Source organism: Dipodomys spectabilis, unplaced genomic scaffold, assembly GCF_019054845.1.
Source record: "Dipodomys spectabilis isolate Male_0828 unplaced genomic scaffold, ASM1905484v1 ptg000273l, whole genome shotgun sequence".
Lineage (NCBI taxonomy): Eukaryota > Metazoa > Chordata > Mammalia > Rodentia > Heteromyidae > Dipodomys > Dipodomys spectabilis.
In genome coordinates this window covers 7,933,010-8,043,460 of record NW_024870950.1, presented here as the reverse complement: position 1 = coordinate 8,043,460, position 110,451 = coordinate 7,933,010, and the positions used below count along the sequence as shown (strand labels likewise).

The following is a 110,451-nucleotide window of genomic DNA, read 5'->3' as shown; positions in this document are numbered from 1 at the left end:
AGATAGAATGTGCCCTCTGTTTACTTACTGTAGATTGGCATTTAATGCTAATCTACAGTCTATGCAAAAGTATGGGAATCTGCCCAGCATTGCCCTGGAGGGCAGGCAGCTATAGTCACTTACCCAAGATTATCTCACCACTAATATAGTCAGCCTTGCTGTTCAAGGAATGATTGTTACTTCAGCATCATAAGAGAGTATTTCATCTGAAAACTGCATGCCTTTGACAGTTAACTACTAATTTTAACAGAAAAAAGTCAGGAGCTTAGGGATATAGCTCATGGGTAGAGTGCCAGCACACAAAATAAGGCCATGGGTTTGATGTTACTACCCATCATGACAGCTTCCAAAGGTAAACATTGGGGTGGGAGTAGAAGTGGAGGTGGGAGCCAGCCCATTATGTATGTCACCTTTCTGTTTTCTACCTCTTTCCCCCTCTTCAGCCTGCTTTCCCATTGTTATTCCCATGGGTGCTTCCAATGACTAGTTTTAATATGATCTTTACAGTAGTAAGAAGTTAACATGAACTGAGCAGATTTCTTTCACATCTCAGTGGATGTATTGTGAGTTATGGGCAGAGAAGTAAATAGGTTCTGATGGCATGTAAAGTGCTGTGAAAATGATTTTTGTTAAGGTGAATGAACCCCACTGTCTATTCAGGAAAGGGAAATGAGAGAGGAGAATTTAAGACGTGTGCGAAGAGAAGTAACAGGTTGTAAGAGAGCCAAGCAATGTCCAGTCATTGATGACGTAAAGGACAGTGTATCTTAAGTTTGATAAGAGGGATTGGATTGCATAAGGTTTACAATGGTTGCTACTCTGCCTCTCCTTGCTAAGCTTTACAGTGACAGGAGTAATTTAAACAAATATCTGCTACTTCCTGGGTCATCTGTGTTAAAATTCTCTTCTTGAATAAATTTCCTTTTGTAAGTAAGGCATTTGTCCCAGGTCGTTGGACTGGATTGTTCATTACCTTTTTAGTAGGAGTAGATAATCTTGGCCTTCCTTTAAAAAACGTCTTTTAAGTCTTGTGTGATTAACACCAAAGTTGAGACTGTCTCTAGTCTCAGCTATTTGGGAGGTGAGATTGGATCAAGGTTTCAAGCCAGCCCAGGGAAAATGTGAGACACTATTCAGACCAGCTATACAGAGGCAAAAGTAGTCCAGGACATTAGTCTATACTAATATGAGCAGAGGGAGGCTAGGATGCTTGAACTGTTAACTCACTTGCTTCTTGCTGGAAGCAAGACCTGTAAATTCAGAGAATCCTTATTAACTGGTCTAATTTATGATGTGAGTTATATTTCTTTTTCAATGCTGGGGACTGAACGTAGGACCAGATAAGCACTCTACCTCTAAGCTGTGCTCCTAGCTTACTTAACCATATCTGAAACCTCATGGATTATGGAGGATAATACTTCTGACAGAGGGCCCACAGATCATCTAAATGAAGAAGTAAAACTTAAAGTGGAATGCATTCCTTTGCAAGGTTTTCAGCTAGTGATTTGGACTTCCATAAATGGTATGGGAAGTAAGAGCTTTGGGCCCTGAAATTCTTCCTAAGTAGAAAACAATACAAATGAAGCAGAAACAGATTGGGACATGTTAGAGAAATGAAATAGAGAAGGGAAGGCAAACTGGTGCCTGCTTCTCACTTGGTGTGGGGGGGAGGAGTTTGTGTAAGCTGGGCATTTGAGAAATTTCATTTTAGGAATTATTTCTGCTTTGGGCAGTGTGGACTACTGCTTGTTTGTGCTGTAACAGAAGAATTTTGATCCAAATAATAGTCTTGTTTTTTTCTTTTTACTTGTCAATCTGACTCAAATGTTTAAAAATTTTATGTTTTCCCATGTCCTACTTGGTAATCTGCTTTCTTATGAGCAGGGCACCAGTGGCTTACATCTATAATCCTGGCTACTCAAGAGGCTGAAATTTTTTTTGGGGGGGTGGGGGAGTCCGGTTGTGGGGCCTAAACTCTGGGCCTGGGCGCTGTCTTTCAGCTCTTCAGCTCAAGGCTAGCACTCTGCCACTTGAGCCACAGCGCCACTTTTTCTTTTTGCTTATGTGGTGCTGAGGAATAGAACCCAGGGCCTCATGCATGCAAGGCAAGCACTCTACCACTGAGCCACCTTCCCAGCCCCAAGAGGCTGAAATTTGAGAATTGTGGTTCAAAGCTAGTGGAAACAAGAAAGTCCACAAGTTTTTTTGTCTGTTTTTTTGTCGGTCGTGGGGCTTGAACTCTGAGCCTGGGCGCTGTCCCTCAGCTCTTCAACTCAAAGCAAGCGCTCTACCTCTTCAGCCACAGCACAACTTCTGGTTTTCTAATGGTTAATTGGAGATAAAGAGTCTCACAGAATTTTCTGCCCGGGCTGGCTTTGAACGGTGATCCTCAGATCTCAACCTCAGTAGCTAGGATTACAGGCATGAGCCACCGGTGCCTGGCATAGTCCACAAGTTTCTTTATCTCCAAATAACCACCAAAAGCTGGAAGTGGAGCTGTAGTTCAAGTGGCAGAGAACCAGCCTTGAGTTTTTGAAAAAGCTAAGGGATAGTGTCAAGGGCCTGAAGGTTCAAGCCCCAGTATTGACATGGATTTTTTTTTTTAAGGTTTTCTTGAGCATCAGAACTTGCTTCAAGGTGTGAGGATGTGGTTTAGTGATAGTGTGCTTATTACCTAGTATGCATAAGAGCCCAAGTTAATCCCCAGCTCTGCAAAAAAAGAAAAAAAGATTGGAGGTGGCTCCAGTGGTAGAGTGCCATCTATAAGCAAAAAATGTGATTTAAGAGCTGGGCACTGGTGGCTCATGCCTGTAATCCTACTAGTTAGGAGTCTGAAATCTGAGGATCATGGTTCAAAGCCAGCCCAGGTAGGAAAGCCTTGTCCTTGAGTAAAAAAAAGCTCAGGGACAACACCTAGGTTCTGAGTTCAAGCTCCAGGACCAGCACAAAAAAAACAGGTGCTTGAGAACATGAGGCTCTAAATTCAGGCCCTGACCCCATTCCCCACCCCCAACTATTTACAAGAGATACTTCATTCTGGGTCACAGTATTTACTGTAGTAAATTTACTTTATCTCAGGTTTGATAAGGAACTGACTGGACAAGATTTACAATGGTTAACACTCCATACCCCTTAAGCTTTACAGTGATGGGAATAATTTAAATAAATAGCTGTAGAAAGTAGGGCTTTTCTGGTTATTGGGAGTAGAGGAAGAAGCTGCGATTTTTATATTCAAGGAAATGGAGGCCAAGAGGAAAAGGAGGTGATTTTTCTCATGATTACACACTGATTTGCCTCCAGCAAATTTGCTGTCTCTTAGTTCTAGAGACCTGATGTGATGACTATCACATCATGGCATCCAAAGGATTTTCCATTTCACAAGCTGCAGGAAAGGCATTTAGGCATTTCTTTCTCTGGCTGACATTAATCGAGCTATAATACTGAGTTGTGTGGGTGGTCATTTGTGTTAATCATAGAATGTCTCAATGAACAGCCTACCTAGTACATTGTCTCCCACTGCCCACATTGGGTATTTGGGGATAATTTCTGTATGTAAAAGTGTTTGCTCAAACTATGTCCATGCTCTGTCACATTTAATTGCCCTTTAGGCTGGCTATCTTCCCATCCGCAGCTCTCATTTCTTTATCCTTGCTGATAGACTAATTTGAAGCCCATCTTGTAATTGTCTTTTTTTTTTTTTTTTCTTGAGCCAGTCCTGGGACTTGAACTCAGTTCCTAAGTACTGTCCCTGAGCCTTTTTGCTCAAGGCTAGTTCTCTACTACTTGAGTCATAGCTCAGCTTCCCACTTTTGGGTGGTTAATTGGAGGTAAGAGTTCATGAACTGGCTGGGAATGTGGTTTAGTGGTAGAGTGTTTGCCTAGCATTCATGAAGCACTGGGTTCGATTCCTCAGTACCACATAAATAGAAAAAGAAGTAGCACTGTGGCTCAGTGGTAGAGTACTAGCCTTGAATCCAGAGAGGCCCAGGGACACTGCACAGACCCTGAGTTCAAGCCCCAGGACTGGCAAGAAAAATAGAGTTCATAAACTTTCCTGCCTGGACATCCATCTTTAGATCCCAGCCTCTTGAGTAGCTAGAATTACAGGTGTGAGCCACAAGTGCCTAGCAAAAATGTCATTTTTATTTTACATCTTCCTGTTTACTAATGACTTTTCTCACCTTTTTTCCCCTGGCTATTTGGTGGCACAACTTGCTTGTTTAAAACCTTTTTTTCCTTTTTTTTGTAATGTGCCTTTTTCTTTTATAATTAAAGGTATTTTATGATGTAGGTGAATATCATCCAAGAAGTTACACAGTAAGGTTTTAACTAGACGTGGTTATTAAGCACTTGAAATGTAGCTAGTTTGACAGTGGCTTTCAAGTTGGACAGTACAGATTTAGTCATGTTATATTATTGTGTCTAGGAAGCTGTAAAACTTAATATAAATTTATTACTGCCTGCTGTATACTGCGCACCAAGAACAAATGAACAATACAAGGTCAACCCTCCAGAATTTACTGACTGACTTGGTCAGAGAAATAGACCTGCGACACTGTATTGAAGGTGAGCAGCAGTATGGGTGGATCAAGTTGGAGATGGGAGATAGTCTTTGAGTAATCATTCCCGGAACTGGGTGGTAATTAGCAGGGTGGAAGGGAGACAGAGGGAAGGGGATATTCCTGGAGCATTCCCAGCATAACCAAGGTTCATAGATGAGATTGGAATGGTTCCCACATCAAGGCTAAGCTGTTGGAAGTAGGTGGAAAGACAAGTAGAGTTGGATAAAGAGCCATTAAGCCAGCTGGGTGTTGGTGGCTCACGCCTGTAATCCTAGCTACTCAGGAGGCTGAGATCTGAGGATCGCAGTTCAAAGCCAGCCTAGACAGAAAAGTCTGTGAGACTCTTATCTCCAATAAACCACCAGAAAACCAGAAGTGGCGCTGTGGCTCAAGCTGTAGAGCGCTTGCCTTGAGCTAAAGAGCACAGGGACAGCACCCAAGCCCAGAGTTCAAGCCCCATGACTGACCAAAAAAAAAAAAAAGCCATTAAGCCAACATGTACTGAGAAATAAGACCAATTGAGTTAAGGCTTATAGTCTGGTTAAGAATTCTCATTCACTATTCTGGGCACTGGTGGTTCATGGAGGCTGAGACCTGAGAATTGTGGTTCAAGACAGACTGGACAAACAAGTCAGAGGGACTCATGTCCAACAAAAAGCTAGAAGTGTAAACATGGCTCAAGAATAGAGCATTAGTCCTGGGGGCAGTGGAAGAGGGGGACGGGTGAGAGCACAGGGTCCTCAGTTTAAGTTCTAGTAATCAGCAGCACAAAAAAGAAAAGTAGTTTCATTCAGTGGAAAAGTGAGTCACACACATTGAATGAAAAGGCACAGTGAAAGTAAATAAAGGGCAGAAGAGGCTGGAATTTTGGGAAGCCAAAAACCAGGCTGCTATGTGTTTCTGACTTGTTCATGTATTAGTTGCCACACAAAGTACAACAGAGTCGATGTCTTCAATAAGAGAGGTAGATTTTCTCATATTCTCACAAGATCAAGATCAAGGTGTGAACAAGATTGGTTTTATCTGAGGTTATTCTAGGTTTATAGATTTGATCTATACATTTTAGAAGGAGATAATAAAGTACATGAAGTCTGGGCATTTGTGGCTGACACCCATAATCCTAGCTACTGAGATCTGAGGATTAAGGTTCAAAGCCAGCCCAGGCAGCAAAGTCCATGACACTCATCTCTAATTAACCACTCAAAAACCAGAAGTGGCACTGTGGCTCAAGTGGTAGAGCTGTAGCCTTGAGCACAAAGGCCCAGGGACAGTGCCCAAGCTGAATTCAAGCCCCACAACCGACACAAAAAAAAAAAAGTATGTCTAAATCATGGAAGAGCTATGAAACCTAGCACTGGTGGCTCACGCCTGTCTGTAATACTGCTCAGAAGGCTGAGATGTAAGCATCACGGTTCAAAACCAGCCCAGGCGGTAAAGTCCATGAGACTCTTATTTCCAATTAATTACCAGAAAGTGGCAAGTAGAGCTGTCACTCAAGTGATAGAGCACTAGCTATGAGCAAAAAAGCTCAGGAACAGCAGTGCAGGCCCTGAGTTCAAGACCTAGGACCAGTGCACACACACACACACAAAATCCATATCCCTTGCTTTAGTCAGACTTTTCATTGAAGAGACAAAAAGGTGATTAAATCAATTGAAAGGGGGAAAGATTTTGGCTCCCATGTTCAGTTCCTAGTCTGCTTGCCGCATTGCTCTGGGTCTGTGGTGAAGCAGAACATCCTGGGACAACAAAATACCACCTGGCAGCCAGGAAGCAGGAAGGTCTCAGGGATAGATGTACTTCTCTCAAAGGCATGATCCAGTGACTGCTTCCTCCAACCTCTTCCTAGCTCATTGAGGAACTCAGTGCCCTGGTAACCCTTCATCTCTCAATAGGGTCATCATCTAGAGACCAACCTATTAACACTTTATATATATTCATATAACACTTTATATTTCAAACCACAGTACCTACCCCCCCCCCAAAAAAAAAATGGCCTTAGGAAGAAGTTAAATCTGTGACTTAAAAGCCTAGGAATGAGGCTGGGAAGGTGGCTCAGTGGTAGAGTGCTTGCCTTGCGTGCTTGAGGCCCTGGGTTCAATTCCTCAGCCCCACATAAGCAGCAAAAAGCCAGAAGTGGCACTGTGGCTCAAATGGGAGAGCACTAGCTTTGAGCTGAAGAGCTGAGGGACAGTGCTCAGGTCCAGATTTCAGGCCTCACGACTAGCAAACAAAACAAAACAAAATTCCTAGTAATGAGCCGGGTAATGGTGGCTCATACCTATAACACTAGCTACTTAGGGCTCATACCTATAACACTAGCTACTTAGGAGGCTGAGATACGAAGATTCTGTTTTCAAGCCAGCCCAGGCAGGAAAGTCAGTAAAACTCATCTCCAATTAGTCACAGAAAATGCTGGAAATAGCACTGTGGCTCAAGTGATAGAGTGCTAGAAAAGTTGCTGAGTGGGCTGGGAATGTGACTTAGTGGTAGAATGCTTGCCTAGCATGCATGAAGCCCTGGGTTTGATTTCCTCAGTACCAGATAAACAGAAAAAGCCAGAAGAGGTGCTGTGGCTCAAGTGGTAGAGTGCTAGCCTTGAGCAAAAGAAGCTGAGAGACAAAGCCCAAGCCCTGACTTCAAGCCCTAAAACTGGCAAAAAAGAAAGAAAGAAAGAAGGAAGGAAGGAAGGGAGAGAAACTCAGGGCCCAGAGTTCAAGCAACAAAGAGAGAGGAAAAAAACTAGAAATGCCATGTGTCAATGAACCTGTTTTGAGGCTTACTGAAATATGAAGAATGAACATAGAAGCTGACTCTTAAAGTCATAAGGCACTAAAAATTTTGTTAGAACTGGTGGTGGAGGAAATTGGACTTTTATTTTTAGACCCTATTTGAATTTCATGACCAATTATGCGATTTTCATAATTGTCAATAAAAAGCACTGGTGCTTTTCCATAACTAAGTGAATTCGTTGAGACTAAACTGCTTAATATGTACTTGCTAATATTTTCCTAAAAAGAAAGTCACAGAGCTTCAAAACTGTCACCAGCTGTTTTCCATTAGGAATGTGGTTAGCAGATGTGGGTTTTCATAGTCATAAGGCATGGGATAGTTAATTTTTTATTTTTTATTTTTTTTTAGGTTTCAGATGGATAGTGATTTATCTTGGCAGGATGAGTTTTAAAATATGCTTGTATCAGCAAAAGTATATATGCACCTTTCCTCCTTTTAATATGTTTGTGTTGGAGAGCAGTATTTTAGTTTTTCAGTTTTTTTTTTTTGTGGGGGGGTGGTACTTAGTGCCTTCTAAGCAATTGGTCTACCACTTGAGCCACACCCCCAATCCTTTCTACTTTAGCTTATTTTTCTAATGAGATCTTGCTTTTGTCTGGGCTTCCCAGGAACCTCAAACCTCCTGCTTTCTGAGTAGCTGGCATTACATTTGTGAGCCCCAGCAGCTGACATATTGCAAGGCATTTCTACCAGAAAGCTGTCTTGGAATCTGTCTTCTGAATGAGGAAGTGTTAGGTATGGATTATTTTTTGAAGTTGAGTTTAGACTGGTTCTTTTACAAGCCTATTTCTCCCTTTGGCTCCTTCTTTAGTAACAATTGAGCAGCTCTTGCTTTTGTTATGTTGGCATCAGGCCACCTTTGTGGCAGTGACCTTCGGGCTTACTAAAAGCTGCAATTTGGCCTGGGGGCCCTCCTTCCTTGTGAAATTACACAACACTCAAAACCTTGGAAGCAGCCCCATATCCACTGATGGTTTTTGTTGACCGACTCTTGGCAATTATTTTGTCACCAAAATATGGCCATTTACCCTTTATGCCTAGAATCAAATGGTATTAGGGCAGCCTCATTTCTAGATAAAGTGGAGAATCTCAGTTGGAGAGTTTCTACCAAAGGCTTTAATGTTGCTTCTGAAGGTCAGCAGGTAATAACAGCTGGTAATTTTTATATGACCTCATGCCTGTGCAACTCAGTGTTGTGTATATATCATCTCACCCAATCCTGAACCTCACAATCTCCTTTCAGAGAAAATGATACATGAATATTTCTGGAGAACAGGCTCGTAACTTTAGCCTTTTGAATATTATACAATAGCAGGTGGCCAAACTAGGATTTGAACTGTACATTATGCTGTCCTATGAGGAAGGGAACAAAAAAAACCATTTAGCTGGGTGCTGGTTGCATGTCCGTAATCCCAGCTACTCAGGAGGCTGAGATCTGAGGTTTGCAGTTCAAAGGGCAAGAAAGTCCATAAGACTCTATCTCCAATTAAGCACTAAAAAACTGGAAGTGGTGCTATGGCTGGAAGTGTTTGAGTGCTAGCCTTGAACAAAATTGCACAGATAGAGCCCAGGCCCTGGTTTCGAGCCCCATAACCAACACCCCCCCCAAAAAAAAAAATAGACCATTGAGTTTCAAGACAGCATAGAATCAAGAGACTGAGTCAGAGGATTGTAGGATGAAATCATAGAACCTGAGAGCTAAGACAGTTCCCTTATTTAAAACTAGCAATGATCTCTGCTTGTTCTGAGAACTAGTAAAAGATTAAAGAGTAATATAGACGGTGAATTTGATGTTACATTGCATACATGTTGTAACTACACAATGAAACCCCTTTTCACAATAAATATCTGCTAATAAAAAGATTCATAGGTGACAAGAATGAAAGCCATTTCCTTTTTTAGATGGAATGTTTGTTCAAAGAATGAGCTGATCTTTTCTTGCTGTCTTTAGGAAACCATAGAAACAGATGTGTATTCTTTCAGATTTTATTCTCCATAGTAAGTAAATACCCACTATTTGAGATTTCCTAGATGGTAATTTTCACTCTGCAAGGAACCAGTAGCTTAGGGAAGGACTGCATATAGTGCAGAAAGCACTGTATTTCAATCAATTCCATGTGTAATGAGTTCCTTCTCTGCAAGACATTGTTTTTCTAATAGAGGAGAAGAAAATTAAGTTGATAGGTGGTCCCTGCTCTCCTGTAGTTTATAATTTACTTGGGCAAATCAGCAAGACACATTATTAAATTGTTGAAAGGAAAAATCCCCATGAGTTCAGGGAAACGAAGTCAAGGAAAGCTGGGATGAGATTTTGCTGGGGTAAGGGCAATGGGTGAAGGGAACAGGAAATATTTGCAAAGACTCAGGTGGGAATGTGGGAAACATCATTGGGAGATAGTGGGTTGGTTAATCTGAGAATGTTGGAGAGTTCATTTAGTTTCTGATGGAAGACCTAGGTAAAAATACAGCTTGATAGTTTGGAGATTTTTACAGCTATATTAAAAATAAATTTTCACTGGTGTCTCATAATTGTAATCCTAACTACTTGGGAAGCTGAGATTGTGGTTCCAGTCCAGCCTAGGGAAAAGAGTCCATGAGACTCTTATTTCCAGTTAACCACCAGAAAACTGGAAGACCAGAAGTGAGGCTATGGCTCAAGTGGTAGAATGCTTGCCTTGAGCTGAAGTGCTGAGGGATAGCACCCAGGCCCAGAGTTCAAGCCCCAAGACCCCTGCCCCCCCCCAAAAAAAGCCAGCAAACCGCCAGAGTGGAACTGGTGACTCAAGTGGTAGAGCGCTAGCTAGCTTAGAATGGAAAAGTTAAGTCACAGCACCCAAGTCCTGAGTTCAAGCCCCAGAACTAGCACAAAGAAATGTAAAATGCTAAGAAAACACTACTAAAATATCCAGATACCAATCTCTTATTACCTTTCCTCCTCCCGAGGTTAAATATTTTGTTATATAACTTATCTTATGTAAGTGTCCTCACTATTAAACTGTGACTTCCTCCCACTCTATTGACAAAAAGTCCTTGAGACTCTTGGAAAGCCTTTCCACAACTTCCCTTTTGCTAATAAAGGTGTCCTCAAGTGCCCCACCTCTGGGTGATGGCATAAGCAAAAGTGCTCATAACTAATGCTCATACACGAAGGAGCCAGCTGCCAAATGCTTTCTAACAAGCAGAAATTTCACACAACTCAGGTCTCTGGGGGCTCACGCTTCAGCTGGAGCCAAGCCAGAAATGTCTGTGACTGCAGGTGCACTCAGGCACATTGGGACCTGCTAGAACAGTAAGCTGGCTTCACCGTTGTTGATTTAGGACAAGGGCTGGAGGGTTGAGCTTTTGCTGACATTTGCAGCTTGGAAAATCCTGCTCCACTAATTGCAAAGAAGATTGTGCTGTAATGATTTTTTTCCTTTCTTCTTTTTTTTTTAATAAGACACATTTCTCATTTTGAATTCTTTCCTCACATGGGTTCTGGATCCTTCCCAGACTCAATTTTAACCCCTGACTCTTGGAAGTTTCCGTCTGGACATGTACGTGCTTTCAAAGAATGGTGCATGCTATAGCCTCTGAGCCTCAAATGTGTACTCCCTGAGTGAGCAAGTAAGCTCCTTTTAGCAACTGATGCATGTTCCCTCTGCTTGTCTCCCCCTTTCCCCCTTTCCTGCCCAAAGAAAGCATGAGGATTTCACTTTTTCTGCTGAAGGCACCTTTCTCTTAGAGGACACCTTGACTGACCTCATGATTTTGCTGAGACTTTTCTTAGTAGTGTGGCTTCTGGCCTTAATTCTTTTTTTTTTTTTGTGGGTCATAGGGCCTGAACTCTGCGCGTGGGCATTGTTCCTCAGCTCTTCAGCTTAAGGCTAGCGCTCTACCACTTGAGCCACCACGCCACTTCTGGCTTTTTTCTGCTTATGTGGTGCTGAGGAATCAAACCCAGGGCCTCATGCATGCAAGGCAAGCATTCTACCACTGAGCCACCTTCCCAGCCCCTGGTCTTATTTCTTGAGCAAAAGCACTAGACAAGGAAGTTAAATTTGTCTCTTCATTCTTACTGTGGATGTTGGACCAAAGTCTTCAGCAGTTTGGTTCTCAATTTCCTCAGCTCCTCTAGCCCTCTAAACTAGAAGTGGTTTTTGGCCTTTGGTATAGGATATCTCTAGAATTAGATGAGAAGTCATGGATTCCAAAATCCAGCATAGATACCAAATTTTGTATATGATTTGTGGGAATGCTAATCTATACTACCTCTGTGAAGAGTGATGACCTCCAGTGTAAGCAAATGGGGTCCACCAAGTACAAACTTCACCATTTGATTATATGAAGCTTCTCACATCCTGTCATTCCCATTGACTCCATGCTGTGTCCACCTTGGAGTTCTGGCAGCTTAAGTAACCATCTGTGCTGTCTAATGTGTGTTGACTGGGCTAAAGGATGACTAGGTAACGGTGTTTCTGGATGTGTGTGTGTCTGTAAAGACAGTAGCTTTGATAGACTTAGTAAAAACAAGGTTGCCCTCACCAACAGGCATCAGCCAGTCAGTTGAGGGGCAGGAGTAGAATAAGAAGGCAGAGGGTGACTTCACTGTGAACTGCGTTCTCTCTCTTCAGTCCTCAAATGTTGACACTCTTCCTCTTCTCAGGCCTTCAGGTTTATACTTCCATCATTGGTCTCTTCTGGTTGGATTCAGAGCACACTAATCAAATGTAGCTTGCAGATGGCCTATTGTGGGATTTAGTCTTTATAATCTTGTGACCAATCCTTTATAATCTATACGTCTAGATATCACATTGGTCTGTTTCTCTGGAGAAAGCTAAAAAGTCTCATGTTACAAATAGCTTTGAGGCCTGCCTATTATGGCTGAAAGACATGGTCCCCTCTAATTACAAGTAAGTATGCAGGTGATTACAAAGCAGACTGACAGGGGCTGGGAAGGTGGCTCAGTGGTAGAGCGCTTGCCTTGCATGCCTAAGGCTCTGGGTTCGATTCCTCAGCACCACATAAGCAAAAAGAAAAAAGCCGGAAGTGGTGCTGTGGCTCAAGTGGTAGAGTGCTAGCCTTGAGCTGAAGAGCTGAGGGACAGCGCCCAGGCCCAGAGTTCAGGCCTCACGACCGGACCCCCCCCCCCCCAAAAAAAAAAAAAGCAGAGTGACAAAGTCTTGGGATTCATGCCTCTGGATCTTTGGCTCATGCTTTCTTTGCCTTCTGTGATTTCCTCCATTTTCATCTCTGTGAAGCTGACTCCAGGTCTAAGCAAATATTCTTTTGATTCTGTTTTGGGAGCCTTTGCTACAGCCTCTTACCACAGAGTATCACACCTAGATTATTGGTTCTGTGTCTTCCTTTCCCACTAGACCACATCTCTCAGCTAATCTCTGCGGAAGCCCTAACCCCAGGGCTGAGCTCTCGGTTCACAAGGAACGGACCAATCAATGCAAGAGTTGAGTGTGCCACCCTGTCCTGCAGGCTTGCAAAGTGCTTCTCCAAACTGATTTTGCTTTCCGCGTCTGGGCAGCTCTCGTAGTGTAAAGTTCAGGAGTTGGAGGGGCTCTGGGGAAACCAAAGAAATGCAGCTCGCTGCGCCGCGTCCAAGCTAAAAGGGGACCTAAGTGCTTCACCTCCCGGAAGCGGCCTCGCCGGCCCGGCCCGCCCCCGCCCCGTCGGGAGCTGGGCGTGTCCTTCATGAATAATTAACGAGCCGGGGGAGGGGCCGGCCCCGCCCCCTCCGGCGGGAAGGGGGAAGCGCCGAGGCTGCCTGACTGGAATGAGGGTAGCGGCGGCGTCTGCGGGAGCCGGGCCGGCCATGGCGGTGTGGACGCGGGCTACCAAAGCGGGGCTCGTCGAGCTGCTCCTCCGGGAGCGCTGGGTCCGAGTGGTGGCCGAGCTGAGCGGGGAGAGCCTAAGTCTGACAGGCGACGCCGCGGCGGCCGAGCCGGAGCCGACTCTGGGGCCGGCGGCGGCTTTCAACGGCCTCCCGAACGGCGGCGGCGCGGGCGACTCGCTGCCCGGGAGCCCGAGCCGAGGCCTGGGGCCCCCGAGTCCGCCCGCACCGCCGCGGGGTCCCGCGGGCGAGGCGGGTGCTTCGCCGCCCGTGCGCAGGGTGCGGGTGGTGAAGCAGGAGGCGGGCGGCCTGGGCATCAGCATCAAGGGCGGCCGCGAGAACCGGATGCCGATCCTCATCTCCAAGATCTTCCCGGGGCTGGCGGCGGACCAGAGCCGGGCGCTGCGGCTGGGCGACGCCATCCTGTCGGTGAACGGCACGGACCTGCGCCAGGCCACTCACGACCAGGCCGTGCAGGCGCTGAAGCGCGCGGGCAAGGAGGTGCTGCTGGAGGGTGAGCGGGGGTGAGCGCGGCCGGGCGGCCGGGCTGGGGGGGGCCCGGGCTCGCAGGCGCGCAACTTTGTTTCTACCATCCTGCCCGGTTTGCAGGGTGAGCAGGTTTTCTCGGCCTCTCCCACAAATTCCTTTTCTTTCTTTCTTCTTCTTCTTCTTTCCTCCTCTCTTTTTTTCCTGGGGCTCTGAGTGTGGAAACACTGATGCTCCTTTGCAAGAAAAGTTGGGCAGCCGCCGAAGTGTGGCTTGCAGCCCCTAAGAGAAACTCCGCTGAGAGTTAAAGAGGGCCAAGAAAAAACAAAACAACACTGCCGGACCTGGAGCTCACCCCTTCTTGCAGGGACAAGCTGACATCCAGAACTACAGGACGCCGATCGGCTCTGCTTCTCTAGATCTCTCATTTTTCCTTCCTTCCCTCCCTCTCTCCCTCCCTCCCTCCCTCTCTCCTTCCTTCCCTCTCTCCCTCTCTCCCTGTCCTTCCTTCCTTCCTTCCTTCCTTCCTTCCTTCCTTCCTTCCTCTTCCTTCCTTCCTTCCTTCCTTCCTTCCTTCCTTTCTTTCTTTCTTTCTTTCTTTCTTTATTCCTTTCTTTCTTCCTTCCTTTCTTTCTTTCTTTCTTTCTTTCTTTCTTTCTTTCTTTCTTTCTTTCTTTCTTTCTTTCTTTCTTTCTTTCTTTCTCAGAAGTGCCGATTTGGCCCTTCACTCCCCTCTGGCTCTCTTGGCGAGTGGGTCTGTTTAAAAAAAAAATCATCTACACGTTGCCAGCAATATGCTTGGGCAAACCACCAAAGCGCTAGGTAATTTATGGGAATTTAACCCATCATTGGCTCTCAACAATAACCAAAGGAGATCATAGCACTTCATTGAAGGCAGAGAGCTGAAACAGCAAGTTTGTGTGCCTAATGAGCCTTGTTTAACAGTGGAGGTTCACGTGTTTGAACACTTACTGCCAACTAGAGTTTTGCCCCTTTTGCAAGAGACTGGTGCCAGCTTCTTACCATTCACAGGCGCACTGCTTCAAGGCTAGTAGACTTTTGTCAGAAACTTGAAATGATATGCATTAACAAGATAAGTTTGAATAGCCAGAATTTTTCTTTACCTGAAGTTTATATGTGATCTGTGTCCTAGATCTCTTCTGATGAATTTATGGAGCTAAGACGAAATGAAATCTTATCTCCAAGGACTCATATGGGTTGGAAGTGTAGAGTATTGTAAATGAAAAAGTCATTTGCTTACTTGATATATTTTTGAGTGATCAGTTTCCTTTCACTGGTGATTCAGTCACTCCAGGAGCATTTATTTATTGCTGGTTCTGAATTAATGAATATAAAAGATGCTCTCTCTACTTGGTCTCTAATTAAAGAAAAGCTAGAAATGCAGAACAGTTTATAGGGAGGAAAAACATCAAGTACTTGCTTGTGTAGAGCCAATTATATATAAATGTTAGGAGGATGCAAACTTAGGAAGTATTTAATGGAGATGGGATTAGTCAGGGAGAGCTTTTTCAAGAAACTGAATCTTAAGCTAGGTCTCTGGGGGAAGTGATGGATATAGATTGGCAGAGATGAGTCAGGAAGGATTCCTGGCAGAAGAGAGTAGGACTGAGGATGAGGGTAGGGGACCAGAAGTCTAACTCTGTGTGTGTGTGTGTATGTATGTGTATGTGTGAACGTGTGTACTTGCTGCACATATGAACTTACCCCTATGTGTGACCAGTCTTAAACTCTTGATCTTTCTACCTTAGCCTCCACACCCCACCCAGTTTTCACCTTCTTATAAATCTTCCTTTGAATCTTTAGGGAAGTATTAGTAAGGCAATGATTTAATGTGTTCTAATGATAAAACTCCAGTGTCCCACCTTTGCAGTATTTTACTTATTGATCTTAAATCCTACTTCTAGGTGGGATTTAAGGAATTAGTAATAATAAGAGGAGGGTAGGGGCTAGGAATATGGCTTAGTGGTAAGAGTGCTTGTCTAGCATGCATGAAGCCCTGGCTTTAATTCCTCAATACCACATAAGCAGAAAAAGCCAGAAATGGTGCTGTGGCTCAAGTGGTAGAGCACTAGCCTGGAGCAAAAGAATCTCAGGGTCAGTGCCTGAGTTCAAACCCCAGGACTGGCAAAAAAAAAAAAAAAGGAGAGTAAATATACATTGTGGCTTAGATGTATGTAAAAAATGTTACTTTGAATATGTACCTTGAAATTGATCTAGGTAAGCATTTGCTTATAAATTCTTAGAGCAGGAATACTGAATTTGGTATAACTTACATAGTATACAGCAGTGATGGTTAGACAATCCAAGCCTTTATACGCTATTAAAAATACAAAATGAAAAATAGCTTCTGTTTAGATACAGAACCTGGTATTTATAGCAGTAAAATGAAAATCACCTAGTAAATGCTTCTTAGTATTCATTAGTCTGTAATAGACCACATGTGTTTTTAGAAAGGCTTACGGGTGGCAGCAGCATAATAACATATTTATTAAATGCCTTTTTACCTAACACATAGGTTCTATTTTATTTTTCCACTTTGTATAAGTTAAACAGTTTTTGAACTTAAAGGTGTGGGGAAGACAGTATTGTAGATTTATGTTGTGTTTGTTTTTTTTTTTTTTTGCCCTAGTCCTGAGGTTTGAACCCAGGGCCTGGATGCTGATCCCCAGTTCCTTTTGCTTGGACTAGTGCTCTATCATTTGAACCACAGCTCTACTTCTAGCTGTTTTTGGTAGTTTATTGGTGATAAGTCTCACAGACTTTCCTGTCCAGATCTCAGCCTCCTGAGTAGCTGTAATCTTGAGCCACTGGCACCCAGCTTGATGTTGCATTTTTAAGCCAAACACACACAAATAAAATTGCTCAATAACAAAATCACTGAAAACAGTAACCAGTGAAACATTCATAATTGCAAGCTGGTTTTCTCATCTAGGAAGGCCACTTTTAAAGGGTTTATCTGTGTCCCCATCATCCCATCTATTCATTCAGAAGACTAAAGCAGGAAGATCACTTCAAGTTCAAGGCCAATATAGACTCTGTCTCCAAAAGAACAAACAAAAAACCCCAACCTTTTTCTTATTCCTTGAAATTGGCAGGCTATATTGTTCATCCATCAGATGTTTGAAAACTTGAAAAACTTGCCTTAACATAGCATAGTGATGCTCTTTTTGTGGTGTGGGCAGGGAATTTCAGGCATGTTCTTGCTACCCACATGCCAAGGAAAGCTGTAGTCTCTGTTTGCCTGAGGTTAAGGAACTGAGCTACGTGTGTGTTTTTTTAAATTTCAGGGATTTGTAGAAAATGCCCATTCATTCACTCATCAAACAGTTATTCGGTTCTTTCCCCTCCCCCCTCTCTTTTTACCTTATCCTGTTAGTGATTTTCCTTTGTCCAAGGAAAGCATCCTATCCAAAGAATGGTATAATCAGCTGGGTACAGAGCACTTATCTACATACAAATTCTGATTTAAAAAAAAAATAGAATACTTCTTGGTGGTGGTGGTAGTAGTATTAGTTTTTGTTTTGGGATTTTTTGTTTTGTTTTGTTTTTCTTTTTAGAGGGGGCAACCCGGAGATGCAGAAAGGAAAGGAGGAAGGGTGAACAAATGCAAGTGGGCTATCACTATACATTCTGCAGAAAAGAAACTATAGTATATAACTTGTGGGCAGGGATAGGAGGGGGAAATTTTGGGAAAGTGAAAGGATGACATTATCCAAAGAGAAATGTCCTCATCAGGGCGCAGGTGACTGAAGCCTGTAATCCTAGCTACTCAGAAGGCTGAGATCTGACCATTGCAGTTCGAAGCCAACCCGGCAGAAAAGTCCCTGTGAGACTCTTATCTCCAAATAACTACTCAAAAACCAGAAGTAGCACTGTAGTTCAAAGTGGTAGAGCGCTAGTCTTGAACAAAGCTCAGGGACAGCACCTAGGCCCTGTTCAAGCTCCACAAAAAAGAAAAGAAAAGAAATGTAATTATCTGACTTATGAATGGTAACTCCTCTATACAGCACCCTGTTATATTTTTTTAAAAAAGTAGAATACTGGGGCTGAGAATGTGGTTTAATGGTAGAGTGCAAGTAGAATATTGTTAGGTATCACTGGCTCATGCTTATATTAGCCTCTTAGGAAGCTGAGATTTGAGAATCAAAGTTAAAAGCCAACCATGTCAGACAAATCTTGAGACTTACTTACAGATAACCAGTAAAACTGAAAGTGAAGATGTGGCTCAAGTGGGAGAGTGCCAGATGTGAGCCAATGAAAGCCAAGCAACAGTTCAAGCCTGGTACACACACACACACACACACACACACACACACACACATGTGCACACACGCACGCACGCACACACACATACAGTGTGACTGTGGCAGAGTTGAAGAATGCAGAATGAGAATGGGGAAAAATAATCCCTTTAACCATGATTTCATTTTTGCTATTTTCCTTGGTTCCTTTCATCTTGTACCCCTATTATTCTTTGGTTCCAGAGAAATTAATAGCTCTTCCATGAGGTAAGAAGAGCTGCAGCCTGAATTTAAGAAGGCAATTCATTTGCTTCTGTCTAACCCAGGGTTTCCCATACTTGGCAGTATTCATATTTGGAATCAGGTCATTCTTACATAGGGACCTGTCTGGTGCCCTATAGAATGTTTAGCACCAATTTCAATTCTTTTTTTTTTGGTCAGTCGTAGGACTTGAACTGTGGGCCTGGACACTGTCCCTCAGCTCTTCATCTCAAGGCTAGCGCTCTACCACTTGAGCCTCAGTGCCACTTTCAGCTTTTTCTGTTTATGTGGTGTTGGGGAATTGAACCCAGGGCCTCATGCATGCAAGGCAAGCACTCTACCACTGAGCCACCTTCCCAGCCTCAATTTCAATTTTTATGAGCCCAGAGGCACTTGAAGATACTTGATCCTTGATTACTGCTCTTGTGAAGTTTAGAGTTGAGATGAGAGAGGTAAGTAAGTACAGCAAAGGGCTAAAGTACTATTATAATAGAAGTTTGGAGAGGGCACAGTGTAATAGAGAGCCACATGTTCATAAAGGGGAGAGGCTGAGAATATGCATAAAGGGGTTCATGGAGAATTGAGCCTTTGTGAGAGAAAAGAGCTGCCATCAATAAAGACACAAAAAGTAAGAGACACTGAGAAGTTATTTTGCCCAGTAAGAGTAAAGTACATGCAAGGATTTTGTGGTCAGACATGGGTTTGTTTCTGGCTATTGGTTTGTAACCCCCTAGGCAAGTTACTCAGTCTTGCTACACCTCAGTTTCTTCATCTGTGAAGTAGGGGTGGTAAAAATACTTCCCTCAAAGAGTTGTTGTTCATTTGACAGTTTGTGTGCTAGGTGCTTCATTAGACCCTGGGAATATAGCAGTGAACAACAACAAAAATCTCTGAGTAGGAAAGGTAGGACTGACTTGGTCTCAAAGGTATGCTGTGAGTTAACAAAGATACATTCAGCCAGGAGGGCAACTTGTTAAAACTCCCAAGACTTCATCTTTACCTGAGAAGAAATAAATGGTACAAGTTTAGGTGGGCAACTTAAGAATGAATTTCTTTATTTCTTGGATGTAAGCAATTTTTTTCGGGTTTTCTGTTTTTTATCTCTTACACAAGGCATTTTTTCTTTCCCTTCTTAAATTTTTGCATTTATTTTACAGTAATTTCTCTTCCTTCACACTATTTACTCAGAACCCTAAGACTTACCATTCAATGTGTACTGTGGTTGTGGTTAGTGACTGTTAGCCTTGATACTATGGCAATGCAGATTAGATAGCCTTTGTATAAATAATGTAGGTTGTAAGCATAACAGGGTAACTCCACTTACCTATTAGATACATTATGTTGAATTTACTGTGTCCTTTGTGCTACACAGAACTGATCCAGAAAGTTTCTAGAGTTTATATTTTTAAGGCTATTATACTAATTAAGTAAATATGAATTAAGCTACATATTAAAAAGTGTTCCAGAGTTAATTAGCAAAAATGGTTTAAGTGTCCAGCTTAAGATCTGACATTTGAAATTGAATTCAGGGCCTTTGAGCCCTGAACTTAATGTCGTGTGTGTGTGTGTGTGTGTGTGTGTGTGTGTGTGTGTGTGTGTGTGTGTGTGTGTCCATGCGTCCGTCCGTCCGTCTGTCCGTCCGTCCGTCCGTCCATCCGTCCGTCCGTCTGTCCGTTGTGAACTCTGCGCCTTGGTGCTGTCCCTCAGCTCTTCAGCTCAAGGCTAGCTCTCTACCACTTGAGCCACCATGCCACTTCTGGCTTTTTCTGCTTATGTGGTGCTGAGGAATCGAACCCAGGGCCTCATGCATGCAAGGCAAGCGCTCTACCACTGAGCCACCTTCCCAGCCCAAAATTAATGTTTTTGAAGCTATTCTTTCTATTTTTTTTTGGTCGGATGTGGAGCTTGAACTCTGGGCTGGGTGCTGTCCCTCAGCTCTTCAGCTCAAGGCGAGCACTCTACCACTTGAGCTACAGCGCCACTTCCGGTTTTCTGGTGGTTTATTGGAGATAGGAGTCTCACAGTCTTTCCTGCCTGGGCTGGCTTTGAACCGAGATCCTCAGATCTCAGCCTCTTGAGAAGCTAGGATTATAGGCATGAGCCACCAGTGCCCGGCAAGCTATTCTTTCTTGAATACTGTTGAAATGTCATCTCTTATTGCCTAAATATAAAGTAGTATTATTGAATCTACTAAGAGAAAATTATGTACAGAAAATAGACTGGCATAAAATTTAACTTCATAAATAAAAAGAATGTTTGTATCTAGGATTCTTTGAAATTTTGAGTGTTGTGTATAATATGGGGCTTTTTCTGTTCATCAAGGAACATGTAACAAATGCTACCAACATTTTTAGGCTTACAAGTTGAAGAAGTTGGTTTGGATTCCCACACTGCCACTTTTCTTCAGAGTATATTGAACAAATTCAGAGTATATTGAACAAGCTGAGTGACTCCTGGGGAAAACATACATTTTTTTTTTTTTCTATTTGGTGCTGCCTATCAAATCCAGGGCCTTATGCTTACCATTCTTTCTACCATGAGCTATACCCCTACCCTTACAGGTTCTTATAAGACTTTGCATATTCATTAACTTATCTCAAAGAACAACTAAATTGTTAGGATGCTTATGTTTCTGTGCTTTTTTTTTTTTTTTTGGTTGGTCGTGGGGGCCTGAACTCTGGGCCTGGGCACTGTCCCTCAGCTCTTCAGCTCAAGGCTAGCGCTCTACCACTTGAGCCACAACGCCACTTCTGGCCTTTTCTGTTTGTGATACTAAGGAATTGAACCCAGGGCTTCATGCATGCTAGGCAAGCACTTAATCACTCAGCCACATTCCCAGATATTTCTTAGAGCTCCCTTCATACTAAAATACACTTCCAGATTATTACCAAAATATGAGAAGTTGGTTGATAATAATAGAGTAGTTATGAAAGTTCTAAGAACATTTTTTAATTTTTAGGAACCCTAATCAGGCGTAAGTTTGATCTCAGTTGATGGTAACTGCAGCTGATAGTTCACTACTATGTAGTCCTTTCCGTGTAAAGCTCATTGGACTTTGAGACCACCTAGGTGCCTTTGTTCACAAGGGATGAGATACAGCCTGTGGTGAAGGGATAATGTTCTGCTATTCCAGGGTAACTGCTGAGGGATCCAGTGTTCTTGTCTAGGTCAGCACACTGTCAGAAATACCTGAATAACAAATAATTCTTCTTGGGCTGGGAAGGTGGCTCAGTGGTAGAGTGCTTGCCTTGCATGCATGAGGCCCTGGGTTCGATTCCTCAGAACCGCATAAACAGAAAAGGCCGGAAGTGGCGTGCTGGCTCAAGTGGTAGCCTTGAGCTGAAGAGCTAAAGGACAGCGCCCAGGCCTAGAGTTCAGGCCCCACGACTGACCAAAAAAAAAAAAATTCTTGCCTGCATTTTCCACTAAGTAGTATATTATGCCTTATGGCTTTTATGAGGATTTAAGAATGATCTGGGTTTTAATCTGTATTTTGTTGTTGTTGTTGGTCATGGGGCTTGACCTCTGGGCTTGGGCACTGTCCTTGAACGCTTCAGCTCAAGGTGAAGCACTACCACTTGAGCCACAGCTCCATTTCCAGTTTTCTGGTGGCTTATTGGAGATAAGAATCTCACCAAGGGGGGTGGGGGGGTGCTGGGAAGGGATGTGAAGGGTAAACAAAGGAGGAGGCTGCAATGCTTGATAAGAAATGTACGCATTAACCTGCCCATGTAATTGTAACCCCTCTGTACAGTGTGTTCACAAAAAAAAAAAAAAGAATCTCACCGGTTTTCATGCCCATGCTGGCTTTGAACCTCAATCCTCAGAGCTCAGCCTCTGGGGTAGCTAGGATTACAGGTGTGAGCCACAGGCACTTATTTTTCTAGATTTTTCAGGGAATTATCCTAGGGCTTGAACTCAGGGCCTGAGTGCTGTCCCTGAGCTGTTTTGCACAAGGCTAGTGCTCCACTTTTTTTGTTTGTTTGTTTTTTGTTTTGTTTTGGTCAGTCATGGGGCCTGAACTCTGGGCCTGGGCACTGTCCCTCAGCTCTTCAGCTCAAGACTAGTGCTCTACCACTCGAGCCATAGTGCCACTTCTGGCTTTTTCTGCTTATGTGGTGCTGAGGAATCGAACCCAGGGCCTCATGCATGCAAGGCAAGCGTTCTACCACTGAGCCACCTTCCCAGCCCTACCACTTTTTTTTAAAAAAACATTCATTTATTTTATTGTTATTATGGAGGTTATATACAGAGGAGTTATATTTACATATGTCAGGCAATAGGTACATTTCTTTTTGTACAATGTCATCTGTTCCTTCATTTTCTCCCATTCCCTCCCTTCCCCTCCCTTCCATCTCCACCCATGAGTTAGTTGTTTAGTTCATTTTCATCAGTGTCCAGTGTAACGCTCTACCATTTTGAGCCACCAGCACCACCTTCCAGTTTTCTGGTGGTTAATTAGAGAGTCTTACAGACTTTCCTGCCTGGGCTGGTTTTGAAACGTGATCCTCAGAACTCAACCATAGCTAGGATTACACCTGTGAAGCACCTGTGCTTGGCTTGGGAATTTTTTAAAAAGTTAGATAAATTTTAGTAGTTTTTTTTTTTTTTTGGGGGGGGGGGGGAGGGTTGGTTGTGAGCCTGAACTCTGGGCCTAGACCCTGTCCTTCAGCTCAAAGCTAGTGCTCTACCACTTGAGCCACAGTGCCACTTTGGGCTTTTTCTGCTTTATGTGGTGCTGAGGAATCGAACCCAGGGCCTCATGCATGCAAAACACTCTACCACTGAGCCACCTTCCCAGTCCTGGGGAATGTATACTAACTCTAGTGACACTAATGATGATAAATTCTTTTTTTGGGGGGGGGGAGACGGGGGTTCCGGTCATGGGACCTGAACTCTGGGCCTGGGTGCTGTCCCTCAGCTCTTCAGCTCAAGGCTAGCGCTCTACCACTTGAGCCACAGCACCACTTCCGGCTTTTTTCTTTTTGATTATGTGGTGCTGAGGAATCGAACCCAGGGCCTCAGGTGTGCAAGGCAAGCACTCTACCACTGAGCCACCTTCCCAGCGATAAGTTCTAATAACATACTACCATCTGACTAGCTGCAATGGAGAAGTTTTAATGTTTTTTGTTTTTTTTTTGAGTGAGAGGAAATATCTTCTCTGGATTTTCTGGACAGCAAAACCTCAACAGCTCCTATGTCTCATGATGCAATGCACTGTGAAATCAATTTTTTTTGAAGCAGCAGTGCAGGTGGCTCAAATGATAGAATGCCTGCCTAGCTAGTTGGAGGCCCAGAGTTCAAACTGTAGTACCACCCCCTCAAAAAAAAAAAGAAAGAAAGAAAGAAGAAAGAGGTCCTTTAAGAGTGACATTGGGGAGAAAGGAGTGGGTATGATAACTAGCACTGTGGAGACTAAGGCAGGAAGAGCTCTAGCAGGAGGTCACTCTTGGCTTTATAGTATCACCCTCCCCCCTCCCCGCCAAAAAAAGAATAGAAGAAATAGGGGTAAGAAGACAACTACCTAGAGAACAATTGCTAAAATGTGTACTGTCGTACTCTTCACGATTTCACTGAAAGGTATGCTCATTTGGGTGATGGGATAGTTGAGAAAGGAGAACTTCATCTGAGGCTTGAAGGCTGCTTTTCTGTAGATGGAAGTCAATCCAAGTTAAGGGGCTAGCCTGGGCAAGAGCCACAATGAGTGTAACAGATGATAGGAGATGAAGTAAAGGGCAAAATGTGAGAGACTTAAGAGAAGTAAAGTTGCGTGCATACATTAGAGTTTGATTATTGTAAGACTTTGAAAGCTAGCTACAGAAATTTGGACCTTTTTCATTCTGTCAGTATTTATCAAGTACTTTCGGCAAACAAGGTGTTGTGGTAGATGTTGGGAAATCCAAATTGGAAATAACCCATCTTTTAAAGACCAGTAAGGAAACTGTTACAGCAGACTGTGGTAAGTGCTTTCAAAGGGGTGAGAACTCATTGTCCCGGAAGGCGGGGTAAAGGATATGACAACATGTTGTGTTAAGGGATGTAAAAGCATAGGAGTGTATGGAAAGTCTGTGTCAGGAGAGAAGGCAGGAAAGAGGGCTGAGGCAGATCATCAAGGCCTTTTATGCAGTATCAAGCCATGGTCTCTAAGTGCAGTTTTTATTTATTTTCAACATGAAAATAAGAAAATTGAATTTTCATAGGCAAAATAATATCACACAGTACACAACATGATGTCCCAGGAAAGAGTGGATGCATAATAAAGGAGTTTGTAGTGGTGACCTTACTAATTTGCTTGCTGTTACCAGAGTGCAGCTTACTACAGTTTTTTTTTTTTTTAACCCTAGTTAAGTGGATTTATGTTATAGTATTTGTTTTTAATCTATAGTATTTTGTTTTAATCTTCACATAAAGAACTTGTAGCTTACAGATTTGTACAGAGAAACCACAGTCCTGGGGCTTGAACTTTGGGCCCAACGCTATCCCTGAGCTGCTTCTCCTCAAGGCTAGCACTCTATCACTTGAACCACAGTGCCACTTCTGGCTTTTTCTGTTTATGTGGTACTGAGGAATCGAACCCAAGGCTTCATGAATGCTAGGTAAGCACTCTACCACTAAGCCACATTCCCAACCCAACACTGGGCTTCTTAAGGAGAGAAAAAGTAGAGGGTAAGGCCTGGATTTCTGGCTTGGGTAACTGGATAAGTATAAAGTCAAAATGATCAGAGAGCCTGCCGGGCATGGTGGTAAATACCTGCAATTCCAGCATAGCTTATTCAAGGATGAGGCAGAGGATGAAGAGTTTGAAGATAACCTATGCCTAATACTGAGGCTAGCCTGTGCTACGTAACAATAGAAAGTGGCCCTGTGGCTTGAGTGCTAGAGCATTAGCCTTGAGCTAAAGAGCTGAGGGACAGCACCCAGGCCCAGAGTTCAAGCCTCACGACCAACAACAACGAAAAACACACAAAGAAAAAACCCACCTCAAAATGAGCAAGGAGGACCTAGTTTTGGGTAAAGGTAAAGAGGTTCATTTTGAGGCATATTGAATTCAAATCACCTGTGTGATATCCTGTAAGGAAAGACCAGTAGGTGGTAGGAGGAAATACAGGTCTGTAGTCAAGAGGTCAGAACTGGTGAATATTTATGAGATGTCCAAGTGAGGTAGTAATTGAAGCCAGGAGCATGAATGAAGTCATCACGAGTCATGCAAATGAAAAAGAGAACAGAAGAATAGAGGAGGATAGACTCTTGCAAATCTACTTTTTTTTTTTTTTTTTTTTTTGCCGGTCGTGGGACCTGAACTCTGGGGCCTGGGCGCTGTCCCTCAGCTCTTCAGCTCAAGGCGAGCACTCTACCACTTGAGCCATAGCACCACATCTGGCCTTTTCTGCTTATGTGGTGCTGAGGAATCAAACCCAGGGCCTCATGCATGCAAGACAAGCACTGTAGCAGGGACAGCCCCTCTCCTGCTTTTATTTTTTAATTTTTTAAATTTTTTTTGTCAGTCATGGGCTTAAACTCTGGGCCTGGGCACTGTCCCTGAGCTCTTCAGCTCAAGGCAAGTGCTCTACCACTTGAGCTACAGTGCCAGTGGTTTATTGGAGATAATAGTCTCACAGACTTTTCTGCCTGGGCTGACTTTGAACCGTGATACTCAGATCTCAGCCTCCTGAGTAGCTAGGATTACAGGCATGAGCCACCAGAGCCTGGCAAATCTCCCACTTTTAAAGTGAAAGCTGGGGGGAAAAGAACCTGGAAATGAAGAGCGTGGAGAAAAATGGTGCAGTGATAGCCTAACAGGTAAGTTTTAGAGTAAGGCAAAGTTGTGAACTAAAAACTCCATATGAGTAAATAATATAAAATAAGAGCTGCTTCAGCAGGGTGCAGAAGGTAGTGAGTAGTCCACTCCTTTAAAAAGTTCAGCAAAAATGGAAGACATAAAGATGGTGACTGGGTTGAAAGATGTGTCATGGGGAGATTTTCTTTTTGTAGTCGTGTAGTGTTTTGTTTCAACTGGGAAGGAGTTAGGACATATTTATGCAGCGAGAAGAACAGGCCAACAGGGTGGAGGGGAGTTGAAAGGATAGAAGAGATGGGAACTGATGCAATCTGTTACTGAGCCAGGAAGTGACATGATGGGAACAGAATTTTAGGTTGGCAGCAGCGGACGCTCTGGATGCAGTGCAGAGAGAGAAGACCAAAGGTAGAAAAAAACAATAGTAAAAAGTAATCGAAACCAGAGGTGATAGGGATGGGGGGAGTGAGATGAGGGTAGAGGAACATCATTCAAGGAGCGCTTGAAAGCAGGCGCTCCCTGCCAGGGAGTGCAGCAGAATTCCTTGAGGATCTTTTCTTGCCTAGATAATCTCCATCTGACTACCCATGTACCTAGAGGTTTGAGCCTAGAGCAACATTTCTACAGTGATCCGCTATATCTGAGCACAAGTTTCAGAGGCAATGGAGTAGAAAATTGAGCCTACCCCCTTATTTATTTATTTATTTTTTTGGTTGTGGGACTTGAACTCTGGGCCTGAGCGCTGTCCCTGCACTCTTCAGCTCAAAGCGAGCGCTCTACCGCTTGAGCCACAGCACCACTTAGGTTTTCTAGTGGTTTATTGAAGAGTCTCATAGAGCTTCCTGGCCGGGCTGGCTTTGAATCGTGATTCTCATATCTCAGCTTCCTGAGTAGCTAGGATTACAGCCATGAGCCACCGGTGCCTGCCCTCTTTTTTTTTGGGGGGGGGGGGGGTCCGGTCGTGGGGCCTGAACTAGCTCTCTACCACTTGAGCCACAACACCACTTCCCACTTTTTTTCTTTTTGCTTATGTGGTGCTGGGGAATCGAACCCAGGGCCTCATGCATGCAAGGCAAGAGCTCTACCACTGAGCCACCTTCCCAGCCCCCCCCCCCCCCCCCCCCCCCCCGCTTTTTAAAGGAAGAAAGTGGCAGATTGAATTTAATGAATTAGCTACGAGACTTACTATCCAAGGATAGTAGAGGAATAGTTAGCAGTGGTTAAAAAAATAAAAGATGAAATAATTTGGAGGGTGTTAACATACATACCATTCAGCTTTGTCATAAAGCACTTAATGGAACTGGGCCTGCTGTGTAGAGTTGGAGAAGGAAAATCTAGTTTATAACATATTATATCTGGTTCCATGGAAGGAGAACATATTCTTTCTTTAAAGCATCTGTTTTTCTAGAGCTTTAGAATTCCTTTGAAGAATTGCTGTGTTTGGTTGAGTTTAATTTTTTGTTGTTGTTGTTAGTCATGGGACTTGAACTCTGGGCCTGGACACTGTCCCTCAGCTCTCCAGCTCAAGGATAGCTACCACCTGAGCCACAGCACCACTTGCGGTTTTCTGGTGGTTTATTGAAGATAAGAGTTGCATGGCTTTTCCTGCCTGGGCTAGCTTTGAGCCATGATCCTCAGATCTCAGCCTCCTGAAGTAGCTAGGATTACAGGTGTGAGCCAGTGGTGCCGGGCTCTGAGTTTAATATTTTTGTAAGTACCTTCTGAGATAAGGTCTAATCTTGTAGCCCAGACTGTGCAGCCTAAACTGTCCTTGATCCTCCTGCTTCAGCCAATTGAATGCTGGGGTTACAGGCATGTGTTATAATACCTCTGGCCATTTCCTTTCCTTTCTCCTTTCCTTCCCCTTTCCTTCCCTCTTTGTTTTGCCAAGCTTGAAGCTTGAACAAAGGGCCTGGGCACTGTCTCTGAGCTTCTTCTTTTTTTCTTTTTCTTTTTTTGTAGGTCATGGGAGCTGAACTCTGGGCCTAGGCATTGTCCCTCAGCTCTTCAGCTCAAGGCTTGTATCCTACCACTTGAGCCACAGCACCACTTCCAGCTTTTTTTTTTTTTTTGGTTGGTTGTGGGGCCTGAACTCTGGGCCTGGGCACTGTCCCTCAGCTCTTCAGCTCAAGGCAAGCGCTCTACCACTTGAGCCACAGCGCCACTTCTGGCTTTTTCTGCTTATGCGGTACTCAGGAATCGAACCCAGGGCCTCATGCATGCAAAGCAAGCATTCTACCACTGAGCCACCTTCCCAGCTTCTTTCTGCTTATGTGATGCTGAGGAATTGAACCCAGGGCCTCATACATGCAAGGCAAGCACTCTACCACTGAGCCAACTTCCCAGTCCCCCTTTTTTTTCTTTTCTTTGGGTTGGTTGTAGGGCTTCAACTCTGGGCATGGGCGCTGTCCCTCAACTCTTCAGCCCAAGGCAAGTACTCTACCACTTGAGCCACTGGGCTACTTCCGGTTTTCTGGTGATTAATTGGAGATAAGAGTCTCTTGGGCTTTCGTGCCCTGGCTGGCTTTGAATCGTGATTCTCAGATCTCACCCTCTTGAGTAGCTAGGATTACAGACGTGAACCATGGTGCCTGGCTGTCCCTGAGCTTCTTTTGTTAAGTCTAGCACTCTACCACTTGAGCCACAGCATCACTTCCAGCTTTTTCTGTTTATGTGGTACTGAGGAATCAAACCCAGGGCTTCATGCATGCTAGGCAAGCACTCTACCACTAAATCACGTTCTCAGTTCTTATCTCTGTTTTTCAGTTTAATGTGTTTATCATTTATATAAAATGTTACACCTCGTACTTAAAAAATGAGTGGCATCAATTTTTCATTGAATGAAAATCCAAAAAATATTGATAGTAAAATGAATTGATCAGCTGTCAAAAATAAAAAGAAAATTCACATTTTTTTCTTCAAGGGTTTTTGTGTTTCAATACACCGAAGCCTATTTGAACTTGTTCAGGTGAAAGGGTATAGGCGCCATACCCCAGGCCTCAGGACTCCAGAAAGAGCTGAGTAGCTGGATCTTTGAAACGTTGGGAGCTAAGTCAGTGGAGAGGCCTCACCCCCCCCCCCCCATTTCCCTTCATCTCAGAGTTTTTTTTTTTTCTTTGAGAATACCTTTTGCAACAGCTTCCATTTAGGGTTTCATGTTTTCATTTAACTCTTTAATCTTTGTAGACTTTATTTTGGCATATGATGTGCAGCAGAGATTTAACGTTATTTATTTTTCCAAATAGTTAGCTGATTGTCTCAGTATTATTCGTCAGACTTGCACGCTAAGTCTGATAGATTGGTGGTGGCTTCCTGGAGGGCCATGTGGGAAAAGATGCAAAGCCATATCGGGTGGATTCAGCTGGAACGAGTGCTATGCTTAATTAGTGATGTCTGCTGTGAGGAGGGCCACAGCACACATGCTGTCTGCTACCCTAGGAATGACCTGTTCTTTGGCCATTGATTTGAAATGCGGGCTTGCACACACACACACATTTTTTTTTTTTAAATTTAAAAGTATTCTATGAACAAGTGGGTTTTTCTTTGTTGTTTTTGTTTCCTTTTGTTCATTTATCTGTCTTTGGGGAGTAAAGGGGGCACAGAAATGGAGGGACAAAGAGTGAACAAACGCAGCAGTGGTATTCAATAGACACTGTATTGAAAATGAACTATACAACTTGTGGTTGGGGAAGGAAGGGAAAAACAGAGAGAGCAATGGACAGGGTGACATTGTCCAAAAGGAAACATTATTACCTGACTTATGTACTGTAACTCCTCTACACAATCGCCTTTATAATAACAATTTAAAAAAGGAAACAAAATATTCTATGGCCTGATTTGAGATTTTCTATTATATTCTGTTTGTTTTATGATATACTATACTGTCTGTGTGTTATAGCTTTAATATTTAACATCTGGTAGTTGAAATGGATTATAGCAGCCAAGAGAATTTGAAAACTAACAATACTTGTTAATTGTTTCAGTTACTTATTCCTCTAGGTAGCTTTTTATTTTTGTGCCAGTCCTGGGGCTTGAACTCAGGGTCTGAGTGCTGTCCTTGAGCTTTTGTGCTCAAGACTAGTGCTCTACCACTTGGAGCCACAGTACCATTTCTGACGGGTGTTTTTTTTTTTTTCTTTTTTCTTTTTTCTTTTTGCCAATCCTGGGGCTTGAACCCAGGGCCTGGGCACCATCCCTAGGCTTCTTTTTGTTAAAGGCTAGCACTCTACCACTTGAGTCACAGCTCCACTTCTGGCTTTTTCTGATTATGTGGTACTGAAGAATTGAACCAGGGCTTCATGCATGCAAGGCAAGCACTCTATTCCTAAGCCAAATTTTCCAGCTCCTATTTCTGGCTTTTTTAGTAGTTAATTGGAGATAATTGGAGATAAAGCTTTCTTTCCTGCCCAGGCTGGTTTTGAACTTTGATCCTTAGATTCTTAGATTGAACTTAGATCCTTAGTACTCCAGGTAAATTTTGACTTTTTTCACATTTTTAAGTCCTCTGGGATTTTAATTATATTACATCCATAATCTGTAGAGAACTGATGTTATATTATCTCTCTTTAATCATCCTAACCAAAAATAGTAGTCCTTATTCATCTACATCCCAAGCATAGGTTGAATGGGGGGAAAAGTCTTTGTCTATTAAAATAGACATGTGCAGGTGTTTTAAGTAGAATTATTTTATTGCAGAAACCTGAACCACACTAATTTAAGCAGACCAGGAATATGTTACCTCATGTAACTCTTAAGGCTGGAGGTGGATCTAGGTTTAGGTATGGTAAGCTCAAATTATCTTGGCCGCAGTAGTTCCTGTTGTGGAGAGTCTAATTCTGTATAGTCAGCCAGGATGATTCCAACAGTTCTAGGAATATAGTGCCCAAACTTAATATCCCTGTTATTTTTTTATCCCTTTAGCATCCACATAACTGTCTCAGGGAAAGACTTCAGTTAGTATACTTTGCCTACTCTTTGGACCTTTCAGGTTTATCAAAATGATAGCCACTGTCATTCTAAGTCTGGGTTACACACCCACTCTGGTAGAGATCAACAGATACATTAAACTAAAACGTGGAACGGGATGGTTACCAGGCAAACTTATGTCCACTGTAACAAAAGAACATAAATCTTTTGTATCTAATACTTAAGAAAACTTTTAAGGGCTGGGAAAGTGGCTCAGTGGTAGAGCGCTTGCCTTGCATGCTCGAGGCCCTGGGTTCGATTCCTCAGCACCACATAAGCAAAAAAGAAAAAAAAAAGCCAGAAGTGGCGCTGTGACTCAAGTGGTAGAGCACTAGCCTTGAGCTTAAGAGCTGAGGGATAGCGCCCCTGCCCAGAGTTCAGGCCCCACGACCGGACCCCAAAAAAAAAAAAAAAAGAAAACTTTTAAGTTAAGCTATAAATAAATAATACTGACTACAATTAACAGGTTATAATATTAAGGTATGTGTGTATGTGCGTGCCTGTGTGTGTGTGTGTTCACACCTTTTAACAGCTTGTTAAAAGTTTGGCATCGTACTTTTACTATTACTGTTACTATTTTGAGATGGAATCTCATCATGTTGTCCAGACTGGCTTCAAACTCTTGGCCTCTGGTATGGTCTTCCTGCCTCGCACTTCCCAAGTTGCTAGGACTACAGTTATGCACTACTGTTTCTGGTTCCATCCCCATTTAAATGTGAAGAAACCTAGACTTGGAAAATTACATAATTTGCGGAAGGTTACAGCACTTGTAGGTGGTTGGAGACAAGATTAGTTACTCAGCTACATCAGCCTTCATAGCTCCTGGTACCTTTGTAATAGAACTGCCTCTGTGGCGGATTAGTTTGGATTAAGAGGCTAGTTAAGTCTGTGGAGTCTTTTGCTCTCATTTCCTGTGTGGGGAGTCAGAAATGTTCCTCTTATTTCTCCCTACTTTTTCCTGTTAAACTAAAAGAAATCCATTCTAATACTTAAAACAATTTTTTTTAAAGAGGCTAGCAAGTCTTAGAACTGGAAGGATTTATTGTTACGATTGGCTTAACGTACAAGAAAACGGTGTTCTGAATTCTGTGTTGTATCTGTCTGGAGGTTGTTCAGTTAATGTGTCCTTTCTCTGTCTGGTTTCTCATGCTGGACACAAAGCTACATGTGATTAATCAGCTCACTGAATAACTATTGAGTCCCAAAGGCCTGCTTGTAAGAAGTAACCAAATAGGGTTATAAATAGTAATAAACTTCACATCATTGAATCCAATTGTTTTAAATATTACAAATGATACACAACTGCTGAGAGAACATAAAGTAAAGTGACTCGGGATGTGTTTAAGGTCAGGTGAGAGTGGTTGGATCTGGAGTGGGGATGGGAGTATTCTACATTAGAGAAAATGGCATGTCCAGAGGGCAAAGATGGAAGTATGCAAGTGATGTTCACTCCAGTAAACATATATAATGAAATGATCTATTTTCAAGACTCTGGACCACTGACTTTTAAAAATAATTGGAAGTTTTTTTTATTTTTATTTTTATTTTTTGTCGGTTGTGGGGCTTGAACTCTGGGCCTGGGCGCTGTTCCTCAGCTCTTCAGCTCAAGGCGAGCGCTCTACCACTTGAGCCACAGAGCCACTTTGGAATGTTTTATTAGTAGTAATGATTCAACTAGCTTCTTAAATGACCTTGTTGCAACTTTATTCATTATCTGCTACTTGTTTTGTAATGCAAAAGTAATTTTTCTTTCTTTTTTTTTTTTGTCGGTAGTAGTTCTTGAACTCTGGGCGCTGTCCCTGAGCTCTTCAGCTAAAGGCTAGTGCTCTATCACTTGAGCCACAGCACCACTTTGGTTTTCTGATGGTTTATTTAAGAGTCTCAAGGACTTTCCTGCCCAGGCTGACTTTGAACCTCAGATCTCAGCCTCCTTAGTAGCTAGGATTACAGGCGTGAGCCACCTGCACCTGGCTGCAAAAGTAACTTTCCTTTTGCAGTTATTTCAACCAAAAATAGTTTTTGATATAGTCCTTACATTCAATATACATAGGTAAAAATGATACTATGTAATTTGAGAGTAAGGATGGGACTGGAAAGATGGGGAGAAGATAGAAGGGGTGACACTGATCAAGATACATTGTACTCATAATCTGACTGTTGAACTAAAATTGAGCCACCTTCCTAGCCCCGGAATCTACCTCTTGAACTGTGCCCCTTATTTTGTTTTTCTGCTTCAGCTTTTTTTTTTTTTTTTTTTTAAGGTAGGGCCTCTTGCTTTTTCTCAGGGCCAACCTTGGACTATGATCCTCTGATCTATAGCCTTGACCTTCTGCATAGCTGGGATGATAGGTATAGGCCATGCCTGATATTTGTCTTTTTTGCCCAGACTGGCCTGGAACTGGACCCTTCCATCTCTACCACCCTAGTAACTGGGATTTAAAGTACTGAAGATAAGTATTCTCCTTCAGAATATTGTTTTTTTTTTTCCCCCCTGCTTATGTGGTACTGAGGAATCGAACCCAGGGCCTCATGCATGCAAGGCAAGCACTCTACCACTGAGCCACCTTCCCAGCCCTTCCCTTCAGAATATTAATTACATTCTAGAATAATCATAACTTATTTTTACCATAAACATAAAGTAAAAGTAATTGGGAAAAAAAGCTGGCTCTGGGAAAATATAAATTATACACACATAAAAAAATTGAAGGCTGAAGTAAATCTCTGAAAAACATGCTTACCAGAGATATTTTTATTGATCTATTTTGCCTAGTTACAGTGTAATAATTGCTTTTTATAGTTGTGAATTTTAGTTTAGGATACAGAATAATAATAGTAATCACAAGGTAATGTGAAGAAATAATTGTAAATGCTGCCAACCTGATCTGGCAAGTATTGTTAGCCATAATTAGATAGCTTTATATTATTTATTTTGGTGCTAGCAATTGGACTCAAGACCTTGTATGTACTAAGCATAAAACCCTGAGCTACATCTCCAGCATCATTCTTTTTTTTTTGATTGTTGTTGGTGGTTGTGGAGTTTGAACTCAGGGCCAGGGCTAGCACTCTACCACTTTGAGCCACAGGTCCACATCCAGCTTTCTGGTAGTTAATTGGAGATAAGAGTCTCGTGGTCCTGGGGCTTGAACTCCAGGCCTGGGCGTTGTCCCTGAGCTGTGTGCTCAAGGCTAATGCTGTACCACTTGAGACACAGCGCCACTTTCAGCTTTTTCTGTGATTAAGTAGAGATAAGAGTCTCTTGGACTTTCCTGCTGGGGCTGGCTTCAAATCTAGATACTCAGCTCTTGGCCTCCTGAGTAACTAGGATTACAGGCATGAGCTACCCGCACCTGGCCTGAGAGTCTTTTTTTTTTTTTTTTTGCCAGTCCTGGGGCTTGAACTCAGGGCCTGGGCACTGTCCTTGAGCTTTTTTTTTTTTTTTTTCCCTCAAGGCTAGTACTCCTACCACTTGAGCCACAGCGCTACTTCTGGCTTTTTTGTTTATGTGGTACTGAGGAATTGAACCTGGGGCTTCATGCATGCTAGGCAAGCACTCTACCACTTAGCCACATTCCCAGCTTCCAGCCTGAGATTCTTAAGGTGTCCCTAATTCTCTAAATGTAGTTATAGAAATTGTTTGATTTTTCTTGACAAAAAGAAATATAGCAAAATATTTCAGATAGCTTTTAACACTGTGTGACCTTGGGGGGGGGGGGAGGAAATGTAACATTGCAAGTCTTACATACTTATTAAAAATAAGATCTTCCAGCGTTCATATTTTATGATTCTAGTAAGATACAGAGAACGAAGAATTATAATTGATAGAAACTGACTATATGGATTGGTGCTCGCTTTGGCAGCACATATACTAAAAATTGGAGCAATAAATGAATGGATTGTTAGACAATGATCGTGGGCCTTGAACTCTGGGCCTGAGCACTGTCCCTCAGCTCTTCAGCTCAAGGCAAGCACTCTACCACTTGAGCTACAGCACCACTTCCAGTTTTCTGGTGGTTTATTGGAGTTTCACAGACTTTCCAGTCCAGGCTGACTTTGAACCACAATCCTCAGATCTCAGCCTCCTGAGTAGCTAGGATTACAGGCATGAGCCACTGGTGTCCGGCTAAATTAATTAACTTATTTTTATTTTGTCGGTCATGGGGCTTGAACTCTGGGCCTAGGCACTGTCCCTCAGCTTTTCAGTTCAAGGCTAGTGCTCTACCACTTGAGCCACAGTGCCACTTCCATGAAAAGAGTTTTAACTCTAAAACTATCTTAGATATTTTTTTGATTCAAATGAAATTCTTTCTGCAACACCTTTTTGGAAACTTCATTTATTATTTTGATAAAGCTTCACAGAGGTGCTAGATAAAAGATATTATGTTGAAGATAAATAAAGTTTTTGTCGTTGGAGTTTTTATTATAATTGGCAGCTAATCTTTAGATTAACACAAAGTATTTATTAAAGCAATCTTATTCATCTAAGCAATTAATTTTGTCACTTGTAACTGTGTAACTTGAAATTTTTTTATTGTTCTTCAGTAAATAAGGGTGAGTGAGACTCTTACAATGAAGATTTGTAATGTTAAAGGATTTTGAGAATGGCCAAAGTTCATATCTTAGATGCCAAGTAATTCCTTCCTCTATCTAGTGTGAAAAATTGTGAGAAAGGGGAAATTATTTTTATGTTTCTCATTTCTCTTGGGTGAATACTTGAGGGAATTGCTGGATTATAGAATAGATATGTGTTTAATTTTGTAAGAAAATGCTGAACAATTCTTTAGAGAGTGGTCCTGTGCCATTTAACCTTTTAACAAAACATAGGTGAGTTCCAGTTCCTCCACATCTTTGCTTATGTTAGGCATTGTGCTATTTTTATTGAACTGGGTATCTGACAGTTTCACTCATCGGCCATACTTCTAATCCCTATACTCTTTTTACGTTAGTCATTTTTGTAGTATTTTATATTGTGTAGTCAGTTTTTCTTTGTTCATATGAGACTGGATCTCACTGTGTGGCCCAGGTTGGCCTCAAACTCAAGATCCTTCTACCTCAGTTTCTCAAGAGCTGGGATCACCAGCATACCTCCCCACTTTCCATGTGTGAATAGCTCTTTAGACATACTGTGTCCAAGTCTCTTTTCCCTTTTTTGTCAATGGTGGAGCTTGAACTCTGGGCCTGGGCGCTGTCCCTCAGCTCTTCAGCTCAAGGCTAAAACAATATAGCATTCCATGTATGTATGCTTTTGAATTTTGATTGATCTTACCTAGTGTTGTCACTATAATGGTATTAATGTCAAAAAACTAGAAGGACTTCATTAACACTAAAAATTGGAGTTAATGCACTGAATCATAAGTCTGTAGTCTTAGAATTTGTAAAACTTTAAAAAGTAGTGCTTTACTTAAAGCAGTGCGCTAACATCTTTGTGAGTTGTCGATGTGTTGTTGAACATCAAAGAGAAACACAGTAAACTAAAAGGACTAGGGTGGTATGGACTTAAAATCCTTTAATACTGTATAGCAAGATATTAATTTTATCCATATGAAGAAATTCAGAATTTTTTATGAAAGGCAAGCATTGTAAAGCTGGGGATAGGGAATTGTTGCTAAATCTCTGGATATTAACTAGGTTTAGATACAGAGTATAGCTGAAAGGAATGTTAATCCTGTCACTGTATACTTATTGTCAACAACAAACTTCAGAAACATAAGCAAACAGAAAAAAAAAAGGCATCTGAGCAATTATGCTTGGATTGTTAGAAAAAAAACTTGAACAATTATTTAAGACATATTTGGAAACTAATGATCTTGAGTTGGGTAAAATATCTGTGAGCAATCTTTTTTTTTTTTCTTTTAATGGTCTTAAGGCTTGACCTTGGGCGTAGGCATTATCCCTGAGCTTCTTTTATTCAAGGCTAGTTAGTGCTCTACCATTTGAGCCACAGCATCATTTCCAGCTTTTTCTGAGGAGTTTATTGGAGATAAAAGTCTCACAAACTGGGCTGGGAAGGTAGCTCAGTGGTAGAGTGCTTGCCTTGCATGCATGAGGCCCTGGGTTCGATTCCTCAGCACCACATAAGCAAAAAGAAAAAAAGCCGGATGTGGCGCTGTGGCTCAAGTGGTAGAGTGCTAGCCTTGAGCTGAATAGCTGAGGGACAGCACCCAGGCCCAGAGTTCAGGCCCCATGACTGGACCCAAAAAAAAAAAAAGTCTCACAAACTTTCTTGCCTTGGTTTGCTTCCAACGGCAGTCTTCAGATCTCAGCCTCCTGAGTAGCTAGGGTTATAGGCGGGAGTCACCAGCACCTGGCTATGAGCAGTCTTATTAATTGTTCATATAAGCATGATCAGTTTTGCAGATCACTTTTTTTTTTTTTTTTTGGTTGGTTGTGGGCCTGAACTCTGGACATGGGCACTGTCCCTCAGCTCTTCAGCTCAAGGCTAGTGCTCTACCACTTGAGCCACAGCGCCTCTTCCGGCTTTTTCTGCTTATATGGTGCTCAGGAATCGAACCCAGGGCCTCATGCATGCAAGGCAAACACTTTACCACTGAGCCACCTTCCCAACCCCTGCAGATAACTTTTTTTTTTTTTTTTTGTCGGTCATGGGGCTTGAACTCTGGGCTTGGGCGCTGTCCCTGTACTCTTCAGCTCAAGGCGAGCTCTACCGCTTGAGCTACAATGCCACCTCCGGTTTTCTAGTGGTTTTTATTGGAGAGAAGAGTCTCACGGAAGTTCCTGCCTGGGCTGGCTTTGAACCATGATCCTCAGATCTCAGCCTCCTGAGTAGCTAGGATTACAGGCGTGAGCCACTGGCACCCGGCTTGCAGATAACTTTTGTAAAATATTTCCTTTTAGATTTCTCTTGGCCTCTGGCTGTGGGTAGAGGGCGGATTGCCTTAATCTGTGTGTTCATTCAGAGAAAGATGAATTTTAATATTTGCTTGAGCAAAATATGAGAAGGAAAAAGGAAAACAAAATTCTGAAGGCTTTTTGTTATTATTTTTATTATTATTAAGTAGTTGTATATAAAGGTTTCAGTTCCATAAGTCAGGTCATGAGTACGGTGCATCTTCCCTTCCATTGTTCTCTCCTATTTTCCCATCTCTACCCTCAAGTTATTTTTTGAAATACCTACTATTACCCTCAAGTTAAATATTTTTTGAAATACCTACTATTGTGAACTCTCCTCATTCTTTCCACTGGTGAGAATGGTGGAGTTACTGATCCTGTGGAATTCTGCCACTTACAAATGCTCATTTTGCCCACTGTTTTCCTTGCCTTTTCCAAGGTAACTGTCCCAACAATTCCTTCTCACTGATAGGAGTAAAGCTGTGCACTGTCATGGGCCAATGTAGGCACAGACTGAGAGATCCAGTCAAGGCAAGAGCTAAGGAATCAATGGCCTATTATAGTTCAAGAGAAGAAAAAAAAATCCACTAATCATAGATGACTAAAGTAAGATGATCAGAACAGGCCAAGGTTGTCTAGCTTCTAAGGTAAGAAAATGCACTGGAGCAAGATAGAAGCAACCCGATCTCTGCCAGTGACTGTGTTATGTTGTAGAAATAGCACTGGCTTTGAGCCAGACAGGCCTACGGATTCTATGTGAGGTAAGGAAAATAACTAGAATCTTCAGTTTCTTATTTATCTAAGTGAGCACAAAGGTTACATAAATGTTTTATGTAAAATTCCTAGCATATAATAGGTATTCAAAAATGTTAAGTCCCTTCCCTTTCTATACTTCATACCTGGGTGGAAAAATCATTTCAGAATGTCAGTCTTTGGGCTGGGAAGGTGGCTCAGAAGTAGAGCGCTTGCCTTGCATGCCTGAGGCCCTGGGTTCAATTCCTCAGCACCACATAAGCAAAAAGAAGAAAGCCGGAAGTGGCGCTGTGGCTCAAGTGGTAGAGCACTAGCCTTGAGCTGAAGAGCTGTGGGATAGCACCCAGGCCCAGAGTTCAGGCCCCACGACTGGACGACCCCCTCCCCCAAAACAAAACAAAACAGAATGTCAGTCTGCAGATCGGGAGAAACTGGTGCTAACTAGCATAGGAGCAGTTCAGTAGCTGGTAGGGCCCTGATTCATCTCTCTGGTGAAAACCTGGTATTTAGGTTAGTTCATCTGCTCCCTGTGATTTCGGCTATTACTTGATGATGTTTATAGCTGCACCTTGTCATTCCCAGTTCTACTGCTGCCTCTGACCAGCATAGCAGATTTAACCATGACTAGGCAAGCTTCTTTACAATCATTATTGTTTAAGGCACAGTCTCTGTCTCTCTCTCCCTTTTCTTTGGCAGGCAGGCTTTCTTATTGTTCTTATTCTTCCAAACTTCCATGTCAAGACTTACAGAGAAAGCAGGAGCAACTACTAACATCCTGTTGGTTAGGTGGCATTTTTTTTTTTAAACACATTCCTACCTTTTATGCATTTACAGTGGAAATTGGTAAGATTGTTACTGTTTAAACTAAGTACAGGTCATGAATTTTATGCACTGGTGGAATTTTTTTTTTTTTTTTTTTGGTCAGTCGTGGGGCCTGAACTCGGCCTGGACGCTGTCCCTCAGCTCTTCAGCTCAAGGTTAGCGCTCTACCACTTGAGCCACAGCACCACTTCTTTTCTGGCTTTTTCTGCTTATGTGGTGCTGAGGAATCAAACCCAGGGCCTCATGCATGCAAGGCAAGCACTCTACCACTGAGCCACCTTCCCAGCCCCACTGGTGGAATTTCTAAAAACCTTTAGCTATTTGTCTCCTCTTTCTCATTTAAAACTTTCTATATCCCTTTCCTTCTCCTGTTAAATTGTAGTAGGAGTCTACTATTGAGAGTCTCTCCTAAATACTGTCTTACAAGCAAGAGACTGGTGAAGACGTGGCCTTTGCTTCAAGTATGGAAGTTGCTCAGCTGCAGCTGCTTCCATAGGTCACTAGGAACACCAGCTATCACCTACCACGTTCATCAGATCTTTCCGTATAGGGAAGTTCATAGCTTGCCCAAAGAAAATCATGTTAGGACAGTAATTTCTAAGTGAGATTTTGGTATAGTCCTTTACATGGAGCACCTCAGGCCTTTCCTAGCATGGATTTAAACATCTTCAGTCACCAATTTCTTGTTAGGGGCAAAGGTGATTCATTCATTGTGCTCTGTAAAAAGAAAGGATCTTGAATTAATTCCCACAACCTAAATGAACAACTGTGGATTTAATTGGAGAAACCTAAAACACTGAAGAACATTTGGTCTTAAATTGAAGGAAGATATTTTCAGATGACCTGCCAACATATGGAAATTTGCAACCTTGGCCCCTTTTGTACTCCATCCCAATGGATGGTCTGTGGCCTAGGCAAGTATTTTTCCACTCTCTAGTTTACCACAGCTTTCTTGGCATCATACTGCCTTTCTGTCTAATTCAAATTGCTAGTTTGACTGTTAGGCTGAATGTATTATGGAAGTAAAAAAAAAGAGGAAATTATTTATTCCGAGAAATTCAGTGATGTATTATTTGGTTGTTTTACTTGGATTTGTAGATTAAGGCTAGGACCAAATTTGATATACCTTGATAGTTTAGGAATGCACATAGAACACTTGTACTAGATTATCATATGTCAGTGTCTCTGAACAAGGTTGTGATGTGTTGGATGGCTGAGATATGTGTCTTGTCCTTTCTTTAACCAAATTCTCTTAAAATATACATTCCAGCCTAGCACTAGTGGCTCACAATGGTAATCCTTGTGACTTGGAGGCCACAATCTGAGAATTTGTTGAGTATAGATGTTTAATTCATATGTGTGTGCTACAGTGGTGAAGCTTTTTCTTTTCCTAGAATAATCTCTAAGAAGAGGAGTTAACTTGCATGAAGATAAATATAATCAGGATAATCATTCTTACTAATTATAGGAAGCTAACCACAAATTGGCTGTCATTTTCAAGGGCAAACTTCTACATATTCATAGTTTCTACAAAACCAGGTGTGGTAGTACATGAGTTCAAGACCAGCCTAGGCATATAGTAAATTTGAGGCTAGCCTGGGCTATATAAAGCAAGACCCCATCTTTCTTTCTCTCTTCACACACACACACACACACACACACACACACACACACACACACACACACACACACACACACACACACACACACACACACACACACACACACACACACACACACACACACACACACACACACACACACACACACACACACACACACACACACACACACACACACACACACACACACACACCTGTAGAGAATTAGGTTGATTTTTTTTTTTTTTTTAATCAGTCTCGGGCTTGAACTCAGGGCCTAGGCACTGTCCCTGAGCTCTTTTTGCTTAAGGCTAATGTTCTACCACTTAGAATAATAGGGTCACTTTTCAGTTTTCTGATGGTTAGTTGGAGATAAGAGTCTCAGGGATTTTTCCTGCCTGGGCAGACTTCACACCCCAGTCCTCAGATCTCAGTCACCTCAATAGGGGATTACTGGTGTGAGCCACTGGCACCCAGCAGCTTAATATTATTTATTTGCTTATATTTATTTATTTTTTGCCAGTCCTAGGCCTGAACTCTGGGCCTAGGCACCATCTCTGAGCTTCTTGTGCTCAAGGTAAGCACACTCTACCACTTTAGCCACAGCTCTACTGGCTTTTTTGAGTAGTTTATTGGAGATAAGAGTCTCATGGAGTTTCCTGCCCAGGCTGGCTTCGAACTTTGATCCTCATATCTACTCCTGAGTACTAGGATTATAGATAGGCATGAGCCACCAGTGCCTGGCAGCTTAATATTATTTAACAAGAATGTTTGTATATAGCACTATTATATATATATAATACATAGCTATTTAAAATATATAGCTATATGTAAATAATATATAAACATGTAATAGGTAGCACCAACGATGAATAGTTGGTTAAATTTCTTTTTGATGTAATATAAAGCAGAAATTCCTTATTTTTGGCTTTCCTGTTTGCTTAAGCTAATAGATATTGACATGCGTTTGCAAATGTATACTTGTACAAGTAATTTGAGAGGTTGTTCTATTTTGTTTTGAAGCAGAACAGAATCTCTCTATATTGTCCAGCTGGCATCTAATTTGCCATCCCCATGGCTTTAGCCTCTGGAGTACCTGGAATTTCAGGGCTGGTTTTGTTGTTGTTCTTTTTGTTTTTTGGCCAGTACCAAGGTTGGAACTCAGGGTCTCATCCTTATTCAGCTTACTTGCTTAGTTGGCCTTCTACCAAAAACACCTAGCTTTTTTGCTTGTTATTTTGGAGATGGAGTCTCAGAGTTTTCTGTCCAGCTGGCTATGAACCTGGATCATCTGGGTCTCCGCTTCCTGAGTGCTAAGATTATAGATGTGAACCACTGGCATACAGTTTAAAAAAATTTTTTTTTCATTTATCATTCTTCCTTAAGAATTTTTTAGAGATAATCTCAATGTAGCCCAGGTTGGCTTTTAGTTTTCAGTTCTCCTGCTTCTGCTTTCCAAATGCTTGGATTATGAGTGTCTACCACCACACGTGGCTAACTTATATTTGAAAATATTGGTTATCTGTGCCAAGCACAGGGCTTGTTGACGAAGATGGCTGAAACAACCACAGTGGCATTTGCAGAGCATCCAAATGCTTTATTTGAATTTCCTAATTGCCATAACAGTTTGCTATCTAATCTGTGCTCTGAAAATTGGAGAAATTGAAGATTTGAAAACTGGGTAACTTGATAAAGGTTACTGAGCTCATCAGAAACTAGCCCTATCTGATCCTGGAATTCCTTAGTCATGAGTTATGTAAGAATGAAGAAGGAAGGAACATGAACACATCTTTGTCTTTTCTCTTCTTGAACAGAGTTAATTTTGCCAGTTTGGTCAGAAAATCCCTAATGACAATAAAGGCCTGGCTGTTACTAAATAGCAGTTCCTTTGTACAATTTAAAAAAAATACAGTATGTTTAAAGATATGGAAACTTGGATGGTGTTCTTACTCCATAGTGGTGGCTGTTCAGGATGGAGTGCTTGCTGACCCCTGGAACACAACTATTGTGCTGGGTTAATAATGTGCTTCCGTCTATAGTTTATCACTCAAGGTGCTGATCTAAAACAAACCATCCGGTTTATCCAGCAAATGCTGGACAAAACCACTTAGCAGAAAAAAAAACAAAAACAAAAAAACTATAGGCATGGATTTCCTTGTGCTCCAAATACTAGAATATTTTAGTAGAAAACCATTTCATTAAGTAATTATATATATAGATTCTTCAGTTATTTAATTTGATTTGCTGTTACATTCAATTATTCATAACAAGTTATTTATAGCTCTGTAGTATTTGTTATGTTTTGCCTTATGATTTCTGCTTTATTGGTTGGCCTATTTGAGGAGAATATGTCCTTTTTCCCTCAACAAGCTGGACTTCAAAATTTGCTTATCACACAATTTAAATATTCCACATGCTTTGTTAAATAGATCTTGTTGTTGAAAAGGAGTGAACAGTATAGTATGTTTTGGGTTTTTCTTGGGTATAGGGTTTGTTTTTCCAGGCAGAATTTTTTGCTATTTAGTCCAGGCTGGCCTTGAACTCACCATTGCTCTGCCTCAACCTCCAAGCTTAATTACACATCTGTAATCCCAGCATGGGAGGTGGGAATACTGATGCAGGAGGATTGCAAGTTGAAGTCCATCCTGGACTACATAGTGACACCCTGTTTCAGAAAACAAGAACAAAACCATAAAACTGTTTCCTATTATTTATGCCAGGAATAGATAAAAGCTTACGAATTAGATTTGTGAGCTGAGAACTTTTTTTTACTTAAAAAAGAATGTAGCCAGATGCTGGTGGCTGATGCCTATACTTCTAACAGCTACTCAGGAGGCTTAGATCTGAGGATTGCAGTTTGAAACCAGCCCAGGCAGGGAAAGTCAGTGAGACTCTTATCTCCAATTAACCACCTAAAAACTGGAAGTGGAACTGTGGCTCAAAGTGGTAGAGTGCTAACCTTTAGCAAAAAAGGTCAGGTACAATACCCAGGCCCTGAGTTTAAGTCTCACCACCACCAAAACCTAAGCAAAAAAGAATGTAATCCAATATTCTCAAAATAAGGCTTACCCTTTTTCTTTTTCTGGAGGGGTAGTATTAGGGTTTGAACTCATGCCCTCTTGTGGCTTGAGTCATGCTCCCAGCTCTTTTTTGCCTTTTTTTTTTTTTTTTGGTCAGTCTTGGGGCTTGAACTCAGCCCTGGGCTCTGTCCCTGAGTATTTTTGCTCAAAGTTAGCACTCTACTGCTTGAGCCACAGCACCACTTCCCGTTTTCTGGTGGTTAATTGGAGGTAAGAGTCTTGAGGACTTTCCTGCCTGGGCTAGCTTCCAACCAGGATAGTCAGATCTCAGCCTCCTAAGTAGCTAGGAGTACAGGTATGAACCACTGGCACCCAGCTTGTTTTGTTTTTGTGCTGTTACTAAGGCCTGAATTCAAGGCCTACGTACTGCCCCTTACCTTTTTTGCCCAAGGACCTACAACTTGTATCATACCTCTACTCCCAGCTTTTTGCTAGTTGATTGAAGCATCTCACAGGTTTTACTGCCTAAACTGGCTTTGAACCTAGATCCTCAGATCTCAGCCTTCTGAGATTATAGGATTATAGCTATCAGCTAACTGTGCCCATTTTACAGCCAGCTTGTTTGTTGACATTTTCAAAAATCCTTACTGTAGAACAATAACTGAAATTTTTGTTGTTGTTATGTTTGTATTTAATTTGGTAGCAGAGTCTCACTATGCAGCCTAAGGTGACATTGAACTAGCTGTATTTTGTTTTGTTTTTTAAATTTTGCTAGGGATCTAGTCCAGAACTGTATGCAGACTGGACAATGGATCTACCACTGAGCCACATCCTTAGTCTTAAGGTTTTTGTTTTGCTGGAACTGGAGCTTGAACTCACAGCCGGGCGCTCTACTCCAGCTGTCTGAGATGGCTCAGAGCTCAGTCTCATGAGTAACTAGGATTACAAGCTTGAGCTTCCTGTGCTTAGCAACTCTCAGTTTTAGGTATGTACCACTACACCCACTCCTGAAATTACTTCTCTGATTTTTTTTTTTTTGGGTGGTAGGGCTTGAACTTGGCCTGTGTGCTGTCCTTGAGCTTTTTTTTTTTTTCCCCCTTAAATCGTTATTATAAAGGTGGTATACAGAGAGATGAGAAGTCAGGGAAAGAAGTCACCCCTTCCCTTGTTCTCTCAACAGATTTTCCTTCCCATCCCCACCCGCAATTTAATAGTTCATTTTCTTTTTTTCTTTTATTTTGCCAGTCCTGGGACTTGAATTCAGGGCCTAGACATTGTCTCTGGGCTTCTTTTATTCAAGGCTAATGCTCTACCACTTGAGCCACAGCACCACCTCAGCCTTTTCTGTTTATGTGGTACTGAGGAATCAAACCCAGGGCTTGATGCAGGCTATGCAAGCACTCTACCACTAAGCCACATTCCCACATATATTTCATTTTCAACATAGTGTCCAGTGAGTACCATTTCCCTGAGCTTTTCTGCTCAAGGTTAGTGCACTACCACTTTGAGCCACAGCTCTGCTTTGGATTTCTGGTGGTTGATTGGAAATAAGAGTCTCAAGACTTTCCTGTTCAGCCTGGCTTTGAATTGTGATCCTCAGATCTCAGCCTCCTTGAAGTAGCTAGGATTACAGACATGAGCCACCAGCACCTGGCTGGTGAATTATTATTATTATTATTTGATGGGCTATAGTTAAAAGCTAAGTTTAGAACTACAGGTGTGGGGCTAGTGGTAGAGGATTGGCAAAAGAGAGAGAAAGAGAGAGGGAGAGGGAGAGGGAGGGAGGGAGGGAGGTGGAGAACTAGAGAGACCAGAGGTGTGACTCAAGTGGTAGAATGTCGCTAGTGAGCTTGAAGCCCTGATTTCAATCTCTAATACCCCCCAGACTATTATAATTTATTATAAAACATATGCTTATTACTTTAAAAAGCTGAAGCATTATAGTAATGTTTACTTTCTTTTTTATTTTTTGCCAGTCTCGGGGCTTGAACTCAGGGCCTGGGCACTGGCCCTGAGCTTCTTTTGATCAAGGATAGCACTCTACCATTTGAGTCACAGCACCACTTCTGGCTTTTTCTGTTTCTGTGGTACTGAGGAATCGAACCCAGGGCTTCATGCATGCTAGGCAAGCACTCTACCACTAAGCCACATTTCCATAATGTGTAATTTTTAAAGAAGTCCCTGCAACTGTACCCATAAAAATATAACTGCTATTAACAAAAATGGCATACTTCTTAGCTCTTTATGACTATGCTGATGTGTAAAATGAACTTTTAAATTCTTTCTTTTTCTTTTTTTTGTGTCCGGTCGTGGGGCCTGAACTCTCTGGGCCTGGGTGCTGTCCCTCAGCTCTTCAGCTCAAGGCTAGCACTCTACCACTTGAGCCACAGTGCCACTTCCGGCTTTTTTTTTTTTCTTTTTGCTTATGTGGTGCTGAGGAATCGAACCCAGGGCCTCGAGCATGCAAGGCAAGTGCTCTACCACTGAGCCACCTTCCCAGCCCCCTGAACTTTTAAATTCTTAAAACTATGTTTTCCTTTATCCTTAACAGTAACTCTGATACTCTCAGTTTTATAGTATATGAGTAATTTATTTTATTAGGTTTTGGAAATAAGGTAGAGTTCATGTTTTTCTAAACAATAAGCTGTACTTTACAATTTTAGCAGATGCAATATAAATTATTCCTAGCCAAACTGTTTTGTACATACTATCTTAAGGCTTCTGATTTAATGAAACTGAAATAAAAGTCTTTAAGTTGAATATAGTGATACATACCTATAATCCCAACACTTGGAAAGCTGAGGCAGGAGTATCTGGAGTTCAAGGCCAACCTTTGCTTACATAATCACTTTCTGTCTCAAAAAAAAAACAAGACAATTTTTCTACTGGTGTTGTGAACAGTTTATCTGCTTTGTATGGTTTGAAGAAAGAAAGATATGAAATGAATTGGAACCTTGTTTTACATAGAGCACTACTTTTTTTCAGAAAAAAAAAAACAAATAATAAAATTGACTACAAAAGCAGATCTGGCATAGAAAATAAATGTCTTAATACTGAAAGAAAAGAAAAAATATTTAACTTGGTTATGCCTGGTATACTGTTTTTAAATAATTTTATAAAGGATTTTAGACAAATATATTTAGGGTATGTCAGTTTCCACAGACAAACTTGCTGGTAGCTATTTTTCTTTTCTTTTTCTTTTTTTGGGTCCGGTCGTGGGGCCGTAACTCTGGGCCTGGGCGCTGTCCCTCAGCTCTTCAGCTCAAGGCTAGCACTCTACCACTTGAGCCACAGTGCCACTTCCAGCTTTTTTCTTATGTGGTGCTGAGGAATCGAACCCAGGGCCTCAAGTATGCAAGGCAAGTGCTCTACCACTAAGCCACCTTCCCAGCCCCGGTAGCTATTTTTCTTACAAAAATATTTTAAAGTTTCAGATGCCTGTGGCTCATGCCTGTAATTATAGCTATTCAAGAGACAGCGATCTGAAGATCACAGTTTGAAGCCAGCCCAGGCAGGAAAGTCCCTGAGACTCTTATTTCCAATTAACCGAAAAGCTGGAAATGGAGCTGTGGCTCGAGTGGTAGGGTACTAGTCTTAAGCAAAAAAGCTCAGGGACAGTGCCCAAGTCCTGAGTTCAAGTCTCCGAATAGGCATCTCCCTCCCCCAAATCAAAAGTGCAAATCCAAAATGTTCAAAACATTTTATTCTTAAAAAAAAAAAAGGAACATTTTTCACATTCTATTGCACTTTGAACAGATTAAGAAAAACGCTTCTTAGCCAGGCATTAGTGGCTCATGCCTGTAGTCCTAGCTAGCTTCTCAGGAGGCTGAGATCTAGGGATCTTATTTTGTTTTTGTTTTTTTTGGTCGTGGGGCCTGAACTCTGGGCTGGGCGCTGTCCCTCAGCTCTTCAGCTCAAGGCTAGTGCTCTACCACTTGAGCCATAGCGCTACTTCTGGCTTTTTCTGTTTATGTGGTGCTGAGGAATCGAACCCAGGGCCTCATGCATGCAAGGCAAACACTATACCACTGAGCCACCTTTCCAGCCCCTAGGGATCTTATTTTGAAGCCAGCCCCAACAGGAGAGTCTGTGAGACTCTTACCTCCAATTAATCACAGAAAATGCTAGAAGTGGTGCTGTAGCTCAAGTGGTAGCATGCTATCCTTGACCAAAAGGAGCTTGGGAACAGTACGCAGGCCCAGAGTTCAAGGCTCAGGACCAGGAAAAAAAAAAAAGAAAAACACTTCTTAAATTCATTTGAGAAATGTTTACTTTATAAATATCCTACAACTGCTTGACCATTTGAAATGAATAGTTAAAGAAGTCCCAAGGAGAAATTATACAGTCCTAAATTATTTCAGTCTAGCCTATTTTTCTGTTTGTGTATAAATAGAAAATTGTGAAAGCTAATACTCTTGTATCAATATAATAGATATCCATGTTAAAATTCAGTTGAGAATGAAACAGTATCTTGTTTTGCCAGTTTGCTTAAATTCATTACAGAAGGCCATAATTTTTAAATTCTGAAATTCTGATTACTGGGGACAAATTTCAGAGCTAACTTACTTGTGATTTATTTGGACTTATTCCACCATTGGCTCAGAGGTTTGGAAGAAAACCTAAATTCTCCTTGTCAGACCAGTAGCAATTTGAGAACTTCAGAAAGGATATTTTTGCTACTTTTATTGATTTAGACAGGACTTTGATTGAAATGGAAAATGAAGGATGGATAAAAACTGAATTGAAAATCCCAGTACTTGCACAAGTCACAGTTACTTGTCTAAAACCACAAGATATTGAAATCACATCTTAGAAGCATACGTACAGCTTCTGAGAATATGCTTGGCTTGCCTGTATTTTCTCTCCCAGATGCCCGGCAAGAAGAAAGGAACAGTATTCACAGCTAAATGATAAGGCAATAATGGGAAGGGAGGTAGGGCTCTGGAAATGGTAGCCCAGCAAGAGATATGATTCAAATTGTGTGAGGTCATGTGCTTACTTAGTTTATTTGCTCCCTGGGCTATCATACTACTACTTGAACCACATCTCCTGCTCTCTTTTTGCTGGTAGTTTTTTTTTTTTCCTTGATTTTGTCAGTTGTAGGGCTTGAACTCAGCCTGGGCGCTGTCCCTCAGCTCTTCAGTTCAAGGTTAGTGCTCTACCACTTGAGCCACAGCACCACTTCCAGCCTTTTCTGTTTATGTGGTGCTTAGGAATCGAACCCAGGGCCTCATGCATGCAAAACACATACAAGACACATTCCTAGCCTGTGAGTACATTTCTTGTCTAACGTTATCTCCTCCCTCATTTTTCTCCCTCTTTTCCTCCCCTCCCCTAATCCCTCCTCCTGGAATTTTGTATTTTTACATGATTCTTTTTTTTTTTTTTTGGTTCGGTCATGGGGCCTGAACTCTGGGCCTGGGCGCTGTCCCTCAGCTCTTCAGCTCAAGTCTAGCGCTCTACCACTTGAGCCACAGCGCCATTTCTGGCTTTTTTCTTTTTGCTTATGTGGTGCTGAGGAATTGAACCCAGGGCCTCTGCATGCAAGGCAAGCGCTCTACCATTGAGCCACCTTCCCAGCCCCTTTTACATGATTCTTAGAAAGGGTTTCTATAACATGGCAAAATGTTCTTTTTTGTGTGTGTTAAGAGTAGGACTAAGCCAGGTGCCGGTGGCTCATGCCTGTAATCCTAGCTACTCAGGAGAGGCTGAGATCTGAGGATCACAGTTCAAAGCCAGCCCCAGCAGGAAAGTCCATGAGACTCTTACCTCCAGTAAACTACCAGAAAACCAGAAGTGGCACTGTGGCTCAAGTGAGTGTTTGCCTTGAGCTGAAGAGCTGAGGGACAGCGCCCAGGCTTAGAGTTTAAGCCCCACAACAGACAAAAAAAAAAAAAAAGAGTAGGACCAAAATGTCTGAATGGAAATATGACAAACCTAATTATTTGGGGGAATGGATGAGAATGTTAATAGCTATATTCAAACAACCACTGGAAGCAACAAGAACCTAATGGTAGAGCATGTTGTTGAAGATACAGTACTTGTGATGAGTGGTTTGTCTTAGCTAGTTTGAACTTTAAGAAGCAGAATGAGGGCTGGGAAGGTGGCTCAGTGGTAGAGCGCTTGCCTTGCATGCCTGAGGCCCTGGGTTCGATTCCTCAGCACCACATAAGCAAAAAGAAAAAAAAAGCCGGAAGTGGCACTGTGGCTCAAGTGGTAGAGCGCTAGCCTTGAGCTGAAGAGCTGAGGGACAGTGTCCAGGCCCAGAGTTCAGGCCCCATGACCGGACCCAAAAAAAAAAAGAAGCAGAATGAGTCAGATTCCAGTGGCTCATGACTATAATCCTAGCTACTAGCTACTTGGGGAGTCTGAGATTGAGGATTGTGATTCAAATTCAGCCCAGGTAGGAAAATCCATGAAACTCTTATCTCCAGTACCCAGAGAAAGAAAGAGAGGGATGGGAGTGGGGGGGAAGGAGGGCAAGGTGGGGAAGGGGGAGGGAGCAGGGTGTAGAGCTATGGCTAAAGTGGTAGAGTGCTAGCCTTGAGGGGAAAAAAAAAGTAGAATATGAGATGTGCTGTGGGTATGACTGAGCATCTGAAGACAAAGAAAGAAGGGAATAAATGTGAGTAAAAAGAGCTAGCAAAGGTATTCCATCTATTGCAGAAGCCTGTGCTATGCTTGAAATTCTTTGTATGCTTTTCTGTACAGAGAATTTAAGTATAAGATGTATAGGCAGGAAGGGAGGATAGAAGAGATGAAATTACACTGAAAACTGGGGAATGCATTCTTTTTTATTTTAATTTTATTGTCAAGTAATGTACATAGGGGTTACAGTTATATAAGTAAGGTTGTGAGTACATTTCTTGTCAAACTTGTTACCCTCCCTCGTTTTTCTCCCACTTTCCCTCTTACCCCCACCCCCCACCCAGAATGCATTCTTTCTAATTTTACTTTGGCAATAGTACTGAGGCTTGAACTCAGGGACTTGTGCTTGCTAGGCAGGCACTCTACCACTTGAGCCATTGCCCCAGTGCTTTTTGTTTTGAAATTTCCAATACAATCTGGACTTTTTGCCAAGGACCAGCCTCAGGTCATTATTCTTCTACTTAAGCCTCTCAGTAACTAGGATCGCTAGCATGCAACACCGCATCTGGCTTGTTTGTTGACATGGGGTCTTGCCAACTCTCTGCCTGGGCTGTCTTGAGCTAGGGTCCTCCCCACTCTCCTGGTTCTCTAGAGGCTGGGATCATCTGCATGCACTACTACACTCAGCTTGGACCTCTTTTCTCAGGCATTAGGAAAATCTTTGAAATAGGGAATAGCCTAATATGAGTTAAGGTTCAGGACAATCTCCCTGGCAACTTACATAAAGGAATTCAAGGTACTTACCATAAGCAAATTCATAGAGATAGAAAGATTCCAAGGACTAGGAAGAAAAAGGACCATGCAGTTATTTTTAATGAACATAGGATTTCAGTTCAGGGAAATGAAAAAGTTCTGAAGATGGTGGTATTGATGGTGTACTGTATGCCACTGAACTGGAACCTGTTTTTAAAAGGATAAAATGAGGCTAGGCATGATGGTACATGCTTGTAATATCAGTTACTCAGGAAAAAGAGACAGAAGGACTGTGAGTTGGAGGCCAGCCTGGGCAAACTTAGGGAAACCTATCACAAAAACACTCCCACTTGCTGGGAAGGTGGCTCAGTGGTAGAGCGCTTGCCTTGCATGCCTGAGGCCCTGGGTTTGATTCCCCAACACCACATAAGCAAAAAGAAAAAAGCCGGAAGTGGCGCTGTGGCTCAAGTGGTAGAGCGCTAGCCTTGAGCTGAAGAGCTGAGGGACAGCGCCCAGGCCCAGAGTTCAGGCCCCATGACTGGACCAAAAAAAAAACAAAAAACACTCCCACTTGATATAGAGCTTGCCTAACAAATTCAAGACGCTGGAATCGGTCCCCAGTGCCACAAACACACATTCCCCCCAAAAGAGGTTAAAATAGTCATTTTAATGTAGTGTATATTTTACCACAATTGAGAGGCAGGGGGAGCAATCAAGTATTTTAATAGTTTGGGTGATCTATACTGCAATGGAAGCGAGTAGGTTAGACCACAATCTTGGTGCTGGAAGGAGATGGTCTGGCACTTGATTACATGTGACTAGGGAGTAGCTCACAGAGTCCTTAGTAAAGCAGTTCTCATATCTTGAATGAGCATGAGAATAAGCCACCCAGGCAAAGTAATTGTACTTTATACCACACTTACCACACCACTACCCAGGTTAGGTCCTGGGCAGCTACAAAGATGCTAATGCTAATCTTAATAACTGAAACAGGGAGAACAGATTGATGGGATTAAGGATAATGAAGATTAATTTACATTTGGATATGTTGAAAGAATCAGGACAGCACCCAGCTGTAGGAATTGGGGCCAACAAGAGATAATGGCTCTAGATATATAGATCAGTCCAAAGATCTAGCATTCAGATTTGGCAGGTAGGAGAAGATAAGTGAGAAAGAAAAAAGTGCTAAAATCAGAGTCTTGGGGGGACATACTTGTCATAGAGACAGGAGGAGAGTGTTTCCGAATGACTAAGAGAAAGAGGCGTCAGGTCAAGACAGACCTTTTCTGCTTTGGGTAAACCTGCTATTCGTTTTGTGCCAGTATTTCTATGGACACATCTCTTGTGAGTCTCTTTAATGTCTGTCTCTTCCCCTTCTTCCCCTTCCTCTTCCTTCCCCTTTTCTCCCTTTCCCTCCCCTTCTCTCCTCTTCTCCCCTTGTAAAGAGTATCCTTTTCCTCATCTACGCTCACATACTTGGTGACTGTTCTGAAGGTTTTCATTTGCTTCCTAGTTCCATTCCTGTTCTTCTGCTGCTCTCTGCCCCAGAAGGCTACCTCACAGGCTTCCGCAGACCCTTGGGTTTTGGTGGGTGAAACCAGTGAAGAACCCAACAGGATCACTGGAGGGAAGAGGAGGAGAATGAGGTTGAAGTATTTGGCTAAATGTCTCTGCTTCTCTCAAATCAGTCTCTCCTAAGTCTTTTGTTTTCTGAGTCTGGTAGTATTTTCCTCCTCTCCAATTTCCAAGCCTGGATGTGGAAGCAACCCTTTTGTTCATAGTTCTGAAGTGTACCACACTTTTTCCAGTAAGGTTTCCCTGCTCCTTGCCCCCATCTTTATAGATTGGCCCTTATTAAGTCCTGAACCATCTGTTCTCTACTGGGACCTTATCTGAGACAGTGATCTGATCCAGTTTCATGGCTTTAAATATCAACCCTATGCTAGTAGCACCCAAATTGCTGTCTCCAGCCCAGACCCATTTCCTGGACTACAGAGTCATGTGTCTAGCTGCCTGCCAGACTTGATTGTCTAATGTGTGTCTCAAGTTCCCAATCTTTCTTCCTAAACCTGTCAGAGGCAACTCTACCCTTCCTATTGCAAGGACAAAATCCTAAAATCATCCTTAACTCTTCTCTTTTCGCTACCCCCATTACCCAGTGTGTCAGGCCACCTAAATAGTTCCATTGGCAATAAAGTCATAGAGTCTGACCATTCTTAGCACCTGCACTCCAAGTACCCTGGTGCAGTTGCCATTACCTCCCCTCTGAACCTGCCAACTGGTCTTCCTGCTTCTGTCCTCACCCTTCTACTTTTACACACACACACACACACTCCTCCCTCCCATGAGCATCAATAGTGGCTACTCATTTCAGAATAAAAGCCAAAGTCCTTAAAGCAAACTTTACAATCTACTTCCACCTCCGTTACCTTTGTGACTCCACCTTCTACTCTGTCCACTCTGCTTACTGTACCTCTGTCACACTGGCTTTCTACTGCTTTAACGTTGTGTCTTGTTGGCTGGAATGTTTCTCAAATATCTACATGACTGACTCCACCACCTCCTTCAAGTTTGCTCAAAAGTCTTCCTGATTATACTTACGCTAACCGTGATATTTAACATTGCATGCTGATTTTGTTTGTAGAATTCCCAATCCCTCTTCCATTGCTGTAGTTTTTTTCTATAACTTAACATCTAATATACTAGATAATTTTGTTATTTTTTATTTTTGTAATTTCATACAGTTAATGCACTTTTTCTCCTTAAGGTGTACAGTTCTGTAAATTTCAATATGTGTAAATTCTTGTAACCAATACCATAATCAGATATGAGATAGTTCAACACTTCAAAAAACTGTCAAACTTGCTGGGAATGTGTCTTAGTGGTAGAGTGCTTGTGTAGCATGCATGAAGCCCTGGGTTTGATTCCTCAGTACCACATAAACAGAAAAAACTGAAAGTAGCACTGTGGCTCAATTGGAAGAGTGCTAGCCTTAAGCAAAAGAAGCTCAGGGACAGTGCCCAGGCCCTGAGTTCAAGCCCCAGGACTGGCAAAAAAAAAAAAAAAAACACCTGAGCCGGGAGCCAGTGGCTCACTCCTGTAATCCTAGCTACCCAGGAGGCTGAGATCTGAGGATCTCAGTTCAAAGCCAGCCTGGGCAGGAAAGTCCGTGAGACTCTTATCTCCAATAAACTGTCAGAAAACTGAAAGTGGTGTTATGGCTCAAGTGGTAGAGGGCATGCCTTGCGCTGAAGAGCTGAGGGACAGCGCCTAGGCTCAGAGTTCAAGCCCCACAACCGACAAACAAAACAAAACAAAAAAACCTGTCACACTATCCCTTTATAATCATACATCCTAGGGGCTGGGAAGGTGGCTCAGTGGTAGAGTGCTTGCTTTGCATGCATGAGGCCCTGGGTTCGATTCCTCAGCACCACATAAAACAGAAAAGGCCAGAATGGCTCAAGTGGTAGAGCACTAGCTTTGAGCTGAAGAGCTCAGGGACAGTGCCCAGGCCCAGAGTTCAGGCCCACAACCAACCAAAAAAAAAAAAAAATACATCTTCATACACCTGATCTATCTTTTCATTGCTAGAAATGAGACTGACTTTTCTTAGCCTGATACATTTGAAATCCAGACACATTGCTGAGTGTGTTAGTAGTTCATTCCTTTATTATGCAGAATGGTATTCTATAGCTGGTTGCATTCACCCATTTATCCATTGAAAAAAATGAGGTTGTTTCTAGTTTTGTAATATATGAATAAATCTGCTTAAAAACATTTATAATGTTTTTTGTTTTTTTTTGTGCTGGTCCTGGGGCTTGAACTCAGGGTCTGGACACTGTTCCTGAGTTTCTTCATGCTCAAGGCTGGCACTCTAACACTTGAGCCACAGCTCTACTTCCAGCCTTTTCAGAGTAGTTTGTTGGAGATAAGAGTCTCATGTCTCATGGACTTTCCTGCCTGGGTTGGCTTTGAACTGTGATCCTCATATCTCAGCCTCCAGAGTAGCTAGGATTACAGGCATGAGCCGCCAGTGCCCAGCTAACATTTATGTTTTTGCTTTCATTTGTCTAGAATATCATTAGTTATAAATTGTAGAGTTGAGTTTTTTTTTAACTGTTTTTTGGTGCCAGTCTTGGGGCTTGAACTCAGGGTCTGGGCACTGTTCCTGAGCTTTTGCGCAAGGCTAGTCTTCTACCACTTGAGCTACAGCGCCATTTCCAGCCTTTTCTGTTTATGTGGTACTAGGGAATTGAACCCAGGGCTTCATGTATGCAAGGCAAGCACTACCACTAAGCCACATTCCCAGCCCAAGTTGAGTTTTTTGTTTGTTCCACATGTTTCATTCACTGATGTATTATTCTAAGTGCCTAAAACAGTTCCTTTTTTTTTTTTTGGGGGGGGGGGGGTCCGGTTGTGGGGCCTGAACTCTGGGCTTGGGTGCTGTCCCTCAGCTCTTCAGCTCAAGGCTAGCAGTCTACCACTTGAGCCACAGCGCCACTTCTGGCTTTTTTCTTTTTGCTTATGTGGTGCTGAGGAATCGAACCCAGGGCCTCTTGCATGCAAGGCAAGCGCTCCACCACTGAGCCACCTTCCCAGCCCCTAAAACAGTTCCTTGTACATAGTAAATTAGTAAATTAGTAAGTGTGCTATGTAACTTTAAAATGAAGAGGTAGATGCCAGATGTAATGGAGTGCACCTGGAATCCCAGGTACTTGAGAGTCAGAGATTGGGAGGATCTGCCCTAGCAAAAAGCAAGACTCCATTTCAGTAAACTAGTTGTGAAAAAGCATTCCTGTAGTCCCAAAGGAGGCATAGGTAGGAGGATGGGACCCAAGGCCTGTCCTGGGCAAAAAGCATGGGATCTGATCCGAAAAATAATGTAAAGCAAAAAGGCCAGAGGTTTGGCTCACGTGATAGAGGCCTGGGCAAGCACAAATCCTGGGATTAACACCACCAGTACTGTCAATAATAATAATATAATAATAATAAATGAAGAAGTAGGCTGAGTGGGGTGGTACATGTCTGTAATCCCAACACTTGAGAAGCTAAAGCAGAAAGACTGCAAGTTTAAGGCCAGACTGGGTTACTTTGCAACACTTTGTCTTAAAAACCATAACATAATGAAGTAAGAGAAACTGAATATTTTCAAGGTTCTTATCAAGTCATGGACTATAGTCTATTCAAATTCCAAAAAGGCCAGTAGACTTGAACCAAAAGTCACCTACAAATTGAAGATGTAAAAGGCTTTTTTTTTTCTTTCAGTTGTGGGGCTTGAACTCTGGGCTTGAGCGCTGTCCCTCAGCTCTTCAGCTCAAGGCGAGCGCTCTACCACTTGAGCCACAGCGCCCCTTCCCATGAACTTCTCATGACCTTTCCTGCCCAGGCTGGCTTTGAACTGCCATCCTCAGATCTCAGCCTCCTGAGCAGCTAGGATTACAGGCGTGAGCCACCATGCCTCGCTTGTAAAAGGCTTTTTACTGAAGGCAAAGCAATTCCCACTGTTTTGGGTGGCCATCTGTTAGATTCCTGGTTTGAAGGAGTAGTTTGTGATAAATCTCTTGAGAGAATACTTTAGCAGTGATATCAGCATAATACATTCCTGTGCAGAATGCAGCCACATCTTCTACCCTTAGATAACCTAGAAACAAACTTGCTTGTGAATACAGGCAGAGTAATAGCACCTCACATTTTTGTCACCCACTTAATTTCACTAGAACTCATTAAAAAGTATACCAGAAGGATTAAAAAGATATTAAGAGATGAAGAAAGCAATGATATATGAGGGCAGTGTTTACAAGATAAAATGATGAGTTCACCCAAATATGTATATTTACAGCCATGGGCTCTAAGTGCACTAAAAAGCTTTTAGTGCTTTTAAAATTACATAATTATACCGCAATCATACTCACTAGACTCTATTGAAAATGAACTGTACAACTCGTGGGTGGGAATGGGAAGGAAAAACTGGGAGAGAGCTTCAGTATCCAGGCATTTAAAACAGTTTATAGACATTGGTGTTTAATTATTTTGAGGATAATCTTAAGCTGTAGGGGGAGAATGAAAGAACTCTGAGCTATATTGTGCATTCTGAATTGAACCAAAAGCCACATGGGTTGTAATGGTACTGTTACCAGCCAGGTGTTCAGGTTAAGGCCCTATGGCAGCTCTGGAGGTTGTAGCACAAGTCTAAAGCAGAATACTGTTAACTTTTCACCATTCCCAAATCTCATGTAATTAGAAACAGATGTCAGTGTACAATATTTTAGCCATTTAGCTAATTAGACAGCAATATGGGCTGCATTACCATAAACGCAGGTGCAGCTTGCTGCTCTTTTAATAAGATGATCCTCAAGAGAGAGAGTGTGTGTGTGTGTGTGTGTGTGTGTAGCATCAGATCCTAGATGCTTCTTCTAAGTAGATCACTAGAATTCTTTTCAGATCACTATAATTTCAAGATTACTTACTTAGGATGTCTTTATTTTTCCCCACTTGGTATATGTAATTGGTAGAGTTCTTCAAATATTCAAAAAACATATCTCTGCCATTGGCGGTGACTGAAAGCCTTAGGAATTTCTGCCAAGTTCTTGTTATCTAATCCTCTTGAAAGCACAGAACTATACTGTGTGTTGAAAAGCCTGACTCAGCTAACCGCTCAAGGGATATGCTGACTGCACTGCCCGCCCCCCCATTCTTTTAGTGTGAAAAAAAAATCTCCTTGGTGACCTGAGGCAGCTAGCTTTTACTTTCTCCACCCAGAATCACACATAACTGTACAGAAAGCACATACACTTAAGCAAGTAATACACTGTTTAAATGCTAGCATTAGAATCCTATTCTCTAATATTGTGCTTAATTCCAGCAGATCTTGTTTGATAATGTATAAGAAAATAGCTTCATCCCTTCTAGTGATTAGTGATGAAAATTTTAACTGGGGCTGGGAATATGACTTATTGGTAGAGTGCTTGCCTAGCATGCATGAAGCCTTGGGTTCAATTCCTCAGTACCACACAAACAGAAAAAGCCAGAAGTGGCGCTGAGGTTCAAGTGGTTGAGTGCTAGCCTTGAGCAAAAGAAGTTCAGGGACAGAGCCCAGGCCTGAGTTCAAACCCCAGGACTGGCAAAAAATAAAATAAAATTTTTAACTGGATGTGGTGGCTCACATTTGAATCTTAGCTGTTTAGGAGGCAAAGATCAAGAGGATGCTAGTTTGTGACCAATCTGGACAAAAAGTTGATGATATCCCCTCGTCACTCAACTAATAAGAAGCTGCATGTCGTAGTGTACATCTGTCATCCAAGCTATGTGAGAAGTGTAAATAAAACGATTCCATTTTAAGTTTTGCAATTCCTATGATGTTACTCTTGTGACCTATCACATTGGAATTTGAAAATGAGGTAAAATACAGAGGCAGCCCATTAAGAGAGAGAATGATGACTGATTCATCTATATTCAACTATTTTAAATTCTTGTAATGTTATTTAAGATTTTAATAATCTTCAGTGTGTGTGTGTGTGTGTGTGTGTGTGTGTGTGTGTGTGTGTGTGTGTGTGTGTGTGTGTCAGTTGTAGGGCTTGAACTCAAGGCCTGGGTGCTGTCCCTGAGCTGAGTAATTTATTGGAGATAAGAGTCTTATGGACTTTCCTGCCTGCGCTGGCTTCAAACTGCAACACTCAGATCTCAGCCTCCTAAGTAGCTAGGATTACAGGTGTGAGCCACTGGCACCTGGCCAGTTTATTTTTTTTAAAGCAAGAACACCCTGCCTCAACATAATATGCCAGTCATGACTGAGGTAAAAGAAGTGTTTTATGAGTCCTAAAATTGAACATAAAAGGAAAAAGTTTTTTGTCTATTGAAAGCTGTATTTTAATTTGAGGTATCCTTGATGTTAATAGGACATTTTGAAACAGCAAGACTATCTGTTGAGCCTGCTTTGTTGTGCTTATCTTGATTATATTTTATTTTTAGGTTATGTTTTTTAGAATGTAATGATGCTTACTTAGTATGAATAAGAGCAAGAAAGAAATAACACATCTTTCAGATATTTGAAATGTTCTCGTGTGAAGAGAAATTGTTTATTCTACATGGCTTCAGTAGATAGTAAACCAACAGGTGGAAGCATTAAGACATTTCTAAATGCAAAGAATTGTCTGAAGCTACATGGTGTTGTCTCGGGAAGCACTGAAATCTATCTGGAGAATTCATGGCTCTTGAACTTTGTGTTTTTACTTTGTTGTAAATACTACTTACATGTGACTATCATAGTTTTCATTTTTCATGAGAAAGAAAATGCTAACCTTGTTCTCTGATTTTTGTTCATAGTCAAGTTCATCCGAGAAGTAACACCATATATCAAGAAGCCATCTTTAGTATCAGACCTGCCATGGGAAGGTGCGGCTCCCCAGTCACCAAGCTTTAGTGGCAGTGAGGACTCTGGTTCTCCGAAACACCAGAACAGCACCAAGGACAGGAAAGTCATCCCTCTCAGGATGTGCTTTGCTGCTAGAAACCTAAGCATGCCAGATCTGGAAAACAGGTGAGCTGTACCTAACATGAACATCATACTCTGAACTGAAGGACTTGCCCAATATCACACAACTGTCTGTTAACTCAGTTATACAGAAGAAAGATTAATACAGATAAATTTTGCAAGTGCCATGTTACACTAGTATGTGTGTGTGTGTGTGTCTGTGTGTTTATGAAAAATTTGGACAGACACACAACATACTGTATATTGGTGGTTACCCCTGGGGAATAAAATGGGAATAGAGTAGAGCTGGAAAGGGCTGAGCTCTGCCATCAGACAGTCCTAGTTTTGAATCCCTACTAGGCCACCTTCTCAAAGAAAGGTTCTGAGCTACCAAGGACGCTGAGATTTTAGGATTGTGGTTTGAAGCTAGCCTTCTCAGACAGTACCAAGAAATGCTTATCTCCAATTAACTAGCTCAGAGCTGGGTTTGGGGCATGACTCAAGTGGTAGAGTACCAACCATAAGCAAAAAAGCTGAGTGAGAGTAAGAAGCCCTTAGTTCAAGCTCCAGCACCAGCACCAAGTCGGGGAAACCCTATCAGACATTCTTCCAAACTCCCAAAGTGATTTTGCCATTTTATGTTCTTATCAACAATGTCTGAAAGTTTCCTTGGCTTCACATTCTCACTAACATTGTTGGTATCAGCCTTTTTACTGTTAGCCAATCTGGTGTATGTAGCAGAATATCTTTGTGGCTCATCCTCTATTTATGTAAGGCACTATTGTTACTATTGCTTCTACTGCTACTTTAGTACTTTGATTTGCTTCCATTATGTAGAGCTGGAAGAAAAAAGCAAAGTGTTGTCGGAATGAGTAAGTTAATAGGAAGGAAGAAGTTTACTTCCTTCCCCACAATCAAGTTTCATAGCCTCACTAGATACTAGATACTTCTGATAATTGTTAAGTATTTCATTGTGGAACTTGAAAACTAAATAAATAATGATGAAGTGAAAGGACAGAACTTGAGCACATTCCTTAGCAAACAATATGTGGGCAATGTAAAATTAGCAAGAACAAGGTGTTCTTAGAGGTCACTTTTGGAAAATGTCTGTGTCCTTTGCACTGGTTTACAATATCTTAGTCATCTTCACACTGGCTATTCTCCATGTAAGAAGTTTGGCTTTCAGCCTGGGCAAGAAAGTCTCTGAGACTCTTATTTCCAATTAGCCACCAGAAAATGGGAAGTAGCTCTTTTGCTCAAGTGGTAGACTGCTCTCCTTGAGCTGAAGAGCTAAGGGACAGTGCCTAGGCCCCACGACCAAGCAAAAAAAAAAAAAAAAGAAAGAAATTTGGCTTTATAACATGTAAAATCACATGATTATTACTAAATTGAATTAAGTCATATCTAAGACTCTTCTCCTGCAGAAAAACAACGGAGGATCCTGTGCTTATATGTACCTAAACATTGATTAAATTTGTCTAATTCTTAGGAAATCCTCAATGGTTTGACTAGAGGCCAAAACTGTTGACATTGTAGCTGTCTCTTCTTCTTTCCTTTGGGCCCAATTACTGGCAAATGCCTCTTTACATTTATTAGCAGAGTTTGCATTTGAATTTTTCTTTTTGGTGCTGGTCCTGGAGTTTAAACTCAGAGTCTGGGGGTTGTCCCTGAGCTCTTTTGTTCAAGGTTAGGGCTCTACCATTTTGAGCCTCAGCGCCACTTCTGATTTTTGAGTTGTTAATTGGAGGTAAGAGTCTATGAGGGCTTTTCTGAAGGGGCTGGCTTCAAATCATAATTCTCAGATCTCAGCCTCCTGAGTGGCTAGGATTACAGGCATGAGCCACTGGCTCCTGACTAGTCTATAAGCTTTTTGCTCAAGGCTAGTGCTCTACCATTTGAGCCACAGCTCTACTTCTGGCTTTTTGGTAGTTAATTGGAGATAAAAAGCCTCAGGGACTTTCTTGCCCAAACTGGCTTCCAATCAAGATCCTCAGATCTCAGCCTCCTGCATAGCTGGGATTACAGGAGTGAGCCTAGCTGATTTTTTTTTTTTTTCAAACAGACTTTAGATATGACTTTATCCCCTTTGCAAGTTTTGAGAGTTTTTATCTACTAAGAAGATTCCCATAGATCCTAGACTCAATCCTTTTTGGTTTCTCTTCTTAAATTTTCTGTTTTACAATCCCTTTTCAAGATATTGTACTTTTCATAAATTAGTGATCCTCCCCTGTGAAATAGCCTACTGCCTATTTTCCTTCTTTTGAGCCCCAAGGTGTCCAGTGCTCACTCGTACTTAATGAGCTGTAATTTGTAATATTTTTTTTCTGTTCTTTCAGTTAGTAATAACTACAATCTTTGTTAATGGGGTTTTCAGAATTTATACTTTGTCAAAGGAGCCAGTCTGGACATTGTCCCAGGAGCTACATGAAATGCAAAGACTTTTTTTTTTCCTCTAGAAAGTGACTATTTTATACTTGAAGGACGAACTGAGTACTATCTTTAGTGCTATGTAGGTCAGTAGGAGGAGTGAAGGAAATTCCTTGTCATGGTTTTGCCAATGAACATTTATTTAGCATGTGTTTAAAGGATTTTCTGCTGACTCTAATGCCAAAGTAACTAGGTGGATATCAAAAGATTCTTCTAGAAAACATTCAGCCTGATAATACATGGTACCTCTATGATGATATATGGTACCACTTGGGCCACAGCTTCACCTCCAGCTTTTTGGTGGCTAACTAGAAATTAGAGTCACAGACTTTCTTCCCAGGCTGGCTTGAATAGCTAGGATTACAGATGAGAGCCACCAGCACCTGGCTCCCATGTTTATTATGGCACTATTCACAATAACCACGTTAGGGGTCAGGTGTGGTGACCCACAGGTATAATCCTAGCTCTCAAGAGGTAAACATTAAGAGAGTCACAATTTAAAGCCAGCACTGGCAAAAAGCCATCAGACCCCTTTTAGTCTATAAGCCAGATATAGTGATCCCAGCTACATGGCAGGTTTAGGTAAGAGGATCATGTTTTGAGACCCTACCTGAAAAATAACCAAAAGTAATGACAGAAAAGAACTAGGGGTATGGCTCAAGTGATAGAATGCCTGCATAGCAAAATGCCCTGAGTTCAGCCGGGCGCTAGTGGCTCACGCCTGTAATCCTAGCTACTCTGGAGGCTGAGATCTGAGGATCGCGGTTCAAAGCCAGCCTGGGCAGGAGAGACCAGGAGACTCTTATCTCCAATAAACCACCAGAAAACCGGAAGTGGCGCTGTAGCTCAAGTGGTAGAGCGCTCGCCTTGAGCTGAAGAGCTGAGGGACAGCGCCCAGGCCCAGAGTTCAAGCCCCACAACCGACAAAAAAAAAAATGCCCTGAGTTCAAACCCAAATTAATTAATGAAGAATTACCAAGTTATGGATTTAACTTCAATGTCTATCAACTAATGAATGGATAAAGAAAATATGGCACATAAAGTCTACCATATTACTTTGTATGTTCCTCTCCCACAGTATAACCCCTGTTTTCACTGTATTTGATGTCAGTGCCCTGAATCTTGTATATACACTTCTCTATTCAGGGAGGGGAAGGGAAAAAACAAAATGCTTAAATAAGGTTGCAGGTTGACCCATTGTAACAATGAGATGAACAAAACATATGTTGAAAATGAACTTTACAACTTTGGTGGGGGGGGGTGGTAGTTGTAGAGATGGGAGGGAAGAGATGGTAGGGGAAAACAAAGGAGGAGGCAATAATGCTCAATAGGAAATGTACTCAATACCTTGCTCATGTAACTGTAACCCTCTGTACAGTATTTTTACAATAAAAAAGTAGCCGGGTGCCAGTGGCTCATGCTTGTAATCCTAGCTACTCAGGAGGCTGAAATCTGAGGATCGCGGTTCAAAGCCAGCCCGGGCAGGAAAGTCCGTGAAACTCTATCTCCAATAAACCACCAGAAAACTGGAAATGGCGCTGTAGCTCAAGTGGTAGAGCACTAGCTTTGAGCTGAAGAGCTGAGGGACAGTGTTCAGGCCCAATAGTTTACCATATTAGGCATATTTATGCACTCAAATCGTTAATGTTAAACATATTCATGATAATACACAATAAGTCTCCAGTACTTTATTATAAAAGAAAAACTGCTCTGACTAAAGAATAGCTCCCTGGGCACTGGTGGCTCACGCCTGTAATCCTAGCTGTTCAGGAGGCTGAGATCTGAGGATCGCAGTTCAAAGTCAGCCTGGGCAGGAAAGTCTGTGAGACTCTTATCTCTAATAAACCACTAGAAAACTGGAAGTGGCGCTGTGGCTCAAGCGGTAGAGCACTCGCCTTGAGCTGAAGAGCGCAGGGACAGCGCCCAAGTCCAGAGTTCAAGCCCCACGGCCGACAAAAAAGAAAAAAGAGTAGCTCCTCACTCCCCCTCTACCCAGCTCCTAACAACTACTATTCTACTTTGTTTCTGGGATGCTACTTTAGATAGCTCATAAGTATATTCATATGATATTTGTACTTTTATGTCTGGCATATTTTACTTAACATAATATCTTAGAGGTTCATCTATGTTGCAGCAAGGATTTCTTTCCTTTTTTTTGTTTGTTTAGTTGGTTGGCTGTTTTGGGGGGGTTGGGGGGGTGCTGAGATTTAAATGGCATCAAAGGTAGAGCACCAGGTATTCTATCACTTGAACCCTGATTTTTTTTTCTTTCAGTTGTGGGGTTTGAACGCTGGGCTTGAGTACTGTCCCTCAGCCCTCCAAGGCTAGTGCTGTACCAGTAGAACCACAGTGCCACTTCCGGTTTTCTGGTGGTTAATTGGAGATAAGAGTCTCACGGACGGGCTGGGAAGGTGGCTCAGTGGTAGAGCGCTTGCCTTGCATGCCTGAGGCCCTGGGTTCAATTCCTCAGCACCATATAAGCAAAAAGAAAAAAAAAAAAAAAAAGCCGGGAGTGGCGCTGTGGCTCAAGTGGTAGAGCTCTAGCCTTGAGCTGAAGAGCTGAGGGACAGTGCCCAGGCCCAGAGTTCAGGCCCCATGACCGGACCCCCCCCAAAAAAAAAAAGAGTCTCACGGATTTTCCTGCCCAGGCTGGCTTGGAACTGCGATCCTCAGATCTCAGCCTCCTAAGTAGCTAGGGATTATAGGTGTGAACTACCAGTGCCCAGCCTGATTTTTTTTTTTAATGTATTTTGCTTATTCATTCATTGATGGGCATCTAGGATGTTACCACCTTTTGACTATCGTGAATAATGCTGCTATAATATAGTTGCTGATGTATCTCCTAAAATAATCTTTTCAGTGTACTGTGTTCGTCACTTTGTTCCCTTGTTTAAAGTCTTAAATGATTCCATATTGCTTACTAATTAGTAACAAGACTTAACCTGTTATTCAAGACCTTCTATATTCAGATCCCCTGGTTCCTCTCACTATATTTACATATAGGATAAGGAATCTAATAGATGAATAAATCAGATCTACATCCAAATCAAAAGCAAGTAGTTCATGAAATCTGTTGTCTTAAGATTCTCTAAGGGAGATGAGCTTTCAAACATGAACATTTTAAAGTGTCTGTTCAGTTATTTGGGTTTTGGCTATTTTCTAAGACTTTTGTCCTATTGGACTATTGCTGTAGAACTTTAAAGGTAGATAGACTGTTAGGGCATGTGAGTTAGTATAGATACTCTACCAGATAGATGTGTTTATAGATTATCTCATAGTATGATGCCAGCTTAGAGATCTAGAAGTTTTCTTTGCCAGTTCTGCTTTGCTACTACCACCATGGGAGCATTGAAGTAATAGTCACACTACTTTATCAACAAATTACAGTCCTTTACAGCCCTTTTTGTAACTGGTAATTCTGTTTTACCAGAAATTATTTATTTTTGTTTTATCATTGTTTCATTTAGACTAATGGTAATCAACAAGAATGGAGACAAGATATTTTTTCTGTTTTTGTAGTACTGTATCTCCAACACCAGTATCTACTATAGTATTTACCACATAGTGGGAGCCCAATAAATATTTATCTAAGAAAGGATCTACCACCAGGCACCAGTGTCTCATGCCTCTATCCTAGCTATTCAGGAGGCTGAGGTCTGAGGATTGAGGTTTGGATCCAGCCTGATCAAAATCAAAGAAAAACAAACAAAAAGAGACCCTTATCTCCAACTAGTCAGCAAAAGGCTGCACCGGCTGACATGATAGAGTACCTGCCCCTATTGAAAGCAAGAGTTTGAGCCTGGAGTTAAGTCCCCAAACTAAACAAGCAAACAAAAATAATGAAAGGATAGACCAAACAGTTCAAAGGAGAATAAATATTTGTCATATAAAATAAGACAACTTAGACTCTTTGCAACAGAAAAGGGCTTAAAAATGTGGCAAAACTGAAAAAGGAAAAAAAATAGGGCAAAGGAGATGGAGTCAAGCTTCAAAGCAGAAATGCTGGTATATGTAGGAGGTGCTTGTCTGTGATAGGCTAATAAGCACTTCAAAGCAGTACAGATTGTCTTCAGAAAATAAGGCTCTCTCCTTGGTGACTAACACTTTGTCAATTTCTGACCCACCAGGGGAGACATTCATAATAGCTTTTTCTTTTTTCCATTTTCCAAGATAAATGCATTCCCATGTATGTTAGTCACATTTATTTGACTTATCTTAGTAAGTACTTTATCCAGAACACATGACAGTACCCTACCCTTCCCCCCCCCCCCCCCCCCAAATTGCTTTTTAAGAAATTTGTTCAGGGCTGGGTAGGTGGCTCAGTGGTAGAGCACTTGCCTTGCATGCCTGAGGCCCTGGGTTCGATTCCTCAGCACCACAAAAGCAAAAAGAAAAAAGCCGGAAGTGGCGCTGTGGCTCAAGTGGTAGAGTGCTAGCCTTGAGCTGAAGAGCTGAGGGACAGCGCCCAGGCCCAGAGTTCAGGCCCCATGACCGGACCCAAAAAAAAAAAAAAAAAAGAAAGAAAGAAATTTGTTCATATGGGGCTGGGAATGTGGCTCAGTGGTAGAATGCTTGCCTTACATGCATGAGGCCCTGGGTTCGATTCCTCAGCACCACATAAACAGAAAAAACTGGAAGTGGCACTGTGGCTCTAGTGGTAGAGCACTAGCCTTGAGCACAGAAAGGTTCAGGGCAGTGCCCAGGCCCAGGGTTCAAGCCCCATGATTGGCAAAAAAAGGAAAAAGAAATTTGTTCATGCACATTTTTAAAAATTAGCTTATTTGCTGGGTGCCGGTGGCTCATGCTTGTAATCGTAGTTCAAAGCTAGCTGGCAGGAAAGTCTATGAGACTCTTTATCTCCAATAAACCACTAGAAAACTAGAAGTGGCACTGTGGCTCAAGCAGTAGGGCGCTCTCCTTGAGCTGAAGAGTGTAGGGACAGCGCCCAAGCCCAGAGTTCAAGCCTCAGGACCAACCAAAAAAAATTTTTTTAGTTCATTATTTGTATATTTTAATAACATACTAGAGTTATCTAAATAGTTTTAGAATATTAGTTCCACTTTTGACCCAAGAAGTTCAACAAGTATCCTTTACATTTCTGGATATGGAATTAAGGCAAAGTGATATATTCTGTAGAGAATAATGTAGGTGCCTTATCAGTTCCTTTCATTAACATTGTACAACAACTGATCCAGCAGTTAAGTTTGCTGATGATTATTTTTCTAGGTGTGGTTTTCTCTGAAATTGGACTCTAGAGAATGGAGAAAAAGTGCCTTTATTTGAGGAATACAAAATTAAATTAGATTTTCAGTTTGTGTGTTAAACTCTGGCAGGTGTGATGACTTCTGACCTAGTTCCTTTTTTTCTTTTCTTTTCCACACAGATTGATAGAGCTACATTCTCCTGATAGCAGGAACACGTTGATCCTCCGCTGCAAGGATACAGCCACTGCACACTCCTGGTTCGTAGCTATCCACACCAACATAATGGCTCTCCTCCCACAGGTGTTGGCAGAACTCAATGCCATGCTTGGTGCTACCAGTACAGCGGGAGGCAGCAAGGAAGTCAAGCACGTTGCCTGGCTGGCAGAACAGGTAGGCTAGCAGGCAGGGCAGCCAGAGTTCACTGGACCCTTATCAGAGCCAGAATGGTTCCTCCCTGCATTTATCTGTCTGGTCCCTGTTTATATAGTGTGTGTGTATGTATACATACACACGGTTTTCACTGGCTTTACATCTTCATTGAACTTTCTTCGTCTCTTTGACTCATGTGTGTCCTAGTGGGTAAGAAATAGACTAAATCGGGCTGGGAAGGTGGCTCAGTGGTAGAGTGCTTGCCTTGCATGCATGAAGCCCTGGGTTCGATTCCTCAGCACCAAATAAACAGAAAAAGCCAGAAGTGGCGCTGTGGCTCAAGCAGTAGAGCACTTGCCTTGAGCTGAAGAGCTGAGAGACAGCGCCTAGGCCCAGAGTTCAGGTCCACGACCGGCAAAAAAAAAAAGAAACAGACTAAATCATTGGCTCCTAAAAACAAAGAAACTGGATTGAGTAGTAATTGTTCTATGTTTGCAGAAATGTTAGGAGTCTTTTATTTATTTTATTTGTTTATTTTTTTATTGTGAAAATACTGTACAGAGGGGTTACAATTACATGGGCAAGATAATGAGTACATTTCTTTTTTTTTTTTTGGTCCGGTAGTGGGGCCTGAACTCTGGGCCTGGGCGCTATCCCTCAGCTCTTCAGCTCAAGGCTAGCGCTCTACCACTTGAGCCACAGTGCCACTTCCGGTATTTTTCTTTTTGCTTATGTGGTGCTGAGGAATCGAACCCAGGGCCTCAGGCATGCAAGGCAAGCGCTCTACCACTGAGCCACCTTCCCAGTCCAATGAGTACATTTCTTATCAAGCATTGTAGCCTCCTCCTTTGTTTCCCCTTCCCATCCTCCCCCGCCCCCAGGAATCTTTTATTTTAAACAGGTAACACATTCACATGGTTCAGAAGTCAGTAAAAAATTTAACTCATTTCTGCCCCCCATTTACTATTTGCCATCCCTACCCCCAAGGCAGGGTAATTACTTTTATTTTATTATTATTATTTTTTTAGGGTTTAGGGTTCTGGATTTTTTTTTTTTTTTGCCAGACCTGGGGCTTGAACTCAGGGCCTGGGCACTGTCCCTGAGCTTCTCTTCCTCAAGGCTAGCACTCTACTACTTGAGCTACAGCACCACTTCCAGCCTTTTCTGTTTATATGGTACTGAGGAATCGAATCCAGGGCTTCATGCATGCTAGGCAAGCACTCTGCCACTAAGCCACATCCCAGCCCCTACTTTCCTTTTTCTTTTTCTTTTTTTTTTTTTTCTTTTGTTGGTCGTGGCTTGAACTGTTCAGGGCCTGAGCACTGTCCCTGAGCTTTTCCACTCAAGGCTAGTATTATACCACTTTGAGCCATATAGTGCCACTTCTGGTTTTCTGATGGTAATTGGAGATAAAGAGTCTCATGGACTTTCCTGCCCAGGCTGGCTTTGAACTGTGATCCTCATATCTCAGCCTCCTGTGTAACTAGGATTAGGCAAGTGCCATGGGTACCTGGCTACTTTTTTTTCCCTAGCAAATCCTTTCACATTGTGTGTGTGTGTGAGTATAAGAAGATATGAACATATGAACATATATTTTCTCTGATAGAAAAGATAACATGATGAATAGAACTTTATATATATATATATATATATATATATATATATATATATATATTTTTTTTTTTTTTTGTCCAGTCGTTGGGCCTGAACTCTGGGCCTGGGCGCTATCCCTCAGCTCTTCAGCTCAAGGCTAGCACTCTACCACTTGAGCCACAGCACCACTTCTGGTTTTTTGCTTTTTGCTTATGTGGTGCTGAGGAATCGAACCCAGGGCCTTAGGCATGCAAGACAAGCGCTCTACCACTGAGCTACCTTCCCAGCCCAGAACTTTATATTTTAATTTTTTTTGTGACAGTATTGGGACTTGAACTCAGGGCTTTGCACTATTGTATGGCTTTCTTGCCTATACTTGACACCCTATCAAGTGAGCCATTCACTTACTCAAGCATTTTGTTGCTTAATTGGAGATGGAACCTCACAAACTTTTTTGTTTGGGCTGGCTTCAAATTGTGATTCTCCAAGTCTTTTTTTTTTTTGTCAGTCATAGGGCCTGAACTGTGGGCCTGAGCACTGTCCCTCAGCTCCTCTGCTCAAGGCTAGCGCCCTACCACTTGAGCCAAAGCGCCACTTCCAGCTTTTTCTGCTTATGTGGTGCTGAGGAATCGAACCCAGGGCCTCATGCATGCAAGGCAAGCACTCTACCACTGAGCTACCTTCCCAGCACCCCCTCCAAGTCTTAATCTCCTGAATAGCTAGAACTACAGGCGTGAGCAATAAGTGCCCAGCTTTTTATTTTTTTTGTTGTTGTTTTGTTGGTCGTGGGGCTTGAACTCTGGGCCTGGGTGCTATCCCTCAGCTCTTCAGCTCAAGGTGAGTGCTCTACTGCTTGAGCCACAGTGCCACTTCTGGTTTTCGAGTGGTTTATTGGAGATAAGAGTCTCATGGATGTTTCTGCCTTTGCTGGCTTTGAACCATGATCCTCAGATCTCAGCCTCCTGAGTAGCTAGGATTACAGGCATGAGCTACAGGCGCCCGGCTTTTTTATTCTTGTTTAATTAATGTGTCTGATCTGGGTATGGTGGCTTATGTCTAACCCTTCCTGCTTAGAGAGCTAGATTTAGAGGATCACAGCTTGAAGTTAGCCACAGAAAAAAGTTTACAAGACCCTATCTCAAAAAAATTAAAAAACCTTGGCATGTTGATGTGCATTTGTTATCCCAGCCATGTGGGAAGTATGAGTAGGAGGATCATGACCTGAGCTGTACGGGTAAAAAGTAAGACCCTGCTGAGAAAAATAACTAAAGCACTTGGGAGACTGAGGTAGGGGAATCACATTTCAAGACCATCCTGGGCTACTTACAGGGACCCTGTCTGAACAACACCCTTATCAAAACAAAAGGGATGAATCAGCCATTAATGTGCTCATACTGAAGTTTGAACTCAGGGCCTTGTATTTGGTAGACAGGTATTCTTCTGAGCTATGGTAGCCCTCCTTTTTTTTTCTCCTTGAACTAACATACATTTGTAATATGAGAGGGTTTTGTTGTATTTCCATACATGTTCACGTTGTCTTTGAACAGATTCACCTCCTTCACCATATTCCCCTTCCTTCTTTCCCTCTCCCCAATCATCTTCTTTATAATACCCAATTTAACAGATGAAACATATTTCATTGTGGTTTTTGTTTGCATTCACCTGATTAGATGTTGAGTATTTTTTCATGTGTCTTGGTCATTTGTATGTCTTCATGTAAGAAATTCCTATTCAGATCTTTGTAGAGGGTGGGGATAAGCAAACAAGCTCTCTCACTGAGCTCTCCCCCAGCCTTGCTCATTTTGAGTATTTTGCCTTCCTTACATGTTTTGGGTATTTGCCTTTTATTCCAATGTATGATATGCAAATATTTTTTTCCACAATCATTTTATTGTTTCTTTTCTTTCTTTTTTTGTTATTCTAGGGGCTCAAACCCAGGGCCTGAGTGCTGTCCCTGAAGCTCTTTGTGCTCAAGGCTAGCCTACCACTTGAGCCACAGTGACACTTTCAGCTTTTTATGAGTAGTTTCTTGGAGATAGGAATCTCCTTTTCTGCCCCACCTGGCTTCAAACCATGATCCTCAGGCCTCAGCCTCTTCAGAGCCTAGCTAGGCTTACAGGTGTGAGCCCCACTGGTGCTTGGCTTATTGTTTCTTTACTCTGCTAACTATGTTGTGGAGAAGCTTTTCAGTTTTGTGGAAACCTGTTTGTCTGATTTTGCTTTTGCTTGCCTGGTTTTGGAGGTCTACTTAAATTCTTTTTTCTTTCTTTCTTTTCTTTTTGCCAGGTTTGGAGCTTGAACTCAGGGCCTGGGCTCTGTCCTGAGCTTCTTTTGCTCAAGGCTAGCACTCTCCTATTTGAAGCACAGTGCTACGTCTGGCTTTTTCTGTTTGTGTGGTACTGAGGAATGGAACCCAGGGCTTCATGCATGCTAGACCAGCACTCTACCACTAAGCCACATTCCAGCCCCTGGCTATATTCTTATTTTTTTTTGGTCGGCCAATGGGTCTTGAACTCTGGGCCTGAATGCTGTCCCTCAGCTCTTCAACTCAAGAACCATAATGCCACTTGCAGTTTTCTGGTGGTTAATTGGAGCTAAAGGTCTCATGGCCTTTCCTGCCCAGGCTGACTTTGAACCACAGTCCTCAGATCTTAGCTTCCTGAATAGCTAGGATTACACATGTGAGCCACTGGCACCCAGCCACTGGCTATATTCTTATTACTGTTTCATTATTTCTATTACTGGAATGAAATCCAAGGTCTTATGTGTACTACATGTATTGGGAAGGGTGCATTACTAGCTACAGAATTAAGGGCCTTAGGTTTGCTAGGTTTGTTTGCTTTGTCATTTTAGCCATACCACCAATCTTATGATTCTATTCTTTCCTTCCTTCCTTCCTTCCTTCCTTCCTTCCTTCCTTCCTTCCTTCCTTCCTTCCTTCCTTCCTTTCTTTCTTTCTTTCTTTCTTTCTTTCTTTCTTTCTTTCTTTCTTTCTTTCTTTCTTTCTTTCTTTCTTTCTTTCTTTCTTTTTTTTGCTGGTCCTTGGCTTGAATTCAGGGCCTTGGTGCTTTTTTGCTCATTTAGTGCCTTAACACTTGAGCTGCCACTCCACTTCTGCCTTTTTGGTGGTTAATTGGAGATTAGAGTCTCAGACTTTATGGCCTGGGCTGACTTCAAACTGTGATCCTCAGACGTCAGCCTCCTGAGTGGCTAGTATTATAGGTATGAGCCAACAGCACCTGGCTCATGGTAAAATAACTCAAAAATAATAAAATTAAAGAACTCAAAATTCTATGAAGACACCAAATGAAACACTTGTATTTCCTATAAAATCACTTTTAAAAAATATGCCAGGCACTGGTGACTCATGCCTGTAATCCTACCTACTCAGGAGGCTGAGATCTGAGGATTGCGGTTCAAAGCCAGCCCTAGCAGGAAACTCCATGAGACTCTTATCTCCAATAAATCACTAGAAAACTAGAAGTAGCACTGTAGCTTGAGCTGCAGAGCGCTTGCCTTGAGCTGAAGAGCGCATGGACAGCGCCCAAGCCCAGAGTTCAAGCCCTACGACCGAGAAAAAGAAAAAAAAGAACTTTAGAAGCTGGCTGCAGGTGGCTCATGTCTATAATCTCAGCTAGTCAGGAGGCTGAGATCTGAGGATCGTGGTTCGAAACAAGCCGGGCAGGAAAAGGCCATGAGACTCTTTTTTTTTTTTTTTTTATTGTGAAAATACTGTACAGAGGGATTACAATTACATGGGCAAGATAATGAGTACATTTCTTATCAAGCATTGTAGCCTCCTCCTTTGTTTCCCCTTCCCATCCTCCCCCTGCCCCCCCAATTCTCCCCCCCTTCCCCCCCCCCCCCCCCCCCCCCCCCGCCCGGCCGTGAGACTCTTTATCTCCATTTACCGTGAGACTCTTTATCTCCATTTAACCACCAGAAAACTGGAAGTGGCACTGTGGCTCTAGTGGTAGATTGTTCACCTTGATCTGAAGAGCTCAGGGACAGTGCCCAGGCCCAGAATTCAAGCCGCACGACCAACCAAAAAAAAAACAAAAAAAGAGATTTAGAGAACAAGTAATCACTTTTAGTTCTGTCCAATTCTGTTTATTAGAAATTTTGGAGAAGGGTATTGTGTAGCTAGGTGTATGTTAATGTGATGATGCTTAGACACAAACAAATTGAAGCCTTAATATTAATATCCATTTTTCTCCAGCCAGACACTTAATATTAGAGCCCAAGGCTGCTTATGCTGTTACCCCCAACCAAAACCACCAAGCAGCATTAGGACTCTGTTTAAAGCAAACAGTACCTTAGAAGTTAAGGCAGCAGACAAACAGAATGACTTAAAATTCAGGCCTCATATTCTCTTGTGGTTGGAAAATATTCCAAATATATTGGAAAATATTGAAAACACTAATATGTATATGTGTATTGGACTGCAGTGCAAAATATTACTTACTATAGATCTTGTTCACAAACATTTAAAAACTGTTGCTGTTTAGATTCTGCAGACATTTGATAGGAAGATTTTCTGTCCTACTAGTAGGAGCAGCCTGAGTTTCTACCTTGTACTTAGAAGATGTTACTCTAGGTTTACACATTAAATATTCTGAAACTATATTTAATTCTAATCATTAGAATATCTAATAATTAGAAATAGTGATAATTTTTTTAGAGCAAGGGAAAAATGTCTTCATTTGCTGAAGTCTGTACTGTACTGTGAGCCTTTCCTTCCTTCCTTCCTCTCTTTCTTCCTTCCTTCCTTCCTTCCTTCCTTCCTTCCTTCCTTCCTTCCTTCCTTCCTTCCTTCCTTCCTTCCTTCCTTCTTTCTTTCTTCCTTTCTTTCTTTCTTCCTTTCTTTCTTCCTTTCTTTCCTTTTCTTTCTTTCATTTTCCTGGGGCTTGAATGTTGTCCATGAGCTCTTTTGCTCACGGCTAGTTCTATAACTTGAACCATAACTCTACTTCCAGTTTTTGAGTAGTTATTTGGAAATAAGAATCTCATGAGGACTTCTGCCTGGGCTGGCTTCAAACTGCAATTCTCAGCTCTCAGCCTCCTCAGTCGTTAGGATTATAGGCTTGAGCCACCAGTGCCTGGCGAGCTTTTTCAAGTCCACATACCACCTTACACCTCCCAGTGAAGAATCCCTACTAGTGGGAAGCAACCTGTTTTTAAGTCAGTTGAGATGAGAAACAAGGAGATCTACTGGGCCATCACTATATATACCACTATAGTAACTTCTGGATTTTACTGTTGTTGCAGGCAAAGCTGGATGGTGGAAGACAACAATGGAGGCCTGTCCTCATGGCTGTGACTGAGAAGGACTTGCTGCTTTATGACTGTATGCCATGGACAAGAGATGCCTGGGCATCACCATGCCATAGCTACCCTCTTGTTGCCACAAGGTAGGACTAAAGGGGAAAATATACTCAAATCTCAAGAATGGTAAAGTGAATTCCATCTTCACTGCCAAAAACAGCATTTCAGTCACTGAGGTAGACAAAACCTTCCACAGCCCTTGATGATTTTGCAGCTCTAGTTTAGATGACTTGTTTCTGACACTAGTTTTTCATGTGTGCTTTTTAAATTTTGAAGCAGCTTCCTAACCATTGCCTTCAAGACTTGCTTAGTCATGGAGATAATGGGCTTTTTTCCCTTCCTCTATTTTATTGACCATGACTAGAAAACCACTGAAATTGTAGTTTCTAGTTACAGTTGTGACTGAATGGTGAAATTATTTAAACCAGAATGTGGTACTGAGGATAAACCACACAATATAGCCAAGATATTCTCTCATTTCTCTAAAGTAAATGCAGATAATTTTGATTCTACCAAATAAACATTTATTTGACCCGAAGTAATAGAATGTTTCTAGCATGCCAGATGTGGGCAAATTAGAAGGGTAAAGAATAAATATAGATTTAGAGGGGCCAGGGTACTCAAGTGATAATAAATGTAAGACTAGAAAACATAGTCAAATTAGATTTTATGGAGACTTAAAAAAAATCAGCCAGGCATAGTGGCATATGCCTGTAATCCTAGCACTTGAGAGGCTAAGGCCAAAGGATCATAAGTTCAAGTCCAGTCAGGGGGTACATTAGTGAGCTTGAGGCTAGTCTAAACTAGCCTCAAGGAAGACTTTGTCTCAGAAAGAGAGAGAGATTGGGGATGAAGAGGGGAGGGAAAGAGGGTCAGAGAAGCTACACATTAACAAAGAACAGCCCGAGACAGATGTTAGATCACTTTGGACAAGGCCCTGAATTTACCCACCAATACCACACAAAAACAAAAATAAATGATACTTACTGACAGTAAGAAGAACTAGAAATACAGTGATTAACAAACTAGAAATTGTCTGTATTTTTTTTTTTTTTTTTTTTGTCGGTCGTGGGGCTTGAACTCTGGGCCTGGGCACTGTCCCTCAGCTCTTCAGCTCAAGGCGAGCGCTCTACCACTTGAGCCACAGCGCCACTTCCGGTTTTCTGGTGGTTTATTGGAGATAAGAGTCTCACAGTCTCTCCTGCCCGGGCTGGCTTTGAACCGCGATCCTCAGATCTCAGCCTCCTGAGTAGCTAGGATTACAGGCGTGAGCCACCAGCGCCCGGCTTGTCTGTATTTTTTTGAGGATAAAAGAAATAGAGGAGGGCTGGGAAGGTGGCTCAGTGGTAGAGCACTTGCCTTGCATGCTCGAGGCCCTGGGTTTGATTCCTCAGCACCACATAAGCAAAAAATAAAAAGCCAGAAGTGGCGCTGTGGCTCAAGTGGTAGAGCACTAGCCTTGAGCTGAAGAGCTGAGGGACAGTGTCCAGGCCCAGAGTTCAGGCCCCACGACCAGACCCAAAAAAAAAGAAATAGAGGAAATTTTCCTGGTTTCTTTGTTTCATGAACTGGGTGTTGGTGCCTATAATTTTAGCCACGCAGGAGGCTAAGCTCTGAGGATCTTAGTTCAAAGCCAGCGCAGGGAGACAAATCCAAGAGACTCTTAGCCCCAATGAACTAGCAAAACACCACAATAGAAGTATGGCTCAAGTGGGAGAGCTCCAGCTATGATCAAAAACACAGTGTAAGCTGGGCGCCAGTGGCTCACGCCTATAATTCTAGCTACTCAGGAGGCTGAGATCCAAGGATCACAGTTCAAAGCCAGCCCAGGTGCTGTCTTTGCACTTGAGAGTGCTCTACTGCTTGAGCCACAGTGCCACTTCCAGTTTTCTAATGGTTTATTGGAGATAAGAGTCTCACGGACTTTCCTGCCCGTGCTGGCTTTGAACGGTGATCCTCAGATCTCAGCCTCCTGAGTAGCTAGGATTACAGGCATGAGCTACCAGGGCCCAGTGGCATAGAACTTCTTTTAGGAGTGATAAAAACATGCTCCCTCAGCTGGGAAGGTGGCTCAGTGGTAGAGTACTTGCCTTGCATACATGAGGCCCTGGGTTCGATTCCTCAGCACCACATACACAGAAAAAAGCCAGAAGTGGCGCTATGGCTCAAGTGGTAGAGCGCTAGCCTTGAGCTGAAGAACTGAGGGACAGCACCCAGGCCCAGAATTCAAGCCCCACGACTGATAAAAAACAAAACATGCTCACTCAAAATATGATAATGGTTGTACAGCTATGAATATAGAAGACAGCATTGAAATAAATGGGTAAATTGTATGGTATGTGAATTATTCTGAATAAAGGTTTTATGACTAAAACAAAAACAGGATTAAATAAAAGGGTCAGAGACCAACCCACAGTGAAGAGTTTTATTCTTCCTCTTAAAGAATTCCAAGCACATTACTGAACTGTGTCAGTTTTCATTCTTCAAGTGGACCCAGTTAGATGGGGCATCACATTCACTGAGTTAATACTTGCAAAATGCCGAGACTGGTACTTACCACATTGTAACTGCTCAAAATAGGCTTATTTAAATATAATAGTGATAATTATTTAATGGAAATTGTATCAAAGATGTGCATAGTTTTTTGTTTTTGTTTTGTTTTGTTTTGTCAGTTGTGGGGCCTGAACTCTGGGCCTGGGTGCTGTCCCTCGCTCTTCAGCTCAAGGTGAGCGCTCTACCACTTGAGCCACAGCACCACTTCAGGTTTTCTGGTTGTTAATTGCAGATAAGAGTCTCACAGACTTTCCTGCCCTACCCAAGCTGGCTTTGAACCACAATCCTCAGATCTCAGCCTCCTGAATAGCTAGGATTATAGGCATGAGCCACCAGCGCCTGGCAAATGGGCATACTTTTTTTTAAGATTGGCTTTGGTCATTGTTAAAAGTGGAGCAAAGATTCAGCAGTTCTTACAAGTAGTCAACATTTATGTGAAATATGAGGAATTCAAATGTATTATTTGGACAACCTAGACATGAAAACTGAACTAGCCATTAACTAAGTGGATCCCATTTTCTAATCCTGTTGTTTCTTTACCAGTTTAATTAATACAACAGCCCACATTTCTTCCTCCTTGTTCAGAAAGTACTGGCAGATTACAATCAAAGGTGACAGACAGGTGAGAGGTTTGGCTTTTCCATGTGGCCCTGTTGATTGGGTAGGGATCTTGAAATCACTGATGAGAGAATCCTCACGGGGAGTTTAGCAAATCCTCTATTAACCTGAAGGGGTAGCCTAGCCACTGAGGAGAGCAGGGGAGGAAGCAGACAGGGTCTGTCCTCCTCAGTAAGACAAGCTGAAGGGTGGCATGCATGTTGTCTTAGTGCAGGGCAAAGAGGAGACTTGAAATTTGTGTGAGTAATGAGAAAGGGCTGAATTTTCTTTTTATTTATTTATTTAATTTTTTGGTATTGGTCCTTGGACTTGAATTCAGGGCCTGGGAAGTACTGTCCCTGAGCCACAGCTCCACTTTATCTTTTTGGTAGTTAATTGAAAATAAAAGTCTCACAGACTTTTCTGCCTGGGTTGGCTTTCAACTGCAGTTCTCAGATCTCAGCCTCCAGAGTAGCTAGGATTATAGACATGAACCAGTTGCATCCAACTGAATGTTCAGTCTCTGTATTTTTATTTCTAATACCCTAGAATGTATTCTTATGAGTGAACAGAATAAAGATAGCATGAAAACATGTGAAAGGAAAAGACACTAAAAAAGATCTTGGGTGCTCACAATTAATTATAATTCACAACCTGATAGCATTGTTTGGTTGGTATAACATGAAATACAGTTTGAATTGATTGCATGTTTACAGATGCTTTTTTTTTCTGTTCATCATGGGACTTGAACACAGGGCCCGGGCTCTGTCCAGGTTAATTGGTTATTGGAGAGAAGAGTTTCATGGCCTTTCCTTCCCCAGGTTGGCTTTGTTGAACCATGATCCTCAGATCTCAGCCTCCTAAGTAGCTAGGATTACAGGTGTGAACCACCAGTGCCTGGCTATGTTTACAGATTCTTAGAAACCAAAGCTTGTGCATGTGTTTATATGTACATGAGCATATTTGGCATTTCAGGCCAGTGAGAGATTAAATAAAGCATGGAAATGATAAGGGGAATTTTTATTTTATACATTTCTTTTTTTTTGGGGGGGGGGGTTCTGGTTGTGGGGCCTGAACTCTGGGCCTGGGCGCTGTCCCTCAGCTCTTCAGCTCAAGGCTAGCGCTCTACTACTTGAGCCACAGCGCCACTTCCAGCTTTTTTCTTTTTACCTATGTGGTGCTGAGGAATCGTACCCAGGGCCTCATGTATGCAAGGCAAGCACTCTACCGCTGAGCCACCTTCCCAGCCCCTATTTTATACATTTCTTGAAGCCAGATACATGATATGTGCAGAATACATACTGATTTTGTAGATGTTGTGAATTTGATAGTCTGTTCCTGGAACTTTTTGACTGACAGAGAAAAAGACACTAAGGAAAATGTGGCTACTTCACAGTGTGGGAAACTGAGTGGCAGTGTGCTAAAACTCCTTCCAATGAACTCATCTGGCCTCCCCACAGAAGGGGGGGCCTTTGGCAATGTGTTCTAGCCAACCGCTGCTCAGCAGGATTCCAGCAGCTGGTTTGAATTAGATTCCCCCTGCCAAGGATTTCAAAATCAAGTATGAAGGAAAAAATTCTTCTAGACTTTATATTTTGTAATGTCTCACTTGGGATTAGCATTCAAACTGAATATGGCATGGTAATTCTGTCTCTTTTCTCTATCTTACTTGGAACATATTGAAACTTTGTTTAACACTTTCAGGAATTTTTTTGTTTTGGTTTGTTTTGGTTTGGTTTTGGTTGTGCAGTTGAACTCAGGGCATGGGTGTTGTCCCTGAGCTCTTTTCTCAAGGGTAGTGTTCTACCACTTTGAGCCAGTGCTACTTTTGGCTTTCTGGTGGTTAATTGGGGATAGAAATCTCATGGACTTTTCTGCCCAGGCCACCTTTGAACTTCTATCCTAGTGCTCAGGAGGCAGAGCAGGAGGATCTCAAGTTCAAGGCCCATTTGGCCTCTTTAGCGAGACCCTGGCTCAAAAACCTAAATGGATGAGGGGATGGAGGGAGCTAGGAAGGAAAGGAAGAGGAGGGAGGGAGGGAAAGGCTATCACTTAAGGAGATGATAAATTCCTATCTTTCAAAAAAAACTAGAATTCTGGAACTGCTTTGGATTTCTTACAGTGTCCTCAGAGTTCATTCATGTGTTCAGTTATGTGAATTCATGTTCATTCACTTTATGGAATATACCAGGGAATTTTTCTTTTATTGATTTTTAAAATTTGGCATAGGATCTCACTTTGTAGTCCAGCCTGACCTCAAATTCATCATCCTTCTGACTCAGCCTCCTGAGTGCTGGGATTACTGTGGTGGTGTGTCCTGACTCAGCCTCCTGAGTACTGGGATTACTGTGTTGGTATGTGCCACAATAGCTGCCTGAATTTACCTTTATTCTTTCAACATTTCCTTTACAAAGACAATAACCTGTCTTGCTGTGGCACAAGTCAGTATACTTACCTAAAAACTGCTGGTGGCTTTTATAAGAGTTTGCTTGGGCTAGGAAGTTGGCTTAGTGGTAGAGTGCTTGCCTCGCATGCATGAGGCCCTGGGTTCGATTCCTCAGCACCACATAAGCAGAAAAAAGCCGAAGTGGTGCTGTGGCTCAGTGGTAGAGCACTAGCCTTGAGCTGAAGAGCTGAGGGACAGCGCCCAGAGTTCAGGCCCCACAACTGTAAAAAAACAAAAAAAAAACAACCCTAACAAACAAGAGTTTGCTTATCAGTGAGCCAAAATTCTGGCATTTCCCTCTGTTGATACAGTCATTACTTTTGATGTCTTCTCTGTTTGTGGTCCTAGGTTGGTACATTCTGGATCTGGATGTCGGTCACCTTCCCTTGGATCTGACCTTACATTTGCTACCAGGACAGGTTCTCGGCAGGGCATTGAGATGCATCTCTTCCGGGTGGAGACACACCGGGATCTGTCGACCTGGACCAGGATACTTGTTCAGGGTTGCCATGCTGCAGCTGAGCTGATCAAGGAAGTCTCCCTAGGTAGAGACACATTTCATTCTAAGACAATGACTAATTAGGCTTTATTTTATGTTATTTGTTTATTTCACTCTTTTTATTTTAATTTTTAATTGTTATTATAAAGGTGATGCACAGAGTGGTTATAGTTACATAAGTCAGGTAATGAGTACATGTCTTTTTGGACAATATCACCCCTTCCTTCACTGTCTCCACCTATAAGTGGTATAGTTCATTTTCAAGAGTGTCTGTCTATTGAGTAGGCTTTATTATAAAGTAAGACTAGCACCAGGAACAGTGGCATGTATAATACTAGTCCTCGGGAGGGAGGTGAAGGCAGGAGGATCTTGAGTTTGAGGATAGCCTGGGCTACAAGTTGGAGTAGCAAGACCCTGTTTCAAAAAACAAAAAAGTGAACCATTGTTACCTGTGCCAGACTGGAAGTGTGCTAAAGTATAGCAGTTACAATGGTGATAGTAGAAGGAAACCTGGCGTCCGTATTTTATAAGCAGTGTTCTAAGCCTCGCGTATGGCTGTAAGCATGTTCATGGTTCCCTACCACAACATTGCATTTTCACTGCCCAACATTTTAATATGCACTTTAGTATAAGGATTCGGCTACTAGGAATTAGATGCATTGATTTTGCAGTTAATGTTTGAAAGCCTGAGATATGAATAGACACCCTTAACTGTGAGCATCTGGTAAGCTTATGGCTATACAAAATAAAGGATTTGGGATAGAAGTTTCTTTTCAGAGGCTTGAAAATGTTTGACTAGCATTTACTCAAGCACTTAGAAGAGAGAAGTTGGTACCTCTTTCCATTGTGGGGCGCCCTCTTGTGGCAAATCTCTCTGAATCATTTCATGTATAATATTTATATATACCAATGCTATACCTTTCTATGTTTGCTGCTTTTTGCGGGGGAATGGGGAAGGTGCTAGTACTGGGGGTTAGAACACAGGGCCAGAAGTGGTGCTGTGGCTCAAGTGGCAGAGCACCATTTTGAGCTGAAGAGCTGAGGGATAGTGCCCAGGCCCAGAGTTCAAGCCCCACGACCACCAACAACAAAAATAATCTTAAGACTTTGGGGCTGGGAAGGTGGCTCAGTCATAGAGTGCTTGCCTTGCATGCATGAGGCCCTGAGTACCTCGGCACCACATAAGCAGAAAAAGTTGGAAGTGGTGCTGTGGCTCAAGTAGTAGAGTGCTACCCTTGAGCTGAAGAGCTGAGGGACAGCGCCCAGGCTCAGAGTTCAGGCCCCATAACTGACCAAAAACAAAAACAAAAAAAAAACAGAACTCACAGCCTAGGCACTGTCTCTCAGCTTTTTTGCTCAAGGCTAGTGCTCTAACCAATTGAGCCACAGCTCCACTTCCAGCTTTTTGATGGTTAATTGGATATAATCTCATGGACTTCCCTGCCCAGGATGACTTCAAACCTTGATCCTCAGGAGTAGCTAGGATTATGGGTGTGAGCCACTGGACACTGGAGACCTGCTGTTGCCTTTTCATTTTAACAAGAGCTAGTGTCAGTGTGGCTAGGACTAAAATTGGGGTTTTTTTTCTGACTCCAAAGCCAATGCATTCCCTGCATTTCTCTCTCAAAATGAATTATAGTTAGGACTAAATTAAACACCTGCAAGACACCTCTTGTTTCATGAAATCAGCAAATATTTACTGTTTTTGTTTTTGTTTTTTGTTTTTTTGGTCAGTTATAAGACTTGAACTCAGGGCGTGGGCGCTAGCTGTCCCTGAGCTTTTTCATTCAAGGCTAGCACTCTACCATGTTGAGCCACAGTTGTTCTTCTGGTTTTCTGGTAGCTAATTACAGATAAGAGTGTCATGGGCTTTCCTGCCCAGACTGGCTTCAAACCACAATCCTCAGATCTCAGCCTCTTGAGTAGCTAGGATTCACAGGCCTGAGCCTCCGGCATCAGCATTACTAAGTATTTTAATATTTGCCAAGTGCTATGCTTTATAATGAGAAAGCTGAAAATAAATCAGTGTCCTTGATCAAGTAACTATGAGAACCGTGTCAGGTTGTTTTGTGTTATGAGCCTATTGATTATACTTCAAGAACTGGCTTTTTCTATGCACAGTCACCAGAAATGCTGCCCCAGACTCCCTGACACAGTCCTGGGCAGACTTATTTTAAATTGCCCTGCATGGCCCAGAAGAACCAAGGGTAACACAACAGTCCTGTGGCTGCCAAACAAGGGAACAGTACCAGATTTCTCTACTAAGAAACTGGTTTTGCAGTATTAAACAGAATTTACACCATAAACTTACTATTAGGGCTTTGTTCTCCATGGTAAACTGGTAACTACCACTTGTCTCTCCTTTACAAAGTAGGTAGATTGCTTGCCTACAATGTGCAAGGTCCCAGGTTTTATCCCCATCACTGCAAAAAAACAAAAACAAACCCAAATCCAAAAATTACAATAAGTAAAAAGCCAAGTATAGTAGCTCACACCTGTAATCCTAGCTACTTTCTTGTTTCAGAGCCATTCCTTCTGCTTAAATTGACCAAGCATAGCTCAAGTCTTATCTTTTTCTTTTTTTTATCTGGTACTGGGACTTGAACTCAGGGCTTACGCATTTTTTTTCTTAGAGCCAGTGATATTCCTCCATGCTTCCAGTCTGCTATTTTGCTGGATAATTGGAAATGGAGTTTCTCTGACTAATCTGCCCAAGCTGGCTTCAAACTATGCAATCACCTAGGTCTCAGCTAGAATTATAGCCATGAGCTACCAGCACCCAGCTGTCCTTTTCTTTTCTTTTTTTTTTTTTTTTTTTTGGGGGGGGGGGGTCCGGTCGTAGGGCCTGAACCCTGGGCCTGGGCACTGTCCCTCAGCTCTTCAGCTCAAGGCTAGCGCTCTACCACTTGAGCCACAGCGCCACTTCCGGCTTTTTTTCTTTTTGCTTATGTGGTGCTGAGGAATCAAACCCAGGGCCTCAAGCATGCAAGGCAAGCACTCTACCACTGAGCCACCTTCCCAGCCCCCCAGCTGTCCTTTTCTTATTTTTGTTTTTGCTTTCTTGGTTGGTTGGTTGGTTGTGGGGCTTGAACTCAGGGCTTGGGCATTGTCCCTGAGTCTCTTTGTGTTCAAGGCTAGTGCTCTACCATTTGAGCCACAGTGCCACTTATGGTTTTTGAGCAGTTAATTAGAGATAAGAGTCTCATGGGGATTTTTTTTTTGTTTTTTTTGGCCTGGGCTGGCCTTGACTCAGGATCCTCAAATCTCAGCCTCTTGAGTAGCTAGGATTTTAGGCATGAGCCACTTTGAAACCCAGGGTGGCCTTGAATTCAAAATACTCATGTCACCTTTCAGGTGCTAGGATTGCCTGTGTGATCAACACACTCAGCATCTTAGGCCATCTTCAGTACTCATCTTAGAATGCTGTGTGATAGCCAAGTCACAGCTCCTCATTTGTAGCGCTGCACTAATGCAAATCTTTTCTTAAATGACAATGAAATCATCTTCACCAGTCTATCACGATAGGAAGCATGTGCTAGTGTCCTGTCAATTCAGATATCCCTTTTAAATGTTCGTCTTTGAAAAGACTGTAACTTCTGCTGCGTATAACCTTTACTTTGATAAACATTCTCTTCTTCCCAATAGCAGCCAAGTTACTGCCTCTGAAAGGCACCTCTGCCTTTGTTCCTTCTTCTTGCTCAGGGGAATCCTTCCTCTTCCTCCCAGCCTGTCACATTTGACTGTTCCTTAGGGCCTATCTGAATTCTCCTCTCTTCAGGACACCTTTCCATGCCTTTGATTGGGGTTTACTCAGGTCCTGTACATTCTACCTTATACGTTTAGGGATGCCATGCTGATGCTTGTGTATTGATAAAGTCCTTAACAGCTGGCACTATGCCCATTGCTTCTCCAGTACTGCATACAGCTCACACACTTGCCAACTCAGTTGTCCGTGTCTTGATTGTGACTTACTTGAGTCAGGGATCAAGGAGAATTAGGTAATTTTTGTTTTATCTGTCACTCCAGTCAAACACCTGTGGCTCACGCTTGTAATCCTAGCTACTCAGGATTCTGTGATCTAAGGATCACGATCCAAAGTCAACCGGAAATGGAACTATTGCTCAAAGGGGTAGAGCACTTGCCTTGAGTGAAAAAGCTCAGGGACAGTGCCCCGAGTTCAGGCCCCACAACTGATAGTGAGCAAAACAAACCCAGTTTAGGAGGCTCCAAATAGGTAAGCGTAAAGCTTCATTATATTTTCCTGTTTTTTTTTTTTTTTTTTTTTTTTTGGGTCCAGTCGTGGGGCCTGAACTCTGGGCCTGGGCGCTGTCCCTCAGCTCTTCAGCTCAAGGCTCTACCACTTGAGCCAAAGCACCACTTCCGGCTTTTTTCTTTTTGCTTATGTGGTGCTGAGGAATCGAACCCAGGGCCTCGAGCATGCAAGGCAAGCGCTCTACCACTGAGCCACCTTCCCAGCCTTCATATATTTTCAAGAAAAGTTTTTTTTTTTTTTTTCTTTTTTGGAAGCTAGGACAACCCTTTTCTATTTAATTACTAAGGTAGAAACGTTATAGCTATGGTTTTTGCCTATCTTTCCAGGCTGCACCTTAAATGGCCAAGAAGTAAGACTCACAGTCCACTATGAAAATGGATTCACTGTCTCCAGGGAAAATGGAGGCTCCAGCAGCATTGTATACCGCTACCCCTTTGAACGGCTGAAAATGTCTGCTGATGATGGCATCAGAAACCTCTACCTAGATTTTGGTGGTCCTGAGGGGGAGCTGGTAAGGGTACTTCTGAAAACATGTTTACACTAATAACTAGTCTGCTCCTTATTGCTTTTACCTCAAGTAGGCAAGTATGGCCTGACATTTGACACTCATTGGAGCCAGGAAATTCTTCTTCAGTTTTCAAGATAGCATTTGAAGAGTAAGGTTGTTTTTTTTTTGTCGGTCGTGGGGCTTGAACTCTGGGCCTGGGCGCTGTCCCTCAGCTCTTCAGCTCAAGGCTAGCGCTCTACCACTTGAGCTACAGCGCCACTTCCTGTTTTCTGGTGGTTTATTGGAGATAGGAGTCTCACAGTCTCTCCTGCCCGGACTGGCTTTGAACCGTGATCCTCAGATCTCAGCCTCCTGAGTAGCTAGGATTACAGGTGTGAGCCACCAGCGCCCGGCTGAAGAGTAAGGTTTTTTCAACAATAAGATACAAACCCGGGCACCAGTGGTTCACGCCTGTAATCCTAGCTACTCAGGAGGCTGAGATCTGAGGATCGCGTTTCAAAGCCAGCCTGGGCAGGAAAGTCTGTGAAACTCTTTATCTCCAATAAACCACCAGAAAACCCAAAGTGGCGCTGTAGCTCAAGTGGTAGAGTGCTAGCCTTAAGCTGAAGAGCTGAGGGACAGCGCTTAGGCCCAGAGTTCAAACCCCACGACCGACAAAATAAATAAATAAAAATAAGATACAAAAAACAAGCTCACATCTGTAATCCTAGCTTCTCAGCAGGATGATATCTGAAGATCACAGTTTGAAGCCAGCCTGGGCAGGAAGTCTGTGAGTTGCTTATCTCTAAGTAACCAGCAAAAAGCCAGAAGTGGAGCTGTGGTTCAAGTGGTAGAGTCCCAATCTTATACAAAAAGCTCAGGGACAGCACCCAGGCCCTGAGTTCAATTCCAAAGACCCCCACCCAAAAAAAAAAAAATTCTGTCCATTGCTGTGATCAGGTTTTAGAGGTAAGAGTTAACTATAGTTAACTATATCCTTAATTTATTGATGCCAAATATTAACTAACTGCTTGCTGAACTCAGCAACCTGATCCCAGATCTCCTGGTTCTTCTTGGCAGCTGTCCAGACTGAAGACCTCTGCACATAATCATCCCCACAGCAATCTAGTCAGACAGTCAGAAATGGTGTCTGTGGACCATCATGCTTCAGCTGAATCCACTGGTTTTTCCTGGGAAATACAGTTAGCATTAATGTTCTCCAGACAAGATATTCCTCTTTATTTTAAACACTACTTATAGTTCTAACTACAAGGCATGGTACCCACAAGTGTCTCCTGGTTGCAGCTATGAAAGGTCATACCATCTAAATGTGTTTATTTTGCAAACTGTCTGTTTCTGGTAGTGATGGCTGATGTCCTTTCTCCACAGGCCATGGACCTGCACTCTTGTCCAAAGCCAATTGTGTTCGTGCTGCATACTTTCTTGTCAGCCAAAGTCACTCGCATGGGACTGCTCGTGTGAGCAGCAGACGTCAGAGAAGAGCCTTGGCTACCGCAAGAAGTATTTCCACCTCGCACAAATGAAAGCTCTGTGTTCTTTCCTCCAGTACAGTGCCTTCCCAAGGACCTGCAAATCACTGCTAAACTATAACTGGTTTAAAGAAAAGCCTACTTTTCCCAAGCCACCTAGGCCAGAATTTCTAGGACTCTTAATAAGCTCCAAAATGAAGCTGTTGATGTATCTTCTCCTTTCATAATGTGGTTTACAAGTAATTAGGTTTATTTCCTGGTGGCTCTTTGTTTTCCCTTTTTGAATACCAAATAGCCAAGAAAGGTTTTTCTTTTCTTCTTATGTAGGATTTGTCTCAAGTTTAGCCTCTGTGTTTTATTCAGGATGACTGTTTCTTCCCAGGTGCTAGTGTGTAGCAGCCGTTGCTTCTTGATCATTTCAGACAAGTCATATGGGCTGTCGGAGTCCACATCTTTATCTGTTCCTTCCTCTCTATAGACAGTCCTTCAATTGCATCACCAAAGGGTTCTTCCCTCTGCCTTGGCTCTCACTGTACCTGGCCCCTCCCATCACTGCCCACCTTATCACCAGCTCTGTCCCTCGAAAGTGCTAATCTTAGGACTCAGAACTTGCAAAATGCGATTTATCTTGCCTCTCTTATTAGTGGTGTCCAAGTCGAAAAGCAAGTTGGAAAACATTGCTTTGAAAGAAAAAATTTGACTTCTTGTAGATTTCTCTGATTTTACTTTTGGCAAGAGCCAGGGAATGAATGGTCTAAGGTTTATTTTAAAAGAAAATCCTCATTTTAAGCTAAGCCATTTTTTATTGCTTACCAAATGTGCCTTTGGTTAGGGTTGGTGGAGCTTTATTAGTGGCTATTTTAATTACTAGATATCACTGCCATTTCAGGGATATCGTCTATCCTAGCTCTGAAAAATTATCCTTGAGGTGGGTTACTTTAATGGCATCTTGTTTAGTGTGCAGATCTCGGAGAAAGATAAATCCAGCAAGAACTAGCTGATTTAAGGAGTTTGTGGGTTTATGGGTTAGGCCAGCCTTTCAGCACAAATATGTGGGGCCTTTGGGCTGTGTGCACCCATGCAGGAGCCCCAGCCTTCCTCCCCCATAGCCCTTCAGTGGTTAAGGTACTATGTGTGGCCAGGGTGATGAGGCTCAGTTACCTGAATTTTGTTCACATGGCTAAGGATCATCACTAGGACACAGTAGCAGTGAAATTGCACTTTTTTGTGGTCTTAGAGAATCATATTCAACTTAATTTTCCTAATTTTAGAGGAGAGATAAATAGTCTGAAAACATTTAAAATGGATCATGTATACAAACTCTCAGCTCTCCAAAGAAAGTCTAGGACTAGCTCTCGTTTTCTAGATTTATCAAGAGTAGCACACAAGGATATGAGCATTACAGTTGGTGGCATTCCCGTGTGTGTGTGTGTGTGTGTGTGTGTGTGTGTGTGTGTGTGTGTGTGAGAGAGAGAGAGAGAGAGAGAGAGAGAGAGAGAGAGAGAGAGAGAGAGAGAGAGAACTGTGATGTAAACCGTGAGCTGTTTGATTTGAACAGACGGATGGAGGGCCGTGCGGAAGATAGACATTCAGCCAACTCTGTAGTCCCACCATCGGCCTCCGTCTGTGGTTATAGTAAGAAAATAAGTATTAAAGCTCCAAAAATGAATGGTCTGACTGGAACTGAAAATCTAGACAAAAGTGTTTTCAAGCTTTTTTTTTTTTTTTTTTTTTTTTTTTATGTGTTTGAAAATCCGTAAACCTAAGGTTGGTTCCATCTGAGACACATTCGCAATTCAGGGAGAAATGTTTTCAAGGTCCAGCCCTGATTTCTGCAAGCAGAATTTCACCAAACAGCAATCTCAGGAAAGAGAACTTGTTGGCTTCTCTTATTATTAAGATGAGAAGTTGAATGATGCATTTGGACTTCAGCAGTAAAGCCACCCGGTTGAAGCTTTCTGTGTTACTGTGAAAGAAGGTCCGAAAAAGAGGTGTATGACAATGTGGGCAGGGAAGACATTTCAGCTGATTTTGTTCACGTTTATAGACTGTCATGTATAACACTGAGGCCCCACAGGGGTTTAATATCATTTAAGACTTAAAGTGAAATTAAAATGTAGGGAAATTCTCATCCCCTAGCAAAAGCCCTCTGCCACTGTTTTATCTACTGCCTGTTCTACATACTTTAACCGCCAGCCCGTCACAGGTGGGCAAGGTTGTTACTCTGTGTGGGATTTCCGACCACAAATGAAGTGCTTTTACGTGCGGGGCACCTTGAAATGTACCTATTTTGTATTTAAATGCCAAAGTATGGCAGATCATTTTCAAATGATCTTCATCTTCAATGTTTCCTCTTTTTTTATAGAGCCAGTTGAGTTGTCATTTTTCATTTTGAATTAGGGGAATTGCTGAGGATGCTTTGAGCTCCTGTGTAGAGAATAGAAAGGGGACTGCAGAGCTGTGCTGCTTTTCCCGTAGCCCAGCCCCCTTCCCAAACCCTGGCTTCAGCATCCTGTCCACACTCATGCAGCCTGCTTCCCATGAAGAGCGCGCCTCCCCCTCCCCGTGCGCCTCTCCTTCTCCCAGAACAGGAACCCAAGAAGGGGAAAAGGCTCAGCTTAGCTTGGCTTAAGTTTAGCTTAATTTAGCCTAGCTTTTCTTTCTCTTTTACTCTTTCTTTTCTTTCCTTTTTCCCTTTCTTTCCTTCCTTCCTTCTTTTTTTCTTTTCTGTCGGTCATGGGGCTTGAACTCTGGGCCTGAGTGCTGTCCCTGAACTCTTCAGCTCAAGGCTAACACTCTACCACTTGAGCTACAATGCCACTTCCAGTTTCCTGATAGTTTATTGGAGATAAGAGTTTCACAGACTTTCCTGCCCGCGCTGGCTTTGAACCTCGATCCTCAGATCTTAGCCTCCTGAGTAGCTAGGATTACAGGCATAAGCCACCAGCACCCGGCCTACCTACCTACCTACCTACCTACCTACCTACCTACCTTCCTTCCTTCCTCCCTCCCTCCCTCCCTCTCTCTCTCTCTCTCTCTCTCTTTCTTTCTTTCTTTCTTTCCTTCTTTCTTTCTTTCTTTCTTTCCTTCCTTCCTTTCCTTCCTTCCTTTCTTTCTTAATTTCTTAATTTTTTTCTTGTTGAGTCTTCTCCTAAAGTCATCAAACCATCCTATTCTGGAAATTGGTTTCTAATATTTTATTTGAAGAAATACTTAGATGTATGTTTATGCACTATTTATTAGATAATTTTAACTGTAAACTCTCCTACCTAGTAGATGGAGTTTCAGTTGAATAATGGGATCTGGCCAGGAAGTAAAGAATAGTACTTTAGATGGGTGCTAGGGTTCATGCCTGTAATCCCAGCTACTCAGGAGGCTGAGATCTAAGGATCATGGTTCAAAGCCAGACCTGGAAGGAAAGTCCATGAAACTCTTTATCTCCAGTTAACTACCAAAAAGGCCAGAAGTGGAGTTGTGGCTCAAGTGGTAGAGCACTAGCCTTGAGCAAAAAAGCTAAAGGATGGCACCGAATTCCTGAGTTCAAGCCCTAGGACTGGTACGCGCATGTGCACACACACACACACATAGCATATCATATATATATATATATATATATATATATATATATATATATATATTACTTTAAATGTCATTCACTTATTTTAAAGCCATGTCTTAGCACTTTTTCAGCTAGGGAAAGTCTGACCGTACCTGGTTTCATCATCTGAACTCTCACAAACTTTGTACCTGGAAATTATTGCATGGCAGGAAATAGAATTAATTTCTTTTCTATGTACATAAATAGAAAAATGTCTGTGACCAATAGATAGCTAACATTACTGTTTTCCTAACTTGGGCTCATAAAGAGAATAATAAAGCCAGTTAAAACTTTAATAGCTGACAAACCAAAATTTATTCTTAAAAAAAGTGAATCTGTGTGGAATCTGGATAAGATTATGTTTCCCTTAGCCAGGTACTGGTGGCTCACGCCTATAATCCTAGCTACCCAGGAGACTGAGATCTGAGAATCACAGTTCAAAGCCAGCACGGGCAGGAAAGGCTGTGAGACTCTCATCTCCAATTAACCACCAGAAAACTGGAAGTGGCATTGAGGCTCAAGTGGTAGAGCGTTAGTCTTGAGCTATAGAACTGAGGGACAGCGCTCAAGGCCCAGAGTTCAAGCCCCATGACCAACAGCAACAAAAAAGATTGTTTTCCCCAGAAACAGATTTTGCAGTGAGTAGACAAAAATGTGAGATGAGTATATAGATCTGTTAAAACTTTGTGAGTAACAATCAGTCTCCTTTCATTTAAATGTATGTGATTATATTTGTTCATTTTCAACACCATGGAAGAATATATCCATTTTTATGCAAATTACCTTTTAAGCTGCTATGCAAATTATATTGTAGCCCTATCTGCTTAAAGAGTTAAACATTGTTTTAAGCTGTCAGGGAGGATCTTTAGACTTTCTCTGCTTTTTTGTATCTTGGACACTTATTTAGAACTGTGTTTCTATTCTTTTCATTGGTTATAACTGTTGATTGTACATAATGTTTAAACTATCCAAATATCCAGCTTCCGTTTCCACGTGGCTGCTGTGAAATGGCTGGTTAGAAAGCCAAAGGTCTTGTTTTCCAGCCCCTAAGAAAGAAGTAAAATGCCAGGTCACTTTGATCTCAAAGCAAATTGCTCTCAACAGGTCTTAATATCTATGTAACTGAGACTTTTTTTTAAATTGCCATAGTGCAGAAATGTTTAATTTGAATTTGACTATAGTCATTTTCATTCTTTTTCTTCTCCGTTAGAATCTCTTTCAGTGAAATTCCAGTTGTTACATGGCTTTTCTTTTTCCCCTGTTGAAGATGGAAGGAGATGAACCTGCCATGCTCCTGAGTCCTTATTTTAATTGTTTGGTAACTGCGCATTATTTTCACATACCGTCTTTAAAGGATGATAGCAGCAGTCTGCCTTGCCCTGTTTTTTTAAGCTGTCTCACTACATTTATAGACATTCAATAACTGTGTCATGGTAGTTCTAAAACCCTATGCTATATGTCAGGTGGATGTGGTTTGGAGCAATGTAGTTATTCCTGTGCTATAATGATGGTAAGTAGGGTTTATTTTATGCTACTTCAGACTGCTTGAATGGCTGATATGAAATCTTTTCTCTTAAAAAAAAATAGGGGGGGGTGGCTGGGAAGGTAGCTCAGTGGTAGAGTGCTTGCCTCGCATGCATGAGGCTCTGGATTCAATTCCTCAGCACCACATAAGCAGAAATAGCCAGAAGTGGGGCTATGGCTCAAGTGGTAGAGCGCTAGCCTTAATCTGAAGAGCTGAGGGACAGTGCCCAGGCCCAGAGTCATGCCCATGACCGACAAGACAAAAAAAAAAAAAAAAGGTCTTTCCTTCAGTGGTAGAGTGCCTACCTCCTATGCCCCAGGTCTTCATTACTGCCACCATAAAAACAGACCAAAAAGAAAACACATCTGCTTGCTCAGTGATACATCTGTTTTGTTGAAGGACAGATTTTCAAGGTAAGGGAAAGGTACAATAAATAGTCACTGCGTGTGTGTGCTTGAGCACACATGCCAGTACTGGGGCTTGAGCTCAGGCTTCATGCTCTCATTCAGCTTTGGCTTTCTATTCATGGCTGGACCATGAGTCCACTTGGACCATACCTTCACTTAAGCTTTTCCCTTGTTATTTGGAAATCAGATGGCAGATGGCAAGTTTGTCTACCCCTGCTGGCTTCAGATGGAGCTAGGATTACAGGTGCGAGTCCATCTTTAACTGCTTCTTTTATAAGTGTGTATTTAATCAACACCTATTTCTAAATTTTGCTGATCCATTCATGTCCCCACTTAAACCAAAGCATCTCTAAATGAAATCCTTACATACGTGGTGGAATGTTTCTCCGTTAATGATCAAAGTTAATTAAAGTCAATTAAAACTTAGCAAAAATGTACTTATTCTAGAACAATCTAGTATTCAAATTCAATGAAATAGTCCTAAAGAAAATAAGAAAGATTGGCTAGAGGCTTGGCTGAAGTGGTAGAACCTTTGCCTAGCAAGCCAGATGTCCTGAGTTCAAGCCCCAGTACCACACCCAAAAAAGAATTTGTTAATTGAATTTCAGAAAGAAAAAGGAGAAAGAAAATAGGTTGATTGAGTTTGTTATAACTTCAAGAGTCCATTCCTGTCCATCTTGCTTCCCATTCATTGCTAGGGTGAGTTTTTCAGGCCACATCTTTGGTGATTGTGCAGAAATGGGAATGGCTTCCTTCTCCTTCCTTTTCAAGTGTCCTAGACTTGTGCACCAAAATTAGGTCATACCTTTAGTGTCTTGGTCTTTACTGTAAGCCTGCCCTTTGACAATCAGGTGCTAATGATTGTATTTTTTACCAAAACCAGCACATTAAGTATTGTCATATAAGTGTTCCTTCTAGGTTGGAAGAAGTGATTTTCTTCTAGCTCAATCATGTTTGAGTGGGTGTTAGTTCCATCTCTTCACCTCTGCTTTGTGAATTCATTGAATTTGCAGAAAGGAATGATTTGAAGTAAGTATCAGGTTTGCACAGCCCCTGAGCCCCATGAGCCTAATCCCATGTAGCCAGTCCGTCCACAGCACAGGACCTGGGATGAGTTTTGTGTCCAGCGAGCTAGTGTTGTGTTTACAGCTCATGGGATGAGTTCTACTTTAGAATACCTTGGTGCCCAATGAATATTTCCTTTTTGGCACCAGACCTGAGGTCTTGTAGAAGATAATGTGGGAAACCACTGCCTTTTGAAGACCTGTTTTGGCTAATCTGTGCAAACTATTACAATATTCATACTACTTGTGTTTTTGTTACATATGAATACTTGGTAAACAAGAATAATACTTCTGCAGATAATTAAGAGTATGTGATACATTCTGAGTTTATCTGGTTGTTTTCTCTTTAGAATTACATATTTAAACAAGATAAATAAGATGTCTTTTAAAATCTTGTTTAAAATTTAACTCTGATTTTTCTGGCTTTGAAATCAAAAACCCATGGTATAAGGACAGGGCAATATTTGTGTTCTTAATTTTCACAAAAGCTTTATGTATACTCTATAAATATAGATGCTTAGACAACACTTCTTGAGTTGCACATCAAACATACCATTGTACATTACAATGAAACTTTGTAACTTAAGGGTATTATATATATATATATATATACACATATAAATACATATATATACACCTTTGTAACCTTTATATTGTAAATAAAAAAATTGCTTTTAGACTTGTAATTTTTTTTCATTTTTTACAATGTTGAAATAGTTTCAAACCCACAGGAAAAATCAAAATCAGCGCAAAGAACATCAATATCCCCTTTACCCATATTCCCCCATTGACATTTTTTACATTGTTCTAAAACCCTGTCTTGTCTTTTTCTGGCATAATACTCTATCACACTTAGAATTTCTAGTGTAGGGTCTGGGAAGGTGGCTCAGTGATAAAGTGCTTGCTTTGCATGCATGAGACCCTGGGTCCAATTCCTCAGCACCACATAAGCAGAAAAGGCTGGAAATGGTGGTGTGGCTCAAGTGGTAGAGTGCTAGCCTTGAGCTGAAGAGCTGAGGGACGGTGCCCAGGCCCAGAGTTCAGGCCCCACAACCGACAAAAAAAAAAAAAAAAGTTTCTAGTGTATCTGGGTTTCGTGATGCTTAGCTGTAATCCCAGCACCACACACATACAGTAAGGACTGACCGCAAAGTCCAGGCCAGCTCTTAGACTACAAAGCAAGTAGACTAAATAGTAAGACCTTGGATCAAAAAGAGCAAGGAGGGCTGGGAAAGTGGCTCAGTGGTAGAGTGCTTGCTTTGCATGCATGAGGCCCTGGATTGGATTCCTCAGTACCAGATGAACAGAAAAAGCCAGAAGTGGTATAGTGGCTCAAGTGGTAGAGCACTAGCTGAAGAACTGAGGGACAGTGCCCAGGCCCAGAGTTCAGGCCCCACGACTGACAAAAAAAAAAAAAAAGAGCAAGGAAAATGTGTATAGATATGCATACATATGCATCTGTATTGTTTCTAGATGGTGTTTAGAAACCATGGGCTCATACTGTCCATTCTGATACATATACAATCGAGTTTCCAGCTGGGCACTGGTGGCTCATGCCTGTAATCCTAGCTACTCCGGAGACTGAGATTTGAGGATTGAGGTTCAAAGCCAGCCTGGGCAAAAAAGTCCCTGTGAAACTCTTATCTCCAATTAACCACCAGAAAACCGGAAGTGGAGCTGTAGCTCAAAATGGTAGAGCACTGGCCTTGAGCTGAAGAGTGCAGGGACAGCGCCCAGGCCCTGAGTTCAAGCCCTACAACTGACAAAAAAAATCTAATATCCCCTTGTAACCTGATTTCCATTATTCTCTGTACAATTATTTACCCAGTGTACCTAGTATCTCAACCACTGAGACTTCTCCCCTGTCCTGACACCCTTAGCTGCCTCTGTCTACCTTGTAAGTAACATTTTAGCAGTGAACGGGGAGAGGGCAGGGAAGCAAAAGGAAGGAAGAGAAAGCACTTGCATCATTTTTGCCCTCAAATTTTTTTTGTATCCTAAAAGGGACTTGAGGACAAATAAATGAATTTCCTGCCTCTGGTGCCACCGTGAAACAGCACAACTCCACTCTTTCAACTAGGTTTGATTCTAGCTGCACCACTTTCTGTGTGAGGTAAGCTGGACCGGTCTTTTAACAGCCTTTGAAGCTTTTGATTCGTGGAGAAGAGGGAGTGACGGGGAGTTTCTTAGGACGGTTAGAAATGATCAACATTCCAGCCGGGCGCTGGTGGCTCACGCGTGTAATCCTAGCTACTCAGGAGGCTGAGATCTGAGGATCGAGGTTCCAAGCCAGCCCGGGCAGGAGAGACCGTGAGACTCTTATCTCCAATAAACCACTAGAAAACCGGAAGTGGCGCTGTGGCTTAAGTGGTAGAGCACTCGCCTTGAGCTGAAGAGCTGAGGGACAGCGCCCAGGCCCAGAGTTCAAGCCCCACGACCGACAAAAAAAAAAAAGAAATGATCAACATTCCAATTATTTGGTTATCAGCCACTTATTCTAGGTGACAGCTCGGTTTTCCTCTACTTCTCCAAAACTTTATTACAGAATGAGGAGGGTAGAGCGCTTGCCCATCAGGCATGAGGACCTGAGTCCAAACCCTAGTACTCAATGTAAATTCTACAAAATGAAAGGAAACTGAAGGAAGGGGTGGGGCTGGGGGGGAGGATGATAAAAGGGCTAAGTGAATCAGTGAGTCAAGACGTATTCATAAACTACTTTCTTAAATGGCAATTGCTTTGTAGAACTACTTAAAAATCCCTAGTTACTGCTGGGGGAGAGGAAGGAAGGGGGGGGAAGAGAAGAATGTGGGGGTGTAGCTCAATGGCTCAGAGCTTGCTTAGCCTGAGGGAGGCTATTTTCCATCCTAGCGCCACAAAAAGAAAAAGAAAAAAAATAAAAGAAACCAAGTGGCTAAAAACACCAGGTTCCTAAGAAGGAAAATAGAAGGGTTGGGACAGGATAGACAGGGGAAAATGATGCATGAGGAGCAAAAGAGAGGAGTTCAGTGATAAACACTATGAATTTGCAGATAAACTATCTCAAAGACAAACAGCTGTCTTAAAAGAAGCGTCTGGCAGAACCCATCCTTTGTTTAAAAGGGAAACTCAAATGTATCTATGGCATAATGGCACACATTTAATCAAGCGGCCCACCTCGCTACCTTTGGGCCCAATTCTTGACCGCCAGGATGACGGACTAAACCAGGGGTCCAGAATAATGGGGACACTCATCCTACGGCAGGGTAAGGCCACACCTCCACCTGTATTTTCATCCTAAATACCCCTGACGTTAGATGAAGGATAAGGGGGTTCTCTACCGCCCCGGCTTCCACACAAGCCCCAGGCACTCAATGCACACGTGACAGAAATTTCCAGGGTTCTCACAGGCTCGGGTTTAGCGAGGTTTATTTTAGTATAACAACACGAAGCAGGGAGCGCACAGCCAGCACGGGGCTCGGAGGGGCAGCTTTGATGACAGCTGGGAAGATGCACGTGCTTTATTCAACTTCCTTGGTTTCTACCTCCTAAAATCGTGGCTAACAACCTCCAGACCAGGCGAAGACCTCTCTGGAGTCTCACCGGCTCGAATTTTAAAGCAAACGGGGCGCTGGTGGCTCACGCCTGTAATCCTAGCTACTCAGGAGGCTGAGATCTGAGGATCGAGGTTCAAAGCCAGCCCGGGCAGGAAAGGCCGTGAGACTCTTAACTCCAATAAACCACCAGAAAACCGGAAGTGGCGCTGTGGCCCAAGTGGTAGAGCGCTCGCCTTGAGCTTAAGGGCTGAGCGGCAGCGCCCAGGCTCAGAGTTCAAGCTCCACGACCGACAACACACACACCACAAGTGGCTGCATCTTAGCTAACTAGGGACTGAGTCCCCACTGTGCTGTGGCTAACGCCATGTAAAAGCCAGCCCGGGCAGGTACTGTCGTTCCCTACGGGCTCAGGGAGGTTTGGGGTTACCACGGAAGAAAACCGCTCCACAGAGATGCTTCATTCCCGCGGGATCCAGGACTTCCGGTTCCTGCCTCCGCTCGGCCCCGCCCCTGCTCTCTCCGTGCTGGCGGCGGCGGCGGCGGCGGAAGCGGTGCCTGCACTACTGGCGGTGGCCACCGGGGGGCAGCCGCGCCGCTCGGGGCCCCACCGCTCTGGACCGCGCTCATCGCTAGTCCTCGGACTCGGCCCCGGCTGCCAGCGGCCGCCCTCCCCGCGCCCAGCGCCCACCCGCCGGGCTCCCCGCGCCCGACCCAGCACCGCGGCTCCCGGGGCCCCGACCGAGGCCGCCAGCAGCGCCGCGGGTTGTGGGGCGGACCCAGGAGATGAAATGACAACGTCAACCCTCCAGGTACGGTGGCGCGGCGTGGGCCAGCTGCGGAGGCCGAGGCGGTGCGCCCGGCCGGGCCTGCGGGCCGCGGAGCCGGCCGACGGCCTCCCTCCCTCCTCGGAGCCCCGGCCTCGCGGCCTCCGCTCGGCCCCGGCGCCCCGCCTCGGTTTCTCTTGAAATCCCCGCGCCCCCGTCGCCGTGCCCGCTCGGTGCTGGGGCGCCGGGGACCCTGCTCCGCCCCGGGCCCCCGGCCCCTCCTCGCGGCCCCGCTCCTCATTCATTCCCGACCCGTGCGGGGTGGAGCCCGGGCGGCGCCGCCTGTGCGGGGCGCGGGCCCGGCCTGGGCTGCTGTCAGAAAACATCCACACGCGCCCGCGGCCTCAGCCCGCAGTGGGAGCCCCGCAGCCCTCCGCCCGTGACCTTGGGCTGCCGGCGTCCCGGGTCCCCGGGTCTGTAGAATGGGGCGATGCGTGGCGGGCGGTGCTAAGCCGGCGCACGGCTGTGAGCGCTGCGCGGCGGGGCCGGCGCGGCCGCGGCCGGGGAGGCGCGGACGCTCGCACCGCCCGCGGTGGGGAGCCGGCCCGGCAGGCGCCCGACAGCGAGCCAGACCTGACCGTGCACCTGCGCCGGGACCCAGCGGTGGGACACCGCCGAGCTCTGACTCTGAACGGTGGCTTTTGTTTGTTTTGTGTTCAGTTTTTTCTTTTCCACGGCTTTATTAAGGCTTTACCCACGTCCAGCACCATCTACCCACGGAAAGGGCACCGTTCTGTGCTTTTAGCATATTCAGATCTGTGCGACCATCACAAGTCGCTTTTTACACCACATTTTCTTTTTCTTTTCTTTTTCCTTTTTTTTTTTTTTTTTGGTCGGTCTTGAACTCTGGGCCTGAGGGCCGTGTCTGAACTCTTCAGCTCAAGGCCAGTGCTCTACCACTTCCAGTTTTCTGGTGGTTAATTGGAGATAAGAGTTTCACGTTGAGGGCTGGGAAGGTGGCTCAGTGGTAGAGTGTTTGCCTCCCATGCTTGAGGCCCTAGGTTCGATTCCTCAGCACTACATAAACAGAAAAAGTCGGAAGTAGTGGCTTATACATTTTTATCACCCTCCAAAAGAAAACCCCATGCCCCTCAGCTGTGGCTTGCTCTACCCTTTGTCCCTCCAATGCCCAGGACTCCCTAATCTGCTCAGTGGTCTGGGTGGATTTGCCTATTCGGGACTTTTCTTATGGGTGTGTCAGTCATGGGGCTTGAACTGAGGGCCTGGGGACTGTCTCTGAGCTCTTTCGCACCAGGCTAGCACTCTACCACTTTGAGCCACAGTGCCTCTTCTGTCATAGGCTTTTACATCTTTTAAATGGTCATCTAAAAAAAAAAAGACACATGAAAATAATCTGAAATTCAGATTCTGGTGCCTATAAAGTTTTATTGAAACCACATTGCTGCTCATCTATTTACATACTGTCTGCAGCTGCTACATAGAAAGAGCGAATAGTTGTTGCAGAGACAGTGTGGCTGACAAAACCTAAAATACTGTCAGGGGCGGCAGCAGGCAAAGGTTTGATGCTTCGGAGATTGAGGCAAGGATGGAGAGTTCAAGACCAGCCTGGACCACATAGTAAATCCTGAGCTAGCTGGGTTGAGATCCTGTCTCAACCCTCTCCATCCCATATGCCCCCAAAGCATTTATTATCTTGTCCTTTTTCCTTGCGTGTGTGCATATGTGCATGCTAGAATGAGGCTTGTACTCAGAGAGCCTTGGGCTCTCCCTTAGCTTTCTGGCTGGTGGCTTATCCTCTACCACTTTAGCCACGTCTCCATTCCAGTATTTGCTGGCTAATTAGAGATGGAATCTCTCAGACTTTCCTGCCCAGGCTGGCTTCAAACCTGTGTGATCATCCAGGTCTCAGAAAGTAGGACGCAGGCCGGAGCTGCCGATCGATGCCCACCCTGCCAGCGCCTCTTCCCCCTTCCTTGGCCTTCAGCCTTTGCCACAGGCGTTACCAGAGATGTGGCAGCGCTGGCAGCATTATTGTCACGTTACTCTCCTGTTACACAAAGCGGTTCCTCGCCATGGACGGCTTCCAGCATGAGAAGACAGAAGAGGGAAATGCTTGAGGATCGGGACAGAGGGGATGGGCTGCGCTGCCCTGCCGCGCCTGCTGCAGAGCTGAGTCCCTCCTTCACCATGACTGAGCCACAGGAACTGGGGGAGGGGTTGTTGTGGGTAACAAAGCCACCCTCCCCAGGAGGGTCAGGTCATGGTTTGATTGGGCTGGAGCTTTGGCTGCAGTGAGCTTGGCCACCAGATGACTAATGGCACACCAGGTGGAAGAGAATGCAGGGCGTGTGGGTGGAGAAGCTGCAGGAGTTGGTGTGGATGTCTGTACGGAAACTTGAACTCAGGGCCTCCAGCTCCTGCTAGGCTTTCTTGCTCTCCATTGGCATTCTGTGTACATGAACCATACCTCCAGTCTGGCATTGTGCTAGTTAATTGGGGAGTAGAGGCTTAGATTTGTCTGTCCAAACTGTCAGCCTCACAATCGCAGCCTCCTGAGTAGCTAGGACTAAGTGTGACCACCAGCACCGCTTTGGTTTCTAAAAGCTAGCGGCGGCGTGGTGCAGGTGCTTCTAGCGGAGCCTGAGGCAGTGGCCTGTAGGTATGAGTCTCCCCAAGACCTGGCTCACTCAGGGTAAGTCCGGGGACAGGCCCCGCTGCCGGCAGCTTGCCCTGGCCTGGCCCCGAGCCTCCTTCCACATGTCCACTACAGGCAGGCGGCCGAGGAAAGCTTGGCCCTTTGGAGCCTAGAGGAGCCAATCGGGTCTGGAGAGGGTTAGCTGTGCCTGGGATCCATCTTGAGGAAGGCCTTTCCTAGTGCGGTTTCTGCACCTGTGCAGCACCGCGGCCGTGGATGGCTGGGGTTTGCTATGGCCGGGCTCGGCTCAGGCAGCTTCTCTCCCCGGCCGTGGGCTGGAGCTTGCAGCGTGTGGCTGCCCCGCCACGCGCTTCTGCAAAGGGGCGGCCAAAAGGGGCGGCCATCCAGCCGTGACCAGTACGTGCAGCCCAGCACTGACTCCTCAGCGACTGGGGTGACCCCAGAGGCTGTCTGGGTCTCCTGGGAAGCCCTGAACTCTGCTTTGCCTTTCCAGAAAGCCATTGATCTGGTGACCAAAGCCACAGAAGAGGATAAAGCCAAGAACTACGAGGAGGCGCTGCGGCTCTACCAGCATGCCGTGGAGTACTTCCTACACGCCATCAAGTGTGAGTCGGGCTTGGGGTCCCCTGGCCTCCGAACCCCACGTAGGGATGCACGGTGCTCACGGGCCACTCTCTGGGTCCCCTTTTGCAGATGAGGCACACAGTGACAAGGCCAAGGAGAGCATTCGAGCCAAGTGCGTGCAGTACCTAGACCGCGCCGAGAAGCTGAAGGATTATTTACGAAACAAAGAGAAGCATGGCAAGAAGCCAGTCAAAGAGAACCAGAGCGAGGGCAAGGGGTGAGCGCGCAGCGCAGACGGGCGCCGCCTCCGCCGCCTGCGCCCTCCCATCCCCAGGCCTCCCGCCGCCTGCGCCCTCCCATCCCCAGGCCTCGCGCCACCTGCACCCTCCAGCCCCCAGGCCTCCCGCCAGGCCTCCCGCCGCCTGCGCCCTCCCATCCCCAGGCCTCCCGCCACCTGCACCCTCCAGTCCCCAGGCCTCCCGCCGCCTGCGCCTTCCAGTCCCCAGGCCTCCCGCCGCCTGCGCCTTCCAGTCCCCAGGCCTCCCGCCGCCTGCGCCCTCCTGCGCAGGCTTCTCACGGCAATAGCACCAGAATACCCAGTGCAGCTCCCTCCATCCCTCCCCCTCCCCCCCCCCCCTGCCAGTCCTGGGGCTTGAACTCAGGCCTGGCGCTGTCCCTGGGCTTCTTTTGCTCAAGGCTAGCGTCCTACCACTAAGCCACATTCCGGGCCCCTCTCACTGTGCTTATCAAAGCTCTTTCCTGTGTTCTTCATTGGATCTGGACAGAAAAGCTTGTGAAGCCAGGTACTAGTAACTCACACCTATAATCCTAGCTACTCAGGCTGAGAGCTGAGGATTGTGATTCCAAGCCAGCCATAGGAAGGGAAGTCCATGGGACTCATCTCCAGGTTACAACCCAAAAAGCCTAAAGCAAAGCTGTTGAACAAAAAAACTCAGTGACAGCCCAGATCCTGAGTTCAAGCCCCAGGACAGTCACAAAAGTCAGAGAGAAAGAGAAAGAGAGGGTTGGAAGGAGAGAGGAGGAGTGCAGGAGAGAACGTGAAAGGAAAAGGAAAGGAAGAAGAAAGCAAGGCAGGTGAGCTGTGATGTCAGGGACTGTAGCGTGAGGTATGAGCTGTGGGCTCTGCCATTGTCCCGCTGCATAGCCCACTTCCCCTTCTTAAGTCTGATGACGCCTCCCGTCGCTGGTGCCACGTGCGGGGCAGGGCGCTGCAGTCCTCACCTCACCTCACCTGACAGAAGAGGTGGCCACTGTGGAGATGCTAGGAGACTGGTTGAGGTCCTGGAGCTGAGACATGATGGAGTCACCTCCATGCAGGGCCCGTGTCGATCCCACGCCCACGCCGTCCGAGCGCACTCAGCAGCGTCCCAGTGTCCGGAGGGCTGCAGGTGCGAGGGCGGTGTGGGGTGATTTCTGGAGGAGGATTGCATCAGGCTGACTCCCAGCACAAGAGGGACAAGATGAAGGGACAGGGGCGGGCCTCTAAGAGTGATGGCAAAGAAAGGCTGTGGCGGTGGTTGCTGCTGGTGGGTGGGGCCGCGGTCCCCTTCAGGTTTAAGCGTTATTTCTTCTCTGTGTTTCAGAACTTTGGAGTCTTTTTTTTTTTGTTGTTGGTCGTGGGGCCTGAACTCTGGCCTGGGCGCTGTCCCTGCGCTCTTCAGCTCAAGGGGAGCGCTCTAGCGCTTGAGCCACAGCGCCACTCCCCGTTTTCTAGCGGGTTTATTGGAGATAGGAGTCTCACGAACTTTCCTGCCCGGGCTGGCTTTGAACTGCGATCCTCAGATCTCAGCCTCCTGAGTAGCTAGGATGACGGGCGTGAGCCGCCGGCGCCCGGCTAACTTTGGAGTCTTGATCGTGTGTCAGTTCTGAGTCGGTAGGAACGGCTCCCGGCTGCCATGTCCACCAGGCAAAGCGTGTCTCCCTCCCTCTGGAGGGAGCTGACGTCTCTGCGCAGTTCTCTTAATGACGGAACGAGGGTGGGTTACGCGTGTTTCCTAGAGGAGACTCGAGAACCTGCCATGGGGGTTCCTGCATGCTGGCTGTGGGCCGATGCTGGGTGGCGGAGCTCCTTACCCACTGTGGGGCGTGCAGCCCCCCAGCTCCCCGGCGGAGGGCCAGCTTGTGACCCACGTTCTGTCTCCTTTTCTAGCAGCGATAGTGACAGTGAAGGGGATAACCCAGAGAAAAAGAAATTGCAAGAGCAACTGATGGGTGAGCGGCGCAGCCTGCGGCGGGGCGGGGCGGGGCGGGGCGGGGCGGGGCGGGGCGGGGCCGGGCCTTGGCCGTGCTCATGCTCGTGCGCCGTCCTCATGCTCACGCTCCGTCCTCTCACAGGTGCTGTGGTGATGGAGAAACCCAACATACGGTGGAATGATGTGGCCGGGCTGGAGGGGGCCAAAGAGGCCCTCAAAGAAGCCGTCATTTTACCAATTAAATTCCCACACTTGTTCACAGGTGAGCACAGAGCTGCCAGGCCAGGCACGAAAGAATTGCGCTTCTAGCCGGGCACCGGGGGCTCACGCCTGTAATCCTAGTTCCTCAGGAAGCTGAGATCTGAGGATCGCAGTTCAAAGCCAGCCCAGGCATGAAAGTCCAGTAAACCACTCAGAAAACTGGAAGTGGCGCTGGGGCTCAAGTGGTAGAGCGCTCGCCTTGAGCTGAAGAGCTGAGGGACAGCGTCAAGCCCAGAGTTCAAGCCCCACGACCCACCAATTAAAAGGGGGTGCTTCTGAGGAGCCGGCTGGAGCTTCCCTCCCACAGTACCCGAGCATAGATGGCCCCGCGGCCTCTGCTTACTCGCCAGGCCCGGCCTGCCCATGCTGTACCGGGAGAGGGCCAGGGCCTACCACCACCGCCAGCAGCTCCTTAGGACTCAGGCCTTATGCGCACGCTAGGCGAGCGCTCTGCCATGCACACAGTACATCCCCAGCCTTCACTCCTTGGCTTGTGGCTGGCACCAGAAACACTTTTGAGTAAGGGTAAGGAGCTGGGGTATAGGAGTGGGGAGGTAAAGTCAGGAACCAGTGGCAGCCGGTGGCAGCCGGCAAGGAGTCAACTCAGGGCAGGTGTTTAGTTCCCAGCACTCCTCTACTCCTGTAGAATGTGCTCCTCCCTACTGAACTGCCGGTGACTAAACCCTCCTGCGTCTGTCTGCCCGGTCCGCCTCGAAAGCACCTCCCTCACGCTGTGCTCTGTTGCAGGCAAGCGGACTCCTTGGCGAGGGATACTTCTCTTTGGACCCCCTGGCACGGGGAAATCCTACCTGGCCAAAGCTGTGGCAACAGAGGCCAACAACTCCACCTTCTTCTCTGTGTCCTCCTCAGACCTGATGTCTAAGTGGCTGGGGGAGAGTGAGAAGTAAGTCCCGCCGGCCTGCCCGGCTCGCCCTGCTCCCTGGAGTCCCCCTCCTTCCTGAGGAGCTGCTGAGCAGCCAGTTGCCAGGAGGGTGACATCTTGCTCATCTTGCTAGCTTATTAGTGGGGACACTGACCTGACATGAGGATGAATCTGGAGAGGAATTTGCGAGTTTTCTTTTTTTGAGTGGGGCCTGAACTCTGGGCCTGGGTGCTGTCCCTCAGCTCTTCAGCTCAAGGCGAGTGCTCTACCACTTGAGCCACAGCGCCACTTCTGGCTTTTTTTTTTTCTGCTTATGTGGTGCTGAGGAACCGAACCCAGGGCCTCATGCATGCAAGGCAAGTGCTCTACCACTGAGCCACCTTCCCAGCCCAATTTGGGAGTTTTCAAGAAAGGGAAGGAGCCAGGCATCCGTGGCTCACAGCTATTTTCCTGTTTTCCTACCTACTCAGGCGGCTGAACTCTGAGGTCCATGGTTTGAAGCTAGCCTGGGCAGGAAAGTCTGAGACTTATCTGCAATTAACAATTCAAAAAGCCAGAAGTAATTCAAATGGTAGAGTGCTAGCTTTGAGCACAAAAGCTCAGTGAGGGCACCCAGGCCTTGAGTTCAAGCCCCGGGAGTGGCACCAAAAAAAAAAAAGGGAAGTCAAGGTGTAACAGTGCACCTCTATACTAGGAAGGCTGAGATGGAATCTGAGCCCGTCTGAGTTGTATAATGGAACCTTGTCTCTTAAAACAGCAGACTAGCCAGGCGCTGGTGGCTCACGCCTGTAATCCTAGCTACTCAGGAGGCTGAGATCTGAGAATCACAGTTCAAAGCCAGCCCGGGCAGGAAAGTCCATGAGACTCTTATCTCCAATAAACCACTAGAAAACAGGAAGTGGGGCTGTGGCTCAAGCAGTAGAGCGCTCGCCTTGAGCTGAAGAGCTGAGGGACAGCGCCCAAGCCCAGAGTTCAAGCCCCACGACCGACCAAAACAAAAAATCCCAGTAGACAGGGAACAATGGGAACTGACCACACTGGCAGAGCAGGCACATCCCACAGGGGTGCTGCTTCCTACACTAGCTTCTCCCCCACACTGGCTCCTGTTCTGCAGATGATGAAGCTGAAGCTCCGAGGAGAGAAATGGCTTCCCCCTAAGCCCAGAGCTAGCTAGTGAGTGGGGTGCCCAGGATTTAGGCTGATGCTGAAGCAGGCTCTTCCTTAACACTGCATTGCTGCCAGAGGACTTGTCGCTGCCCCTACACACATACGCACGCGCACACACACACACACTTTCAGCCTCCCTAGGTGAAGAGGAGTGGTGGTGGCCAGGACCCTGGGTGGGCACTCAGGAGCACCTGGTCCTGACCCTTTGGCACTTCGCAGGCTAGTCAAGAACCTGTTCGAGCTGGCCAGGCAGCACAAGCCGTCCATCATCTTCATCGATGAAGTGGATTCCCTGTGCGGCTCCCGAAATGAAAATGAGAGCGAGGCCGCCCGAAGGATCAAAACAGAGTTCCTGGTCCAGATGCAGGGTGCGTGCCAGTGGCAGCTGCCCCCTGCTTTCCTCCCCCCAAAGCCGGCCCAGGCAGGCCGTCCTGAGCCACTGTCGCCTGGCGAGAAGCAGCCGCTCTCAGCACACCTCCTTGGTCTTTCATGGGCTTTAAGCAGATTTCGAGGCCCTTTCCACGGCCTGCCCCTCCCCGGCAGACAGCACTGAGGTCTCTTCACTCCCACAAAGCCAGACCAGGCCCTGGTTTACTTGGGCCCCTACCAGCGGTGGCCTGGGACGGGTTCAGCGATGCAGGTCTGTGCCGCTGGTTGTCTGGCTTGCTGGAGTCCTCAGTGAGCTCCCCGCTTCCTCTCTGCACAGGGGTGGGGAACAACAACGACGGGACTCTGGTCCTTGGTGCCACAAACATCCCCTGGGTGTTGGATTCGGCTATTCGAAGGAGGTGAGTCTTCCCCTGGCCACGATGAGCCTGTGACCGCCCCCGGGGACAGCCTGGCCCCATCGCTGGCTCTTCGTGGGTCTGCAGATCCAGCAGAGCCTGAGCCAAGCTGCTCATTTCCTGCTGTGTACATGGCTCTCTAGGTTTGAAAAGCGCATTTACATCCCTTTGCCAGAGGAAGCTGCGCGTGCACAGATGTTTCGATTGCATCTGGGGAGCACGCCCCACAACCTCACCGACGCCAACATCCACGAGCTGGCCCAGAAGACAGAAGGCTACTCCGGGGCAGACATCAGCATCATCGTGCGGGACTCCCTCATGCAGCCTGTCAGGAAAGTGCAGTCAGCAACACATTTCAAGAAGGTGAGAGCCAGGCGCCAGTTGCTCACACCTATAATCCTAGCTCCTCAAGAGGAGGAGCGCTGAGGACCCCAGTTGGAAGCCAAACAGGGCAGGGAAGTCTTTGAGGCTCTTTTTTTTTTTGGTCGGTCGTGGGGCTTGAACTCTGGGCCTGGGCGCTGTCCCTCAGCTCTTCAGCTCAAGGCGAGTGCTCTACCACTTGAGCTACAGCGCCACTTCCGGTTTTCTGGTGGTTTATTGGAGATAGGGGTCTCACGGACTTTCCTGCCCAGGCTGGCTTTGAACCGAGATCCTCAGATCTCAGCCTCCTGAGTAGCTAGGATTACAGGCGTGAGCTACCAGCGCCCGGCTCTTTGAGGCTCTTATGTACAATTAATCACCAGAGAAAAACAGAGCAAAGCAGTGGCTCTAGTGGTAGCGGTCTAGGCTTTAGCAGAAAAGCTGAAGGACACGGTTCAGACCCCAGGACACACACACACACACACACACACCACACACAGCCAGCGATTGCACACAGTTGCTAGGATGGGAATCTGCTTTCTCTGCCACACACACACACACACACACAGCCAGCGATTGCACACAGTTGCTAGGATGGGAGTCTGCTTTCTCTGCCACCTCCCTGGCTGCTTAAACATCTCTAGAGAGCAGGAGCAGGGATGTGTGCACCATGGCTTCAGGGCTGGGCAGCCTCTGCTTGGCCTTCTCCACCTGAGACAGACAGGAGGGTGTGCAGCACCGCACAGCACGGTGCCCCGGGCAGGGAGCGCCAAGTGCTTGCCTGCCAGATGCTCACGCAAAAGTGCCATCAGGACTTGTCCACTTGCTCTGCCGTCTGCTGTGGGCCCTGCTCTGGCCCTGGCCCTGTCCTGGGGGCTGGGAAGACAGTGACCCTTGGGGGGTTGGGAGAAGGGAACTAGAACAGGTTATGGGAGACCAGAAGTTCACGAAGCGGGGGGATGGGAGGCTGCATTGTTGACAAGCAGGACACACGGAGAACTTGGGAGCTGGCACACATTTTGCCAGTGTGGAATTGAGCGGGAAGGGCATTTTTGCTGCGGCTGTACTTGTAGTGAGACTTAGAGGCCGTAGTGAAGGGAGGCATCTGGGGCAGAAACTGGAGGCCGGGACATTCAGCCACTTTGACCTCTCGGCAGTTAGGTCCACCTCCATGGACCTAAGAACTCCACCACGGCCCGCCCTCGCAGCCATCTTTAAACGCCACCCCCTAGCACCTAGCACCGGGCGCCTGCCAGCCTGTCACACGCCTTACTTTCAGGTCTCTGGCCCTTCCCGAACCAACCCTAGCATTATGATTGACGACCTCCTGACCCCGTGCTCCCCCGGAGACCCCGGGGCCATAGAGATGACCTGGATGGATGTCCCTGGCGACAAGCTCCTAGAGCCTGTGGTTTGCATGGTAAGTGAGCACCTGGGAGCGGAGCACGCACAACTCAGGACCCGGGGTCTGGGGTCCAGGAGCAAAACTTTCTTGCTGGAGCAGAGCTACAGCTATCGCACGCGTGCACACACACGGCAGGCTGTCCTGGGCTACTGTTGTTGACAGTACTGAGGCCTGAACTTGGGGCCTCATTCTGGCGAGGCAGGCACACTAACATTTGAGCCATGTCGCCAGCCCCGTCCTGGGCTTTCATGCCCACCAAGATAGAGCAGCCTTTGTGGCTGTGGGTAGCTGAGGCCCCTACCAGGACTCTGGGGGCTCGGGACAGGCACCGCAGTAGTACGGCCTATTTGATGTGGAAGGAACTGGTAAGGAAGTGTCAGTGGCCTTTGGTTGGAGGTGGCCTGATGGCAGTGGCCCCTCACCGAGCGCCCGGACCTCTCCCAGTCTTCCCAGTTACTGTGCCTGTGCTGTCCTGGCACTGGTGAAATGGGCATACAGTTAAGGGAGTTGAAGTCCCAGCCGGTGAAAGGAAGAAGCCCCTGCCGCTGGCAGCACCTGCAGCAATGTCGGCCGCGGGCCTCTCTCGGTTGAGGCGGCGAGGCTGGCCGGATGCTGGCTCTCAGTGGCGTGCTCTTGTCTTTGCAGTCAGACATGCTCCGGTCTTTGGCCACTACCAGGCCCACGGTGAACGCGGACGACCTCCTGAAAGTGAAGAAATTCTCAGAGGACTTTGGACAGGAGAGTTAAATGTGAAGGTGGAAAGTCGGGGCAGATCCCCGGGACCGGCGGGGGCTCCTGGGCTGGTCGTGAGGTCGCTGTGGTGTCTCCAGTGCTGTGTGGCCGCCGGTGCAAGAGCAGGAAGGAAGGGCTCCGAGACCCAATGCTCCGCCCTCCACTGCGGACGTGGCTCACAACTCCCCGCCCTGCCCCGCCCCACCCCACCCCACCCCGCCCATCTGTGGGTTTAGGGTTTTTTTGTGTTGGTTTTTTTTTTTAACCTTTTTTGTTCTAAATTAATGCTGCTTTGATTTCTGTCTCATTTATAAATAAAGATGAAATCACCCAGACGAATCAAGCTGTGGGAGCCAGGACACCCCACCCCCCCACCCCAAAATGGCTCCCCCTGACAAGACTGATTCTAGGTGAGAACAGCCACCAGCCCTTCTAGGCGTGCACAGGCACCCGGGGCTTCCAGGCCGGAGATGGTTTCTGTGAGCACAGCCCTGCCTCTTCCCGGGTCCTTGTCCCGGAGCTGGTCTAATAAATCCTTTTCCCTTCGCGAGCCTCGGGACTGATCTCATCTTTGCCCCCCCTCAGGTTTTTGAAGGCCATTCTTGCTTCCAGTAAGCAGCTCCCCTGCTCTGTTGCGCTCAGCAGGGTAGGAAGGCGAGAACTCACCCCACACAGCTCTCAAGCCTGCTCCTCAGAAGCTTGCCGGGGGCATGTAAGGGTCTTACCTGACAGTGCTGTCCAGCATTGGGAAGGACTGCAATCTGCCAGGCCTGCGGGTCTGACAGTGCCCTGTACCTGTTATCATAAAGTCTGATTTCTAGCTTTAGAACCTTAGGTTAGATATTGCTGAGCCTGCATCCCTGGAGAGAGTCAATGAGGTGCTACTGAGCAGAGGCTGCTGGACTCAGAACAGGCAGGCCCCCTCTCCACTGCTGCCTGTCATGTGCTGTGGCGTGCACACAAAGCCTGGCAGAGGAGTCAGAGTTTGCAGCCTGTTCATGGGATTAGCCTTGTGTAGAAATGGGTATCCAGGGGTGCTAGAACTGAACTCTCTACCAGTAGTAAAGCCACACAACGCATTCTGTGTTCAAGTCCACAGTCAAATTGCTCTTTCACTAGCTTCTCTCCCCTGGGCTGGCAGGAGCAGCTGCTGAGCCAGCTTTCACCCACAGCGCAAAGGCTGGGCCCTACAGCTATGGTCCAGTGCGCTGGTGCACTGACCACCTGCCACTGTCTCCCAGCTTACCTGGAACATCTGTAGCCCTGACCTCCAGGCCTCTTCCACAGCACTGTGACCGGGACAATTCTTGCTTAGTTACACATCCCTAGCACAAATTTCTAAGTTCTGAATAAACCCAGAACATGGCGTTTATAGAGCTTCAACTCAGCTAGTCGGGTGTCTCCACAGTTTACTTGGTGACCTTGAAGCAGGAGGGTCTTTGCTCCTGT

At 44.2% G+C, this 110,451-nt stretch overlaps 2 protein-coding genes across 2 annotated transcripts; both read left to right on the top strand.

Annotated features, from left to right (window-relative positions):
• The first annotated feature begins 13,096 nt into the window (after window positions 1-13,096).
• On the top strand, window positions 13,097-88,522 carry Sntb2 (syntrophin beta 2). Its single transcript, XM_042700846.1, has 7 exons — window positions 13,097-13,693; window positions 59,654-59,867; window positions 67,612-67,822; window positions 74,663-74,805; window positions 80,664-80,860; window positions 85,414-85,598; window positions 86,964-88,522. Exons 1-7 carry the CDS (start codon window positions 13,123-13,125, stop codon window positions 87,054-87,056), a joined length of 1,614 nt encoding a protein of 537 aa, XP_042556780.1. The 5' UTR covers window positions 13,097-13,122; the 3' UTR covers window positions 87,057-88,522.
• Window positions 88,523-97,845: 9,323 nt separating this feature from the next.
• Vps4a (vacuolar protein sorting 4 homolog A) lies at window positions 97,846-109,552 on the top strand. The gene is made up of 11 exons (XM_042700836.1): window positions 97,846-98,000; window positions 101,126-101,237; window positions 101,326-101,473; window positions 103,367-103,428; window positions 103,552-103,671; window positions 104,418-104,574; window positions 105,940-106,088; window positions 106,427-106,508; window positions 106,649-106,868; window positions 108,145-108,285; window positions 108,916-109,552. Exons 1-11 carry the CDS (start codon window positions 97,980-97,982, stop codon window positions 109,015-109,017), a joined length of 1,314 nt encoding a protein of 437 aa, XP_042556770.1. The 5' UTR covers window positions 97,846-97,979; the 3' UTR covers window positions 109,018-109,552.
• Window positions 109,553-110,451: the final 899 nt, after the last annotated feature.

Coding starts and splice junctions, on each gene's coding strand:
- Vps4a (XM_042700836.1), top strand. CDS start 97,980: ATGACAACGTCAACCCTCCAG. Junction 98,001..101,125: donor TGACAACGTCAACCCTCCAG/GTACGGTGGCGC, acceptor TTGCCTTTCCAG/AAAGCCATTGATCTGGTGAC. Junction 108,286..108,915: donor TAGAGCCTGTGGTTTGCATG/GTAAGTGAGCAC, acceptor TTGTCTTTGCAG/TCAGACATGCTCCGGTCTTT.
- Sntb2 (XM_042700846.1), top strand. CDS start 13,123: ATGAGGGTAGCGGCGGCGTCTGCGGGAGCCGGGCCGGCCATGGCGGTG. Junction 13,694..59,653: donor CAAGGAGGTGCTGCTGGAGG/GTGAGCGGGGGT, acceptor TTTTGTTCATAG/TCAAGTTCATCCGAGAAGTA. Junction 80,861..85,413: donor GATCAAGGAAGTCTCCCTAG/GTAGAGACACAT, acceptor CTATCTTTCCAG/GCTGCACCTTAAATGGCCAA.